The sequence below is a fragment of the Sus scrofa genome, chromosome 6 (genome assembly GCF_000003025.6).
Source record: "Sus scrofa isolate TJ Tabasco breed Duroc chromosome 6, Sscrofa11.1, whole genome shotgun sequence".
Classification (NCBI taxonomy): Eukaryota; Metazoa; Chordata; class Mammalia; order Artiodactyla; family Suidae; genus Sus; species Sus scrofa.
Genome location: NC_010448.4, coordinates 115,518,587 through 115,662,765, shown reverse-complemented (window position 1 = coordinate 115,662,765; position 144,179 = coordinate 115,518,587). Strand labels below are relative to the sequence as shown.

At 41.3% G+C, this 144,179-nt stretch overlaps 1 protein-coding gene across 1 annotated transcript; it reads left to right on the top strand.

Annotated features, from left to right (window-relative positions):
• B4GALT6 (beta-1,4-galactosyltransferase 6) lies at positions 69,501-137,251 on the top strand. Its single transcript, XM_003127886.5, has 9 exons — positions 69,501-70,667; positions 87,932-88,048; positions 98,308-98,421; positions 116,365-116,489; positions 124,819-124,935; positions 128,508-128,695; positions 132,738-132,860; positions 133,145-133,246; positions 133,747-137,251. Exons 1-9 carry the CDS (start codon positions 70,553-70,555, stop codon positions 133,892-133,894), a joined length of 1,149 nt encoding a protein of 382 aa, XP_003127934.2. The 5' UTR covers positions 69,501-70,552; the 3' UTR covers positions 133,895-137,251.

Sequence of the window (144,179 nt, the reverse complement as noted above, 5' to 3'; positions counted from 1 at the left end):
ACAAATCCAGAGCAATTAATAAAATGGCAATAAGAACATACATATCAATAATTACCTTAAATGTTAATGAATGCCCCAACCAAAACACAAAGACTGGCTGAATGGATGTAAAAACAAGATCCATGTATATGCTGTCTTCAAGAGACCCACTTCACTTCTAGGGACACATACAAATTGAAAGTGAGAGGATGGAAGAAAATATTCCATGCAAACAGGAATCAAAAGAAAGCTGGAGTAGCAATACTCATATCAGACAAAATAGACTTTAAAATGAAGAATATTTTAAGGGACAAGGAGGGTCACTACATAAGGATCAAAGGATCAATCCTAGAAGAAGATGTAACAATTTTAAATGCCTACACACCCAACATAGGTTCACCGCAATATATAAGGCAACTGCTAACAACCTTAAAAGGATAAATTGACAATAACACAGTCATAGTGGGGGACTTTAAATAACACCCCACTTACAGCAATGGACAGATCATCCAGACAGAAAATCAGTAAGGAAACACAGGCCCTGAATGAAGCTTTAGACCAAATGGACTTAATATATATTTACAGGACATTCCATCCAAAAGCAACAGAATGCATATTCTTCTCAAGTGCACATGGAACATTCTCTAAGATTGATCACATCCTGGGCTACAAATCCAACCTCAGTAACTTTAAGAAAATTGAAATCATATCAAGCATCTTTTCTGAGCACAACGCTATACGACTGGAAATCAACAACAAGAAAAAAAAAACTGCAAAAAACACAAACACGTGGAGACTCAACAACATGCTACTAAACAACTAATGGAACACTGAAGAAATCAAAGAGGAAATTAAAAAATACCTAGAAGCAAATGACAATGAAGATATGACACTCCAAAACCTATGGAATGCAGCAAAAGCCGTTCTAAGAGGAAAGTTTATAGCAATACAAGCCCACCTCAGGAAACAAGAAAAAGCTCAAATAAACAAGCTAACTTTACATCTCAAGCAGCTCGAGAGAGAACAGACAAGACCTAAAGTGAGTAGAAGGAAAGAAATCATAAAGATCAGAGCAGAAATCAATGAAATAGAAATGAAAAAAACAATAGAAAAGATCAATGAAACGAAAAGCTGGTTCTTTGAAAAGATCAACAAAATTGATAAACACTTAGCCAGACTTATCAAGAAAAAAAGAGAGAAGACTCAATAAAATTAGAAACGAAAAAGGAGAAGTAACAGCAGACATCACAGAAATACAAAGGATCATAAGAGACTACTATATGCAACTATATGCCAATAAAATGGAAAACTTGGAAGATATGGACAAATTCTTAGGTCCAATCTTCCAAGACTAAACCAAGATGAAATAGAAAAGATGAATGGACCAATCACAAGAACTGAAATTGAAACTGTGATGAAAAAACTTCCAACAAACACAAGTCCAGGACCAGATGGCTTGACAGGCGAATTCTATCAAACATTTTGAGAAGAGCTAACACCAATCCTTCTGAAACTATTTCAAAAAATTGCAGAGGAAGGGATACTCCCAAACTCATTCTATGAGGCCACCATCACCCTGATACCAAAACCAGACAAAGATACCACAAAAAAAGAAAACTACAGGCCAATTTCACTGATGAATATTGATGTAAAAATCCTCAACAAAATACTAGCAAACCACATCCAACAATACATTCAAAGGATTGTACATCATGATCAAGTGGGATTTATCCAAGGGATGCAAGGGTTCTTCAATATCCACAAATCCATTAGAGTGATACACCACATTAACAAACTGAAGAATAAAAACCATATGATCCTCTCAATAGATGTGGAAAAAGCCTTTGACAAAATCCAACACCCATTTCTGATAAAAACCCTTCAGAAAGTGGGCATAACGGGAACCTACCTCAACATGATAAAGGCCATATATGACAAACCCAAAGCAAACATCATTCTCAATGGTGAAAAGCTGAAAGAATGCCTGCTGAGATCAGGAACAAGACAAGGATGTCCACTATCGCCACTACTCTTCAACATAGTTCTGGAAGTCCTAGCCACAGCAATCAGAGAAGTAAAAGAGAAAAATAGAATGAATCCAAATTGGAAAGGAAGAAGTAAAACTATCACTATTTGCAGATGACATGATATTATACCTAGAGAATCCTAAAGACTCTACCAGAAAACTATGAGAGCTCATCCATGAATTTGGCGAAGTTGCAGGATACAAAATTAATACACAAAAATCGATGGCATTTCTATATACTAAAAATGAAAGATCAGAAAGAGAAATTAGGGAAGCAGTCCCGTTTACCATCACATCCAAAAGAATAAAATACCTAGGAGTAAACCTACCTAAAGAGACAAAAGACCTGTACTCTGAAAACTATAAGACACTGATGAAAGAAATCAAAGATGACACCAATAGAAGGAAAGACATACCATGCTCATGGATTGGAAGAGTTAATATTATCAAAATGACTATACTACCTAAGGCAATCTACAGATTCAATGCAATCCCTATCAAATCATAAAGGACATTCTTCACAGAACTCAAACAAAATATTTTAGTTTGTTTGGAAGCACAAAAGACCCAGAATAGCCAAAGACATCCTGAAAAAGAAAAATGGAGCTGGAGGAATCAGGCTCCTGGACTTCAGACTATACTACAAAGCAACAATCATCAAAACCACCTGGCACTGGCACCAAGACAGAAATAGAGATCAGTGGAAAAGGATAGAAAGCCCAGAATTCAACCCACACACCTACAGCCAACTCATCTATGACAAAAGAGGCAAGGATATACAATGGACAAAAGACAGCCTGTTCAGTAAGTGGTGCTGGGAAAACTGGACAGACACATGGAAAAGAATGAAATGAGAACACTCCCTAACACCATACACAAAAATAAACTCCAAATGGATTAAAGACCTAGATAGAAGACCAGACACTATAAAACTCTTCGAGGAAAACATAGGCCAAACACTCTCTGACATAAATGACAGCAACATCTTCTCAGATCCACCTCTTAGAGTAATGACAATAAAAGAAAAAATAAACAAATGGTACCTAATCAAAATTAAAAGTGTCTGCACAGCAAAGGAAACCCTAAACAAAACAAAAAGACAACCCACAGAATGGGAGAAAATCTATGCAAATGAATCAACTGACAAGGGATTAATCTCCAAAATTTATAAACACCTCCTATGGCTCCATACCAAAAAACAAACAACCCCATCACAAAATGGGCAGAAGATCTAAACAGACAATTCTCCAAAGAAGACATACAGATGGCCAAAAAACACATGAAAAGATGTTCAACATCACTCATGATTAGAGAAATGCAAATCAAAACTGCTATGAGGTACCACCTTACACCAGCCAGAATGGCCATCATCCAAAAGTCTACAAATAATAAGTGTGGGAGAGGGTGTGGAGAAAAAGGAACCTTATTACACTGTTGGTGGGATTGTACATTGGTGTAACCACTGTGGAAAACAGTATGAAGATTCCTCAGAAAACTAAACATAGAACTACCATTTGATCCAGCAATCCCACTCCTGGGCATCTATCCAGAGGAAATCATGACTCTCAAAGGCACATGTACTCCAATGTTCACTGCAGCACTATTGTCAATAGCCAGGACATGGAAATGACCTAAATGTCCATCAACAGAGGAGTGGATCAAGAAGAGGTGGTACATATATACACAATGGAATATTACTCAGCCATTGAAAGGAATGAAATACCAGCATTTTTAGCAATATGGATGGACCTAGAAATTATCGTGCTAAGTGAAGTCAGTAATACAATGAGACACCAACATCAAATGCTTTCACTGACATGTGGATTCTGAAAAATAGCCAGACTGAACTTCTTTGCAGAACAGATGCTGACTCACAGACTTTGAAAAACTTATGGACTTCAAAGGAGACAGTTTGGGGGGTGAGGGGATAGGCTGGGGTCATGGGATGGAAATCTATAAAATTGGATTGTGATGATCATTGTACAACTATAAATGTAATAAATTCATTGAGTAATAAAAAATATTAAGAAAAAAATCAGAGTCTGTTTTGCTTATATTTACATTTAACCTTTTCAGTTAGGAAACAGTGTGTCGATCTCGACATATCACTCAGGATTCTAGTCCCCGCTCCTCCACTACCTTTCTGACCTATAGGACCCCCATCAGAGTCACCTGGACAGGCTTATTAAAAAGTGACTACAGTTGATAACACTGCATTGTATAACTGAAATTTGCTATGAGAGTAGAACTTAAATTTTTTTTACTACCGCACACACACAAATACACACATACACAGGCAAACATGTGAGGTGATGGATGTTTAATTAACTCCATGGGAGTATCTTTTCATGATGTATATCAAATCAAATCATCATGCTGTACTCTTTAAATATCTTACAATTTCATTTGTTAATTATACCTTGATAAAACTGAAAAAAAAAAAAAGGCATGTTCTTGGGTCCTACCCAGATCTACTGAACTTTCAGAGGCAAGGCCTGGAATCTGCATTTTAAACAGGCACCACAGATCAACTTTACTTCAACTAAAAAAAAAATAATAGGCACCACAGGTGATGATTACATAAGCTAAAGTGTGAGAAATGCTGGCCAACAGGGCTCTGGAAAGTCTCTTTCAGATCTGCAAATTCAGAGCAGTGGGCTTGTGATGCAACAGCCGTCTTCCCAGTGCCGGCACACCTTGCAGATCCAGCCACAAATTGAACCCACATCTTTTGCTCTTCTGTTAACTCATCATAGCGAAGATTGAAGGAGAGAAGGAAAAGCAGTAGGAGTGGGGAACATGGAGGTCTGAGCCATGGGCTTTGCTTGGGCAGTTTGTTGTGTTGGTTTTTTTTTTTTTTTTTTTTTTTTTTTTTTTTGTCTTTTTAGGGCTGCACCTGCAGCATATTGGAGTTCCCAGGCTAGGGGTCGAATTGGAGATGCAGCTGCTGGCCTCCACTACACCTACAGCAACAGCAATGCCAGATCTGATCTGTTTCTGTGACCTATGCGGCAGCTCATGGCAATGCTGGATCCTTAGCCTGCTGAGCAAGGCCAAAGATCAAACCTGCATCCTTACAGAGACAATGTCAAGTTCTTAACCTGCTAAGCCATGATGGGAACTCCCGGTGTGTCTTTCTGGACTTGTTTGGGTCTGATTACCTATACACTAGGGGTTGGCAAACCACAGCCCATGGGCCAAATCCAGCCCACCTCCTGTTTTTAGCTTGCATTCTTTGTGAGCTAAGAATGCTTTTTTTACATTTTTATTATTTTTGCTTTTATTTTTGTTTTCCTTTTTGGCCGCCCTACAGCATATGGAGTTCTCAGACCAGGGGTCAGATCCTAGCCTCAGTTGCAACCTATGCTGAAGCTGCCGCAACGCAGAATCCTTAACCCATTCTGTCGGCTCTGGTGCTATAGAGATGCTGCTGATCCTGTTGCACTACAGCGGGAACTCCTGTAGTGGAGTTTTTTTTAATGAGTGGAAAAATCAAAAGAAGAATAACATATCTTGACATATAACATCATGTAAAATTCAAATTTCAGTGTCAATAAATATTCCTGGAACACAGCCACATTTGTTCATGTAATATTGTTTATGGCCACCAATTTTGTTCTGAGTGCCATATGTCCAGGCTGGTCTCAGCTTATGTGGCAATTCCGTTTTGCTTGTCAGTGACATGGGTAGGCATGTGAGCAAGGAGTGATAAGGGAAAGTCATCTTGGGGTTCCAGGGAAATGTCTTCTTCCATTACAAAGTGTTACAAAGAGGAATCTGTTTGCCTTAAATCTTTGAACAATGTCATCAGAGAGAGCATTGTGCCTGGGTTTTCTACAGCTGCTATCTTGCATAGGGCAAAGTCCATGAGCGGGGAAATACTGAAGCTCTGACATGGCTGAGATCTGTATGAAACGCAGGGTAGCCCACGCCTCAAATTCTTGGTTAAGTGTGACACTAATATTTGTATCACTACACCACTTCCCTTGGTATAGTCTGTGACTTACTCAAAGGCCTTGAAACTGGTATATTTTTTCCTTCTCTCTCTTTTCCCTCTCTTGCCAATAACATCAAGAGTGTCCCAAAGGTAATCCTTGTTTTGACTGAAAATATTCTGGGTAAAATGATTTCTGATTTGTGGTCTAGAAGGAAAGAAAGCATGCTGTTATCTTGCATTGCAACAAAGATAAGATGAAGGTTATGACAGGTGTTGACATAGGGTGCCTATGAATCTACTTGGACAAGCTACTTATTAACCAGAAACTACGTAACCTTAATCCTACTTGGGCAAGATACAAAACCACAGTTTTGTGGTTAAATAGCTTGTCCAAGGTCACATGGTTGGTCAGTATGGATTTGATCTCAGGAGTCAAGCTGCCATATCTTTTGGTGTTGATTTCTGCACATCACTTCTGACTATCAGAGCATATCTCATTTGGATGGGGATGATGCTCTCCCTTACTTTCCACACCCTTTTCAAAGTGGGCTTGATAATCAGCCCACAATTAGCCCACTTGATAATCAGTGCAATCCATTCTCCTGGAAGAGTGTCTAGTTAGGTTGGATTTGTTACAAAGTCAGACCACTGAGTCCTAACCCCAAGGTTTTTCTGGAACTATTAGAAAAGAGAATCCATGTCAGATGACATAAAAAGGTTGTACACCTGGAGCTGCAGTTGACCAGCATTTATACCACAGCAGGAGCGTGGACACAGGACCACATAATCAAAGGAAGGAGACCAGCAGCTCCTGCTGACATTATGTGAGTCTGCATCTAGCAGTCTGACCCTGACCCTGTCCAACTTCTCAGTTATAGGAGACAACATTCTTTTTGTTCAAGCCAGCTTGAGTGGAAATGTCACTGAAAGACTTGCTATGGATCAAACTAGGTCCCTGCCCCAAATCTCTATGTTGAAGCCCTAACCCTCAAATACCTCAGGATGTGACTGTATTTGGAGATAGGTAGCATCTTTAAAGAGGGAATTAAAATAAAGTGAGGTTGTATGGATGGGTTCTAAGCCAATATAATCAGTATTCTTACAAGAAGAGGAGATTAGAACACAGGTAACACGTAGATCAAGGGGCTACCATATGAGGATATAGGGCAAGGGGGCCATCTGCAGGCCAAGGAGAGAGAGGCATTGGAAGAAACTAAATCTGCTTGCCAAAAAAAGTCCTGATTGCTCAATTCCCAAAGCAATTTTCCAGCTCCTCTCATCTGCACCAATAAGAGTGGGCTGTATTCAAAAGATACATACACCTGTATGTTCATAGCAGCACTATTCACAACAGCCAAGACATGGAAACAACCTAAAGGTCCATCAACAGATGAATGCATTAAGAATATATGGTACATAAATGCAATGGAATACTACACAGCCATAAAAAGAATGAAATAATGCCATTTGCAGCAATATGGATGCTATTAGAGGGTCTCATACTAAGTGCAATAAGAAAGAGAAAGTCAAATACCATATGATATCACTTACATGTGGAATCTAAAATGTAGCACAAATTGGAGTTCCCATTGTGGCTCAGTGGTAAACGATCCAACTAGGAACCATGAGGTTGTGCGTTCGATCCCTGGCCTTGCTCTTTGGGTTAACGATCCGGCGTTGCCGTGAGCTGTGGTGTAGGTTGCAGACGAGGCTTGGATCCTGCATTGCTGCGGCTCTGGCGTAGGCTGGCAGCTACAGCTCTGATTCGACCCCTAGCCTCTGAACCTCTATATGCCGTGGGATTGGCCCACGAAATGGCAAAAAGACAAAAAAATAAAATAAAAATAAAATAAAATAAATAAAATGTAGCACAAATGAACCTATCAACAGAACAGAAACAGACTCACAGACATAGAGAACAGACTTGTGGTTGCCAAGGGGAGTTTGGGGATAGCAGATGTAAACTATTACATTTAGAATGGGTAAGCAATGAGGTCCTACTATATAGCACAGCGAACTACATCCAATCTCTTGGAGAGAACATGATAGAAGATAATATGAGAAAAAAATGTATATCTATTTATGACTGGGTCATTTTGCTGTACAGCAGAAATTGATACAACACTGTAAATCAACTACACTTTAAAAAAATTTAAAAAAGGAGTGGGCTATGTGGCCCTAGAGGAGGCATGATTAATACCCTTCTGGGTCCTCCCCTGCCCTCCACACCTGACAGGTGGATTAGCAAGAGACCCCGGTTTGGTCAGTATCATATCTCATCCCCTGACCTCAGTGATTGCCTCAGATATGGACATAAGGCTCAAGTAATACCAACAAGATTCAATCTGGGGTGGTCCGGCATGAACTATTGGGAAAATGAGGCACTGCGCCCCAGAGTTGCTAAACTAGCAGAATGGACGCTTCAGGCACATGTGGAAGTAGCTAACTGCATCTGAAGTCAAACCTGAGACGTGCAGAGCTGGGAAGATGTAAGTGAAGAGCAATACCATATACTGATGCTGGGGGTTGAAGTCATTTTCACACTTGGATTTTTAATTACATGAGCTGATATATTCCTCCCCACTCTCCTCTCTTTATTTGTATTTCCTCCCCTCTTTCCCTTGCTTTTCTTCCTTCCTTTGTTAGAAAGAAAAGCCAGCCACTCATCTAGTCTTGGACTTGTTGAGTACAGGGGGCAGAAGGAGGCAAGCCCCACCCAAAACACCAGGACCAAAGTGCATTTTAGGATGTGTTCCCTCTTGTGCCTCACTGTTGTGGATGTGAGGGGCTTTGGATGTTGGAAGTTGATTTGCTTTGGAAGTTGATCAATTGCTACCTTTTTATCCCTTTCTTCTTTTCTTCCCTCCTTCCTTCCCGCCCTCCCTCTGTCCCTCCCTCCATCTCTCCTTCCCTTCCTCCTTCCTTCCTCTTTCTTTCTTCCTTTTTCTATTTTTTCCCCTCCTCGCTTCTCCTTTCTTCACCACTGAGGATTTGCTTGCATCTACTGGAACTGTATTTTTTCTTTTGCAATCAAAACTCATCGGTAGGGTAAAAGGCATCAACATTCTTCAGCAGATGAAAACCTAAGCAAGTGCCGAGACCTTGGAGATACATAGTCGAATGGACTGTGTCTTCAAACAGCTAAACAGAGTGAATTGTGGATATAGTAGAGTGTGCCTTGTGCCATGCTCTGGTATGTAGAGTGTAATACAGAGAAGGGACCCTCACATAGATGGAGGATTTAGGAATGCTTTTGGAAGCTAAGTGGGAGGTAGAAGAAAGGACATTTTAGGCAGTGGGAGTAACAACAGAAATGCAAAGAAGTGTCAGCTAGCACGTTATCCTTGATTCTGGAGACCACAAGTAGTTTGATATGGCTGGTGCAAAGGATGTCTTTGGCAATGTATTGGCAGGTAAACCCAAGGGTAAGAAGACGTCAGATCACAAGGGACCTTTATCCTTCAGATGGAAAATCATTTAAAGATTTAAGCAGGGAGAAAATGCGGTCAGATTTGTCAGTAAGATGATCGCCTTGGCTCCAGTATGGAGGATGGACTGAGAAGGGGAAATGTTCTCTCACTCATGAGACCATGAGCATCCCTCTTTAATTCTGTTTTTCATAGCATTTTGATTGCCGACACCTCAACAGTTGGGCTATGGAAAAGTGAGAAAATCACTATCGATATCAGAGAAAAAGCAAAGTGAAGCCAAACAAAAAGAGAACAAAGTATATCTCTTTCCAGCCCCCAACAGTGCTAATATTTGAATACACAGCAATTCAATTTCTAATGAAAATCACTGCTGTGAAAATTGATCTTAGTGTGGATGTTGAAAGCTCCTTTCTTCTTCTATGAAAAGGTTTTATTTCTTTTCACTGAAGCTTAAAGAGGACTCTGGGGTTTAGAGGATTCATTCAGGAGCAATTCACTATAGGAATGTTTCAGTGGGATGGACAGTGCAGAGCCATCATTTGATCCCAAGAAAGCCTGTCATTTGACTCCATTTACAACAGGCAGAGCACATTGGCAGGCTGTGTAGCCTAGTGCTATGACCTACTTTGTGGCTGAAGTCTTCCACTGCTCCTGGAAGGGAGGTTATTTTTGTTTCTGCTTATCTCTTATATACGTACATGAAACATAAGCAGCTGATGCTCCCTGAAAACACCTGGATAATTTCAGAGCAAGATGGGCTTCAGGGATATTTAATTTATGCCTCTTAAGCCTGACATTTTTTTTTCCTTCAAGTGAATTCCGTGCAGTATATAGAATTTTAACTTTGTACTCATCTTCACCTTCTCATCACCTTTTTTTCTTTTAAAGAAAATACTCCAAAGTCTAAATTCTACTCTGAACTCCCAGCTTTTGTGTTCCTGGATATAATATTTGTTTGGCTTCCTGACAAGTTACACTAAAATCCACTCTTCCTGGTATGTCTATTTTAATTTAAAAATGATCATTTAAAAAAGCTTTAGAAACATTTCTTTAGGAAAATGATTGGGATCATCTCCATGGTACCCTTGGAGGAGGTTGGTAATTTAAGAAACACTTGTAGTGTCTAGATCTTTTACTATCCAAATAAAATTTGTTGATTTTTAGTATCTTTGGATTCTTTTGGTTTTAATTTTATCCAGCTTACATAGAAGGTACTGCCATGCTTGTTTAAAAGGATTATGCTTTTAAACAAAGCATAGTCTCACATATCAGGTTTGTTTAAAAGGACTATGCTTCTCCCATATCACATATCATTGTGTGGGAGTTTATTGTGACTACTTTTATGCTTTGATCTGGATGAGACAGGTCTGTGGGTTCATCTAGCATCAGGAGGCTTAGTTAACCTTCTGTCCATACAATGGTGCTTGATATTTGAGAGCTAGGAAAAATCTTTTTCCTTCCCATTAGAATCTGGGGTTCATGGCAATAAACTTCACACAGGTGTTTCTATAACACACCAGGATGACAGCATAGACCATACGTAGTAAGGAACATAAGCTTTAGAACAAGACTTATGGGTGTTCAAACCCCAACTCCACTTCTAAAAAGCTATATGAATTCAGGGAAGTGACCAAGCTTTAGAACAAGACTTATGGGTATTCAAACCCTAATTCCACTTCTAAAAAGCTATATGACATCAGAGAAGTGACTAAGCTTTAGAACAAGACTTATGAGTGTTCAAACCCCAACTCTAGTTCTAAAAAGCTATATGACATCAGGGAAGTGACTCTTGGGTTTTGCATCTGAAAATGGTGTAATATTTACTGCAAATGGTTGTTTTGAGTTCTCAATGAAATAAAATGCCAAGGAAGGCACCTAATATGGCATCTACTAATGATAGGGTTTCAAGTCATGAAACTATTGTTATTATTCTCTCTTCTTTTTATCTCACCCTTTTGTATTTCTCCCAGTACCTTTCTAGTTTGGAAATGGAGTCTATACAATATTTACAATATCGATTCTACTTTGATATTTTGGCTACTGTTTCCTTTCAAATATCTAATTCTTTCTTTCTGGTTTGGGTCTGTTATTTTGATTTTTCTCTAATGGTTTCACTGTCTGGATATAATAATCTTTCTTTATTTTGCCCCTTTTCTTTGAGGTCTATTTTTATTCTTGACTGATTATACTGATAACTATGATCAAAGTTTCTAAATTTAGACATCAAATTTCACCCCTTTTGCTATCAGAGCTTCTCAGGGTAAATTTAGAATCAACCAGCTGACAGTTCTCTCTTTTTTTTTCTTAGGAATGTCTTTATTACAAGCGTTTTTTTGGGGGGCTGCTTTTTTAAAAAACTTGAAATATATTTGACCGGACATAATTTTATTGCAGGATGACTTGAAACCTTTGCTGCTTTATTTTTCTTTTGTTTTTCTTTTTTGGCTACCCTGTGACATATGGATTTCTGCAGCCAGGGATCAGATCCCAGCCACAGTTGTGATCTACACCACAACTGTGGCAAAGCTAGATCCTTAATCCATTGTGCTGGGCCGGGGATCGAACCTACGTCCCATTGCTCTAGAGACAACACCAATTCCACTGTGCTGCAGTGTGAACTCCTGGTTTTCCTCTTTTTTTTTTGGCCATGCTCGCAGCATCCAGAAGTTCCCAGGATAGGAGTTTAACCCTTGCCACAGCAGTGACAATGCTAGATCCTTAACTGCTAGGCCCCAGGGTACTACTTATTTTGTATTTGTAATTTTTTTTTTTTTTTGGTCTTTTTGAGGGCTGCACCTGAGGCATATGGAGGTTCCCAGGCCAGGGGTCGAATCGGAGCTGTAGCCACTGGCCTACACCAGAGATGCAGCAACGCAGGATCTGAGCCGCGTCTGCGACCTACACCACAGCTCACAGCAACACTGGATCCTTAACCCACTGAGCAAGGCCGGGGATCAATCCTGCAACCTCATGGTTCCTAGCTGGATTTGTTAACCACTGAGCCACGACGGGAACTCTGTGTATTTTTAAATTTTTTAATATTTTTCTATGAATGCTTTAAAAATTTTCCATTGTCCATCATATGTAATATTATTGCTTTTATTATGTATTTTCCCCCAGCTTTTTTGAGGTATAAGTGACAAGTAAAATTGTCAGATATTTAAAGTGTACAATGTGATGGTTTAATATACTTACTCATTGTGAGAGGATTCCCCATGCTGAGTTAACGAACCCATCATCACCTCACATATTTACTTCGTGTGTGTATGTGAGAGAACATTTAAGTTCTTTTAGCAAATTTCAACTATGTAATACAGTGTTATCCACTATAGTTTTACATTCGATCCTCAGAACTTATTCATTGTACAGTTGAACGTCTGCACCCTTTACTAGGCTCTATTTGCCCTGCCCTCTAGCCCCTGGCAACTGCTTTTCTACTGTCTGTTTTATATTTGGCATTTTTTCTCTTTCCTGACCTTTTTTTTTTTTTTTTTTTTCCCACATGCAGAAATTCCAGGGCCAGGGATTGAACCCATGCCACAAAGGTAACCTGACCCAAGGAGTGACAATGCTGGACCCTTAACCAGCTTAGCTACCAGGGAATTCCTTTCCTTACTTTTTTAGGTTCCACATATAAGTGATATACCATGCAGCATTTGCCTTTGTTTGGCTGATGTCACTCCGCATAATGCCCTCCAGTTTCATCCATGTTGTTACTGTTTTTAAAGGACAATGACCATGTAAACGTTTTCTGGCATCTGAATACTGGAATCCAGTCAGTGGTCCCTAAATGCCCCCATATTTTGTCCCTCATGAGGATAGTCTCTGAATGGTCACACAGAAAGGAAACACAAACTGGGCTCCATGCAGGTCTTTACCAAACATTTCCTAAAAATTTGGAAGCTGGAATTTATATTGCATTTTAATATAACTGAATTTAATTTTAATGCTAATACTAATATTTAAATACCTCTTCTGCTCCCTACAGTTCCAGGCTCCACAGAAGCTCTCCTAGCCTCTCCCTCCCCCGTCTTTCTCTCTATTCTCCGAGCTGCTCTTTGCCACCAAACTAGCTCTCCCCTTGACTTCCAGCCCGAACTTTGTCAAGCTCTTCCTATTCTCTTCGTTCCCTAGATTCTTCTCCAAGGGTATCTCCATACCCTTTCTTTTCTTTTTTTGTTTTTTGTTTTTGTTTTTTGTCTTTTTGCCATTTCTTGGACCACTCCCGCAGCATATGGAGGTTCCCAGGCTAGTGGTGGAATCTGAGCTGTAGCCACCGGCCTTCGCCAGAGCCACAGCAACACGGGATCTGAGCCGCAGCTGCGTCTGCAACCTACATCACAGCTCATGGCAACGCCAGATCCTTAACCCACTGAGCAAGGCCAGAGATCGAGCCTGCAACCTCATCGTTCCTAGTCGGATTCGTTAACCACTGAGCCACGACGGGAACTTCCCCATGCCCTTTCTTAAGTGCAACAATTTAGCTGCTCTTAGATTCTCCAGGTCTCTTTTCTACCTTATTCACTCATTAATTTTAAAAAAGGCAAATACTTAAAAGAAATTATTATTATTATTATTATATTTAGGGCTGCACCTGTGGCTTATGGAAGTTCTCAGGCTAGGAGTTGAATCGGAGCTGTAGCCACCAGCCTATACCACAGCTACAGTGACGCCAGATCCGAGCCGCATCTGTGACCTACACCACAGCTCATGGCAACACTGGATTCTTAACCCACTGGGTGAGGCCAGGGATTGAACTCTCACCCTCATAGGTACTAGTCGGGTTCGTTACCGCTGAGCCACGACAGGAACTCCAGAAATTATTTTATTTACATATTTGTTTCTTTTTGGCCATGCTCATGGCATGTGGAAGTTCCTGGGCCAGGGGTCAGACCCACACCACAGCACAGCAGTGACCCCAAGTCACTGCAGTGACAATGCTGGATCCTTAACCCACTGCACCACAGGGGGAACTCTGAAATTATTTTTAAATTTGAGGTACGATTGACATACAAAAAGCTGTATTTGGAGTTCCCTGGTGGCCTAGTGGTTAAGGATTCAGCATTGTCATTGCTGTGGCACAGGTTCAGTTCCTGGCCCAGGAACTTCCCCATGTCATAGGCGTGGCCAAAAAAAAAAAAAAAGCTCCCCAAACCCCCCAAACCAACAACCCCCCAGAGCTGTACTTATTCAGTATCTACACCTTGATGTGTTAGCAGATAAGTGTAAACCTGTGAAACCTGACCATAATCAATGCCATGAATAGAACCATTACCTCAAAAAGTTTCCTCCCTCTTTCTTTAAAAAATTCTTGTTACAATTGTGTTAATGTGACTAACCTAAGACTACCATTCTTGCAACTTTGTTGTTTGTTTCTGAAAACACTTGTTGGGAACAGATACAGCTGCAAACCAATAAATAACTTCACTGTTTGTTTCAGGAAATTCTCACCGACCAAGTTATTGGAGATAATAGATTGCTTACCTGGGCAGAACCTTGCTTATTTTTTTTTTCTTTTTTTTTTTTTTTGTTGTTGTTGTTGTTGTTGCTATTTCTTGGGCCGCTCCCGTGGCATATGGAGGTTCCCAGGCTAGGGGTTGAATCGGAGCTGTAGCCACCGGCCTACGCCAGAGCCACAGCAACTCGGGATCCGAGCCGCGTCTGCAACCTACACCACAGCTCACGGCAACGCTGGATCGTTAACCCGCTGAGCAAGGGCAGGGACCGAACCCGCAACCTCATGATTCCTAGTCGGATTCGTTAACCACTGCACCACGACGGGAACTCTGAACCTTGCTTATTAACCACAGGTTACTTATTCAAGACCCTTGCTTTGCTGCATCCACCAACCTAAATATAAATAAGTTAATTAATTAGTAATAAAGTAATTTGTATCTATTATACGTAAAATTACATATATGTAAAAATTACATATCATTACATGTATTATATGTAAACTTTATATTAATGTGTAATATAAATAAATGTAAAAGTTCCCTGCTTTGAAAACCCATCTTAAACTACTTGAGTTCAGGCCCAGAGCCCTATAATAGCTCCCTTCTGAGTTCATCCCTGAGATGCTGCTAAGATTGTCAGGGTTGTCTTCTCTCTTTGGCAGAAAAGTTCTAATAAATTTAGCTTTGCTTAATTAAAAAGTGATATTTGGAGAGATGAACAGAGCAAAAAAATACTTTCTAATTTATCTTCAATTCTTGGTAATTATGTATTTAAAGGACACACATAAAGAACTGCCTCTACTTGGAGTTCCCGTTGTGGCGCAGTGGTTAACGAATCCGACTAGGAAACATGAAGTTGTGGGTTTGATCCCCGGCCTTGCTCAGTGTGTTAAGGACCCGGCGTTGCCATGAGCTGTGGTGTAGGTTGCAGACATGGTTCGGATCCTGCGTTGCTGTGGCCCTGGTGCAGGCCGCCAGCTACAGCTCCAATTAGGGCAGCTATAGCTCTAATTAGACCCCTAGCCTGGGAACCTCTAAATGCCATGAGAGCGGCCCTAGAAACAGCAAAAAGACAAAAAAAAAAAAAAAAAAAAAAAAAAAGAACTGTCTGTACTTATAATTTTTATAATTTGCTTTTTCCAGAGAATCTTACTTTTTTTTTTTTTTTTTTTTGTCTTTTTCAGGGCCACACCTGGGGCATATGGAGGTTTCCAGGTTCAGTGGGTTAAGGGTCCACCGTTGCTGCGAGCTGTGGTGTAGGTCGCAGATGCGGCTCAGATCCTGCATTGCTGTGGCTGTGGCATAGGGTGGCAGCTATATCTCTGATTAGACCCCTAGCCATGAGGGTGAAGGGAAGGACAAGAAGAGGACAAAGAGGACTAAGAAGTGTCGATGAGGAGTTCCTGTTGTGACTCAGCGGGTTAAGGACCTGATGTCATCTCCGTGAGAATGTGGGTTTGATCCCTGGCCTCGTTCAGTGGCTTAAGGATCTGGTGTTGCTGCAAGCCACGGTGTAGGTCGCAGATGCATCTGGGATCCCAGCATTGCTGTGGCTGTGGCACAGGACGGCAGCTGCGTCTCCAATTTGACCCTTGGCCTGGGAACTCTTATATGCTGCAGGTGCTGCCCTACAAAGAGAAGAAAAGGAAAAAAGCAGGGTAGATAAGATTGGTACCTTCAGACACGTAACCCTGACAGTGTCAGAAAAGAACACAAGGGAGCATTTTAAAGCTCAGAGTTAACACTTTCTAGTGAACCTCCTTCTTTAATCTGTGAAGCACAGAAAGTTGCTTAATGTTCTATAATTACAGGCAGAATCAAAAAGACAATTTATCTATGACCACTCAACATCTAAAAGGGGGAGTTAATGGGGAAAAATTAGCTAAACTGCTGGTCCTGAAAAGTTAGGTTTTAGTCCCAGAAAGAGGGGAAGTGCATGCTACTATTGCAGGAAGAATGGAAGGACACTAAAGCAGGGCTCAGACTTCAAGACATTCATTATGTGGTAAGTCATTATTGAGTGACTATTATGTACCAGCCACCAACAGAGGAATACGTTTCATTCCTTTTTGTCAGAGTTCGTTAAGAGATGAACAGCGTCAGGGATCACTATTTTTTTTTTTCAAGAAAACCTGCAGTCTGTTTCCCACCGCATGGCGATTTAAGTGGTTAGGGGGTGAAATTATAGTGGTGTGTGTGTGGAAGAATTTATGTGTAATGTGCTGACTCTGTATTATCTTCTCTGGTGCCCCTTAATTATAAAATATCATAAAGCAATTATTGTAAGAGCTAATAACGAACTTCATTTGTCATGAAGACATTTCTTAATGACGGATCCCTTGCACTCAATCTTGCTGATGATTTGGGAGGTTTATCAGCCTTGAAGATGCCTTGGGAAGTAGCCTTGGCTTACTCTAGATAAAAATATGCTTCTCTTCTTGCCTGTGCTTACAGAATTTATGCCGTATTTGCAAAACTGAACTATGGTACGATATGCTCTCTGATACGTTTTAATGATAAGAGAACAGACTGTTTGCTCTTCTCAGTTATTGACTGACAGCGTTTGTGTCAGCAAATAATGTGATATTGATAAAAAAGTGTTTCAATCTTATAATCCAAGTTAGTGTAGGTAAGTCTACTAGATTCCATTAATTTTATTACACAGATGACTCTGCTAAGAGGAAGAGAAGCAGTGAAATTTGGGTGAGAATGCAAATCATAAAATACTAATTTGAGGACATGTTGTTAGGGAAATGAGGGGAATAGGAGCACAAGAGGGCAAAAAGTACAAGAAATAAAGTAGTTTGGGAAAATTCTGTGTGTTAAGGGATATAAGCGAAGAAGACACAGAGAAGGCTGTTACTCAAGAGAATGAAGACACTATGTCCCACTGTGAGTTTGCATGGAATGGGGGGCAGGTCTGAAAAATAAAAGGTATTAGCAAAATCTCCAGGAGGATCAAGGGGCAGACAGGGCAACTGAGATGTTGGAGCAGCCTCCTGTGGGCACCAGGAAGCTGCTTTTGCTGGACCACGGGGCAAGGCCCACAGGAACATAGCGCTCCCCATGACCAAGCCTGAATGAGTCCCATGCAATGAGCTGACCTAAGCCATCAGCTCCACAGCCTCTGTAGCAACATCATAATCAAGGTCAGCTTGAATTCTCATGCTCCACCAGCTTTTCTCCCTTCCCACTTCTGTGACTGGACATACCCAATACCATGGCTCAATTTACCCCCCAAAGAGTGGCAGATGTGTCACCTGCAATTATTCCTTGATCCACAGGTGGCTTTGATAGAGGTTGTGGAATTCAAACCTTGGGGGAGGGGGGCAAAGATATTTTGGTGTGATCTAGGGGGGAAAAGTTTAGCAACTCCAAGACTTTTAGGTCACCAGGTAATCCGCAGATTATCAATCATCACCCTTGCCCTAAGCCTCAAATCTTTGCTGATTTGTATCCCGAGGGTGACAAAGAGCAATGGGATGAGAAATGAAGTGGCTCCCAATGGAATGAGAGGAGGTGTTACAGATACTGAGGATTTGGAGGGAATAAGGGCCACAGGTTAGGAATGAATTACGGCCAGAAATGTTTGGTAAATTCCCAGGCTAGGGGTCCAATCAGAGCTGTAGCCACTGGCCTATGCCAGAGCCACAGCAATGCCAGATCCAAGCTGCGCCTGCGACCTATACCACAGCTCACAGAAATGCCAGATCCTTAACCCACTGAGCGAGGCCAGGGATCGAATCGGCAACCTCATGGTTCCTAGTCAGATTCGTTAACCACTGAGCCACGATGGGAACTTCCAATTTTATTTTTTTATAATGATTTTTATTTTTTCCATTATAGCTGATTTACCATGTTCTGTCACTTCTTCAACTGTACAGCAAGGTGACCCAGTTACACATACAAGTATACATTCAGTTTTCTCACATTATCATGCTCTATCACAAGTGACCAGACATAGTTCCCAGTGCTATATAGCAGAATCTCATTGCTTATCCATTCCAAAGGCAATAGTTAGCAACTACCAATTAATCTCTTTTAAATTTAAATGATGAGATGATAACAAACCTAAACCCTCTTCAGCATTTTCCTGGACTCTCAAAAGGTGGTTGCAAATGGTGGAAATGTGTATAAAGAATATACAATACAAGGCCTTAGTGAAAATTTAACCTATTAAATATAAGATTCTTGGCGTTCCCTCATGGCTCAGTGTAAGGATCTGGTGTTGTTATTGCTGTGTCTCTGGTTACAACTATGGCTTGGGTTTGATCCCTGGCCCTGGAACTTTTGCATGCCACTGGTGTGGCCAAAAAAATTAAAATAAATTTCTTTTGGTCTTTTGTCTTTTTAGGGCTGCACCTGTGGCATATGGAGATTCCCAGGCTAGGGGTCAGATGGGAGCTGTAGCTGCCACAGCAGTACCAGATGCAGGCCGAGTCTGCGACCTACACCACAGCTCACAGCAACACTGGATCCTCAACCCACTGAGTGAGGCCAGGGATTGAACCTGCAACCTCAGGGTTCCTACTTGAATTTGTTTCTGCTGCACCACGACGGGAACTCCTTATTTTTCCTTTTTACTGCTGCCACCTGCAGCAGATGGGAGTTCCAAGGCTAAGAGTCAACTTGGAGCTGCAGCTACCAGTCTATGCTACAGTCATAGCAATGTTGGATTTGAACCACATCTGCAATCTACTTGACCTGCTGAGCCACAATGGGAACTCCAAAATGGTCTTTATTTTTATCAGTGCTTTTTTAGTTTATGATCAATAGATTCTCCATTTCATTTAACTTGTAACAGAGAGAAGCCACCAGGAAATAATGTGGACCTTAATTTTTCACACTGAGAAATGGTCATTTTGCTACTTTCCTAATCATGTCAACAAACAAACAAATTAATGTTTATTCAATTTGTTAGAAAATTAAGGATCCCACTTGAGCAGCTGGCTGTCTTTGCTTGCCAAATTAATTGTAATGAATGATCCAATTTCTTAAGTAAATGACTCTGAAAAAAATCTCAAATTAAATGGATTTGTGACTAAGAGGTAGAATTATTAGGTTACCCTGTTTCCAGTACCTGAGAAATCTCATTTTGGGTGGGGAGCTCTATTACCAAATGCCACTTTATAATAAGATCTTCTTTGGTCATCAGTTGGCTCCCAAAATTAGATAGAGGAAGTAAGTCGAGTATAATACAGCAGTGTGAATTTGAGGGCCAATGCTGCATTTGATAAGTAAGTATGAGACTGGATTTTCAGTTCCTTTTTTTTTTTTTTTTTTTTTTAGGGCTGCAGGTGCAGCGGGTTCCTAGGCTAGGGGTCGAATCGGAGCTGCAACAGAGAGCCTATACCACAGCCAGAGCAACACCAGATCTGAGTTGTGTCTGTGACCTACACCACAGCTCTCAGCAATGCCAGATCCTTAACCCACTGAGCGGGGCCAGGGATGGAACCCACATCCTCATGGATACTAGTCAGGTTCGTTTCCACTGAACCACGATGGGAATTCCTCAGTTCTTATTTTTAAAATACTGGAAGGTTAGACAAGTCCTGGCAGCTCAGGCCCTGAATGCCTGGCTTGTCTACTTCTGATCACACCCAGCTGTGCCCATAAATAAAGCCCAGTAGCCTGTTGTTCTGGGACACCCTGGGGTAATAAGACATGGCCCTAGTATGTGCCAACTTCAGATCTCAGCTTTTGAAGAACATGAGCCTACTTATCAGCAAAATAGAAAAAGATATCAAAAAAACTATTGTTAATAATGATGTTCTGAACAAGACTATCTAATGTCAGTAATGACCAGAATCTAAGATCCTCCTCTAGGGGCCAAATTCACTAACACCTTCCAATCTGCTTGCCCCACCACTGTCACTAGTCTGCGCTACTCCCAGGTGGCATCTATAGGCACGACCCCTCCAATCTGAGTTCCAGGTTTGGGGATAGAAGTCTTTCCCAGGCTTGAACCTGCACAGGTGGTCTGCAGCATGTGACCCGAGGCCTCTCTATGCCTTGCAGACAGCGTAGTTCCTTTAGGAAATTCTCAAGGCTTATGAAAATGAAGCCTGAACATTTCTTTCCTGCTCTGGCCAGTACCTAGTTCCTTGAGATGAGGATAAATCACTAGCGATGAACCTATTCCACCCGGAGACTTCCAAAAATTGCTGTCCAGGAAAAAATGGCTGTGTTAATACACAGTCAAACAAACATCTTCCCCACGATCACAGAAAATACTGCAAAGAGGCGATAACAGCAAACAATGAGAGCAGGGCTGAAGCTACACAAAGTTCTCAACTGCAGAAGGTCAACTACAGAGAGGATGTTCCTGATGAAGCGCAGTTTGAGCTAAAACGAAAGACTCCGGGGGTACACGGCTGTAGACAGCAAGAGGGTGTAGTCCAGGCAAATTCCTTATATGCTCCGGGGGCAAGGCTGGATACATGGACAGGTTTTGGCAAAGAGAGGAAATTCCCTGAGGTTTTATTCATGAAGGATTGCCAGGAGCGGCAGAGCTGGAGGGTAAATTTTTCCCCCCACTCTTATTGAGATATAACTGACAAATAAAACTGCAGTATACTTAATGGGTACAGCGCGAAGATTTGATATACCTATATGTTACTAAGGAATTTGGAGGATAAGTTTACCAGTGTTGGAAGTAAAAAGGGCTCTCAGCCAAGAAAGATCATTCCCCCCACCCCACCCCCAGCTTTAAACCAAGAGGGCAGTTAGAAAGAAATGCCCAAGACTTCAAGAATATCAGTCGAGGCCAACACATAATGAAGTAGGGTGTGGTACTGTTCCCTGGGCCCATCAGGTAACACGCAGTTCGCAGAACACCTGTGGGCAGTTCTCAGCAGAGGAGAGGTGGAAAGACTCATGGACCTCTTTCGGTGGTTTTCAAACGTTGCGACACAGAAGAATCATCTGGAGAAACTTTTTAAAGCACTCATTCCTGGAGGTCCTGCTGTGGTGCAACAGGATTGGTGGCATCTTTGGAGCCCTGGGATGCAAGTTCAATCCTTGGCCCAGGCACAGTGGGTTAAGGATCCAGCACTGCCTTGGCTGCAGTGTAGGTCCCAACTGCTGCTGAGATGTGATCCCCGACCCAGGAACTCCATATCCCTCAGGGCGGCCAAGAAACAAAAAAGAAAAAATCTCATTCCTGGCCCCCACCCCAAGAGGATCTGATCACTAGCGAAACCCTAAAAATAAGCTTTTTAAAAAATCTAGCAGCTGATATTCCACCAGCCACATTTAGGAAAGACTTGACTCTCAGTTATTCAGTTGGGCAATAAGTGAAAAATAATGAGATATTTGAGAAGGACTAGAAATCAGAGGAAATGAAGCTGGAAAATTAGAGTGAATGGCTACCAACATACCAATTTCAGAATCTAGAAAATGAACACCATCCCCAAACCACTACAAAAGTACATTTTAAAAGATAAGCAAAAATTAACTAAGAAGCAAAACTGTGAGTGTGAGTGTATGCCTGAAAACACACACACACAAACATGAACTATAAAACTGTGGTTTCATACTATTTAAACAATATGCATGCACCATACTAAGAGCTTTTATACGCATTAACTCATTTAATTTTCACCACATCCTTTGAGGAAAACTCTTGTTGCATCAATATTATAAGAAGGAGACTTTGCGAGCTGTGATAATTTGTTCAAGGTCATAAAGCTAGAAAGTGCTGGGGCCAGAGTTCCAAGCAGATTCAGAGTCTGTTCTAGCCACTGCATTATTCTTTGCACCACAATGTACTCTGAAGAGCTCAATTAGAGAGTCTAACAAATCTGACCAAGAAAAGAGAGAAGAAATGATATTAAAAAATGACGAACTCATTCATTTATTCTTTAAAATCACATACTCATTGTTCTATGTCTGCTATGCATCTACCATGTGCCACACCGAGAGCACCAGGGCTTCAGCAGTGAAGATGAGGAACAGGAGTTCCTGTCATGGCACAGTGGTTAACGAGTCCGACTGGGAATCATGAGGTTGCGGGTTCAATCCCTGCCCTTGCTCAGTGGGTTGAGGATCTGGTGTTGCCGTGAGCTGTGGTGTAGGTTGCAGACATGGCTCAGCTCCCGCGTTGCTGTGGCTCTGGTGTGGGCTGGTGGCTACAGCTCTGATTGGACCCCTAGCCTGGGAACCTCCATGTGCCACGGGAGCGGCCCAAGAAGTGGCAAAAAGACCGAAAAAAAAAAAAAGATGAGGAACAAATTCCTTGCCCCCGTAAGTCTTACCTTCTAGTGGAAGAAGCAGAAAATAAGCAAGCAAACTGGAGTTCCCGTCGTGGCGCAGTGGTTAACGAATCCGACTAGGAACCATGAGGTTGCGGGTTCGGTCCCTGCGCTTGCTCAGTGGGTTAACGATCTGGCGTTGCCATGAGCTGTGGTGTAGGTTGCAGACGCGGCTCGGATCCCGCGTTGCTGTGGCTCTGGCGTAGGCGGGAGACTACAGCTCCGATTGGACCCCTAGCCTGGGAACCTCCATATGCCGCGGGAGCGGCCCAAGAAATAGCAAAAAGACAAAAAAAAAAAAAAAAAAAAAAAAAAGAAAATAAGCAAGCAAACTAATAAATACATCTTTCAGGTAAGTACACATTTTAAAGAAAAATAAAGCAGAGCAAGAGTGTTGGTGGGAGGCTATTTGAAATTGGGTTTCCCAATTATGGTGTCTCTGAGGGGAGGACAAGGCAGCCACAGGGAGAGTTAAGCAAAAATCTTGGGAAGCGTATTCTAGACAATATGAGCACACCAAGGTGGACGTGGTGTTTTCAAGAAATGCAGTCAGGCCGAGCAAAGGGGAAAGAGGAATAATATTAGAAACTGACTTTGGATACATAGCTTTGTCTACACTACTCCAAAAAAATATTCTAAATCTGACCTCATTGGGCACCCTGTACCAGGAAAGGGGCCACTTTTTCTGCAAACAACTGCTCTGGGTACCAGAGAAAACATCTGAAAATCACGCATATTGGTGAAAGATGTTTATTATAGTTCATGTGTGCATTGCCTCAAATGGATTTTTAGATATTAACATGATTTTTTTTTTTTTGGTCTTTTTGCCTTTTCTAGGGCCGCTCCCGCGGCATATGGAGGTTCCCAGGCTAGGGGTCGAATTGGAGCTGTAGCTGCCAGCCTACGCCAGAGCGACAGCAGTGTGGGATCCGAGCTGTGTCTGCAACCTACACCACAGCTCACGGAAATGCCGGATCCTCAACCCAGTGAGCAAGGCCAGGGATCGAATCTGTAACCTCATGGTTCCTAGTCAGATCTCTTAACCACTGTGCCACGACGGGAACTCTAGATATTAACATGATTCTAAGACTCATTTATTTTGGCTCAAATATCAGTTGATGACACTCAAAGCGTTCCTTTCTAAGTCCATTTTCCATCAGCTCATAGTGTGTATGTAACAGCTGAGTTTTCCAAAATGACCTCCAAAGGCCTATTTAGCCCCTCTATACTTAATTTTGGTATTAATAATGGTACGTAGCCAGAATGATAGCATGATTTCCATGAGGAAACCTGGGTTCCCCTCAGTGGGGTCAGGTCACATCTCTCCAGTTCCCATGCAGCCCACTCTGGTTCCTTGGCTTTATGGAACCCAGGTAGCAGCAGTTAGCTGGGAGGTTTCTAGGGTTCTTGTGACATCAGAGGGAGCCCTGAGTACTTAAAGAGGGTCCTGATGATCAAAGCGGCAGTAGGGAATCACACACACATGTCCCCAGAAGCCTCAGGAGGGGTCAGATGATGCACTTGTCCACAGAAGGGGGAATAAAGGTGACGACAAGGCAAGCTGCAGAGAAGAGGCTAGAATCACCACACACAGAGGGGAGGAGACAGCCAGTCAAGGCCGCTCTGTTGGAACACCAGGGGGCACCACTGTCATTGAAATAGTGCCCCTCCCACAGAATTCAGTGCCCTTGGAGTTATATAATCTGGAGGCCCTGTTTTCAGCTGGAAATGTGAGGTGAACTCCTGAATGAAATGCCTTTTCCAGGTAAGAGACACTTATATGTCAGCCATTTGTAAGTAGAAAACTGCCTCATGGGAGTTCCTGATCTGGCTCAGCAGGTTAAGAACCCAATGTCCTTTAGGATGCATCCTGGATCCCTGGCTTCACTTAGTGGGTTAAGGATCTGGCATTGCCACAAGCTGTGGTGTAGGCCGGCAGCTGCAGCTCTGGTTCAACCCCTAGCTGGGGACTTCCATATGTTGCAGGTGCAGCCCTAAAAAGAAAAAAAGAAAGAAAAAGAAAAAAAAAAAGAAAAAAAAAAAAGAAAACTGCCTCATGAACCTTCATTTATATACCACAAAGTTCATATATTTAAAAATACATATACTTAATAAACCAAGAGATTCAGTAGAGTTACAAGAAGACTGGATACAGGAAGAATAATTAGGAAGTAACTGAAACAATTCAGCTAAGAGATGTTCAGAGCCTGATCTAGGGCAAGAGAATCGACAACATTTAGGTCATAGAATTGGACAGGCTTGAGAAATGTGACGTGAAGGCAAGGAGGGAGAGTAGCAAAGAAGGCTCACTGGCTCCTAGTTGACTGAGAAGCTGACAATGAACACTGAGGAAGGAACAATTTGGGGGGAATGATGGTGCGGTCACATTTAGAGGTGTTGAGTTAGACGCATCCAGGTACTACCCATATGGAAAGATCCAGCAAGCCTGGAGCTCAGGGGGAAGTCCAGAGTTGCAGAGAATGGTCCAGGTGTCACAAGCATGCAGGTGACAACTAAACCAGGAGAAGCAAGCAACTAGTGCTGAGAGTTAATAGAGGACACAGTTTATAGAGATTCCAGGAAAGAATCTTGAGCATCAGTGGCATTTGATGGTCAGAGAGAGGAGAAGGACTGGTGAGAGTTTATGTTCTGGAAAATCAAAAGAGTGTGTCTTTAGCTTCTGCACAGGAAAGAAAACCATGAAAAAAAAAAGACAACCTATGGAATGGGAGAAAATAGTTTCAAATGATGCAACAGACAGGGGCTGAATCTCTAAGATATACAAACAACTTACACAACTCAACAGCAAAAAAACCAACAGTTGAAAAATGGGCAAAAGAGGAACAATTCACAATAGCCAAGACATGGAATCAACCCAAATGTCCACTGACAGATGATTGGGTTAGGAAGATGTGGTATATATACACAATGGAATACTACTCAGCCATAAAAAAGAATGAAGTAACGCCATTTGCAGCAAGATGGATGGAACTAGAGACTCTCATGATGAGTGAAGTAAGTCAGAAAGACAAAGACAAAGACCATATGATGTTACTTATATCTGGAATATAATATACAGCACAAAGGAACCTTTCCACAGAAAAGAAAATCATGGACTTGGAGAATAGACTTGTGGTTGCCAAGGGGGAAGGGGAGGGAGTGGGATAGACTGGGAGCTTGGTGTTAATAGATGCAGACTGTTGCCTTTGGGATGGATTAGCAAAGGGATTCTGCTGTGTAGCACTGGGAACTCTGTCTAGTCACTTATGATGAAACATGTAATGTGAGAAAAAAGAATGTATACGTGTATGCATAACTGGGTCACCATGCTGTACAGCAGAAAAAAAATGATAAAAGGTTAAAAAAATCTTTTATAACACACACACAGACACACAAAAGAAAAATGGGCAAAAGACCTGAATTTCTCCAAAGAAAATATACAGATGGCAAACAAGCACTTGAAAAAATGCTCAACACAACTGATTATTAGAGAAATGCAAATCAAAACTACTATGAGATACCACATCATACCTGTCAGAATGGCCATCATTAACAAGTCAACAGATAAATGCTGAAGAGGGTGTGGAGAAGAGGGAACCCTCCTACACTATTGGTGGGAATGCAAATTGGTACAACCACTATGGAAAACAGTATGGAGGTACCTCAGAAAAATAAATATAGAACTACCATATGACCCAGCAATCCCAATCTTGGGCATATATCCAGACAAAACTTTCCTTGAAAAAGATACATGCACCCATATGTTCACTGCAGCACTATTCACAATAGCTAAGACATGGAAACAACCTAAATGTCCATCAACAGATGAATGGATTAAGAAGACATGGTATATATACACAATGGAATACTACTCAGCCATAAAAAAAACAAAACAGGAGTTCCTGTCGTGGCACAGTGGAAATGAATCCAACTAGGAACCATGAGGTTGCAGGTTCGATCCCTGGCCTCACTCAGCGGGTTAAAGATCCACTGTTGCTGTGGTTGTGGCATAGGTCGGCAGCAACAGCTATGATTAGACTCCTAGCCTGGGAACCTCCATATGCCATGAGTACGGCCCTAAAAAGACAAAAAGACAAAAAACAAAAAAAGAACAAAATAATGCCATTTACGGCAACATGGATGGAACTAGAGACTCTCATACCAAGTGAAGTAAGTGAGAAAGAGAAAGACACCATATGATGTTACTTATATCTGGAATATAATATATGGCACAAATGAACCTTTCCACAGAAAAGAACCTTATTGACTTGGAGAACAGACTTGTGGTTGCCAAGGTGGTGGGGAGGAAGTGGGATGGACAGGGAGTCTGGGATTAATAGATACAAACTATTGCCTTTGGAGTGGATAAGTAATGAGATCCTGCTGTATAGCACAGCGAACTATATCCAGTCACTTGTGATGGACCATGATGGAAGATAATATGAGAAAAAGAATGTATATATATATGTGTGACTGGGTCACTTTTCTGTGTGTACAGTAGAATCTGACAGAACACTGTAAATAAACTATAATGGAAAAAATAAAAATCATAAAAAAAGAGTGTCTTTAACTGGATTTACAAGGCACCTAAATCAATCTACCTGCTCCCTGGCTACTTAACATTGTTCAATGATGATTGTTAAGACTACTGACAGTGAACCTAAAATAGGTTGTTTCTTCCTCTTTTAAACCCTTACTAAAATACATCCTTATGTAATACTTTGCAAAGAATTTAACATCTATTAAAACAGGATTAAATAAACAGCCTGGGGATATTTTAGAGGAGATTTTAAAGGTTATAAATATTTGCACTGACTTGAAAATTTTTACTACAGAACCATAAACTTATGTCAATTTCATATTGTTTTCATTAACCAATAACATCACTGACCTTTTCATATTTTTGACATTGTCAATAATGTCATCATTTTCTAACTAGAAAATATACTTCAGGTTTTTAGGAAGAAATTAATTGGAAGCAAATATGAAAAATATTGACAATGACTGTGTGATGGTGAAAATATACTGTTAAGTTATAGTAATATTTAAATTTCAAAAAATCAAATAGTGTAAAAACAATTTATTTTCCATATTTTCCAACTGCAGCTTGCAGTGAGAACATGTGATGACAAAGTCCTTTCTATACCTTTTGAGTGTGCCAGGATTTAGAATCTGACATCATGATTCATTAGGTAAGTCATTTTTATGTCAAAGGCTATGCTCATAAATAGAAAAAACATTCTATTGTCTAGTTTTCTATTTTTGACCATATATAAAGAAATATCAGTATTTCATTTGTTATTGAAGACCTAAGCTCAATCTGTGTCAATATGTGTAATTCTGTTTCTAAGAGATCCCAGCAGAGCTGTGGTTCATTCAGGTTCTGATTCTTCCCACACTAAGAGCAGCTGACTGTCCACCATGGCAGGAATCATTGTTGCAAGCTGAAATGATGACCATCCTGTCACCAGCCATTGCAGGCCTGTGCCCCCAGACTAATTGGAAGCCCACCCTTGAGGAGTCCACAGTAATGGTCACATCATTCTTCTCCAGGCAGCCTCTATAAGGGCAGCGAAATCACAAGCCCATGAGCAACTCTGCAGAGCTACCCAGGGTTCTGCATCCCTTCTTTAATAATGTTATATGGTGTGTCTTTTCATTTCATTTCAAATTTATTTGTTTTCATAGTGTATTTTACCAAATTTCAAAGTTAAATTTTCTTATTCCCCAGAAACAACCAATACTTCCCAATATCACCAATTTCTTTCTTTCTCTCTTTTGTTTTAGGGGTTGCACCTGTGGCATATAGAAGTTCCCAGGCTAGTGGTTAAATCAGAGCTATAACTATGGCCTGCACCACAGCCATAGCAATGCCAGACCCTTAACCCACTGAGCAAGGCCAGGGATCAAAGCCACATCCTCATGGATACTAGTCAGGTTCTTAACCCACTGAGCCACAATGGGAACTTCCCAATATCACCAATTTCTTATCTATTCTTCCAGAGACAGTAGTGTGTGTGTTTGTGTCACCCTATCTTCTCCTTTATCTTCATATAAATGGTAGTAGCATCCATAAACCCTATTCTGTATCTTGCTTTTATCATTTAATATCACCTTTGATAAAATTCAGTGTAAGAGTATAGAGAGCTTTCTTGCTTATGGTGGCAAATTCTAGCTATGGGTATGCCATAATTTTTAAACTAGTACTTCAGTAAAGACCATTTAGTTGCTTCTGCAGTACTACTGAACGTTGTACATACATAATTTCATTTATGCATCAAGTACAGCTGTAACCTAAAAACAGGGAATTGCTTCATACAATTGTGCAGGCTGGCAAGTCTGAAATCTATAAGGCAGGCTTGCAGGCTGGCAACTCAGGTAAGAGATGATGTGGTCTTGAGTCTGGGTTTTATAAAGCAGGCCAGCAGGCTGAGAACTCAAGAAGAATTTTTTAAAAATTATATGGCTAATTCATTCATACCTTCACTTTTTAAAAAAGATTTTTATTTTTTCCATCATAGTTGATTAACAATGTTCTGCCAATTTCTGCTGTAGAGCAAAGGACCTAGTCACACACACACACACACACACATACATATACATACACATACATACACATACACACATATTCTTTTTCTCACATTATCCTCCATCATGGTCCATCACAGGCAACTAGATATAGTTCTCTGTGCTATACAGCGGGATCTCATTGCTTATCCACTTCGAATGCAACATACCTTCACTTTTAATTCAGTCAACCCATATTTAATATGTTCCATGTTCTGTGCTAGGCACAGGGTACCTAAGGTTAGCAAACACAGACTCGGGTGCCCTTTTTGAGGTGTGTTCTCATACTTGTTATGAAACTGTCACATTTCTGGAAGCTGCCAGATTTCCCCTGCCTGAACCAAGGAGACTCTTGCTTTCTCTCCCAATCTCATTGTCCTCAAATTGTTTCCCACTGTCCTGCTCCTGCCTGCTCACCTGTTCTGCATGGCTCTGAATGGTGTATCCATCCCCCGCAACCTCCCTCCCATTCCCTGCCAAACACACACACACACACACACACTCTTTCATAGATGGACAGAGCTGCTGGCTGGGAATCTCTGCCCAGGCTCTTCTACAAGCAGGAACACAGTCTGCCAAGATCTGAGCTTGTTGTAGGTCCCGTCCCCCTTCTCTATTTCTAGATACCCAGTGGTTGAGTCCCACCGATTCCCCCAGTGATTGTCATTAAGAAGAGATCTAAGCGGGCCTCCCGGGAAGTATCTGCAGTGCTGGGGGAACTGGAGCTCCACTTCAGGCTCTCTTTTTCTGCCTGGAGAAACCATAGACCAAAGGGGGCCCTCGTGGTGCTGTGCTGTGCTGGCCTGGGAGGGGCAAGTGAAACAGTACCTCTTACCCTTCTAATATGGTCCTTCTCCATCTCTGTGGTCCATGCTAAGCCTTAAGTCCCACCTCCCATCTCCCCCCTGGGTTCTGGGATTTTTCACAATGGTCTTGTGCATGAATATTAGTTGGTGTCATGAGGGGACTGAAGTCAGGCATGACCTATGGTGCCATCTTGATGGTGTCCCCCTCCAGGATGGATTTCTACTGAACTCTCTTGAGGTAGAATTCCTTCTATTCTGGGAAAATGCAGCTTTTTTTTTTTTTTTTTTCTTTTTAAGCTCCCCCTGCAGCACGAATATCGAATCTTAGCTGGAGCTATGACCTACGCCACAGTCGCAGCAATGCTGGATCTTTAACCCACTGCGCCAGGCTGGGGATTGAACTGCCTCCACAGAGACAAGCTGGATCATCCACCCACTATGCCACTGCGAACTCCAGTTTCTTGCTTTTGTGGATGAGCTCCACCCATATTATTGAGCACAATCTCCTTTACTTAAAGTCAACTCCTTGCAGACATTAATAACGTCTACAAAATACCTTCACAGCAATATTCAGACTGGTGTTTGATCAGACAAATAAGCCCCATAGTCTCGCCAAGTTAACACAAAAAAATTAAGTGTCATATCAAGATACTCTCCACAGAGGCTGTACCAATTTACTCTCTTACCTAGAATGTTTGAGAGTGCCATGTCCAAGGCAGCATTAGAGGATGTTTATCATAGCTTTTTTTTTTTTTTTTTTTGCTTTTTTTTAGGGTGGCATATGGAAGTTCCCAGGCTAGGGGTCAAACTGGAGCTGCAGCTGCCGGCCTATGCCACAATCACAGCAATGTGGGATCCAAGCTGCCTTTGTGACCTATGCCACAGCTTGTGATAATGCCGGATCCTTAACCCACTGAGGGAGGCCAGGGATGGAACCTGCATTCTCATGGATACTACTCAGGTTCTTAATCTGCTGAACCCCAATGGGAACTTCTATCAGAGCACTGGAAAGAGGTCTTTGTTTGCCTCTATAAGCCATATTATACAATTATACTAGTGATAAAATAGTTCCACTTGAGTCATCTCTTACAATGTTCTGGAGGCTGTTCTTAATTTTGCTGGGGAAGGTGGAGAAAATGATATTGAACTGGATTTTTTTTTAAAGTCTTCTTTAAACTTTAAATTCCCTCTGTCAACAGTGTCTTTCCTGAGAAAATGTATCTCTCCCCACAGGACACTTCTTCCTCTGCAGGATACTCAAAAAATGTGCTAAGAATCATTCTCGCTCTTGTTTGCCTCTTCCAGATCATTTTATCTCCTCCCTAAAACACCCACTCCTGAACATCAAGCCACCAGGCTTTTCAACCACTTTTCTTCATTGCTGGTGTTATCCATCACTCTTCAGATCATATTCCTTCATTTCTCTCTCTCTCTCTCTTTTAAATTACTGCATCATAGCTATTCTCTTCAACTCTATTTCTGTTCTAATGATTGGCCATTTTAATATCTACACAGATCGAGCTTTCACATTCTGCTCTGAACTGGATTTTTAAGAATGAGTAAGGATCTAGGCAAACAAGGTAGGAAAGGGCACTTTAGCTAGAGAAGCTTATATAAAAGCTAAAATTAAGGTTCTGTGCCGAGGGAACTGTAGAGCGAGATTCAAGTTAGGTTGGGGCAAGATCATACCCAACCATAAATTTCCCCTTCCTTCTCTCTCTCTCTTTCTTTTTTTTTCTTTCTTTCTTCCTTCCTTCCTTCTTTTCTTCCTTTCTTTCCTTTCTTTCCTTCCTTCTTTCTTTCTTTTTCATTCCTTCCTTCTTTCTTTCTCTATTTCTTTTGTCTTTCTTTCTTTCTCTATTTCTTTTGTCTTTCTTTCTTCCTTCCTTTCTTTCTTTCTTTCTCTTTCTTTCTTTCTTTCTTTCTTTCTTTCTTTCTCTCTCTCTCTTCTTTCTTTCTTTCTTTCTTTCTTTCTTTCTTTCTTTCTTTTCTTTCTTTCTTTCCTTTTCTTTCTCTTTCTTTTCTTTCCCTCTCTTCCTTCCTTCCTTTTCAATTGAAGTATAACTGACATACCCTATATTAGTTTCAGGTGTACAACATAACGATTCAACATTTGTATACATTGCAAAATACCTATTTAGACTCTATCGAGGAGATGATGAAAGACATGAGTATTTTAATTGTAGGAGCAACAGGCTAAAATTTGTGTTTGTAAAGATAACTTTGATTGTAATAGGAAGATCATCGAAAGGAGAGAACTGTTGCCTGGGTTTCTACCAGGCTAAGAAGTTGTGTCTCTTGGTGGCATATTGTTTATTAGATGGCGTATTTGCTCATTGTGCCACATCCTGGATTTGGGAGGCCAGGACAAATATATCCTGCTTGACACTGTCACCCCCTTACCCGGGCTGGGGTTGTGCTCTGCAGTGAAACATCTGCAGGGTATCCAAAAGAAGTTTGGTAGTTGGCATACCTAACTTAGCCCTGTGGTTCCCTCCTTTAAGCTGAATGGGACTGGCGAGGATTTTAATTTCTCTGAAAATGGATGGGAATAGAAAAATGTAATGTAGTGGATAAGTGTGTAGTTTTGGAGTCAGGAAGCCTGGGTTTGAATCTGAGATCTGTTCTCCAATTGGCTGTGTAATCTTGAGTGGCCACTTAATCCCTAAATGCCCCTTTCCTTACATAAAATGTAAAAATGAGAATAAAAGAGTACCTTTGCCACAGGGTTATCATCCAAAGTACATTTAGAGCAGTGCCTGGCACATATTAAATCCTAATAAATGTTAGCTGTTCTTATATTTGTTTATATTACTTTGCAGCAAGATAACTGGGGAAAAATCTTTGCTTAATGTTTCAAATTTCCATTTACGAAGCAGGAGTAAAGAAATAATCTTAGTAGGTTGCTACACGAATTAAAGAAGACATAGAATACAATGTTGCAATTAAATAATCATAAAATCGCATTAGCTTTGTTGCCTTTTAACTTTATCACAAAGGGTAAGGGTATTATTTGATAAAATGTCTCATTGGTGTGAGAGAGAGAGAGAGAGTATGTGTGTGTGTGTGTGTGTGTGTGTGTGTGTGTGTGTGTGTGTGTGTCTTGGATCACCATGTAAAATGTATTTTTACTCTAACTCACAATAATTTTTCTAAACAGTTCAAAAAGAAGCAGTGAGGCTAGAACCCTGAGGCACTGTCAAGACAACAGACTCTCAAAGTTGCAATTATTCTGTCCTAGGAAGAGGAAAATTCAGAATCCCTATGCTTCTGCCACGTTCCTGTAGGACCTTCCTGGGATCTTTGACTGGTAAGATATTGCAAAGGGGAGATCTTAAGCTTACTCTACTATCTACCTTCTAGACACGCCTGGATTCCCAAGACCCTACAGAGGTCCAAGTTATATGATTAAACAAAAAGAAAAACAAAAGGAAAAGAAGCAAAAACAAAAGTGCACGTGGGTGTGCACATGCACATGCATGCACGCACACACACTCTATATAAGATATCCGTCACTCTAGCTAATGTTTCTCTCTTTTCTTCTGGGTCCCTGGGAAGGGACCCAGATGGAGCCATATCCTGCCTGAAAGGGTGGTCAACCTCCTGGTATATAAGTGGATGGGAAGCAGCTGCTGCAAAAGGGCTCCAGGAACCTGCTGTCTATTGAATATCTATTGAGAACAATTAAGAAGTTCAATATCGGCAGGTGGCATGTAGCATCGTGGAAATCCCATATAATAATAAAGTTTTCCACAAAATTATCCTCTGGCCCCAAAATACATATAGGAGGCTGAGAAGAAAATTACCATTCCCTCCTTCAGCATTCTTTCTGCTGCTGCATGTCCACAGTTTTCAACTTGGCCATATAGAGACCCCCCAGAAAAAGATTTGGGGTAAGAATATAAGAATTAAGAACTTAAATAAATAATTCTAATTTATAAGAAGAAAAGAAATTTTAAAATAGATTTAAAAAAACTGAAAGCCTAATAGGTAAAAGATAAAAGGTAGAACTAGAAAGATAAATTTTAAGAGAAAGCACAGAATGTGAGATTGTGACATTTAAAAAGTAAGGCAACCAAGGTTAAAAACAGGAAAAGGGAAAGAAATACAGTGCAATAATTTTTGAGTGGTGATATGTTTTTTCAAATTTGAGCATTTTCTTTTTTTAAATTTAATTTTACTGGAGTATAGTTGATTTACAACATTGTATTATTTTCAGGTGTAAATTAAAGCATTTTCCAGAGTTGTTTTATTCCTTTCAAACTAACCATTTTTTAAAAAAGCTTTAATTGTGTGTGTGTGTGCACGTGTGCACACACACACACATGCTCACAAGTATGGGCATCTTACTCTGGTTCAGTTCCTGAGGAACCTCTGAAAAGCTGCAACACATTCACAACCGTTGCTCAGATATGCAAGCAAACAAAGGCTTCTCAAATATGGACCCAACTGAAAGTGGGCGGGGGACACATAGGTGCCATTTCACTGATTTCAGTCCATTTCAATTCACACAGTCTCTCTCAAGGATACACTTCATTTTCAAATTTCTTCTTCTTAGTTCCCATCATGGTGCAGTGGAAGCGAATCCGACTAGGAACCATGAGGTTGGGGGTTTGATCCCTGGCCTTGCTCAGTGGGTTGAGGATCTGGCATTGCCGTGAGCTGCGGTGTAGGTTGCAGATGTGGCTTGGATCTGGCATTGCTGTGGCTGTGGCATAGGCTGGCAGCTACAGCTCTGATTAGACCCCTAACCTGGGAACCTCCATGTGCCATGGGTGCGGCCCTAAAAAAGACGAAAGACAAAAAAACAAATTTATTCTTCTCACCTCCAAGATGGCATCTGCATACATTTGGGTTTGGGGAGCTTCAAGGGTCCTCATGGTGACAAGGTATTGAAGCGCTTGTTATCCACAAAGGAGGGAAACAGTCCTTCTGAGTGCTTCCTGTTTCCTGCTCTGGGGTCTGTGTCCTCTGAACAGTTACTGACCGGTCATACCGGGGGTGTTGGATTTTGTGATGGTACCAATAGCCAAACACCTGCCACTGGCCCACAGTTTCGAAGTCCTTAACATTGCCTCATCCCAGGCCTCAGAAAGTCTACTGGTCATCTCAGGACCTCTTTGTGCCTTCCCAAGGCACACACCAGTGTCTGGATTCTCTGTGTATGCCTCTCAGACATGGGGTACCCGGGGTGGTATTTCAGGTGCATCTACCTGTTCTCTTCCTGTCACAAGTGATATGACCTCTTCTTGGAGGCTCTTGGGTTTCCCAGGTTCTATAGGGTAAAGAAGGCAACTAGCTTCAAGGTGCCTCATATTTGCCTAGATTTATTTACTGCTTTTCCCCCCTCAGGGATTTGGTCTGGAGCAGGTTGTCCGAACAGGTATAGCTTCTCCCCTTTTCTCTTTTCCCTTCCCACTATCATTAGGGAATGAAAAGCATAATATTTCCCCCTTCTTCTTCCCACAGCAGGCATCCCCCTTACAGCACAACCTTGCTTTTCCCTATCCCTAGCTTGATCGTAAAGTCAGCAAAGTCAGAATCTTGATGTATTCACTGAAGCTTAAAGAATTTAGAAAACCAGAGTTCTGGCTGTGGCTGAGCGGGATATGAACCCGACTAGTATTCATGAGGATGCGGGTTCAATCCCTGGCCTTGCTCAGGTAAGGTAAGGATCTGGCATTGCTGTGAGCTGCAGCATAGGTTGCAGACGTGGCTCGGATCCAGTGTTGCTGTGGCTGTAGTGTAGGCCAGCAGCTCTAGCTCCAATTCAACCCCTAAACTCAACTCCCAAATGGGAACCTCCATTGTTTCAGGTACAGCCCTAAAAAACAAAAAACAACAACAACAAAAAAAAGAATTTAGAAAACCATTTATCTTCCAATCAACCTTAACTTAGTAAGCTCTTGCTAGGAACCCAAAAAAAGAGAGACTAAAAGCCCAACATCTAGATCTATCTTCTGGGAAGCAGTTGGTTACGAGGGTCCACGGGGAGGTTAGTGAGATGGAGCTCATTTCCCCCAAAGGCAGTGCCTCCCTGGGTACAGGTTCTCCCCTCAGGAGTAGAGAGGAGGCAGAGTGCAAGGTCACACCCACCCTCTTGGCTGTTCACCTCTACCTCAGAGAGTTCAGCTTCTTCTGACTTGGAAGTCAGGGCTGGCTCTTCACGGTTTTGCAAGACCGATTCTATAAGCACTGCCCTTCCAGCTGTGTGGAGACCATGATGTCAGGTGCAGGAGATGGCAGGTTCCCATAGGGGTTTATGAAGATTGGAATGGGAGGCAACTTCTGAAGTGTTTGACACAGTAGCTTAAAATTTCTGATGTGGGCTAATTGTAATATAGAAGTCAACGTGGCATATTCTCACTACTTCTTTTTTTTTTTTTTTGCCTTTTTGCCATTTCTTGGGCCACTCCTGCAGGATATGGAGGTTCCCAGGCTAGGGGTCGAATCAGAGCTATAGCTGCCAGCTTATGCCAGAGCCACAGCAACGCGGGATCCAAGCCATGTCTGCGACCTACACCACAGCTCACGGCAACGCCGGATCCTTAACCCACTGAGCAAGGGCAGGGATCGAACCTGCAACCTCATGGTTCCTAGTTGGATTCGTTAACCACTGCGCCACGACGGAAACTCCTCTCACTACTTCTTTCTTTTCTAAGGTCCTGTCTTATTTCCATTTAGATCAGACTTTTAACCTCAGCACTACTAACATTTTAATATTTTGCTGTGAGGGGCTGTCCTGCGCATTGTAGTATATTGAGCAGCATCTCTGGCCTCTACCCACTATTGGCCAATAACAGGTCTTCCCAGTTGTGACGACCAAAGATGTCTGCAGACACTGCTGACTGTGCCCTGGGAGAAATACTACTTTAAATCTTGGTCTTATTTTGATGTTAATCTTGGTCTTATTTGACATTTCGATTGCGTGCTTTTAAAAATACAGAAATATTTTAATTATTTCTGGTTCTCGAGATAGTAAAAAATCACAAAATATTTGCCACATAGGTAAGCAGTTTTAAAATTTTGGTAGTTTTAACCATGCATGATATTCTCCCCCCATCTGTACTCATGTAAATAGTTAAATAATTTTTTAAATAAAAAAGGCATTTGCCATTCTGTTTTGGCAAATGCCTTTTCTTTTTTATATTTAATCATACTTGTGTTTATTATTTTGTACCTGTCTGTTCATATCTTGACCTTTTATATGGCAGTGTTATATTTTCATATTAAATAGTAAAATATATGCATGGTGTTTAAAGAATATCAACTTTTGTTTATCATGTAGGTTTCGAATGTTTTCGAGAATTTATGTTTTTCTCACATACAGAAATATTTTATTTTTTTTTAGCCATTTCTATAGAATGTGGAAGTTCCTGGTCCAGGGATTGAACTCGTGCCATAGCAGTGACCCAAGCCACAGCAGTGACAATGCCAGATCCTTAACCCACTAGGCCACCATGGAATGCTCTTAATTTTTAATACAATCAAATTCATCAATATTTTCCTTATTGTATTTATTTTTAGGGTCAAGTTTGGGAAAGCATTTTCCATCCCAAGATTATAAAAATACTCACTTTTATTTTCCTCTATCTCCATTTCAGTATATTAAATTTTTTAATATTATTTTTCTCCTTTAAATTTATTCTTAATTTCTGTAACACATGTCTTCTGCCTCTTTTCAGGCTCTTTCAGCTTATTTTTTTATTTAATTCATTCATTTTAGTCTCTCCTCTGAGCCTCTGCAGTTTCTGCTTTGCAGTATTTCTTCACAGAGGCACTTCTCTAAATTTAAAAGTTCATGTTAAATGTTCATAAATTTCAACTGCTTCATAGGTATAGTTTTCTGACAAATACACCTCATCTATTATTGTTTTGCTGGTGTTTTTCACAATCTTTTTTCCTGTATTAGTTTTGTGTCAACACTGTCCACCATTAGAAAAATTGGTTATTTAAGATCCATCATTAAAAGGTTTGAGTTTTCTTGGAAAAGAAGTTCCCGGCAGTAGAGATTGAGTGAAAAGGCCAGGCTAGTTGAGGATTTCTTTTGCAGCCTAGAGATGGTCCACCTCCTGGAGGTGGCAGGCAGGGGTGAGGGTGTCTGTTGCATTTGCTATGCAGCCCCACCCCCTTTCCTTCTTTGGACCAAAAATGCTTCAGGAAGACTTGGCTGCCCATCCTCCGTCTTCTCAACCCATTTCTTCCACCTGCTGTTGCAAACAAGGGACATAGGCTTTTGCCTCTGAGAGGAGCTCCCCATTTTCAAGAAATGAGTTTTTGCTACACCCTCTAGCATTCTCCATGCTGCTCTTCACCAACACAGGCATGGCTTCTGGCTGATCTCTGCCAATTTTGGCAGATCTTGTATATGTTTTAGAGTTCACACAGTATATCTGACCCCCAGTTTTGCTGAATTTTGTAAAATTTTATTCATTCCTATTTTGCATTTATGTGACTTCCACAAAGTGAAAAGGGAAGTGTCCAAACTTGAGTGGCCATGTTTATCCTGGAGGTTCTAACTATTGATTCTTAAACATCATTTTAGTCACTGCAATTTATTTCATCATCCTCATCATCATTATTATTATTGTTATTATTTGCTTTTTTAAGGGCTATACCTGAGGCATATGGAAGTTCCCAGGCTAGGGGTTGAATCGAAGCTGCAGCTTCAGGCCTACACCACAATCACGGTGACATGAGAGTCAAGTTTCGTCTGCAACCTATACCGCAGCTCATGGCAACACCGGATCCATAACCCACTGAGCAAGGCCAGGGATCGAACCCAAAGCTTCACAGATACTAGTCAGGTTCGTAACCTGCTGAGCCCCTCAGGAACTCCCTAGTAACTGCAATTTTAAAAAAGCTGTTACTCAGTCTAGTAGTTGTTAGTACTACTATCAGATTTTTGAAGGAAGTAGTATGTCATTTGCAAATAAACATCATCTTTGTCACTGCTTTTTATTTATTTACAGCACTTAATTCTTTTTTTTTTTTTTCCTTTGGCCCTGTTGCTTGGCTAAAACATTTTGGAAATTATTGAGGTATTATTGGTGAAAACTTTTTTTTAATGGCCGCACCTGAAGCATATGGAAGTTCCTGGGCCAGGGACTGAATCTGAACCACAGCTGTGATCTGTGCCACAGCTGTGGTAACACTGGATCCTTTAATCTACTGTGCTGGGTTGGGGATCAAACCCACACCTCCACAGCAACTAGAGATGCTGCAGTCAGATTTTTAACCCACTGCGCCATAGTGGGGACACCAAGGTCCTTTTTTTCTTATTCCTCACTATAAAAATGATGCCTTGGATTTCATCATTAAATGCACTGTTATGTGTTAGGTGCTTTGTTAGTTTCACATCTGACTCTGACCTTATTCTACAATCAGGGATGACAAATATAACACGGAGTCCATGACCAGCTCTCTCCACTCCACACCCATGACAGAGGTACTCGCCCATCATGGCACTTGCTAAGCCTGAGGGGCCTTTATATGTGACACAAAACCTCTTTGCCGTCCTTGTTTGAAACAATAAAACATTTGCATTTCATTTGAGGTAGGTCACCTAAGACAGGATTCAAGCTTCTAGGAGAAATAACAGGAGGAGAGAAAACCATTACAGCTAATTCCAATATGTATTTTCTTCAGCATCAGCATAGTGTTGTCATCGTGACAGTAGACAAAATCACACAGGGCAGTGATTTTTATTAAAAGGGAAATAAATAAGTATTAAAGCTTAGGAGAAAATAAGTAAGCATGAACTATGCCAACCTAATGGACAGCATTTATCTCCAGCAAACAGTGGGGCTTCTTTGCCCAGAGGTTTCTAAACACCCTTCCTCCTTGCCCACCTGCCTCAGTTCCTGATACGTTTCTCTGCCCAGCAGGCTGGCTCTCTGTCAGTCCTGGTGGTCCGACCTCTTGCTTGCCTCTGCACATGCGCTTCGTTACCTAGCAACTTCGACTGCCAAGCCTGAGACTAGCTGGTGACCAGTCATCAGCATCATTATTATTCTTGGCACAATACGGGAATGGACCTAGTGAGAAATTCTCCTCAAAAATTTTTTGTTTATGCTGATTTAGGGGTAGGAACACATATTTGTTGTTTAAATGTTCTATTTTGGTAAGTGTACCTTTGCTAATGTAATGTGGAACTGGGAACGAGTCTAGAAATAACTTCTGAGGCTGATTTCTCTAACCCTTTTATTTCCATGGAAGATCACTATTAAATCAACCAACACATAAGCCAATGGATCCTATTTTTTTTTTAACCAACTCTGATGTCTTATATAGAGACCATCCTTTATGGAAGTTCCCAGGCTAGGGTTCAAATTGGAGTTGTAGCTGCCAGGCTATGGTAACAGGTCACAGCAACACCAGATCCTTAACCCACTGAGTGAGGCCAAGGATCAAACCCATGTCCCTGTGGATGCTAGTTGGTTTTCGTTTCCGCTGAGCCACAATGGGAACTCCGCAAGGGAACTTACTTCCGAGGCTTATCTTGGGCACTGCAAGACAAGATTTCCATACCTGCCCACTAGAATTTTAAAAGTGTAAGTGGAGGCCTTTATGAGGTTCTGTCCTGAGTACCATCCAGACAATCTCAACAACACCTTATTCTCTCAAGGCTGTGTCCTTGGAACAGCTACTCCTATGGGCGCAATGGGCAGGACATACATTCTAAGGACAGGGGAAGAGGTGAGGAGCCCCTGATTGCCCAGGTCCAGCTTGCAGATCAAGCAGTGGTCACGTCCCCTCAGTGACCTCTTCCAACAACAAAGAAAGACAACTTAGAATTATTTTCTTGGAAGTTCCCATTGTGGCTCAACAGTAGGGAGCCTGACTAGAATCCATGAGGATGTGGGTTCAATTCCTGGCCTCTCTCAGTGGGTTAAGGATCCAGTATTGTTGAGAGCTGTGTGTAGGCTGCAGACATGGCTGGGCTCTGGCAGTGCTGTGGCTGTGGTGTAGGCTGGCAGCTGGAGCTCTGATTTGACCTCTAGCCTGGGAACTTTCATGTGCTACAGGTGCTGCCCTAAAAAGCAAAAATAAAATTAAATAAATAAAATTTGCTAAAGGAATTTCTTTTGAATGAAAGAAAGGAATATATTGGGTGCCCCTTCGACTTTGGGATGATATCTGGCCAAAGTTTGATCTGCCAACGCAGCTCTTGCCACAGCCACAGCAGTGACACAGAGCGACTCTTAAGGCAGCTTCTGCTTCTGCCACCCCCTCCTGGCATTCACTGGGGGTGGGGCTGTTATCTCTCCAATGAAGCCTAAGAGCCTGGGTTTATGGATCCTCTCTACTTCCTCTCCTTCTCCGGTGGTAACCCTTCTCTGACCCTGTTTATGGCAGTGCAGCCCACAGGGTCAGATCAGGCGCAGAGCCATTCATTATGTCACTGTGAGGAAATTCCAGGGTATGAACTAGGCAGTTGAGGTAAATTACAGGCAGAGGCTCTCATTACTCAGTCTAACAACAGTTCTGGGCATAAAACATTCTTTAAGGTGCTCTCTGTCATCACTTTCATTACCAGTCCCAAAGCCAATTTCTAGACTATTTTGGTTGTGTTACTCAGTTCTGAATTGTCTCTCTGACTCCTGGATTTCTGGAGCCTTTTAAACTCTGGGGCCCAGGTCTGCTCCTTCAGCCTCCTAGTTGACTGATGGTTAAGAGAGCTGTGAATTAATAGAGGCGTAAGTGGTTAGCACCTGAAGCATATGGAAGTTCCAGGGCCTGAGATTGAATCCAAGCTAGAGCTGCAACCTATACCACAGCTGCAGCAACGCTGGATCCTTAACCCACTGAAAAGGGTTGGTCTTGAACCTGCGCCTCCACAGAGACAAGCTGGATCATTAACCCACAATGGGAACTCCTAGTTAGCCATACTTTTGATGACACATTCTCAGAAGCTTTTGTCTCAATTCCCCTCTCTCTGTGTCTGTCTTGTATTATTCCCATTCCCTTTTGCTCACAGTTCTGATGAGTTGAATGAGTCCTGAAACTGGAACCCAGAAGACTGGAATTGGGGTCCTAAGTGTATTTACTAGAAACTGTGCCTGGGAAATTTCTTCAAGTCTATGAGCCTCAGTTTTCTCATTGACAAATGGAAAGACTTGCATTTCTCGCTTTACTGGGTTGTGAAGATCAAATAGCACAATGAAGGCCAAGTCATGTGTAACTTGATATTTCACCATAGGAGAATTGGGATCCCATTAAAAAGAGTCCTAAAGGAGACACAGCTTTGGTTAAGAAATGAAACATAAGTTCTCACTGTGGTGGACTGGGTTAAGAATCTGACTGCAATGGCTTGGGTCACTGCAGAGGTTCAGGATCGATCTCTGGCCTGGTACAGTGGGTTAAAGGATCTGGCATTGCTGCAGTTGTGGTGTAGCTCACAGCTGTGGCTCAGATTCAGTCCCTGACCCAGGAACTTCCAAGTGCTGTGTCTGAAGCCATACAAAGAAAAAAGAAATGAAACACTACTTAGAGGCAGGTTAACTGACAATGAGCAATGATTCTTAAATCTGAGTGACTTCAAATTAGTGGGGTCAAAAAAATTGCATTTTTTTTTCCAGGGCCACACCCATGGCATATGGAAGTTCCCAGGCTAGGGATCGAATTGGAGCTGTAGCTGCTGGCCTACGCCACAGACACAGCAACGCCAGATCTGAGCTGTGTCTGCGACCTGCACCACAGCTCATGGCAACGCCAGATCCTTAACCCACTGAACAAGGACAGGGATTGAACCTGCATCCTCATGGATATTAGTTGGGTTTGTTCCCACTGTGCCACAACAGGAACTCCAGAAAAACTATATTTTTTAAAAAAGTGCACCAGAGTTCCAGATAAAACACACATTGCCTCACACCTGGGACCCCCTTATGCTAAAAAGCTACTCACTATTTACTGGAAACTCAAATTTAACTGGGAATCTCGTATTTTACTTGCGAAAGCTGGTGATCCTACACAGGTAATTCTCATGAGCAAGCTGCTTTTGAAACTACTGACCCAGACCCTGAGTAGGGCCCTACTCAAAGCGAGGGAAATGAGCATGATTGTAGGGCAGGACCTCAGATGCTCCAGGAAGAACAACATGGTCTTTTCCTACGAGAATAAAAAAAATCCTGCCTCATCACCTCCTCTGGGCTGGACATTTTATTCTTAGAACTGTATACATCGCAAATGTAAATATCCAATGGGAGAGTAGAAACTTAAGGTAAATTTCTATTATATACACTTTATGTAGTTGAACAACCTAAAAATAAGTTTTTGAGAATAATATGAGGCCCTGAATCTCTATAGAAAGGAGAGAATGATGATGGCCTTTTAGTGCCAGAGTCAGAATATGCAAAGTCTAAAGATACACACTGTCTAACCCCCAGGCCTACCCTGGATCTGACTTGTTCTCAGTTACAGTGAAGCCCAGCCTGGCTGGTGGCCTGGGTAACCCATTCCATTCAGGTGGAAGTGGCAGGAATGGGCAGTAATTTAAGCGGTGTAATACCAGTTTGAGGATGATGACTGAAGACAGAAAAACAGCCTAGGTTTTTCTGTGGCTCTAGTTCAGTGCTGTCCAATAGAACTTTCTGCAATGATGGCAATGTCTGCACTGTCCATTAGAGCAGCCAAGAGTCACAGGTCACTACTAAACACTGGAAATGTTGCTAGTGTTAAATGAAGAATGGAATTTTAAATTTTATTTCATTACAATAGTTGCAGGTGGCTACCATATTGGAATATGGTTTATTGGCCAACATCTGTCTACACCAGAGTCACTCACTGGCTGGCAGCTTGTGGGCTGTGTAGACACACTTAATTTGCACAGTTAGAAAAAACAAACCTGATTCAGACATCAATGTTTAATAATTGGAACACTTCAAATGAAAAACTGGATTTCTGCCTTCTTCAGAAAATACCAGGATATTTGACAACCAATGAACTTGAGCCATTGGTGGTCATTTTGCTTTTGTTTTATTTTGTATCTCATCTTCTTTCTTCATTTATTTTATCTGCCTGGATGCCAGATGGAAAATAAAATCCCTGGGGCATCCCTGTTTGAGAAACATTTCAATTCCAGCTTTATGAAAACAAATTAATTGATTAAACTCCTAACTTTGAGGTGCCTTTTTTTTCTTTTTTTCAGGACTGCACCCTGAGACATTGTATCCCTAGGCAATTGCAGCCCCACAGCAGGGTGCACAGCTTTAGGGCAAAGTGCTAATGTATTGCAGCTCCCACTCCCTGGCTGCACACCCTTCTGCAGTGCACAGCTTGTACAACTGGATGTGGCAACCCCTATCATGAGGAAGTATGTACAGGAATTCACAGGATGTATGGGGGAGATCATACCAAGATCACCTAATCCCTAAAGGATTTGATGATTATATCATGTGTGCAAGGGTACAGTGTGTTCAGGGAACTCTGGGAAGATCAGTATTTTTGGAAACTATATTTTTAAAGGAGTGTATTTGTTTCCTTGCCAAAACCTGAAGGGTTTTAAACAATAAGAATTAGTTCTGTCACAGTTCTGGAAGTCAGAAATCTAGAAGTAGTCTGAAATCAAGGTGTCAGCAGGGCTGGTGTGTCCTGGTGGCTCTAAGGGAGTTTCCATTCTGGGTCTATATCCTAGCTCTAGTGGCTGCAAGTGATCCTTGCCACTCCTTGGTTTATAAACACCACTGATTCTCTGCATCTGTCTTCACATTGCCTGTTCCTGTTACAAGAGTACTTATTGGATTTAAGGCTATGCATTTTCATTTCCAAAGACCTTTTAGCAAACCAGGTCACAATCACAGGTCCTGGGTGGATATACCTTTTTGGGGCCACCATTCGACCCACTACAGGGGATTCATGGGAAGCCATGAGGCTAGCAAGCAGACAGGAACCACCCATCTGATGACTGTGTGATCACTGCATTGCTTATTTATATCAGCTTATGGTTCACTGATAATCAAATATTTGTTACTTGCTTGGTGTTTACTTCAGCCTAGGCAGTCTTTATTTTGTGCTGTGTGGTTCCATTTTATCTTGACAAGGCAATCGTTTTAATCAGGAAAACACAGTTTCTATTGATGCAGTTCTTATTTCTGAAAGATGAAAAGCCCCTGAGTTGTTGCTGGGTCATCTTTGAGTTTGAACCTAAATTTTCTATTCGTCTAGAACTTGTTTTAAATTGTTGGTATCCTAGAGACATCATTTCCCTACTTATTCATCTTTGTGGATTGATTTCCATTGAAATGTTAAAATCTTCCCACACTGGATGGGTTCTCTTTGGTCCTCTGCATTCAGAATAACATATGGTATCTGATGCACCTTGGATGATAAAGGCTACATAGGGATGTATATTAATGGCTGAAGAATGCTCACTGTCACATAGCCCAGCAATCGCGGGTTTTAAAATCAGAATAAAGAAAAGGGAATTGTTATTTTTTTTTGTCTTTTGGCCTTTTCTAGGGCTGCTCCCGTGGCATATGGAGGTTTTCCCAGGCTAGGGGTCTAATCAGAGCTGTGGCCGCTGGCCTACACTACAGCCACAGCAACACCAGATCCGAGCGGCGTCTGCAACCTACACCACAGCTCACAGCAATGTCGGATCCTTAACCCACTGAGCAAGGCCAGGGATCAAACCCACAGCCTTTTGGTTCCTAGTCAGATTCGTTAACCACTGAGCCATGACGGGAACTCCAGAAAAGGGAATTCTTGTTGTGGCCCAGTGGGTTAAGGACCCATCATTGTCTCTGTGAGGACAAACACTATAGTGTCTTGGCACATGAATGAATATTACAAGGGAGAAATAGATTTTGTTTTCCTAGGTGGCATTAAATATCGGGAAAAAACCTTGAAAATAAATCTGGGGTTAATAGCTGCAAACTATTGCTTTTGGAATGGATCAGCAATCCTGCTGTATAGCACTGAGAACTATATCTAGTCACTTGTGATGGAGCATGATGGAGGATAAGGTGAGAGAGAGAATGTGTATACATATGTATGTGTGACTGGGTCACTTTGCTGTGCAGTAGAAAATTGACAGAACACTGTAAACCAGCTATGATGGAAAAAATAAAAATCCTTAAAAATGAAAAAATAAAATAAAATAAATCAGTTTACCATTTTTTACTTTAGGGGGATGGTTAATCATTTGGGGTCCTGAGTAAGAAGTTTACAAAAATTTGACTTTTATATTTTTATTTGCAAGGTAAATAGTTTCTCAGACACTTTGGTGTGGGGCCACTCTTATGAAAAGAGAAAGAATATGGACAAGTGGTGCTTATATATGTTCCTCTGTGCTATTTCCTTCTGCCTTTTATCCACCTCCCCTACACACACCAGAGCCACACGAATAAATGTCTGTTCAAGATGGAAGTTTATCAATAAGTGACTCTCTCATTTAGGTATGTCATGTAGTTAACGTTTCTCACGGAGCACTTAGGAAGTTCCTCTTACTGAATTAGTACCCTTTAGGGTACTGCTCTTGTTACTGATTTGTTCTGTTTAAGCACTTTCAGCTCCAAGATACTAAGCCAAAATCAGGCTTGAATATATTGTTATTGGTTATTAATATTTTCTAGAAAACATTAAGGTCAATTATAGGAGTGTGGGAATACGGAGGTTTCTTAGAAGTTATATAAGGTTCCTGATGGTAAAATAAATGTTTTTTGGGTATCTTATCCATGTTGTATGAATAATATGGATGTATATACACACATAAAACACATTTATACACACCACATGTAGGTATATTCATTCCCTCTGTGAATAGGGTTACATTTTTTTCTATAGGGCATGAAACAATAACATCTAATATTTATTATTTTTTATTGAGCATTTACTGTGTTTTAGGTATGTTGTCTCAATGAACCACCAAAACGGTCTAAGTATAATTTTTAAGATGCTAGAAACATGATTCTTATTCCAATATGGTATGACACACACACTAAAAGATTAACTCATTAATGAGAGAATCAGTAAGGTGAGAAAGCTGTTTAAGGAGTATTTTGAAAAACTGGGTATTTAGAGGTATTTAAGAGGAATGTTAGAATAAGATTGATTCATAAGGTGATTTTAAAAAACATAACCTTTGGGGCTATCTTTTCTACCCAACAGAAACTACTTGCAGCTTCACCATATCCACCTTCAAGTTAGCATTTATTTCCTAAGAGTTTGTGACATTAATTCACGTACAAATCCTACCGAAAGGTCTGTACAAAAGTCAAAGGCATGTTACCCTGGTTAATGAAATAATCTGTGAGTGGGCTGATTAAACAGTGCCCCAGTATGACACTGAAAGCACATGCTGATCTCTCTTTGTCTTATAACCCAGTTTTAGACAATATCTTTTAACATCCTATTGTAAGTACTTTTATTATCCTCATTTATTTGGTACAATTAAGAAAATAAATCAGATTCAAATGTGCTAAATCACATATATTTTGTAAGGCAGTAAAAATGATCTGAATTTGAGCAGGTCCACTCAACGCTGTATTTCCGTCTATAAATTCAGGATAGCTATATTTATATTTTTTCCTATTTATTACCTAGCTTTTGTCTTGTTTGTCTTATTTGACTGGTTTGGTATTGTTATATCTGTGATTTTTATTTTTATGTATGTATGTATGTACGTATTTATTTATTTTTTTGTCTTTTGTCCTTTTAGGCCCGCATCCGTGGCATATGGAGGTTCCCAGGCTAGGGGTCTAATCAGAGCTGCTGGTGCTGGCCTACGTCACAGCCACAGCAACGCAGGATCCAAGCTGGTCTGCAACCTACACCACAGCTCATGGTAACACTGGATCCTTAACCCACTGAGCAATGCCAGGGATGGAACCTACAACTTCATGGTTACTAGTTGGATTCGTTAACCACTGTGCCACAATGGGAACTCCTATCTGTGATTTTTAAATCACAGGCTATGCCAAATTCTTTTGGCAGGTAAATGGAATATTAATATAAAGTTATATCTACAATGTACATTTGCCTATGTACATTTCTCTAAATATCTCTCTCAAATTGTAAACTAATTACTAATCATGTGACTCACTTCACCAGAACCTGGGGACACTAAGCCCAGTTGATTACTGTACGTATTGTGCAAATGAGGTCAATATGCGTTGCTTGACTTTAATATGAGAAAACTCTTCAATGACCATTGGCTGCATCCCTAAACTGATTGGTTAATTCACAAATATGTATCAGTGCTTAATAGGCAAAAACCTACATATTATGTCTTCTAAAGGTGCAACCCATCATTACTCTGAAAAACAAATCCAAATGCCTGACCTCATCAGATTTCATATATTTGGGATAAAGCATATCAAAAAACTGTGCTAAGGATGGATACAGGCCTTTTTTGATATGAAAAAAACTCTCTTATGCCCTTTTATAAAAGGTTTTGGTTTTGCTCACCCAGTTCTATTATTCCTATATATATACATATTTGTTTTTTAGGGCCACACCTGCAGCACATGGAAGTTCCCTGGCTAGGGATTAAATTGGAGCTGCAACAGCTAGCCTATACCACAGCCACAGCAATGTGGGACCTGAGCTGCATCTGTGACCCACACCACAGCTCATGGCATAGCCGGATCCCCAACCCACCGAGCGAGGCCAGGGATTGAACCCAAGTCCTCACGGATATGAGTTGGATTCATGTCCACTGTGCCACAACAGGAACTCTTTATTCCTATATATCTTAAAGTACTCTTTTCAGATTAGTAATAGTTGTAAAATTATTGGTGGTGATTATTTGTATTTGATGTTATGACATCATTTACTGCAAAACTTGTAGGACTAGTTTTACGCATTCAGTTTTGTTGTTGTCATCAATGTTGTTTTTGTTGAAAATAGAGATAACAAATAAGGATCATAGTCTCAGGCCTGGATACATGATTTTTTATGATAGAAAAGTTTAATAGTTCTTCTGAATCATAAAACACTGACTGTCAACTCCCAGAAAAATATTTAAACCTCTTAGCCTTGCAACATGCAAAGAAGTCAGTGCAAAGTAGTGGCTCAGAACTTTACATATGTCTCCACATAGATTCTTAGACATTTGTGAAAAGTGCCTGAGTCAGGTCTGTTCTTGAGTACATTTATTTGGCTTTTGTCTAATTCTATATATATCCCATAGCTCCCCGGGTGTCCTCAGAGCTCTAGCTACTTAGACTCCCCGCTTTTCGTAATACTGACTTGATCTCTGACCTCAAATATGGTGAAAACCAGCTTCCCTCCTACACTGATGAAGACTTGTTAGGGGCTTATGCTTTTCCAAGTCAGGTTCTGTCCCAATTTCTGGTTTAGGATGAAATTTGTTTTTTTATGTCTGTCCAACTATAACTACTCAGTCCTAAAGCAGCTCAAATAGGAAATAGCTCCTCTCCCCATCCCCCCACCTTTTTTTTTTGGTGCTTTTTAGGACCACACCCAAGGCACATGGAGGTTCTCAGGCTAAGGTTGAATCAGAGCTGTAGCTGCTGGCCTACACCACAGCCACAGCAACATGGGATCTGAGCTGCGTCTGCGACTTATACCACAGCTCATGACAACGCCAGATCCTTAACCTACTGAGCGAGGCCAGGGATCAAACCTGCAATCCTCATGGATCCCAGTTGAGTTTGTTACTGCTGAGCCACTATAAGAACTCCTAGCTCTGCTTCCTTTCATCTCTCCCACCCACTCTATCCACATGGCTAAACCCAAGGCAGTGAACGGAGCTGGTTTCCTGAAGGACTGGGGTAACACAAAGCTGTGGGGCAAGAGCCCCTTCTTCCATCCTGTGATAGCCCTGTCTTCCTTCTTGTCAGGTCTCAGCTACCCAGCATTTCTGGGCCCCTGTATCTCTCCTCACATTTGTCAATTCTCCCCCCTTTCTACCCATTCCTGGGTTCTCTCACCCTCTTCAAATTATTCTTATTTTGTTATGAAAACAAAGTTTTGGGGTTGTTTGTGTTTTGAATTCTTTTTCTTCCTTTTTTTGCTCTTCTTACCTCCTTTTCTTCAGCCAAGTTGACCTACCAAGATGCTTTGCTAAATAAGAGTTTTCTCCCTAAATTCTGCCTCCAGCTAATTTTAAAAATAATTATATGTGTATATATAGCTGCATAAAGTTCCATTCCATTCTGCAAAGAGCACTATCACTACATGATTCTTTTCCCCAAAGGCCCCCTCATTCCAGAATTTGGGTGCTTACATATGTGTATAACCCCACTTGTCCAAAGCTAGGGCCCTGTGCATCTCCCATTTCCCCCATCAGATCCTCTCTCTACTTTTCCTTTCCTGATCAGAGCTCTGTAATGGATTCATCCCCAGACTCCCTCATCTCTGGTTTCAGGCCGGATGATCTAAGTGGGAGAGGAGGGAGGGGGCCCTTGGCCTGGCTTCCTAAGGTTCCCCCTCGACCCTAGTGGCTCTTTCCAAATACCCTCTCTTTCCAGTTCTGGTACTGCCTTTCCTTCACCTCTTCAAACCTATTTGTCATTCCTGGGCCTTGTAGTACTATTTCTAGAGGTTTTTCCACATCCCATCCAGAACTTATAATCAATCTCCTTTGAAAACTCCTCAGAGTTTTCCAATCTGAATGTTGCCTGTCTTGAAATTCTCAAGGTGTAAATGGGAGCATCATATCCATGGTTTTCTGGAGCTTTAGCTGTCAGGCTGTATCAACTCACATGAAATTTATCTTAGGCCTTTACATGCATAATTCTTTCCTTTCTTTTCTTTTTTTCTTCCTTCCTTTTTTTCTTTCCTTTCTTTTCTGTCTGTCTTTCTCTCTCTCTCCCTCCCTTCCTTCCCTCCTCTCTCTCTCTCTTTTTCCTTTTCAAGCCTCACCTGAGGCATATGGAAGCTCCCAGGCTAGGGACTGAATCAGAGCTATTGTTGCCAGCCTATGCCACAGCCAGAGCTAAATGGACTCTGAGCCGTGTCTGCAACCTATACCACAGCTCATGGCAACACCAGATCCTTAATCCACTGAGCAAAGCCAGGGATTGAGCCTGAATCCTCATGGATCCTAGTCAGGTTTGTTTCTGCCAAGCCACAAGGGGAACTCCCTACATGCATAATTTTCAATTGCATTGATGTAATTTACCCAATCCCTTATTGTTGGCAGTTAGGTTGTTTCCAGTCATCTTCTGTTTATTGCTGCAAACACATATCCTTGTGTTTATATCTTTGCACATATGTGTAAGCAGAACTGCTGGATAATTTTTTAAATTAGTAATTACTGTACACAAAACTATAAGTATTTAAAACATTAATAAAATGCTAACAATTGCCCCCTTAGAGATTTGTATTAGTTTATATTGCCACTGATAGTGGATTGCCAATACAGTTTATTCTTTGCCAAGCCAGTAAGTAGAATATGGTATCTCGCTGCCATTTTAATTTTCATTTTAAACATTTTTTTGTCTTTTTTTAGGGCCACACCCACAGCATGTGGAGGTTCCCAGGCTAGGGGTATAATCGGAGATGTAGCTGCTGGCCTACACCACAGCCACACCAGATCCAAGCCTCATCTGCTACCTACACCACAGCTCATGGCAACACCAGATCCTTAACCCACTGAGCAAGACCAGGGATTGAACACGCAACTTCTTGGTTCCTAGTTGGATTCATTTCCACTGCAACACAGTGGGAACTCCTCATTTTAAACATTTTGAGCAAAAGATAACAATTTGCTGTTTACTTAAATCTATTTTTTTCCATAAGAACTTCCTTTTCTCATATCTCTTATTGACATGTGCTTTTTAATATACTAAGAAAATTAATGGTTTGTCTCTTTTATGCATTTCAAATATTTGTTTTCAGATTATCATTGATGTTTCAACTTTGCTTATAGAACATTTCCAATGAGAAAATTTAAATTTTGTTTGTAACATTTCTCAATCATTTCTCTTAATACAATTGTTACAAAGACATTCTTCATTTTGTGACAGTCAAAAGATTTATCTTTTTTCCTCCAGTATTTTTACCATTTTACTTTTTATATTTTTATGTTTAAAACAAACTCTGTAAATGTTTAGTGTAAAATATTAAGCAGATATAGTTTCTGCTGTCTCTTCATGTAATGACTAATCTTGTCCATTTCCCATGACTTGAAAAATGCTGCTTTTTTAGAAATTGAATTTCCACATCATTTGAGTCTAATCCTGAATTTCTATTTTGTTCTCATTTTAGCCAAAGTTACTAGTTGTAATAGCCTATGTTATGTTGTAATATAAATAATTCTTGAAATATCAATTGATTAAGAAAACAAAGGTTCATCTCTTGTTCAGACTTCATGTCAGTGTGGTTTGGTAGGTTGAGATGGGACTCTGCTCCATATGGTCACTCAGAGATCAAGACTGATGGATGCACCATCATCTTATGACACCAAAGATCATTTTTGTAGTCTAAAATATGAGCAATTTTATGTGTCCCATTAGCACTTGAAACAAAAGCATATTATTTATTACAGATCAGCTTTAAACAAATTCCATGGGGTTCCCATTGTGCCTTAGCAGATTAAAAACCTGACATTGTTTCTGTGAGGATGTGGGTTTGATCCCTGGCCTCTCACTCAGTGGGTTAAGGATCTGGGTGTGGATTGCAAATGTGGCTTGTATCTGGTGTGGCTATAGCTGGGCCTGGGCCTGCAGCTGAAGCTCTGATTCCACCCCTGGCCAGGGAACTTCCATATGCTGCAGGTGTGGTCGTAGAAAACAAAAACAAATTCCATTTCTTCCCTCTATGAAAGATGGAAAAATGAATGAATATTCTTACATAATTACGGGCCATCTTCTCCTTGCTTTCTCCTACCACTTTTATTTAGTTTACTTATTACAGTTTACATCTAGTAGCTATAGTTTTCAAAACTGTTTAACCTTTGTTCTACATTTATATTGATTTAACAGTCACATCATTCCTTCCCCATCATTTGTTCATTCAGCTCTCTGATAGCTAAAGTTCCTGGTACAGCAGATTTTTCAAGACAGGGGTCACAGGAAGTACATTTCTTGACATCTTCCATATTTGAAGGTATCTCTGTGTTGCCTTTATGCTAAGCAGCAATTTGTATAGGTATAAATTTAGTGCACGGCATTTTCTTCTGCTGGACTTCTAAAATTATATTCCTTTTCTTATATTATCTTCCATCATGGTCTATCCAAAGAGATATAATCCCAAGAATATAATTCCCTATGCTATACAGTAGGAGCTTATTGCTTATCCATTCCAAATGTAAAAGTTTGCAACTACTAACCACAAATTCCCAGTCCATCCCACTCCCTCTCCCCTCCCCCTAAGCAACCACAAGTCTGTTCTCTATGTCTTTGAGTCTGTTTCTATTTTGTAGATAGGTTCATCTGTGCCATATTTTATTTTTTATTTTAATTTACTTTATTTTGTCTTTTTGCCTTTTCTAGGGCTGCTCCCTTGGCATATGGAGGTTCCCAGGTTAAGGGTCTAATCGGAGCTGTGGATGCTAGCCTATGCCACAGCCACAGCAACGCGGGATTCGAGCTGTGTCTGCAACCTACACCACAGCTCATGGCAATGCTGGATCCTTAACCCTCTGAGCAAGGCCAGGGACTGAACCCACAACCTCATGGTTCCTAGTCAGATTTGCTAACCACTGTGCCATGACGGGAACTCCATGTGCCATATTTTAGATTCCACATATAAGTGATATCATATGGTATTTGTCTTTCTCTTATTATCTTATTTGTCTTTCTGACTTATTTCACTTAGTATGAGAATCTAGTTGCATCCATGTTGCTATAAATGGCGTTATTTCATTCTTTTTATGGCTGACTAGTATTCCATTGTATACATGTACCACGTGTTCTTGGATACCTTTATTTTTTTTTAGGGCCACATCCACAGCATATGGAAATTCCCAGGTTAGGGTCAGAATTGGAGCTGCAGCTGCTGGCCTACACCACAGCCACAGCAATGCCAAATACAAGCCACATCTGAGACCTCCACTGAAGCTTGTAGCAACACCAGATCCTTAACCCACTGATCGAGGCCAGGGATCAAACCCACATCCTCATAGATACTACTTGGATTCTTAACCCACAAAGACACAATGGGAACTCCTGAACCACATCTTCTTAATCCATTCATCTGTCAATGGTCATTTAGGTTGTTTCCATGTCTTGGTTATTGTGAATAGTGCTGCAACGAACATAAAGATGCATGCATCTTTTTGAATTATAGTTTTGTCCAGGTATATGCCCAGGAGTGGGATTGCTGATCCATATGGTAGTTCTATATTTAGTTTTCTGAGGAACATCTATACTGTTTTCCATAGTTCCAATTTACATTCCCACCAACAGTATAGGAAGATTTCCTTTTCTCCACAAGTTCTGCAGCACTTGCTATTTGTAGACTTATTAAATGATGGCCATTCTGACTGGTGTGGAGCAGTATCTCACTGTAGTTTTGATTTGCATTTCTCTAATAATTAGTGATGTTGAGCATTTTTTCATGTGCCTACTGGTCATTTGCATGTCTTCTTTGGAGAAATGTCTGTTTAGGTCTTCTGCCCATTTTTCTATTGGATTATTTTTTGTTGTTGTTGAGTTGTATGAATTGTATATTTTGGAGATTAATCCCTTGTCAGTTGCATCACTTAAACTATTTTCTCCCATTCTGTAAGTTGTCTTTTTTTTTTTTTATGGTTTCTTTTGCTGTGCAAAACCTCGTAAGTTTGATTAGGTCTCATTTGTGATTTACTTTTGCTTTTATTTCTGTTGCCTTGGGAGACTGATCTAAGAAAACATCTGTACAGTTCATGTCAGAGAATGTTTTTTCCTACGTTCTCTTCTAAGAGTTTTATGGTGTCTTGTCTTAGGTTTAAGTCTTTAAGCCATTTTGAGCTTATTTTTTTTTCTCACACCATGGTCTTTTTCCTTCTGTTTTTCTCATATTTTATGCTGGCCCCTTCTTTTTTTTCCATTTCTTTTTCAAGTTTTGCTGAAGTATAGTTGATTTATAATGTTGTGATAATTTCTAATGCACAGCAAAGTGATTCAATTATATATATGTATATATGTATGTATATATATATATATATATATACACACATTTATTCTTGTTCAGATTCTTTTCCCATATAGATTATTGCAGAATATTGGGTAGAGTTCCCTGTGCTATACAGCAGGGCCCCATTTATGTTGGCCTCTTCTTGATTAATCCCCTCTTGAAAAGAGTTACTACTCCCTGTCTAGCAACAGTGAGAGGGCTTGGGAGTGCATCTGAGGAGGAGCTGCATGACTAGACACTGCCTATGAAAGCTTTCTTATGTCTCTAATCCTGGTTAGGAGACAGACTGTGCATTGCTTTTTCATAAATCTCCATGTAGTCTAAGTTGCCAGCATGCTTATGTTTGGTTTAGCATTCACCACTCTTCAGCTTATAAAAATTGGCAGCTCAGAGTTGCAAGTTGTCCAAGGTTTTATCTCTACAAGCCACACCAGCAGCCTGCTTCTTAAAGAAACGGTCGGTGTGTCTGTACTTTGCTGGTTGAACGCTTTTCTTGTCACGTTGTGACAATTTTGTTCCCCAGGGCCCCACTGCCTCAGATAACTCTGAGCCCTGACACTTCTGCTGCAAATGCACTGAGCAGAAACCCTCTTTCAGCATTCTCCCTAACCAGCTTCCTTCAGAGTTTTAGGTATTTTCCAGCATCAGTGAAGATTTTTCCTGTACTCCCTGTTATTTTTGGTTGACTTCAGGCAGGAGAGGTGGCAGTGTTTTCATTTAATTGGTTTACACTGGAAACTACTTTCTGCCAGCCTGACCTTTATAATAACAAGTTTTCTTCCTGCTACATGTATAATATTTTTATTGTTTCGGCCCCTTTTCTCTGTGGCGGTGGAGAAGGGTTTCCCAGTAACTTTTTCTTAAAGGAGAAAAGTCACCCCACCACATTTTAATGAGACTTAAGCTTCATAGGATTAATATTCCCTCTTCACTGTATAGCATGGTTCTTAAGAATTTTTTTTGTAATGTTTAAATTTTTTTTTTTTTTTTTGGACACAGTGAGCAATGGCTTGATGTGGGATTTCAGTTTCCAGAGCAGGGATTGACCCCACGCTGCAGTGGTAAAAACACCAAGTCCTAATCACACCAGGGAACTCCCCAGCATGTTCTTAAGAACTGCTGTATATGCCAAAGGTTTCTGGGAGATTTTAATGTTATTTTACAAGCAAAGGTCAGGAACTCAATCCAGATTGTTTAAAATAAATGTCAATTTATTAATTGCTATGCAATTCATATTGGTAAAACTACTCTACCATTTAAAATTTAAAGATATATGGGGTGTGGGGATGACTGGTATGTAAAATGTAGAGAGGTAGAATTTGAGTTGTTTTATATTATCCGTTCACAATTTCGCATATTATTCTGGGTTAAGCAAAAATAGGAAGATTTTTAAAATTGAAATAACTTATTCTAAGAAAACTTACATTAGGACCAGAATCTAAATCAATTATAACTCAGTAATACTGGCCAGTTATTGTGAATATTTCTATGAACAAAACCCCTCCAAGTGCCTTTCATTTGACTAGGGAAGATCTTACAGCAAAGGACTAAAACCGAAGTCACCTCAGATCTTCGTCTTAGCACGATGGCTCTTTCAACCCACTGTAGAGTTTGGAGAGATTCTGCGCAATCATTCTCTACCCAGCACTCTCTTGTCCTGGAGAGGCTGGTGTGTGTAAAGATGTCCAGTCCTGGAGTTCCCATCATGGCACAGTGGAAACAAATCTGACTAGGAACCATGAGGTTGTAGGTTCGATCCCTGGCCTTGCCCAGAGGGTTAAGGATCCGGCGTTGCCATGAGCTGTGGTGTAAGTCACAGATGCGGCTTGGATCTGGCATTGCTGTGGCTCTGGTGTAGGCTGGCAGTTACAGCTCCAATGAGACCCCTAGCCTGGGAACCTTCATATGCCGCAGGTGCGGCCCTCGAAAAGACAAAAAGACAAAAAAAAAAAAAAAAAAAAAAAAAGGTTGTCCATTCTTGCTGGGGACTTGTCTGTGCTCTGGGTAAGCAAGGGGGTGTTATGTGATAATATTGCTTCTTCCACCTAGGGAGGTGGTCTTGTTTACATGTGCTGACCTTCTCCATCTCACCCGCTTTATCAGACTAGTCAGAAAATGCTCTCTGTTTACTGTGCATCTTCCTGAAGGAAAGCCTTCATTTATTTAAAGATAGATGAGTTGTCTTTCTCAACCTGACAATAACTGTATTTTTCATGCCTTCTTAGATGAACAACACTAGAAACTTAACTGGTGGAGATTATGTTATGTTACAGCTAGAGAGCTGTCTCATGCCTTGGAAGCATACTCATTGCTGTGTGTCCAGCCTTAAACTATCTTTTTTTTTGGTCTTTTTGACATTTCTTGGGCCGCTCCCGTGACATACGGAGGTTCCTAGGCTAGGGGTTGAATCAGAGCCTTAGCCACCAGCCTACATCAGAGCAATAGCTACGCAGGATCCAAGCCGTGTCTGCAACCCACACCACAGCTTATGGCAACGCCGGATCCTTAATCCACTGAGCAAGGTCAAGGATCAAACCCACAACCTCATGGTTCCTAGTCGGATTCATTAACCACTGCGACACGAAGTGAACTCCCATTAAACTATTTTTAAATAAGGGATTGTAACACTTTAGCTTGGCATTCATGATCACATTTAGGGAGAATCCATATCTTTACACAAGGTTGGCTTTCCCATCCTTTCCATGTTCAAGCCTTTTATTTGATCTCCATTTTGGGGGAAGCAACTTTATTTTAATAAAACTTCTGATTTTCAACAGGAGTTAAACTTTTTAAATATTGGCCCTTACTTGTAAAGCTTTGCTTTTAAAATTATTATTATTATTATTATTATTATTATTGTGGGGGGGGGGGCTGCAACTCATGGCATATGGAAGTTCCCAGGCCAGGGACTGAACTCACAGCACAGCTGTAACCAGAGCCATAGCACTGGCAACACCAGATCCTGAACCTGCTCAGCCACAAGGGAACTCCCTTAAAATTGTTTTTTTAAAAGGAGTTTCAGGTTCACAGAGAAACTGAAGGGAAGGTACAGCAATTTTCCCATGTACTCTCAGCTCCCACACAACATCCCTCAGCAGAGGGATACATTTGTTACAGTTGATGAACCTACATGACACATCATTATCACCCAAAGTCCATGGTTTCCATGAGGGTTTACTCTTGGTATTGTATAGTCTATGGGTATAAGCAAATGCATAATAACATCTATCAATCATTACAGTATCTTATAGAGTATTTTCACTGCCCTAAAGATCTTCTATGCTCAGCCTGTTCATTCCTTCACCCTTCCCTATCTCTGGCAACCACTGATCTTTTTATTGTCTTCATAGTTTTGGAATAATACAGTATGTAGCCTTTTCAGATTGACTTCTTTCACCTGGCAATATACATTTAAGATTCCTCCATGGGAGTTCCCGTCGTGGCGCAGTGGTTAACGAATCCGACTAGGAACCATGAGGTTGCGGGTTCGGTCCCTGCCCTTGCTCAGTGGGTTAACGATCCGGCGTTGCCGTGAGCTGTGGTGTAGGTTGCAGACGCAGCTCGGATCCCGCGTTGCTGTGGCTCTGGCGTAGGCTAGTGGCTACAGCTCCGATTGGACCCCTAGCCTGGGAACCTCCATATGCCGAGGGAGCGGCCCAAAGAAATAGCAAAAAGACAAAAAAAAAAAAAAAAAAAAGATTCCTCCATGGCTTTTCATTTCCTTTTAGCCCAGAGAAATATTCCATTGTTTGGATGGACCAGAGTTAATTTATCCATTCACATACTGAAGGACATCTTGGTTATTTCCAAGTGTTGGCAGTTACAAGTAAAGCTGCTGTAGATAGCTGTGTGCTGGTTTTTGTGTTGAGATGTTTTCTTTTTTTTATGATTGAGAATCCATTTTTAATTTTTTATTAGAGTATAGTTGATTTACAGTGTTATGTCAGTTTCTGCTGTATAGCACAGTGACCTACTCATACATATATTCTTTTTCTCATACTATCTTCCATCCTGTTCTACCCAAGAGATTGGACATAGTTCCCTGTGCTGTACAGTAGGACCCCATTGCTTATCTATTCTAAATGTAATAGTTTGCATTTACCAACCCCAAACCCCCAGTCCACCCCACCTCCTCCCCCCTCTCCCTGGCAACCCCAAATCTGTTCTCTCCATCCATAGACTGTTTCTGCTTTGTAGATAGGTTCATTTGTGCCATACTTTAGATGCCGCATATAAGGGATATCATATGGTATTTGTCTTTCTCTTTCTGACTTACTTCACTCAGTATGGGACTCTTTAGTTGCATCCATATTGCTGCAAATGGCATTATTCTGTCCTTTTAATGGCTGAGTAGTATTCCATTGCATACACATGTACCACTTTTTTTTAGGGCCACACTCACGGCACATGGAGGTTCCCAGGCTAAGGCTCTAATTGGAGGTACAGCTGCGGGCCTACACCACAGTTCATGGCAATGCTGAATCCTTAACCCGCTGAGTGAGGCCAGGGATTGAACCTGCAACTTCACAGTTCCTAGTTGGATTTGTTTCCGCTGCGCCACGACGGGAGTACCACATTTTCTTTAACCATTCATCTGTTAATGGACATTTAGGCTGTTTTCATGTGTTGGCTATTGTGAATAGTGCTGCAATGAACATAGGGATGCATGTATCTTTTTGTTTTATTTATTTATTTTTGCTTTTTAGGGCTGCACTTACAGCATATAGAGGTGCCCAGGCCAGGGGTCAAATCAGAGCTGTAGATGCCAGCCTAAACCACAGCCATAGCAACATGGGATCCAACCTGTGTCTGTGACCTACACCACAGCTCATGGCAATGCCATTACTCTTTCTTTCTTTATATAGGTATGGATTTCTGAACTTTTATTTTTCTTCTCTCCGAAGAACTTCTTTTAACATTACTTGCAAGGCAGGTCTGCTGGAAACTAATTCCCTCAATTTTTGTATGAGAAAGTAGTTATTTTTTCCTTCACTTTGGAAAGATAATTTCACAGGGTACAGAATTCTAAGTTGGTGAGTTTTTTTTTTCCCCTTCAGTATTTTAAATATTTTACTCCACTGTCTTCTTGCTTACAAGTTTTCTCAGCATAAATCAGATGTGATTGTTATCTTTTATCCCTATAGGTATGGTATTTCCCCCCCCCCCAGGCTCCTTTAAGAATTCTTTGTCTTTGATTTTCTGTTGTTTGAAAATGATATGCCCAAGTGTAATTAATTTTGAGGGGCATTTATCCTACTTAGTGTTCTCTGAGCTTCCTGCATCTGTGGCTTGGTGTCTGACATTAATTTGGGAGAAATTCTCATTGTTCCAAATATTTTTTCTCCTTTCCCCTTTTCTTCTCCTCTTGGTATTCTCATTATGTGAATGCTATCCCACAGTCTTTGGATACTCTGTTCTGTTTTTTTTAGTCTTAATGTTCTTTGCTTTTTAGTTTTAGGCATTTCTATTGATACATTTTCAAGCCTAGGGAGTCTTCCTCAGCTGTGTACATCCTACTAATAAGTCCATCAAAGGCATTCTTAATTTTTGTCACAGTGTTTTTTTTATTTCTAATATTTCCTTTTGCCTCTTTCTCAGGGTTTCCACTTCTCTATCTGTTCTTGTATGTTGTCTATTTTGTTCAATAGACCCCTTGGCATATTAATCATAGCTGTTTTAAATTCTCTGCCTGACAATTCCAACATCCCTGCCATATCTTGTTCTGATACTTACACTGTCTCTTCAAATTGTCTTTTTTTTTAACATTTAATATGCCTTGTAATTTTTTCTTGATAGTTGGACATGATATACTGCATAAACGGAACTGCAATAAATAGGTCTATAGTAACTTTGTGGTAAAGGGTGGGGGAAAGGGAAGTGTTCTATAGTCCTATGATTAGGTCTTAGTTTTTTTTTTTTAGTTTTAATTTTAGTCTTTTTAGGGCCACACCTGCAGCATATGTTGGTTCCCAGGCTAGGGGTTGAAGCAGAGCTGCAGCTACCAGCCACCATAGCCACACCAATTCGGGATCCAAGCCATGTCTTTGACCTACACCATAGCTCACAGCCAACGCTGGATCCTTAACTCACTAAGCAAGGCCAGGGATCGAACCTGTGTCCTCATGGATACTAGTCAAATTCATTTCCACTGAGCCATAACAGGAACTTTGGGTCTTAGTTTTTGAGTGAGTCTATGTCTCTGGACTGGGAACTTCACAGGTGTTTCTCAGTTTTCCCCCTTAGGTGAGACCTGATGACTAGATGTGATTGGAGTTGGATATTTACCTTTCCCAAGTCAGTTAGGCTCTGATAATGCCCCAACCAGTTAGACTCTGGTTAACTAGTTTCTCTTGAGGGAGGCCTTGTTTTAAGAGAATAGTGTGCACTGCTGGAATCATGAGATTTTTCTCTGATATTTATTATGAGAACATGTTTGAGATCCTGGAGATAAAATTGACAAAAGTGTGGGGTCCTCCATGACAGGGTCCTCTGGAGTTTTAAGCTCTCAGCCTCGTTCATATTGCGCCCCCAACAGTTTTTCAGTTACGGTTCATGTTTTCCTATTCCAGCACTGGTTCCCTTGATGGTTTCTGCTCATCAGTTTCTGGGGATCCATGACTTCCTGTATTTGCCTGTTTCTCCAAACTTGGGGACAGCAATCTGCCCTGTGTCCTCATCTCTCTTAAGGATCCAAGAAAAGTTTTTGATTTTTTTCAGTCTGTTCAGTGTTTTACTTGTTGTTAGGACAGAGGAGCAACTTCTAAGCTCCTTACATGCAGAACTGGAAACTGGAAGTCTTGTCTCCACTTTTTTCTTTTTCTTTTTAAGGCTGCACCTGTGGCATAAGGAAGTTCCCAGGATAGGGGATGAATTGGAGCTGCAGCTGATGGCCTACGCCACAGCCAGAGCAATACCAGATCTGAGCCACATCTGTGACCTACACTGCAGCTTGCCACAATGCTGGATCCTTAACCTACTGAGCAAGGCCAGGGATCAGACCCACAACATCATGGATACTAGTTAAGTTCTTAACCTGCTGAGCCACAAAGGGATAAAGGGAACTCCTTGTCTCCTTTTTTTTTTAATTGTTGTTTTTCCTTCATATTGCTTTTGTGCATTTCCTTTTTGGTTTATTCATAGGTATTATTTACATATATTTGCTGTTGTACTTGAGATCTTTTGTTGTTATTTACTGTATAATATCACAGATTAATGTTTGTGTGGGGTAACTTGATCAAATTTTATCAATTTTGTAATCTAATCAGGTACTTTATGTCTCCCATTTGCTATCTTTTTTTTTTAAATTTTCAAATCATGTTTATCTTTATTGTAAAGCACAATGTTTGCTTTACTTTTTTTATTATTCAATGAATTCATGACATTTGTAGTTGTACAATGATCATCACAATCCAATTTTATAGGATTTCCAACCCACAACACCAGTGCATCCCCCCAAACCCCAAACTGTCTCCTTTGGAGACCATAAGTTTTTCAAAGTCTGAGTCTGTTTGGAACTCCTGTCTTTATGATTTTTTTTTTTTTTTTTTTTTGTCTTTTTGCTATTTCTTGGGCCGCTCCCGCGGCATATGGAGGTTCCCAGGCTAGGGGTCCAATAGGAGCTGTAGTCGCCGGCCTACACCAGAGTCACAGCAACGTGGGATCCGAGCCGCGTCTGCGACCTACACCACAGCTCACGGCAACACCGGATCGTTAACCCACTGAGCAAGGGCCGGGACCGAACCTGCAACCTCATGGTTCCTAGTCGGATTCGTTAACCACTGCGCCACGATGGGAACTCCCCTTTATGATATTTTAAAAGACAGCAATGCTATATGTGTACCAATGCATTTATATATTAAATAACCTATCATATTACCCTGTTAATAGGGGGTTTCTCTGTGCTCTTAGTGCCATGATGTGTTTGATCCATGCATTACTAGTGGACTACACTCTTACCAAATATTGCTCATGCCAGTGAGCAATGTTCCAGCCATCAGGAGATGTATGGCCCTATAATGTGTGTTGTTTTATCTGCTCTAGCTTCTCCAAGGATTTACTTTGAGTTCTGGTTCATGAATATGGCATGAATCAACTTCCAAAGCTATGGGACCATAGCACTCTATCCACTACAAAAGAAAAGCGTGAAGGACCAGGTACTAGGTTAGAATACAAATTTTCTGGTAACTTGTGATGTTTTCAAGGAAATGCTTGAGGAAGCAGAGGATAAAGAAAATCAGATTGATAGAGGTCTTTTGACATTGTTAAGGGCATCCTAAATACTGTTAAAAGCTGAGAGGATTGGGCAATTGCTTAAGTACAGCTCTTAAAGTATTTCTCCGTAGGAACTATAGGATCCTTTATAAATAAGTCCAGTTAGACCTCTAATTTCTGAGACTATATTCCCATGTTGAACTAAGTGTGCATATACTTTTTGAGTGGCTCTTTATTAATCTCTCTTATTAAATCTAATGTGTTTTCCAGTTAATGTTCCTTATAGTAATCATAAACCTATAAATAACAATAATTTTTATCACTTTCCACTAATTTTACCTCTTAATTTTATTGTTCAAGTGCATTGGCTAATTCTTTCCAATCCAGATCTTTTTCATGATTTGAATGATTTTACATTAATCATACTGATACAATCAGCTTGAGATAGCCCTTTACAAAATAATAACATATCCTTTTATTGCTATTTTATGAAGCGTTTCCATGTCAGAAATTGTTTAATTTTATCAAAGGCTTTTCCAGCTTCTATAGAAGATACTGTATGCCAATTAATTTATGAAAAATTGCTCAGTCCCACTAGTCCTCAGGAAGTGCCAATTAAAACCAAAATGAGACACCACTATGTTCTACCTAAAATGCTAATATTAATAAGTGGGTTGACTATACTAAGTGTTGGTGAGAATGTGAGCAACTTGAACTCTTGAATGCTGCTGATGAGGGTCATTGGTATAATCATTTTGGAAAATTGCAATTATCTCTGCAATCAGATCATGCATATAAAGCCTAGAATTTTGAGTACTGGGTATATAACCAACAGGGAATGCATAATATATACATATGTTTATCATACTCTTATTCACAAATGAGTCAAACTGAAAAGCCATGTTCTTTAACAAATAAGATAGCCAAATAAACTGTGCTATATTTATACATTTACCTCCTTAAAAAAATGACACTATTTTTTTCCTTGACCTAATACATTATGTTAATAATTTGCCTCATGTTGCCAGGTTCTTGGGTTTTTGGAGCATTCTTTATTGGTCATAGTAAATTGGTATTATTCATACCTTCTAGGCTAAAATATTTTGGTTTCTTTCTTTTAGTTAGCTCTGATGTGTCTTAAGTTCTTATTTTTTCATGTTTTGTTATAGTAACTTACAACAAGCTTGGGACTATGAGTGGATTTTAGCATGACAGGACGTGTGAGGCACAGTGCACTGCTTGGTATGTGACTTGACTAACTACTCTTTCAATCTCCTATCCTTGCTTTTTATTGTCTGTCCCTCTACCCTCCATCCTCATAGTTTTATTTATTTATTTATTTTGGTCTTTTTAGGGCCACACTAGAGGCATATGGAAGTTCCCAGGCTAGGGGTTGAATCAGAACTGTAGCCACCCGCCTACGCCACAGCCATACCAATGCCAGATCCGAGCCGCATCTATGACCTACACCATAGCTCATGGCAATGCCAGATCCTTAACCCACTGAGTGAGGTCAGGGATTGAACCTGTGTCCTAATGAACGCTAGTCGGATTCATTAACCACTGAGCCACAACGGGAACTCCCAAATTCATAGTTTTCTGACCAGATTCTCATTCTATCACCACTGGGCAGGCTTCTTTTTCCAGGCAGCCTAGGAGGCAAGTCAGGGGCTAGTGCCCGGCAGCTCAAATTCCCTTTGAGGCAAAACTAGCTTATCTGTTGAATAAACCCAGCATTAAGCTTAGAAAAAGAATGGCTAAGGCAAACACAATCTATTCATTTTCTCATTTTGACTTAACTTACAGGCAGGAACTAAACAGTTGGGCTTGAACTTTATGTACCATGTAGTAAATTTATACAGTTCCTGATACAGATGTCTGAGACAGAATTGGTAGAGGAAGTTTGAAAAAACGGACTGCATAGATTTATTTCTAGAAAAATTTCAAATGTACACTAAATGAAACATTTGCCCTGATAGGCAAAGGAAAGGAATCCATGTGAAAATGAGAGCTGGTGTGATTAGTGGAAAGGGCGCTGAATGAGGCTGATAGCATCCTAGCTCTTTCCTCAGCTCTGTTACCTCTTACCATGTGACCTGAGGCCAGATACTGTACCTCACTGAGCTGTAGTTTCCTTATGCCCCCAAATGACATAATACTTGTCATGTCAACCCCAAAGGAATGTTCTGAAAATGATAGGAAAGTGGCTTGAATACTTGAAAATGCTATAGGGCATTCTTATGATGTGAAAGAATGATCTTGGATTCAGGATGAAAAGATTAAGGCAATTTAAGATGAGTATGAAATTTGGGTCAACTGCTGAATTAGGGATTGTTGCCATACAGTGGTTTTTCTTTTTTTAAATTTAACTATAATATAGTATTATCAAGTTCTGGACTATTTCATATATATAAAATATTGCTAAAATATGGCTTTAAGGTGATTGTATTTGTTCTCCAATGAAAGATATTTAAGATTTCTTTAATATAATTTAACTAAAAGGGATGAATATTTTTTTCTCAGCAGAACTCTGACTATATTTATAAGGAAATCAATGGGAAAAAGGGCTTTATTTAAGGGAGGTTTCTGTACCACAACAATATTTTGGAATATACATTCCATTTTATGAATCATGCCAATATCTAACTCTTATACAATCTACATTCCAACTATGCAGGTAAAAAAAATTCAACTAAGCACCATGTATCAACCTAACAATTTTCTTTAACTGAATCTCAGATGCTAAGACCATGCACTTAAATATATAAAATTACTATATTTAATCAGTGATTGTAATATAGAGGTCTCAACATAAAAATGAGATTCTATGCACTCTTTCATTCTCTTTTCACCCCCTCCAATTCCCAGGGGGAAAAATATTGATTCTTATTTTACCAAGGTTATAACAAGTCCAAAACACTTAATGCATATTGTTTATCCTCAGCACAGACCAAGCAAAATATCATCCATCTGATTAAACAAGTACATTTTTCTTTTTTGTGGTAATTACAATCTTAGTAATTAATCAATTCTGATGAATATAAATAGAAAACCATTAGTTGTAACTTCTTAAGTTTGATACCCAAATATTTAAGAGCATGGGGTCTCCAGTGGGCAGAAAATAATAAAAAGAATACTTGGTGATACTAACTATAGAAGAAAGCTGTTACATGACATTTACTGGGTCTTGCCACCATAAGTTATATTTTATGATTCTACATTTAAGGTCTCTTTGATATTATAAAATTAAACTTACTATAGACTTCTGCAAGGTGACTCCTCTGCTATGAGGCCTTACCTGCTCCTAAGGAAGTATCAGTTGATAATCTGGGTTTGGCTCTGAGCATTTCATCGATCTTTGCTTTACAAATGAGCCGAGACCCGGAGGCATCCTTCAGACTTTTAGAGACTGAGACTTCATGGCCAACTCAGGAGGAAATTTGGTTATTAACAGGAAGAGACCAGCATCACTTGCTACTGTTGGCAGAGAGTGATCTAAAGGAAAGATTTTTAAAAAATTTAATAAATATTCAAATGCTGCTTACTAGGTACCAGGCTCTCCTAAGTGTCTTAGAGGCATTAACTCATTCAATTGAATCCTCACAACAACCCTACTAGGTCCTATGATTATCTTCTTTGGCTGATGAGGAAGTGGAGACACAAGGAATTTTAAGTAACCATTGAGGTCACTTCACCAGTGACCAGGATTCAACTGCAGGCTGCTTGGCTCTAAAGGCATGGCTGCCTCTCCATGTGTCTAGTGATCAACAGTGCTAATGGATGGACTGACTAAACTGGTTTTCTGGTACTCGCTTAATTCCAGGGGAGAACTGATCAGTTTTAATAAGAACCATGATGAACTTGAGAATGATGCCAATGGCAATCTTCTACACCAGCCAGACACATCTATACATAGACTGCAGATTTCTTAAAATAAGATGAATCATCAATTCCTAAGATGTTAATACTTCCCACTTATGCCTCCCTCCCAGCCCCTCCCCCCCACACCCAGGCTGCTGCATATGGAAGTTCCATGGCCAGCATCAAACATGCACCACAGCAGCGACCCAAGCCACTGCAGTGACAACCTGGATCCTTAACTCACTGCGCTACAAGGGAACTCCTCTTCCCACTTAGTTTTAGAGTAAACTTTCCTTTAAAAAAGACAGTCTTTCCTGAGAAGAATTATCCATCGCTATACTAGCACAGTGGTATCAGCACTGTTAATAACCAGTTGAACTAGTGCAAATGGAGGTTAAAGTCAGCACGGTCAGAAAGGGAAATACTGTAACTTTGCTTCCTCACCATTCATGGTTCCCAGGCTAGGGGTCTAATCGGAGCTGTAGCTGCCAGCCTGCAACGCGGGATCCGAGCTGCTCTGCGGCCGACACCACAGCTCACGGCAACGTCGGATCGTTAACCCACCGAGCAAGGGCAGGGATCGAACCCGCAACCCCATGGTTCCTAGTCGGATTCGTTAACCACTGCGCCACGAGGGGAACTCTGTCACCATTCATGGATTTCTTTCGCTTGTATAGATTTTTTTTTTAAACAAGTGAGTTTTATCTTTTATGTAATAGGTTGCTCCATTTTGTATTTCAGAGTCCCCTTAAGCATCTATAAATGCTGCAAAATTGTGTCATTTTCTTTTACATTACATATCAAATTAGCCAGAGAACTTGAGTAACTTGTAAGTACTCCAAAAAGTGAAATATTAAGAAATGAAGTTGAACTTGTGATTTCATCCAGTCAATTGTCTAATGAGATGTAAGGGAACCTCTTAGGTGCCAGACATCATGTTTAGCATTTCATAGTTATCTGATTTAATCCCACAACCTGCAAGCTTGTTATCATACCCACCGTTTGAAAGCTGAGGAGAGGCTTGCAGAGGGTAGTAGCTTGGCATGACTTTCAGTTAATCAAAGGCCTTGGTGGAATTAACTCAGGTGTTTCAGGTTCCACATAGTTTAGTACTACTCAGAGATGATGGAAGGCATGGGTATCCTGCTAGGAAGGAACCAGATACACTGCATCTGGAAATACTGAGCAAACAATGGCATGCAGCCACTCCTTCCATGATTAGCTGCAAAACAAACACCTGCAAACACATTTGGGAAAAATGTATATAGCTAAGGACTAACTAGTAGGAAAAGGCAGCTTTTGAACAAAGGGTAGACCACGACCTAGGAGGTGCATTAAAACAATTTGCCTATTGAAGCTGGTTGGTGCTGCAGCGCTCAAGGGCCTATCTGCGCCCAAGTCTTTTCCGCCCCTCCTGAACCCGTACAGCTAAAGTAGGACTACTCAGTGTTCACCTTCAGATGGGAAGGCAAGTTCTAGCATAAGGGATATACACAGATCCGTATCCCATCCTTATTGTACGTTTCTAGAGGAAGTGCAGGATGGGAGGTTTCATTACGAAGAACACCTGGTTCCCAGAGCATGCACTTTGGGAGGAAAGCACATCACAGGAGTCTCCTCCTCAGAGATACTCCCTTTTCCTCCAGGCACAGCATCTTTCGTTATCCATCCCCAGGGTGGAACGTATTCGAAGCTCAAGTCTCGTCTCTCAGCCCCCAGCAGCGTGGCAAGCGCGGGGGTGCCAGCGCGCGCACCCGCGCGCGGGGGCGACAGTGACGCAGAAGGCGGCCGGGGAGCGGGTCCTAGCGTGAAGGGGGTGGGGTGGGCAGGTTGTTCTGCGCGGTGCCGCTCGGGCCAATCAGGAGGCGCGGTGTTTCGGGCGCGGGGAGGGGAGGTGTGGGCGGGGGCCTTGGGGTTTCCTCCGGGCGGGCGCAGCGCCGCCTGCAGTTCCGAGGGAGCGCGCCAAACCCTCGGGGGTCTCTGGACAAGCTCCCCGGCCCTTGGAGGTCCGCCCCTTCTGCGTCCCAGACGCGGCTCCGACGGCTCCCGGGCTCATCTTCAGGCTCCTCGGCTCTGACCGCAGCGCCAGTCGCCCCGCGGCTCTTCGCCTGGTGTCCGGGGGCCGTGCGGGGGCGGCGCCGGCAGGGGCGCCTCACCCCGGGCCGGCGGCGGTAATGCTGTTGCGGTTACCGCCCTTGCGGCCGTGCGGACAGCTGGCGGTGGCAGAAGCCGGAGCCGGAGCGCGCTCGCCGCTGGCCGAGACGCCGCCCTCGCTTGCGCTCTGCTCCCGCGGCCGCCGCGGGAAGCCGGGGCCCCGCGCGGCATGAGGAGGAGGCTGTGCGCCGGCGAGCGCCTAGCTCCTCGGCCCCCAGGGCCCCCTCGGGCCCCCGCGCATCGCGCGCGCAGGCTGCGGCCCCGGCGTCCACGCTAGCCCCGCACAGGCACGAGACGCCTCGGCCGGGAGAAGGAGGCGGTGCGGGCCTGCGGAGTGCGGGCGGCCAGGACCTTGAGTGCCGGGGCTTCGCGACTTGGACCTTGGCGGGCGCAGGCAGCTGGAGCCGCGGGGGAGCCCAGCGTGCTGCAGTCGGCGGGCCCTCTCCGCAGGGGCGCCGCGGTGCGCAGCCCGCGCCTCTCCCCACCTGCAGTCCCTCCTCCCGCCGCTGCCAGGCCGATCGAAAGCGCGTCCTAGCCCTTCCACGGCCTCCTCGGGTCCTTAGGTCCCCGGGCCCCCCGCCCCGCGTCCCCTCTCCCCTGCCCCCTCCCTCGGCGTCCTCCGGCTCTTCCCCTCCCCCGACTCCCCAGCCTCCCATTCATTCCACTCGCTCCCTCCTCTCTTCTCCCCGCTCGGGCCCTCTGTCCCCAGAGCCTCCGGGCACGGACCCCGCTGCAGTCTCGGGGTTTGTTTTTTTTTTTAGCACATTCATGGAAGTTTAGGGCCTGGACGGTGCCCCCAAGTCCGGCCTAAGAGTGCAGCCTGAGCTGCTGGCCGGGAAGAGGAAGATGTCTGTGCTCAGGCGGATGATGCGGGTCTCCAATCGCTCCCTCCTCGCCTTCATCTTCTTCTTCTCCCTCTCCTCGTCTTGCCTCTACTTCATCTATGTGGCTCCGGGTATCGGTAAGCACCGAGACACACCCTCACTTCCCACGGTCACAGTGAAGGAAACGCTGCACCTTACTTATGGGATTTGGAAGCTGTATAAGCGGGGGTCCGGCAGAAAGCATTTTATTTGAAATGTGATTTCAGACGTGTCACATAAACTGCTGCAGGGCATGGTTTTGGTATGTGAGTTTGGTTAATTGCACGTTTAAATAACTTAAAGAATTCATTAAATGGTCAGAGCAAAAGGAGGTGTGATGGCCTGGGATGTTCTGGTTTCTTTCTTGAGAATTCCTGACAGCTTTAATCCATCTAATATTAAATCTTTGAGTTTAAACTTAGTGCTTAATGGCAGTTTTCTTCAAACACTCTTTGCTGTAATAACTGGTGGTAAAAATACAATGGAGAAACCAACAGTAGGGAATGTGCTTGAGATCAAGAACGTACTATTCTGGTGTCCCAGGTCACTTTTTAAAAATGGGGTCAATGAACATTTGTGCCACACTTCAGGAATTTTTAGGCGATGAGTTGTCTAGTAAAAACAATGCTCGGTTATTTAGTCCATTTGGGTCTGCTTTTCAAGGGTAGGTAGCCCCTGCTACCTGTTAAGAGGAATTCCGAGATAACATAATGATTAAAATAACAATTTTGCAAGGTTAAAATGTTAACTTGTTTACCAGTTTTGTTTTTGGTCCAAAATACCCTTTTGTATAATCTACTTGAATTGGCCTCTTTATTAAATATTCTAGTTTCTCAGCCCTCTTTGGTAGAAGAGGTACCATTGTGGCATTCTCCTGACTGAAAGATCAGAACTTCATATGGATATTAAAGCACATTATATTTCCAGAAGTCTTCTGAGTTCTTCCTGGTTATTATGTATTTAATGTTGAATTAGTAACATTATGCATCTCCTTGTCATTTCTTTTTAGACACTAGTAGTCTTTTGAGCCAGCACCATTTCTCCCCTGAATTAGCTAAAGATGTATTACCTCTCACAAAGTGAAAACACCTGCAGAATTTTGTGATGAAATTATTATCGGGGCATTGTTTCTCATGGTAATAGATTATTATGATGATTTGTAGGGGGGAAAGGAAGAAGCAAACAAACTTCGTCAAGACTGTTGTATTTCCTAAAAATTACTGTATGACTTTTTCTTGATTAATTTTTGACATCAGGTAAGGTGTAAGTAAGCTCAGAATGATGCTTAAGAAGACATAAATTGTTGAAACCTTGATGTATCCCAAAATAGAAGTTTGAGGCTAAAGTTTGAAAAAAAAAAAAAAGAATAACATACATTTTTAAAACTTTTTTTTTAAGGCCAAATCAGACACCTCTTCAAGCCTCTCAAAGAAATTACAGCTCAGTGGAGTTGAGAATAGTTAGCCAAAATATTCAACAGGCTTTTCTTAAAATCCTCTGCCATTTTCGAAGTCTTAACAGTTAGCTCCTCATTGCACAGGCAGTTTTTACTTTTACACATAGCTCTTTAAATGTCGGACATCTCTGGGGGATGTTATTAGATATTTTAACTTTGGGACATTTTTGGAGGAAATTTTTTTTGGCACCTAGTAATTTTCTTCCTTTCTTGATATTTTGAGTAACGTGTTAAAGTTAGGTTTAAAAAGCTAACCAAAGGAAATTAGAATTCCAGCTTTCACTTAATAATCACCCAATTTTTTTGGTTATTGCATTCATATATTATCTATAGATTCTTAAAATTTAATTGATACAAAATATGTTTTTCTTATTTGTGACTTGGTATATGTCACTTGTCAATCACTGACAAGTCATAAAATTTTTAGCGATTGTCTTATAAGCAATTAGGTTGAAATGGTTTAAACTACTCTGCTTTTGTGGGTCTTCTAATTTGTAACTTAAAAAATTAAAGTCAGTAAAAAGAATGAAAACCAAAGCTTATGGTGTTATCAATTTGTTAAACTGAATCTATTTCTCCATTAACTATGATTTAGCAGCAAAAAAAATAACCCTGCTTATCTATCTTTTAATTATTGAGAAGCAGTTTTCCAAAATTCAAATTTTTGCTTGAAAGCTTGAATTTTGTCAATGGTAACACATCATGTCAGTTTTCCTTGAAGTGTCAGGCTCATTTTGGGGAAAAGGTAGGTCAAATACAGAAGTCAATGGCCGTAGGTTGTCAGTTTTACTTTAATGTAAAAATGACATTCCATGAAAAATGTGGCTAGTTCGGCTCATAATGCAATGATCTGTTGCCCAATTTGATTTTCAAGACAACCATGGTACTTTGATATGCTGCAGAAATGCTTTGTGCATACTTCTCATTTCATCGCAACACAAGTTTCCTGTTCGTGAGACATACCCCCAAACTAATTGGGTTCTTGTAACTAGTTTACATTAGATGTACATAGAACCTTTTTGAAATAATTCATATTTTAGTCTGAATTACATCTTGGGGCAGAATTTTCTCATGACTAAAATATATGTTTAATTGAGCATTTTAAAATTAATCTTAAATATTTCAAATCTCTTTTGTTAAAAAAATCCACATTAATCCTATCCACATCAGCCTGTTCTAGTAGATATCCATTGTATTTTTCTTCCTTCTGTGCAGAGACCTATTTCTGCCACGTGCCTTCCGCAGACAGTTAGTTCGTCTGTCATTTTAGTTATTCTCCTTAGTCTCCTTCCTCCCTCTCTTCCTTCTGAGAAGGTAGTACCACCCAACCATGGACAGCGTAATATATTTACTGTCCAGTGTTTTTTCACGTAGCACAACAACTTTTGGATTATTTGGGTCTTAATCTGCAATGATTCCCTCCAACTCAAAAGGTCATTATTGTAAGAAGAATTGGAAGCATTTTCCTTGAAATTTGTAATTCACACAAGAAACATAGGGGATTGTCCTTATATCATGAACTTTAGTTTGGAGGCCAGTTGGTCTGCTGAGCACCCCCTACACTGGAAATCCATGGACAGAGTGTGCCAGCCCACCCAGTGGGGGCTGGCGCCCGCCATGTGTTTTTCTCCTTCTCTTTCTGCCTTCGTGCATGATTGCCAAAAGACGAGTGCAGTTTTCTCCCAAGGTCATACCTTGGTTGAATTGAGAAAGGAATTCCATTTACCGTGAAACTGTTTCCAATCTAGCACAGCACAGGCAGTTTCCCGCTATGATATCAAAGGAGTAGTTGAACTGACTTAGAGAGTCATTCAGCAAACACGAGGAGAGCCCCTCCAGTGGGCTGATGTTGTTTGAGGGAGATTGATGACTAAGACAGAGTTCCTGCCCTCATGCCGTGGGATGAGTGCCAGGGAAGGGCTGTCAAAAGTCCTCGGAAAGCAGGCGGTGGGGAGTGTGGGCTGGTGAAGGATTTGCAGAGGAAGTGGTGGGTAGGATTTATCTGGACTGAGCAAAGGGGTTCTGGTCAGAGGGATTGGCGTGAGCAAAGCTAGTTTCCAGAAAATGGGAGTATTTCCATCTGGCTACCCCTTGGGGAATGGGAGTGGTAGATGGGCCAGATTGGGAGGGTCTGGGGTCCCCCTGTCCAGCCTAGTGTTCTGACTTTTGAGGTCCCTAGACTTCCTGCCCCAGAGAAACGACTTGGTTCACACAGCTTTCTGAAAGCTGTCTATGATTAAGAAAGAAGTCCGTGTGCCTTTCGTTGGTGGGGCAGTACTGTGGGGGGATATTGCACAACTCCCTCGGGAGTGGGGGCTTTTGCTGTCCTTTTGACTCACTGGCACAGCCCTGACCTTTGCTAGACTTGCTGACCAGCCGTTTTATTCTTTGCGTAGATCTGGAATCTGGTTGGGCCACTTTGGTGTGAATTCTTTTGGACCCTTTGAGGAATTGCCTGGCCATGTGCTTTGCGTTTTGGGTCTTGAGGGCATTGGTGCTCTACTGCGAGGGGTGGAATTGGTGATGAGTGGTCAGGGCGTGGGGTGCATGTGCACGTGTATGTGTTGTGGGAGAGGGTGGCTGAGTTAGGCCCCTGCTTAAAGCCACCCTGACATTCAGCCTGGGTTTTAATTAGATGGCTTAGAAAGTAGTTTGTGAGTTGCTCTGTAGCTTTTTTTTTTTTTTTTTTTTTTTTTTTTTCGTCTTTTTGCCTTTTCTAGGGCCGCTTCTGCGGCATATGGAGGTTCCCAGGCTAGGGGTCTAATCGGAGCTGTAGCCACTGGCCTACGCCATAGCCACAGCAACGCAGGATCTGAGCTACGTCTGTGACCTACACCATAGCTCACAGCAACCCTGGATCCTTAACCCACTGAGCAAGGCCGGGGATTGAACCCACAACCTCATGGTTCCTAGTCGGATTCATTAACTCCAGGACGGGAACTCCATCTCTGTAGATTTTTTTTTATCACAACCCTTTGGCCTCCTGGCTGGGTGAAGACTAGTTGCATTCTTTTTGAGCTGTTTGCTTTGTGTCTCAAAGGTCCTTTTGGTTTTTGTTTTCACTATGTTCTCTGGTCTGTAGGGCTCCTTTCAAGGGTTCTTTGGTTTGGGGCCACGATGTTGGACATTTCTTTTTTCTCTGGGCCTCTGTTATTGGTCATGTATCCCATGCTAATATTTTTTTCCTGGGAATGGCAGGCAGCATCAAAGTTATTTCAGTAGCTCAGGAAGTAGATGATCTGACCAAGGTCATAGTTGGATCAGGGCAGAATTGAAAGGGTGTGCATAGTGGGATTGAAGCAAAGAGAGAAGCTTGAAGACAATGCTCATACTCTACACTAGGCTGTAGGTTGTAGGGCAAAAAGGCACAGGCCTTGAGGAGGCAATTTTGGTTTTAGAGAAATTGAGTTGAGATGCTTGTAGGCTATCCAGGAAGAACTTGTCAGTCCTTGTCTTGCCCTTATTAGAGCCCAGGAGAAGTGACTAACAGGCGAGAGATTTGGGTGTCTTCAGCGTAAGGGTGGATGATACTTATTTTTCCCCAACACACTTAAGTCAATAAAAGTAACTCATGCAAGCAGAGGTGACTCAGTTACTCTTAAACATGGAATAAGAGGGGTTACTTTGGAATATGAAGGAGGCCCGAGTGTAGTTTGAAGGGTTTCTCATGAGGCTGTTACTTTTTTCACTCCTGGCTCCAAATGGAAGGCAGTGTGATGGACCTTGTGCAAGGTTTAGATGGCCACTCAAGGAGAGCTTGTGGAGGCTCAAGAGAAGATGAATTTCGGGGGAAACCCATCAGCTTAGGGCAAGTGGAGAAATAGGAACAGGACAATGAAGGGGGAGAGAGATCATGAAAGTGCAGAAAGGCCCTGCAAAAATAAATAAATAATAAATAAATACATAAAAATGATGATCAGCAAAACAAGCATTGCATTGGGGTATCGTTCGGTGAGGGCAGCGTCTAGAAGGAGACTCACAGATTTGGAAAGTAGGCACTCTGGGACATCCCTATAAGAGCTGTTTTTGTGGTGTTACAGGACACCAGCCAGGTTGCCATGGGTTGAATAGTAAATCCAAGGTCAGATGAAAGTGGTTCATTAAGTGGAAAGTAGAATCAACGGAACCATATGAGATAAAAAGACCTGAGCTTATGTGAATGCTTAAGAAGTGAGGACACAGTATGAAGGTTTGAGAAAGGAAACAGAGCACAACATGTGATCTGGGAAGACTTAATTCATTTGCTTATTCATACGTATTTGTCTGTGGTTCTGCCCTGAACAGGATCCACATGGTCCCTGCTTCATCAAGTTTAGAGCCCGTGAGAAATTTGCAGATAAGAGTAACTCTTCCAGAAGAGAGTGTGGAATGCAGTTTGCTGTGGAGGCACCAGTTGGGAGCTTGGTGATCACTAAACTAGTTTAGGCATCAGGGAGAAAAGGGAGATGAAGCTGAGGCCAGAAACTTAAGTTAGGTAATGGAAGGGGGGGGCCTAGGGAAAAATACTTTGGTAGGAATGGAATATTTGAAGGCTACAAGGTGAGAGAGAAATGGAAAGTTCAAGTGTAGAAATCAGAGGGAATGTGGGCTGAAGCCAGAGAGATACATACAGGTCTAGTCATAGAGAACCTTGTACGCTGGGTTTGAGAACTTGGACTTAGCCTGAGGACAATGTCAAACCATTGAGCTTGAATTTTAAGTAGGAGAGTGTCATGTCAGGTTTGCATTTGAGAAATATTTAGGCTGTACTGGTGTGAATGGTTTAAAGGCAGTGATCCTAGAATCAGGGAGACCAGGTAGAGGGGGTGGGATCGAGTGTACAGGTAGAGTAATTGTGGAGATGGGAGAGGAGGAGATAAAGATGTTCATGATAGCAAAAGTTAGATGCATATGGAGGGGGAGGTTAAGGCCCTTCACATCTCATCAGGCGAGTGAATTGTTTAGAGTGAGGGGCTCTGCTTATGTGAACAACTCGATATAGTATGAACTGTTTTCTAAGCTAGGTTAGGAGATTTGGTTTCTGCCTTGGCACGTGCTAGAGACTTAATGAAGAATTGTTGACTTTCTGATTAAATCTCTTCTTTTGGTGTGGCAGCTCCTCTCCCCAGCCCGCTTATCAGTGCCACCCTGATGGTGGATGTTAGATACCTCAAGGGGATATGGAGGGGCTGGCTGGGGATGAGGACCAGTGGAGAAAATGCCAGGATCAGTTAGAGTATTAGTTATCCATTCCTTTGTAACAAATTGCCCTCCAAATTACCTTGGGGTGCTTAGAACAACAAAGGTGTGTTATCTCGGTTTCTGAGACCAGGAATCTGGACACGTTTGGTCCGGATACCTCTGATTCAAGGTCTCCTATAGAGTGTTGGTCAGGCCTGTGGTTGGAGGCTCCGCTGGGGGAGGATCTGCCTCCAGGTTCACCCATGTGCCTTTGGGCAGGAATCTGGTCCCTTAGGATTGTTGGTCTGAAGACCTCTGTTCTTTGCAGGTTGTTGGCTGGAGGCCTCACTCATGCATATTCTTTTTCTCATATTATCTTTCATCATGTTCTATCCCAAGAGGTTGGATATAGTTCCCTGGGCTGTACACTAGGACTCATTGCTTATCCATTCTGAATGTAATGGTTGGCACCTACTAACCCCAAACTCCCAGTCAGGTTGCTGTTCTTAAGCCGGTCTGTTAAGTCAGCTGTATTGGTTCAGTATAAGTGAATCAAAATCCTGTGACCTTGTGGGAAATTAGGTGTTTTTGAAGGGATAATTGATGCATTGAAATCCGACAAAGCTAAATACCATTCTCCATGTTCCTGTTTTATGCGTAAATTTGAGGTCTGTTAAACAACGTGGCAGAATGAAATAGTGACATACTTACTCTGCAGCAGTGTTTATCATCACTGCCTTTGTATGTTTATTAAAGGTAAAAATAGCCTTGTCTGTGGATACTTGAAAGTGAGAAACTCATAACCGAGGTTTGTCGTCTCCAGGCTAGAAGAATGGCCTTGTAAAGAAAGAGAAGGAACTGCTCTCAGAGATTGTACTTGCTTCTCTAAGCATATAGTTGGAAGTACTGAAGTAGACAATTTTTGGAGGAGCTGAAACATACCCCTTGAGGTATCTGACTCTTGCACTGTGAGTTGCCCAGAGTCTTTGAAGATTAAGGGGAAATATGAACTCTCTCTCTCCTTCAGCTTTAAGGAATCCCCCACAGGGAAAAGAGGAAACTTTAGGACAGCCTCCGAGAGCAGTGAGGGTCATTACCAGGCGGATTTTCTGCTCATTGTTAAAGAAGCCAAACCAGATGGTTCTAACTGAGCTGTAGCAATGAAATGAGCACTCCTTTCATTCCCTGTCTGCAAGCTAAGAGGAGATGATCACCTGTAATGGCTGGAGAAGCTGCTTTGCACGGGGAACTGGGCAGGCTTCTCATAGCCCCGTGAACTTGGTTACTCTGTGCCCTGTTCATCTCTGCAGCCTCTGTGACCGCCCAGCCCAGGCACAGGCTGTCTCTCTGCCTGTGCCCCTTCCCCTGCTCCTGCCTTGGGGACTCCATTTCCCTTTCAAGCCTGCCTTTCATTGTCTTATCCTTAGTGAAAATGTGGAGGTGGGTGGGGAGGCTGTGGTGAGGAGGTGATTCCAAGAGAGATTTTTTAGAGCTTGGTTTTCCTATGTTCCATTTGGGAGTTTCTGGCAAATAGAGAAGGTCCCCCCCCCCCAATCACCTCAGGTTTGTGTGTTTACAGTTTCTTCCTTTGGGTCAGGTTTTCTGGCCGCCTTGGTCCGAGCTGGCTGTTGTCACCACTGCCTGGGACTACAGTTTACCAGTTTAATCAGAGCAGCTTGCCCCCAGCTCTGTCACCCTTCTGGTCTCTCTCTCTCTTTTTTTTTTTTTTCCTTTTCCCTCTGAATCTTTTTTTTTTTCTCTTTTTTAATTCCCAGTGATTGAATATTTAAAAAATCTTTTGTTTGTTTCCATTTCGCCTTTTGTCAGGATAATAACAGAGAGAATAATACACGAGTAATATTGTGGTTTGAGTTCAAGGCTTAGTCAATTGAAGGTTGAAAGTAGGTTTTTTGAGGATACCTACAATGCTATTAACATGCCACTGGAAAATTAAAAGTTTACTTCAATTACAGTATTTTTACTTATGTCTTAGCCCACTGCAGAATTTCAGGGAACATCCCAAGGTTATTTTTCTCTAGCGTGTATATTCTGTGTCAGGCCAACTTGATTTATTATGTTTCATGGGCATACTTGGTTTTGGTCATAGTAGACCTTGACAGAGATTAGTTTAAGCCATAGCAAAACCCCTCTTCAACAAAAATAGGGACGATTGCTTAAAGGATGCTTATCAGTCTCATTTTTGGCTTTGTGGCCTAGCAAAATGTTTAGGAGGACATAATTTAGTGATTTTAAATCTTCGGTTTGTAGTTAACTTTTATTCTTCCAGAGGTATAATAAATATGACTTCTTGCTTGCATCTTTGTTGTCATGATTAATTATTTGAGTTGGTGGTGGTCTTTGGCTTTGTCCAATCTTTGTGTCATATGTTCATTGAGGATGAAACAGATTCTTCTATGCCTGAATGACTTGTACCTAAATTAGAAAGCTGTGTACAAGAGGATGTATTTGATATAAGTTTAATTATGAAAGGAAGGTTCTACTTTTTTGCTTGTTACAAATGTTAATGATGTTTAGAGAATTACTACAAGAAGTAGTTTTCAAACATGAAGGTGCCTTACTTAAGGCAACCCAGGTCTTATCACCAGAGATTCTGGTTGTGATCCTCATTTTAAAAACATATGTCAGGGAGTTCCCATCGTGGTGCAGTGGTTAACGAATCCAACTAGGAACCATGAGGTTGCGGGTTCGGTCCCTGCCCTTGCTCAGTGGGTTAACGATCCGGCGTTGCCGTGAGCTGTGGTGTAGGTTGCAGACGCGGCTCGGATCCTGCGTTGCTGTGGCTCTGGCGTAGGCTGGTGGCCACAGCTCTGATTCAACCCCTAGCCTGGGAACCTCCATATGCCACGGGAGCGGCCCAAGAAACAGCAAAAGGACAAAATAAATAAATAAATAAATAAAAAATAAAAATAAAAACATATGTCAGGTAATTCTGGGCCCTGGGAATTTTATTTCTGACAAACACCCCAAATGGTGGGGAAAAAATTAAGTGTGGATAGATTTACTTTTTAAATTGCTTATCTCATATCATTTGATCTTTCATGGAACTAATCTTATCAGTTAAAAACCAGATTAATTTGTTTATAGCATCATGTTTTACTGGAGATAGAGTTACCTGTTGTGGTGAAGAATATTTTCTTCCAGTAATGGATGGAATGGACAGATAGATTAAGACAACCAGGATCCAGTGTTTCCTTATGAGTCAGCATTGCCTATGTGATTGAATTATGGGTTGATCCTAAATATGTTATTTAGGGTTTGTTTGTTTGTCTTTTTAGGGCCTGTACCCCTGGCATATGGAAGTTCCCAGGCAAGGGGTGGAATCATAGCTGCAGCTGCTGGCCTACGCCACAGCCACAGCAACTCAGGGACATGAGTGTCTGCAATCTATACCTTACCCTGCAGCACACGGCAACCAGATCCTTAACCCACTGAGTGGGGCCAGGAATCAAACCCGCATCCTCATGGATAGGATGCTAGTCGGCTTCCTTACCACTGAGTCACAATCGGAATGCCAGTGTTTTTAATGATAAGAAAGGTATATTGTAATTCACTTAGCAAGATCGATAAAAGTTATTAAAGTGTATGGCCTTACATGTGAGCCAGTGGAAGTAATTGAAAAACAAAAGACTTACTGAAGTCTTTGTATAGTATTTTCACAATTAAGCAGCTCTGTGAAGTTTGTTAGTGTAACATAGTTTGAAATATCTCTTGTCTTATTTTTAAATATTTGAGGTTTGCTAGTGTTAATAATTCTTTACTGAAATCATGTTTTACATATATTGCCTTCTGGATAGTTAAAGTAATTGCTCACATATTATGACTTCTAACTACAGTACAATTTCCAGTTTGACTGGGAGGAAGAGAAAAATTGGACTTTATTTCAGTTTGAATCAAGAGACCAATTATAAGATGCCCTGTTTATTGACTTGAAAAACATGCTCTGGCTTTGGAAAGCTTTGAAATTCATTTTCCATGCTCTGTGTCCTTCTCTCCTGCTTGTTTTAGAGTCATTTTCCTTTCTTGAATAAAGAAGTTGAAATAGTGAAAGGTATTTTAACTGTAAAAACACAAGGAAATTGGGGATGATTGTAGAACATATAGTTCACATAGGTCTCCCTTTTATTTTGATCCCATTATGAGAGTGTTCTTCCAGTGGTAGAAGTTCATTTTCTATTCACTTTAAATGTATTCTGAAATCATCCATTTTCAACAAATTTACAATGTTTCCTGAGCATGTGTGTTTGCAGTTTGATCTTTTAGTCTCTACTCCCATTAAGTGAGTTCCCTTACTGATTAGATTAAAACTCTAATTGCCTGCATTTTTCCTTCCCTGGTTCCCTCATTTCCTCCTGATTCTACTTTTCACCAATGTGGTTTATAACTTTTAACTCTTCAGGCTATGTTCACACTTGAAAGAAGCTGTATGTTTATTTTAAGTGAATTAACAAATGACAGTGTTGAAAGCTGTCGTTATGTTAGAGCATGTGTTGAGAGTCTAGTTTTTCAGTTATCAGCTCAGTTTCAGCTAGGCTGAACTGATGATCTGGTTGCTGTGAAAGTACTTCTAATAATTTTAGGCAGTTTATGCTTTTTCAGGATTTTGGATTTTGCAGAGGCACCCTCATGGCTCTTGAGTTTCCGGTACTGCTTGGCATCTGGTAGTTATTCCACAAATATTTATTGAGTAAACACATGACCCCACCCTGAACATCTTTAATAAGATTGTTGGAAAAGTCAGATTGTATTTAAAAATATTTAACCCTGATCACTATTTAAGCACAAATAATATCCTCAAATAAAACTCTTAAAACTTCAGAGCAGAAGTGGTAAAAGTACCTGTTGGAATTTCTTTTTAATTTTCATTGGCTACATCAGCCAAACTTGAGCTACTGGCTAAGATCTGAAGTAGATCTGTATTGTATGTGATCACTGGATTCATTATTGATGAAATGGGATGCTGAGCTCAGAATTATTTCATTCTATTTATTAGTCAGCCCATGACTTACTGGAAAGATGGGGAGGAGGATATTCTAGGCTAGTAATTATTTGTTTTGCAGATTTCTTTGAGCCATATCTGGGTTTTGAATTATTGTCACTCCAATTTCTGCCTCCATCCTCACATTGTTTCCTCGTGTGTGTGTGTGTGTGTGTGTGTGTGTGTAAGTGTAAAATCTCCCTCTGCCTTTCCTGTGTGTGTGCACTTGTCATTGGATTTAGGCCCAACCCAGATAATCCAGGATGATCTCCTCATTTCGAGATTCTTAACTTAATCACATCTGTAAAGACTCATTTTCCAAATAAGATGACAGTCACAGGTTCTGGGAATTCGAATGGGCACACTTCCTTGGGGGCTTCCATTCAACCTGCTCCATAAGAATTAAATGAAGGAGGTCCCGTCGTGGCGCAGTGGTTAACGAATCCGACTAGGAACCATGAGGTTGTGGGTTCGGTCCCTGCCCTTGCTCAGTGGGTTAACGATCCGGCGTTGCCGTGAGCTGTGGTGTAGGTTGCAGACGTGGCTTGGATCTGGCATTCCTGTGGCTGTGGCTGGCAGCTACAGCTCTGATTCGACCCCTAGCCTGGGAACCTCCATATGCCGTGGGAGTGGCCCAAGAAATGGCAAAAAGACAAAAAAAAAAAAAAAAAGGAAATAAAATATAATTGTATGTACATTTTCATATATTTATATGTGGCATTTAGCTCAGTGTCTGACAGATATAGGTGCTCAGTAAGTGTTCACTCATTTCCGTTCTCTTTAGAAGCCTATGCCCTTCACATGCCACATCCTGGGATGATTTTGGCAGTTACTCCTCAACTGAGAACGTTCCTGCTCCACTCCGTCCCCCACTGACGTCCTGTGGTGGCCATCAGGAAGCCTGGTCCTTGTCTTCCAAATTTGCCTGCTTGGCCCGCCTGGGTGTCCTCGTAGCTGTGGCCTGTTCTCTCTCCAGACCCACAGTCTTCCTAACCTTCCATTCCTGGCACTTTCTCACCTTTATTGATGTCACTTCTCATCTTCACAATGACTTCTAGTCCTCTCCTCTCCTTTGTTTTTTCTCACGCCATCCACCCGTTTGGACCTTCCCAACTAATTTTCCATCACTGCCAACTCTGCTCAGGTTGGATGGCTTATCCTTGCATATACCCCGCCCAGTGCCTTTGCTAGCACTGTCCCGTCACTGATAATGTTCACCTTCCTAACTCTTTCTTCTCTCACTGCCTTCCTTGTAAATTTCCTCTTCCTTCCCTCCTCTCGGGCTGCAGTCATGCTGGAGCCCTCTTGTTCCAAGAAAAGTTCCCTTGACCTCGCTCTCCCTTACCTGTTCTGAAACTAGATTGCGTTCACTTTGTTCATTTAACTCTTTACTAGTTTCCTTTGGTGTCCATTCTTTTGGCAGAACTGCTCTCTGGAAGGCTGGCCGTGATCTCCTAACAGCATTTTTAAAAAGAGCCTTCTCTCTTTCTGTCTCCCTTTCTCCCTCTGACCCTCACCTGAGCCTGCCCGTGCTTTCTCTGCACGTATCTTCTCTCATAATAAACACTTTATTTGCCTCAGTAAAACAAACCAAATAAACAAAAGAGCTGGATTGCTGTACTTGCCCATAACTGTGTTATCTTGACAAGTTGCTTAACTCCATGCTTCAATTTCTTAATCTGTAGCATGGGCATATTAGTACCTACCTGATAAGGTTGCTTAGAAGAGTTAAAGAGATCTGTTTATGTAAAGTGCACTGAGGGTGCCCAGTAGAGTTTGCACTAGATATTAGCTTTTTATTTTTTAAGCTGTTGTTTTTTAGTCGTCTTAGCCGCTGTGGTGACATTTGACACAGTTGACTGTTTCTCTTCTTCTGTCCAGTGGCTTCTTCACCACACTCAAGCTGAGATTAATTCATCTCGGGGTCTTTTATCTTTGTGCCTCCTATTGTTTGTGGTCTGAACTTCACCTTCTTAGCTCCTTTCTCAATAATTTTTCCTATGGTAATTCACCACCATGCCTCCCACTTTTACTTTTGTCTGTAGTCCGTCTCTCTTGGCCCCAGTGCCGTGTTTATAACTGCGTGTGAGAATGCCTAACCAACAGAATCTCCCTCTCAAAAGCAGCTCTGCAGCTGACTTCTGGTTTGTTAAAGGACCTGGAGATTCTGGCAGTTAGGACCATGGATGTTGGGATCAGAGAGATGTTGCGTCCTTCAAAGCCCAGGAATCCTTTCCAGATCACTGCAGCCTGTACCATCTCCCTGTCTTGAATACATACGAGTTTTCAGTGAGCAAAGCTGGATGTGCAAAGGGGTGGGGAGATGCGGCTTTACAGCAAAAGCATCCTTAGTTTTCTTAAGAATGAGGCATGTTGAGGAGTTCCCATTGTGGCTCAGCAGAAATGAATCTGGCTAGTATCCATGAGGATGCAGGTTCAACCCCTGGCCTTGCTCAGTGGGTTAAGGATCCCGTGCTGCTGTGAGCTGTGGTGTAGGTTGAAGATGCAGCTCGGATCCTGAGTTGCTGTGGCTGCAGCTCTGATTCATCCCCTAGCCTGGGAACTTCCATATGCCAGAGGTGCAGCCCTAAAAAGAAAAAAAGAAAAAAAAAGAAAGAAAAGAAAACTGCCTCACGAACTTTCATTTCTATACCACAAAGTTCATATATTACAAAATACGTATATTTAATAAACGAGATTCAGTAGAGTTATAAGACTGGATACAGGAAGATTAATTAGCTGCAGCTCTGATTGACCCCAGCCTGGGAACCTCCATATGCCGAGGGTGTGGCCCTAATAAGACAAAAAAATGAGGCATGTTCATAAATCGCTTTGCTTACAAACTCAGGGTAAGATGCCTAGAAACTGTTACAGACTGTTGATTTTTTTTTTTCTTCAGTTGTGGTTCTCTTCCCCCCTGAAAAACAGACTAGATAAATAAGTTAAATTTATGTCTCACAATGCAGAGGCAAATTGCCAGTGAAGTAATTTATGGGAAGACGGCATGATTTTAACCAAACAGTGGTAGTTTTTAGTGTGTTTCTGAGCTGTCTCGAGACCAAAGGGCAAGGAGGGGAATGATTTCCCTAATTTTTTTCCCCAGAAATGTGGTTTCTTATGAGTTGGAATAGAAAATTTGGACAAGGATTTCCTGGCTTGCCAAGAAGACATTGTATTTCATATTAATGATAATTAGCAGGCACGAAGTTATTGGAGTGTGGGTTACTGTACTTTTATGATGTTTGGAAATCAGACCATTCCATGCTGTTTTCTTGTGCCCTGAAACACTTTGACACATGGCCTTCCTCCTGTTAACAATGCCTCTATTTAAATACAGCTTCATTCCTTAATGGGTTTTGATCTTTTGGGATTAAACCCGTGAGGACCATTAACCTAAGGAATGTAACTCAATTAGCTGTGAATGATTTAAAATAAACTAATAGATTTTCCATTTGGAGAGCTTGGTGTCTCGCTTTATTTTTTTCTCCACCCATCTATTGAATAGTAAATGAATTCTTTGGGTAAATGATTCACCTTTGTCACAGGTGCCATCAGCAATCATTTTTTCTTAACTGTTTTGTTACCTGATATTTTGAAAGTTTTTAGGAAAATTTGACTTTGATTATGCTTTTCTAGACTGGATGTTTTCCTGGCTTCTTAAATTTGACTTGGTTTCAAGATTCAAACAGTTTTCTCGGTAAGAGTAGGTGTGATAATTAAAAGTAAAAGCTTATATAGTTTTTAAAAATTTCTATTTCCAGGACACACAGTGATGCACATGCATTCATACCTAGCACATCCTTGCTTAGGCCAGTGCTGTTTTCTCCATGTCTGGAAACCTGTCTTGGTCTTGGCTTAGCGCTTGGCTTAGCCCTGCTTCTCCATGACAAGGGGTTCCCCCCCCCCGCAACCCCGCAGTTTGGTGCAGGACATTTACTTCACTGATAACAAAATCTGTCTGTAACTTGAGGATTAAATGATCCAAAGTATTGGAAATCTGTTGGCACTAGTCATCTATTTTTTTTCTTCATCATTTCTGTTGAACCTGCAATCTTTGTTTTAGGTAGAATTGCTGATGTTACTTTGGCTTTTCTTGAACATTTTCCCACTTTTTCAGTTGCCTCTTCTCTTTGTTTTCGTTTTTCACTTTGTCTTGTTTGTCTCCTTTGCTTTTTAAAGTCCACAAAAGAGCAAAAAATAGAATAACTTGTGGTGTTGGTAACCCTGGTATAATACAATCAAGCCTAAACAAGTTAAATCTAATTATAGGGCTGCTTTCTAGAGAAAATGTAGACAAGCACCCAAAAATGATTGAGGTAAAGCTTATGTGAAACCTGCATGTCTCTTTCTCTGTCTTTTATAGATTGAAGGTGTAAGGAGAAGTGGTATTTCCCTTTTCTTCTCTACTCTCTTTACTTACTCTCTGCTCAATGGTACTTTGAGCAAGTTTGAATGTCAACAAATGGGAGAGGAGGCAGCAAATATTCCATTTTGCTCATCTCTCTGTACCGTCTTGAGGGAGCAGAGCAGGGCCCAGAAAATGAGTTAGCATTTTTTATTTCTTTTCCTGTTTTGAGAGTGTCATTACTGTGTTCGGAGACAGCTTATCTGAAAATTGAGTCATTAACTGAATCTTCCAGTTTCTTGGTTTTGCCAGGAAAATGAGCCTCCTCCTCTTGTCTGAATGGTTTTTTTTTTTTTATTTTTTGGCTCTTCGCTTCGAGAAGTTAGAGTAGAAGGGGCTTTGGAGAAACCTAGTGCAATATTACCCTTATTGGATGAGAAAACAGATCCGGTGAGCTGTCCAGAGTTACGCACTGTGCCAGCAGAATCAGGACCAAGGAAGAAAGAAAGGATCTTTTGACTTGACTTCCGTGCCTCTCTGACAAGGGCTGGCATCTCAAAAGGCAGGGATTCACGTAATTGTTGTCAAATTACCAATTTCTCCCAAAGGAATAAATTAGAAATTAATTTTTGAGCACTTACCCTGGAAAATTAAATTAACCAACCTGAAAATGCCATGTGTATTTTGATTTTGTCTGCTTTTATAATCCTAGTAGGTAGCTTTGTGATTGGGAGTGTAAAAGTTCAAGTAATCAAGAGAAATTACCAAAAGAGGTAGTTTTTAGATCATCCTGCACTGTGCCCCCAGTACCTTGAGAATTTGAAAGGTCAATATCCATACTAGATACAGTGACTTAGGATGTATTTATAGTTCAAGAAGGAATCCTCACTTTTGTGGCGTCTTTGAAGGGATTAATATAGAATTAGAGAAAGTGATTTTAGGATTGTGTGATTGAATAGTTATAAAAAATGCCTCTTTGACATGTCTAAGTATATTTTATGGTAGAAAATCATCATTATGGATAAAAGAACCACAATATTTCATTTTGTTCATTTGGTCTCACTCTAGTTGATATTACTACTTTAATTTTTTCATTTTCATTGTTTTAAAAAAGTTTTTTTTTCCCTTTTGGCCACACCTGTAGCATGTAGAATTTCCTGGGTGAGGGATCAAGCCTGTGCCACAGCAGTGACCTGAACCACAGCAGTGGCGATACTCGATCCTTAACCTGCTGTGCCACCAGGAAATAGGAGTTTGTTTTTTGATAATGGGAAATAGTTTATATTTTTGTTTTCCCTTTGGACATGCTAATTGAGTGAGTTTGGGTTTATTGGGCAGGTTGATGCTGAATATTTTTTTTTATTTTGAAAGAACTTATTGAATGCTCTCTTTTTTTCTTCCATAGCCAACACATATCTCTTTATGGTACAAGCTCGAGGAATAATGTTGAGAGAAAATGTGAAAACAATAGGACATATGATCAGGCTGTACACAAATAAAAACACTACGCTCAATGGTACAGGTAAGGCTGCTTCCTGTTTAATTTTGCTTTGCTTCTACTTCTTGCCTTTGTAATCAAAGAGCAGTAACCAGATCTCTCGACCTGTGGCTTTGCTTCCAAGTTACTCCCTGTTAAAGATGAAGGTTCCTCCTCAGTGTCCTAAGAGTCTTTCACTGCCCGCCTTAGGGACCGTCATGTGTTTTACAATATATAACGTTGTAATGACCAAGGTGATGAGGGTTTTGTATAAAGATCCTTAAGTTAATTCTTGCGAACAGAAATTAAACAGAGTATGAAAAACAGCTTGTACTTTTTCACTTTGCCTACTGTATTTAAGAGAAATTGACCCCAAAGAGAGTAATGTATTCATCTTAGCCATACTGCCATCTTTCCTTATGCCTGTTCTGATTCCTAAGATGGTTTTCCAACTATGTCCGGAAAATATTTTTGTTGTTTTTAGTTATAGAAGAGCCTATAATTTTATGGCCTTTTTAGGGGCAGAAGGGAGAAATCCTATCAAGTTGGAAATCAGTGCTTCTCTGTCCTTTTAAAATATAATCTGGAAGAAGAATCAGAATCACATGAAATTAAGATTTAAGTTAGAGGAGTTCCCGTCATGGCTCAGTGGTTAACGAATCTGACTAGGAACCATGAGGTTGTGGGTTCGTTCCCTGGCCTTGCTTAGTGGATTAAGGATCCGGTGTTGGGTGAGCTGTGGTGTAGGTTGGACACAGCTTGGATCTGGCGTTGTTGTGGCTGTGGCGTAGGCCAGTGGCTGCAGCTCCAGTTAGACCCCTAGGCTGGGAACTTCAATATGCCACGGGAACTGTCCTAGGAAAGGCAAAACGGATTGAAATCTTGTGGAGGAATGTGCTTCTCTGTGGCAGTGTTTCCACACTGTCTCCTAGAGTAGCATTAGGTGTTACTTTATTTATTTATTTTAATTATTATTATTTGTTATTATTATTATTGGTTTTTTAATAGTTATTCCCCAATATAATTTTTTTCTATTGTACAGCATGGTGACCCAGTTATACATACATGTACGCATTCTATTTTCGCACATAATCATGCTCCATCATAAGTGACTAGACATAGTTCCCAATGCTACACAGCAGGGTCTCATTGCTAATCCATTCCAAAAACAATAGTTTGTATCTATTCACCCCAAGCTCCCCAACCACCCCACTCCCTTGCCCTCTCCCTTGGCAACCACAAGTCTATTCTGCAAGTCCATGAGTTTCTTTTCTGTGGAAAGGTTCATTTGTGCCTTATGTTAGATTTCAGATATAAGTGATATCATGTGGTATTTGTCTTTCTCTTTCTGACTTACCTCACTCAGCATGAGAGTCTCTAGTTCCATCCATGTTGCTACAAATGGCATTATTTCATTCTTTTTATGGCTGGGTAGTATTCCATTGTGTGTGTGTGTGTATATATATATATATATATACACGCACCACATCTTTCTAATCCAATCATCTGTCAATGAACATTTGGGTTGTTTCCATGTCTTGGCTATTGTGAATAGAGCTGCAGTGAACATGTGGGTGCATGTGTCTTTTTTAAGGAAAGTTTTGTCTGTATATATGCCCAAGATTGGGATTGCTGGGTCGTATGGTAGTTATATGTATAGATTTCTAAGGTATCTCTATACTGTTTTCCATAGTACCAGTTTACATTCCCACCAGTAGTGCAGGAGGGTTCCCTTTTCTCCACACCCACTCCAGCATTTGTTATTTGTGAACTTATTAATGATGGCCATTCTGACTGGTGTGAGGTGGTATCTCATGGTAGTTTTGATTTGCATTTCTCTAATAATCAGTGATGTTGAGCATTTTTTCATGTGCTTGTTGGTCATCTGTACATCTTCCTTGCAGAAATGTCTGTTCAGTTCTTTTGCCCATTTTTCAATGGGTTGTTGGCTTTTTTTTTGCTGTTAAGTTGTGTAAGTTGCTTGTATATTTTAGAGATTAAGCCCTTGTCAGTTGCATCATTTGAAATGATTTTCTCCCATTCTGTAAGTTGTCTTTTTGTTTACTTTTTGGTTGCCTTTGCTGTGCAAAAGCTTATCAGTTTGTTTAGGTCCCATTGGTTTATTTTTGCTTTTATTTCTGTTGCTTTGGGAGACTGACCTGAGAAAATATTCATAGGGTTGATGCCAGAGAATGTTTTGCCTATGTTCTCTTCCAGGAGTTTGATGGTGTCTTGTCTTATATTTAAGTCTTTCAGCCATTTTGAGTTTATTTTTGAGCATGGTGTGAGGGTGTGTTCTAGTTTCATTGCTTTACATGCAACTGTCCAGGTTTCCCAGCAATGCTTGATGAAAAGACTATCTTTTTCCCATTTTATGTTCTTGCCTCCTTTGTCAAAGATTAATTGACCATAGGGTGTCTGGGTTTATTTCTGGGTTCTCTACTCTGTTCCATTGGTCTGTCTGTCTGTTTTGGTACCATTACCACACTGTCTCAATGACTGTGGCTTTGTAATGTTGCTTGAAGTCTGGGAGAGTTATGCCTCCTGCTTGGTTTTTGTTCCTCAGAATTGCTTTGGCAATTCTGGGTATTGTGTTTCCATGTAATTTTTTGGATTGTTTGTTCTAGTTCTGTGAAAAATGTCATGGATAATTTGATAGGGATTGCATTGAATCTGTAGATTGCTTTGGGTAGTATAGCCATTTTTACAATATTAATTTTTCCAACCCAGGAGCATGGAATATCTTTCCATTTCTTTACATCTCTTTAATTTCCTTGATTAAAGTTTTACAGTTCTCAGCATATAAATCCTTTCCCTCTTTGGTCAGGTGTATTCCCAGGTATTTGATTTTTTGGGGTGCAATTTTAAAAGATACTATATTTTTATATTCCTTTTCTAATATTTCATTGTTGTATAGAAATACAACTCATTTCTGAATGTTAATCTTATATCCTGCTACTTTGCTGAATTTGTTAATCAGTTCAAGTAGTTTTTGGGTTGAGTCCTTAGGGTTTTCTATATAGAGTATCATATCATCTACATTTTTACCTCTGCTCCTCCTATTTGGATGCCTTTTATTTCTTTTGTTTGTCTGATTGCTGTAGCTAGGACTTCCAGTACTATGTTGAATAACAGTGGTGAGAGTGGGCATCCTTGTCTTGTTCAGGATTTTAGTGGAGAGGCTTTCAGCTTTTCTCCATTGAGTATTGAATTTGCTGTGGGTTTGTCATAAATGGCTTTGATTATGTTAAGGCATGTTCCCTCTATACCCACTTTGGTAAGAGTTTTTATCATGAATGGATGTTGGATTTAGATGCTTTGTCTGCATCTATGGAGATGATCATGTGGTTTTTGACTTTTCTTTTGTTAATGTGGTGTATGACGTTGATTGATTTGCGTATGTTGAACCATCCTTGGGAACCTGGGATGAATCTCACTTGGTCGTGGTGTATGATCTTTTTTATATGTTGTTGGATTCGGATGGCTAAAATTTTGTTGAGAATTTTTGCGTCTATATTCATCAAAGATATTGGCTGATAGTTTTCTTTTTTGGTGGTATTTTTGTCTGGTTTTGGAGTTAGGGTGATGGTGGCATCATAGAATGTCTTTGGGAGTGTTCGTTCTTCTTCGGCCTTTTGAAAAAGTTTAAGGAGAATAGGTATAATTTCCTCTTTGTATGTTTGGTAGAATTCACCTGTGAAGCCATCTGGTCCTGGACTTTTATTTGTAGGGAGTGTTTTTATGACATATTCAATTTCATTTCTAGTGATCGGTCTGTTCAGTTGATCTATTTCTTCTTGATTCAGTTTTGGCAGGCTGTATGTCTCTAGAAAGTTGTCCATTTCTTCTAGGTTGTCAAATTTGTTGGCATACAATTGTTCATAATATTCTCTCATGTTTTTTTGTATTTCTTTTTTTTTGCTACTCTATTATTATTATTATTTTATCATTATTTCCCAATACAATTTTTTTCCCTACTGTACAGCAGGTGTTACTTTAAATGGTTCAGTGGCTGATCATACGTTGTTGAGTTGTCTAGAGTCTCATTCTAAACAAATAAAGGTTTAATTTGTGTCAGCAGTTCTTCATTCGTTGTGCCACTGTAAACCATACCCTCCACCCCCACCTCCTAAGAGGAAGTCCCTGTCTGCAAACCATAGGTGTGTTTTCTTAACATATATGCTAAGGTGGGTAATTTTAGACCCTTCTAAAAATTCAAGGCTGTAGCATATTGATGCTTAATTTAATGTCACACGTGCTTCTACAAAATTTGTTATAGGCATTTGCCTAATTTGTGTCATGATGCCACCAAACACTCTTAATTTTCTTCTTCCTTTTAACTTTAAAGAAATATATTTTAGAAAGACTGTCTCATCTTAGTTGATTTTTTTTGTTTTTTTTTTTATCTTTTTTGTTGTTGTTGTTATTGTTGCTATTTCTTGGGCCGCTCCCGCGGCATATGGAGGTTCCCAGGCTAGGGGTCCAATCGGAGCTGTAGCCACCGGCCTATGCCAGAGCCACAGCAATGCGGTATCCGAGCCGCGTCTGCAACCTACACCACAGCTCACGGCAGCGCCGGATCGTTAACCCACTGAGCAAGGGCAGGGATCGAACCCGCAACCTCATGGTTCCTAGTCGGATTCGTTAACCACTGCGCCACGACGGGAACTCCTTAGTTGATATTTTAATAGTACAATAGAAATCTCATGAACTGGTCTTCTGCATTAACTGGTCTTCCGAATAGTAGGTCAAGTTTAGAAGTTTAAACATTTTAAAAGCTTCGCTAGGACTTGTGCTTGTTGAATAAGTTGGTTGTGAAACTATTCATTAAAAGTTCATTCAACTGAATGGAAATATTGAACATCTTTAGGTTACCATATTTGCATACGTGCTAAAAATCTATGCATCATCAGGTTCTTTTCTTGGGGTATGAATAAGTTATATGTGTGAATATTGAGCTTGATTAGGAGAACTAGTTACTTGGACAAGATGAGCTCCCCCTGCACCCCCCTAGCACCCCACAACTGAAAAAAAGAGAAAATTCTCTCTTCCCCTCAACAAGTCATATAGCTTCAATAAAGGTGGAAAATCCCCTTTGATGGAAGTTTGCTTTTTATGAACCCTTGAAAACTTTTCATGTGGTTCCTTTACTGGAAGTACAGCTGTTCTCAAGAGACAGTCAGTCATGGTATCAGCAAGGAATTGGGCTTGGTTGTGAGAGAGACCAGCTGGTGGTGGTTTAAACACCTAAGGCTGAAGTTCTTGTGTAATAGAAGACTAGAAGTTGGCTTTCTGAAGCTCTTGTGGAGAAAGTCTTTCCACGTTCTCCACCTTCTGCTGTTTCCTACAGCTTCACAGGCGAGGATGGCTGTGGGTCTCCAGTCTTTACGTTCATGCTTGCGTCATTAGAAGGAGCGACGGAAGAGGGGCAAGAGCGCCCCCCTTTTTAAGGACCCTTCCCAGAAGTCCCATGTGGTGGTCCACTAATGTCTCCTTAGCCAGAACTTGGTTGTAAGAGCACCTGGGAAATAATAGCCTTTGAGCTGGGCTCCCTGGTGCTCTGAATATAATTGAGCTTCTCTTACCTAAGAAGAAAGGGAAAATGGAGTGTGAAAAGGCAACTGTGAGGCTCTGCCGTGTTCATTTATATTGAGCAGTTAGTATAGTTTTACTGAACTAGATATTGGAGACAGAACATTGAGAAAAACATCCTCCCTTTATGGGAAGATCTCTAGGCTTTCGGGTGAGGTGGAAATGTAAATGTAACTACGTACAGTGCAGTGGTTTCTTTCTTTTTTTGAAATTACTTTCTTTCTTTTTTTTAAAGATTTTTATTTTTTATTCTAATTGCTTTATAATGTTTTGTCACTTTCTGCTGTACAGCAAAGTGACCCAGTCACACACACACACATTCTTTTTCTCACATCATCCTCTATTATGTTTCAGCGCAAATGACTGGATATAGTTCCCTGTGCAGTGGTTTATTGCTGCACAGATTTGTACAGATAAAATCTGGCAAAAAGGAGATAATGGACAATAAGGTGCACAGAGAGCTAATTGAACTCCAGGGGAGAATTGATTCTCATGTATTGACTCATTTAAAATTTAACACTTAGATCATAAAAATTCTCATCACAAGAAAAACATTGTAAACACGTGAGGTGATGGGTGTTCATTCACTAGCCCTATGGCCATCATTTCACAGTATGTACATGTATCAAATCATTATGTGGTATACCTTAAACCAAGAGTGTTATATGCCAATAAAATAGTTGATAAAAACATACTATTTAACACTTAGTGGCAAATTGTGATATTTCTAAGTACATTCGATTCCAAAAAAGAGTTTTTAATCCTGTGCCTGACTTTGAAGCATCAAGTGTAAAGAGATGTGTGTAAAATTTTTGTAAAGAGATCATGTACTTTCATAATCACATGGTGCCTTGCCTTGTAGCCCATGGTGTCAATCAAATTAAGATAACAAAATGTATTCAGTGGAGAATTACTGAAGCAGATGGCAAGGGTCCCACAATGTGCAAGTTGGTGGGTTTGTTAGAAATAACCCGAGTTCCCGTTGTGGTGCAGCGGAAATGAACCTGACTAGGAACCATGAGGTTGAAGGTTCGATCCCTGGCCTCGCTCAGTGGGTTAAGGATTCAGCGTTGCTGTGAGCTGTGGTGTAGGTCACAGATGAGGCTTGGATCTGGCATTGCTGTGGCTGTGGTGTAGGCCTGCGGCTGTAGCTCCGATTTGACCCCTAGCCTGGGAACCTCCATAAGCTGCGGGTGCGGCCCTAAAAAGACAAAGACAAAAAAAAAAAAAAAAGAAAAAGAAAAGAAAGAAAGAAAGAACCCAGTTCACTTCCTTGTTTGGTGGATGTGTGCTTGGAGTCCCTCTGACATGGCCAGACTGACATGACAAGCTGGTCATAAGTAGACTGGCGGAACTCTCCTTGAGTTTCTTTTACCTGCTTTAAGCTGCCCTTTGCAAAGAAAACAAAGCCCAGAGAGGTCTCCTTTGGTCCTATTCTCTGAGAGACCTGAGAAGTGATGCTGTCCAGCAGTTTTTGTCCTGTGTTTCCTTTTATTTGGGTGTGGCTCTGAAAGGGAGGGAGCAGGCAGGGGCCCAGGTCTCACTGTGTTTTCATCCATTCATTAGCTGAAATAATGTCTTAATTTTACAGTAGCTGTGGTGGCTCAGTCTCCATTGCATCTGTCACGCATCATCTTTTAAAACTCCCGATTGAAAGCAGTGGTTCTACTCCATGGGCCTAACCATTTTCATAGGAATAATGACTATGTGGGTTTATGACATCATAGTCTCCAAAAGTCTAAATCATTGATGGCTCTATCATCAGCTGTGAAGTGTTCATTTGCAGTGAATTTTTGCTGTGTTGTCGGTACTTTATTAGATGCTAGAAATCAAAGACAATTTGTATTCGACTAAAAGAGCTTTATAGACTAATGGCAATGGGGTAGGTAGCCTTCTCTGCACAGTATATTGAGAACATGTAACTACCACTGGACACAGAACCTCAAGGGACACAGAGATGTTTTTATTAGTTTAGCAAGGAGTTGAGATCCTTAGGATCATTTATAATGATGTAGCCCAGAATAACATGTTTAGCTCCAAAATTTTGTGTTTAAAGGACATGAATATATTGATATTGCATGTCTTTAAGGTTTTTTAAAAATGGTTGTTTAAAAACTGATAAGTGATTGAAGGGTTCTTTTGTGAAAAATTCAGTCATTTTAACATGAAAATAAAAAGCGAAAGAATCTTCCAGCTCTCCTTTTGTCCACAAGACTCCCCAAAGGGAACTGCTATTAAGTTTGTTTTGCAGAAATGTCTGGAGAGCTTACAATTTCTGTGAGTCGGATGTGGAGTTATAGAATCCTAGTATGTGGCTAAGAGAAGGGGTCCAAGCTTTAATGACAAGAATTAATAAATTATGTGGAGTAGGAAGATACTCTTAATTAAAGTTAACTCCATGACATTTAAGAAATGACTTTAAGATTATGTGAGTGTATCATCTTCATTATTATAAGAAAATGAGAAAATGAGCCTTTGGAACACATAAAAGTAGTGGACTCTCAGGGACAACCTCTTTTATCATCTGCCTTCAGCTTCTGCAAATGCACAGTGTAGAGTAGAAGCTTAGCCAGCATAGTGGGAGTTCCCGTAAGAGGAGAACTTTTTTTTAACTATAACTTGAAACTTGATGTATATCTAGATATATTTTTGAAAGCATTGGAAAACAAGAATCAGAATGTTGCTGGAGTTCCTTATCCCTATTTTATGTTTAGTATCTTTAAGTCTTTGAGATCTATGGGTAAGACACAGAGTTTGGCTCCTAAACGGATTTCTTAGGTCAGTCGGTCCCTAGATGTCTTGGCATATAAAACAGTTGATGTCCCTTGAGTCTTTCTCTCCTGCGTCTTAGAGGATTTTCCAAATCAAATGCTTTCCAGGGCTCCTCTGGAGAAAGGCACTGGGGAGGATTCTGTCACTGGGGCTTTCTCACTTCCTGGTGGTATGGGCCTCAGCCGTTGTACCGTCACCTGGTCCCTCCTTATCAGGTTGGGGTTTTCTGGTAATACCCTTACCTTAAAACCTTGCCAACACCTTACCAAATTCGTAAGGGGATTCTGCTTAGCAGCCTCTGCAGGGCCCTTTCCAGCAGGTGGGCCTGGAGGTGGGGTGTGTCTCTCTTGCTCCTAGGCCTGTCCTGGCTCCCAGGCTGCATCCCCACCTACTGTTTTTTTTTTTTTTTTTTTTTGAACCGTTTTATTTATTTATTTTTAAAATTGTAATCAATTGTTATTTCCCCATCCACCTACTGTATTTTGATCATGAATGAATATTTATGTTGGGCCAGGGCGTAGATGGGAGGTGTTTAGTGTCTCTTTGCCTCCTCTCACACACTTCTTATTAAATTTCCAGGATTCCGTGGTGAGAGGGTTTAGCTTTTAGGCTGTAATTTTGACCTTCAGTCTTTTGCTTGCTGGTCACTGGTAGAGAGGACTCTCCTTTAAGTCATATGCCCATCTTCCTCTTCCCTAACTCTTCATGCAGGAAGGAGTACCTTTGTCATCAGAGTAGATTACTAAAGTCCGAAAGAATGTCTTTACATTTTCCTAAAGTGTCTGCTTGGGAGAACTTCATTTGCTTTGAGTACGGGTTTTGTGACCCAGAAGACAGACAGTAGTTTAATCAGCGGTTTCCATTTCTCATCTCTTACTCACCGCACGTTGGTCTCATTCTCTTAGACCAGCTTCCTCTTACATAGCAGGAAGTTGGCAGGTCACGGTTCCCAGATTTGCATCACAGAACTTTGTTCTAGAAAGGGACTGAAATATGATCTCCTCCGTTTCACATTTAAAACTCCAAAAGCTCAGATTGTTCCGGGATGAGTCAGGGGCTCGTCTCTAAAGCAGTCGCTCAGGGCTAAAGTTCCTCAGTATGCGTGTGGGCTAGGGATTGTCTAAAGCACCTGGTCCATTCATCTTTCTGAAACCTGAAAACAACATGAGGTATGCGCAGATGAGAGGCTTCCTTGTCTTGTCCTGTACTATCCGCCAGGCTAGTGCATGTGGAAGCAGGATTTGAACTCAGCGCTTGACTTTGGGGCTCCAAACCAGTGCTCTCTGTGCTCCATGATTTGCTGAATCTAAGAATAACAGACCTAAGGTAATAATAGCTGCAGGGCTCCCCAGACATTGCAGCCCTTTGGGGTAGGGGTGACTCATTTAAAGATTTTAAATGGCTCCATTACGGAAGGCAGTTGAGTGGGTAACTCTCAGTGTCTGAAGTGTGGGGTGGTGAGAAAACACTCCTTCCGCCCCTGTGTTCTGTGGTTGCTGGAAGCCGTGCTATGGTTGTGTGGGTGTCCAGGATGCCCTGGGGGCTGTTTGAGTGTGGAGAGGATCCCACTCTCAAACAGCCCCTGGGGGTGTGGATCGAAAGAGGGTGTATCCTTTCACACCCTCTTTTGTTCCCCCTCAGCTTGGGGAGGGATGGGAGCCAGTGTCCTCCTAAGGTCACAAATGGGCCCCTGCACTCTCCAGACTAGTCCCAGGTTCCCCGGGGAAGTCATCCTGAGAGGCCCTTTCTGGCGGCGGGTGAGGCGCGAGTGGAGAGTCGTCAGGGCAGCTGTATTTTGCTTTCCTCTAGTTCTTTACAGATAATTGCTTTTAAGTGCTGCTGGAGATTGCAGATTGTCGTCTTTTCACAGCGACATGTCTCATACTAGGAGCAGAGCAAATGGCAATTTTTTGGTTGTAACTTTTCTCTCTCTCTCTAAGATTATCCCGAAGGCAATAATTCAAGTGATTATCTTGTTCAAACAACAACGTTTCTTCCGGAAAACTTCACATACTCGCCATACCTCCCCTGCCCAGAAAAACTGCCTTACATGCGTAAGTGTCATCTAATTTTGACTTAACTCTTTGCTTGTATTATAATAAAATAATAAAAATCATGAGGCTTTGAGCACCTCACCCTTGGATCATCACTGGGTGTGCTCACATTCATATCATGTAACATGTTGTTCTACTTTTTTTTTTTTTTGGCAAAGCATTTTTTTTGAAGGGGGAGGATTGAAAAGCTGAAAAAAAAGCTTCTCCCCTACCCAGAAATAACCTCTATTGTGAGTTTGATCTGTAGTTGTAGAATTTTTCTTAAAATGATTTTAAAATGATTTTTTACATATAGAGAGAAAATTAGAATGTCTTTAGAGGTTTTAAGAATTTATAGAAATGGTTTTAAAATTGCATTTCATTCTGTAGCTGGCTGGCTTATTTTTTGAGAATGGTCCCTGTTGATCCATACATAGAGATCTGTTTCTTTGCCTTGATTATTGTATGATATGTCTTTGAATAAATGTATCACCTTTCATTTACTTTTTTCTCTGCTGGTGGACATTTAGGTTGTTTCCACGTTTTTGCTATCACAAAGCAGTGCTGTTAAGGAATGATGTTTTGCAGGTTTCCCTGTGCATATGTGCTTGAGGGTTCACGCCTAGAAGTGGAATTACAGGGGAGGCGGGCTTGGTTGCAGTCCACAGCAGCTAGACCAGTTTATATCCCCAGGAGCAAAAAGCTCATGTGAATGTACCACTTTTGATATTAATGGGCTTTAAAACTTTTGCTATTCGTATAGATAAAACACTTTTTGCCATTATGATAAAAAAGCCATCTCCGGAGTTCCTGTCGTGGCGCAGTGGTTAACGAATCCGACTAGGAACCATGAGGTTGCGGGTTCGGTCCCTGCCCTTGCTCAGTGGGTTAACGATCCAGCGTTGCTGTGAGCTGTGGTGTAGGTTGCAGACACGGTTCGGATACCGTGTTGCTGTGGCTCTGGCGTAGGCCGGTGGCTACAGCTCTGATTCGACCCCTAGCCTGGGAACCTCCATATGCTGTGGGAGCGGCCCAAGAAAGAGGAAAAAAAAAAAAAAAAAGCCATCTCCTTTCTGTTTTTACTTTCTTTGTTATGAATGGGTTTGAGTGACCTTTTCTGTGGTTGTGAGTGGTTTTGAATTTTCCCTTCTGTGCCTCACTCAGTCGCTACTTTATTGGTTCCTTATTGGTTAGTTAGATTTTTGTGTACATCAGTGGGAGTTCTTTCTAGAAATCCTGGCAGTGACCTATTGTCTGCTGTATGTGTTGTAATTGGTTTGTCTTTCCATTTTGTTTATGGAGTCTTTTATAGAAGCTTAAAATCATGTTTTTAGATGTATAAACACATTATTTAAGATTTTTGCTTTTTGGAGGTCTTAAGCTTTCCTTACTACTGCAAAGCCACACAAATACTCTTTTATTTCCTCCTAATAATTTTATAATTTTGTTTTAAATTTTTTTTTAAAACTTTGTCATATGAGGTAGGGATCAAGATACTGTTTTAAACATGTATTCAAAATTATGAAGATGATGTATTATCATTTAAAAAAAACCCACTATAATCACTCAGAAACCATATGACTGTTATTCTGCAATTTTTTATTTTTACAGCCACATCTGTAGCATATGGAAGTTCCCGGGCTAGGGGTTGAATCAAAGCAGCAGCTGCAGGCCTACACCACAGCCATAGCAGCACCAGATCTGAGCCACATCTGTGACCTACACCACAGCTTGCGGCAATGCTGGATCCTTAACCCACTGTCCAAGGCCAGGGTTCAAACCCACCTCCTCACAGAGACAACGTCATGTCCTTAATCAGCTGAGCCACAGTGGGAACTCCTATTTTGCATTTTTTTTTCTATTTTGAAATTTTTTGTTGTGTGTAACCTCCCTCCCCAGATTTTAAGCATCCTTTATGCATGTAAGTTAGTACCTTGATTTTTATAGAATTAAAATTTTAAATGGACATTTTTAGATTTGCTTATTTATTTATATGTTTTAATGTCCTCAGTATCTAAGTGTGTTTTTTATGTCTTTATATAACTTTTCTTCATTGAGGAAGTTAGCCTTTGTCATATTTTGTAGGACTTTTTTCAGTATATTATTTATAGAGATTACATATCTACAGTAGAAAGTCAGGTTCACCTTTCATTATCAGCCAAGGCCATGATTCTCAAAGTTCAGGGTACATCAAAATCACTAGATAGTCTTATAAAACACACATTGCTGTGCCCCACCCTTTGAGTTTTAGCTTCAGTAGATCTGGAGTGGGATCTGAGAATTTTCGTTTCTAACAAGGTCCCAGGTCTTGTTGATGCTGGTGATCCTTGGGCCACAGACCCACAGATCTAGAACCTATTCTGGCTGCACCACAGCTTGGTGAGCTTTTCTAATTCTTGGACCCAACCCCTAAATTTCTGATTTTACTTATTGGGTATGGGGCCTGAATGTTTAAAAGAAATTGTCGGTCAATTCTCATATCGTCATATTGTTATCCCCTGGCTGTCCCATCATCCGTCATAGAGGATGACGCTCTGGTTTTTGTGGCTATCTATGTATTTGTCATTATTTTGTGGTTTTTCATGTGTGGTTTTTTTTTTTTTTTTTTTTTTTTGCTTTTTAGGGCCAGAACTGCAACAGATGGAGGTTCCCAAGGTAGGGATCGACTCAGAGCTACAGCTGCTGGCCTGCACCACAGCCACTTGGGGTCCAAGCTGCAACCTACACCCCAGCTCACAGCAGCGTGCATCCTTAACCCACTGAACAAGGCCAGGGATTGAACCTGCATCCTCATGGATCCTGGTCAGGTTCATTAACTGCTGAGCCAGGAAGGGAACTCTGTGTTATTACTTTGTTACTGCAGCCTTGGTTTTCTAAAAATGAGTGTTTTCGTCTGTGCAATACTGAAACCACTGGGTAATGTTCTGTTGAAATATTGATTACAATAATTTTATTTTCGTAATTTGCATATTCAGGGGTTTATAGTTGGGGGAAATCTTTCTGTTCTTGGTTCAGTTGCCATTTTCTTAATTATTGCTTGGTGGGTACTAATTGAACCCTGTTGCAAAGTATCTGCCTGCCAGGCCTTCCTCTCCCCAAGTCCTGTACTTTGTAAATGCTCCTGTGCTTGAAAGATTGTCACGGCTGCTCCTCACTGCCTTTTGCCAAATGTCTTGATGCCCCTGCTCCTTCTCTCTGCTTCTGCCAGAGCCTCACATTCTTCTGCAAGAGAGGGTCACACAGGTTTGGCCAGCCTCCTTTTCATGAAAGCCTCTGCAGGCTTTGGGTCCAGTACCCATCCCTTGTCCAGTTAGCTGTGGCCAGCAGTTGAGTAGAAAATGTGACCATGTACAGACAACTCCTTGGGAAGGGGCCATGGGTACAGCCAACATAATGAGGCTTCTGCCAAAAGGGCCTTGCATGAGTCACCCTGGCGAGCCCCCCACTAGCCACGTGACTGCTGCAAAGTAAAGCCTCAGTTTACCTCCCTGTAAAACCTGGCCTTAATTGCTTTAGCCTCTGGGGTGTATATGTTACTTGTCCGAGGAGCTAAGCTTCTTGTTAGCAAATGTAAATAAACTAGAGACATCTTGCAAAGCAAAAGCAAAAAGCAAAACCCAGGATTATATGCCAACTTCATAGTGTCAGGAGGATTTAAAAAAAAAAAAAAAAAAAGCAAAAGGCCTGAAGCTTAATGGATGTTAACATGGTATTCCCTTTCTTTTTCCCCATTTCTTTGAATGATGGAGCCAGGTTTTACAATGATCAAGGGAGTGAGAAACATAGGAGAAACGTGTGGAGTTAAGGCTTTTTTTTGCTGTTCATCCTTAATTTGTTTTTAATTAACAGCATTATTTCCCATTGATGATAGAGAACAGCATAATGCCTAAGTATAAAATTTTTATTATAACATCACACAAAGTAATTGACTGCGGTGCCTCCCCCAATAATAGTTAAGGAGAGTCTGGGTAAGAAGATGATCTACTTAGATGCAAACCAAGTACGAATGACGATGAATTTTCCTATAATCCCCAAAAGTGAAATTAAGGTTTAAAATTGGTGTTTGATTATCCAGCTGTCACTTCTTTTTGATTTTTGCTGGCACTGGATTACCATAAAGATGAAGTTTGAGCTTTTCCAGTTGGAATTCACATACAGTTGATTTCATAGATTTCAGCAATATTTCACATTCAATCAATTACCCTGTTTTAAATGTTATATGAGTGAATACTTCTTTGTTACTATTAGTATTTATAGATTCTCCAGAGGGCAAATCCACATTCAGCTGTATTAAATTTATATGAGATTCTCCGTGCTAACAATTCACTTTCTCTACAGCTGAAAAATAACTAAGTGCTCAGCTTGGATGTTTTGGTTTTTCTGGGTGAGGTAGAGATGGAGAGTGTCAGCTGTACACTTTGCCTTAAAATGAAGATAGACTTACCTGTAGATTTCCTATCTTTTAATGATTCAAATAAAATGCTTTTGCAGTGACTTTTACTTCTTTTGTCCTTAGCATTTTTGGAATAGTCTCCTTTGTGCTTTAACCCTGATGGCTTCTATAAGTGCTAGCCTTAGGAGTATAACAAAAGCTACAAGGACTTTTTGAAATAAGTTTAAATAGTTTAAATGAAAATCAGCCAAGAGGGAAAAGAAGCAAATAAATTTCAGAGAATCTCAAATAATGCTTAATGTGACAAACCGTCATGCCTACATTTATTGTAAAAAGAGTGATGGAGCCAGTTTAGCATAAAGGAGCAGGTGTGAATAGGGCTGTGTTGGCCCTCTGTTGTGTACGGGGCTGGGGGGGGGTGTTTGCACAGGGGGCTGGGGGGGCACTGTGTGCTGCCAGCTAGAGCAGGTAACGCAGGCAGAGAAGGGTTGTCATGTGACGAAAGGAGACAGGGGACATGGGAAGTGGGTCTTGCAAGACACCTGAATAGATAGCTGAAGGGGACAGCATCCGAGTGCAGGAGGCTCTGTATTCTAGGAATGGAGAGTGGTCCATTGTGACCAGATGGGTGGATAGTGGGATGTGTGGGAAGTGAGGCTGGACAGGGAGGCGAGGGGACTTACCCGTCTCTGGGTGCCACGAATCCCTGGTCATCCATGCGTGGGTGTCAGCAGGGAGTGGAGCCCCCAAGCATGTTTGTACAGAGTATTGCTTTACAGCCTGGTGTGCGTCTCTCTAAGCTAAGGGTGCACAGTTTTCCAAGGATCTCAGGACAAAAAAAAAAGGGTAAAACAAAAACAAACAGAAAGCCCTGCTTTAGGGAATGTACCATTCATCTGCTTTTCGTGATGTGGCTAGGAGGGTGCTTAGAAAGATGATTCTGATGAGAAGTTGAGAAGGACGAAAAGGGGGAACGGCTGGATCTGAAAGGGCTGTGAGGAGCTTCCTGCAGGGGGCCCAGGAGTGACAGGGGCACATACCTAGGCTGTGGGGCTGGAGAGTGCAGGAGGCACCCGAGAGTAGAGGGATGCTCTTGGCCGGATGCAGTGACCAGCTGAGGGATTGGGGTTGATTTCCAGGTTTCTGGTTAGGTGGCCATTAACTGAAACCAGTCCCCTTTGGGAAAAGGGGAAGTGAATGAGTTCAGTGCTGGGCCTCTTGTGTTTAAAGCTCGGAGAGTTAATTTGGGGCCTGAATTTCAGCAGAGGGATCTGAGCTAGAGATGAGAGGAAGTGAGCCTGGAGGAAGGCTGCGAGTGGCCCCTGGAGACCATGAGCACCCAAGGGGTGAGGGGTGGTCCACAGAGAATGGAAAGCAGCCAGGGAGGTGGAGGAGGCCATCGAGGAAAAGGTGCTGTTGCATCACATGCTGTGAAAGGCCATTGAATCGGCACCTAGAGAAGTCATGGGACCACAGGCAGCGCAGTTTCAGTGGAGTGGCAGGGTGAAAGGCAAATATGCAAACATCCTGAGAAGAGATGCAAAATGTCTAAAAACTACCTGGTTTAAAACAAAGACAATGGGCCGATGAGATGGGAAGTGAAGGAAGTATCCAGGGGCCCCAGGTTCTTGAGAAAGTGACAGGAGACAGAATGTGCTCAGGTCAGGAACGAGTTTGGAATGTAGGAGGGGCACCTCCTCCCCTGAGTGGGGGGGGGGGCTGCGGTGCATTTGGAGATGATGGGGAGAAAGAGGGTTCAGGCCTGTTGCTTCCATGTTCCTCATAAAGGAGGAGGCTGTGTACGTCTGAGGAGGGGAGGGGGCGGCCAAGAAGGACCAAGAAGCTTGAAGGGGAGCAGTAAATATTTAAAAAGCTGTTATAGGGGATGTGAAGTGGAATCAATTAATCATAAATTTTTTTTTTTTTGTCCTTTTAGGGCCACATCTGCGGCATATGGAGGTTCCCAGGCTAGGGGTCTAATCAGAGCTGTTGCCTCCAGCCTACGCCAGAGCCACAGCAATGCCAGATCCAAGCCACATCTGTGACCTACAACCACAGCTCACAGCAACACCGGATCCTTAACCCACTGAGCGAGGCCAGGGATCAAACCCGCAACCTCATGGTTCCTAGTCAGATTCGTTTCTGCTGCACCACAATCGGAACTCCCAATTAATCATAAATTAAAAGGTGCTGACTAACTGGTTTGCAAGAGAGCCCTCCTCCCTACTCCTCACCCCCCCGGGGGGGGGTCAAAATGTACAGATAATATGTTTCTGTGGAAAGCTTACAGTGCTGAAGGCAATACATTATCTGTTGTCACCTAAATAATGGAATTAATCGATGTGCCTGTGTGATTTTCATCAGGGTGTTTATTGGGGGAAGAGTTAGAGGATGGGAAACTGTTGATCATGTGTAGCCAGGAAGGGAGGGAAATATAACAGAGTTTGTGGGTGTGTAGGTGTGTCTTAGTCTGTTTCAGCTGCTAAAGCGAAATACCACAGACTGGGTGGCTTCAGTAGCAGGTGTTTATTTCTCGTGGTTCTGGTGGCTGGACCTCCACCGTCATGGTGCTGCCAGATTTGGTGTCAGGTGAGGGCCTGCTTCCTTGTTCATAGATGGCCATCTTCTTGCTGTGTCCCCACATGGTGGAAGGGATGGAGGATCTCTCTGAGATCTCTTTTATAAGGACACTAATTCCATTTATGAGGGCTTCATCCTCATGATGTAATCACTTCCCAAAGGTGCCACCTCCTCATCCCATCACATTTGAGGGTTAGGATATCAGCATATTAACTTGGGGGGGGGGAACAAACATTCAGTCCATTGCAAGGTGCTGGGATTGGGTGAAACTCGTGGAGCTGTGCTTCTCTCTGTGTGATCCAGAGGTGCCATGCAGCAGGGACACTGGTTTAAAATGCAGGCCTCTAGGCCAAAACTCAGACCCAAAAGGAAAATCAGGTTTCTTGGTTATAAACCACAGAATACACCTTGATTTGGTTTAAGAGGAGATTTATGAAAAGGTATCAAGTGGCCTCCAAAAAACCTGGGTAGGTGCAAAGTTAGGTTCAGAGGCCAAGCACCCAGAACAAAGCCCAGACCATTGGACAGAGACTGCAGCTGTGACCAGCCCTGCTCATGTCTGGGGACTGGAGGTGCCACACTGGGGCCCTAAAGCCAGAAGCTTCTGCCACCACTTTTATTGAAAAATAGTTTGGCAAAGTGCCTGTGTGTTCATGGTGTTTACTTCTGCTTCAGAGTCTCCTGCTGATGCCCCTGGTCACGTGACTGCTTCTATCTGCTGGAGAGGTTGAGAGAGTGGGTTCTAGCTTCTTTCTCTGGGAGGCAGGACTCAACAGTGGGCAGTTTCAAGCCCCTGAGATGTGTTCAGGTGAAGCTGGATGCCCACAAACATGACCCCTGTGCATCCACTAACACGGGAGTTTTGAGAATGGGTCAGTGACGTCCATTCTCAACAGGTGGGCCTGGTGATTCTTAGCCACTCCTCCAAAATTAGCCAGTGGACTTATTAGGAGACCAGAGAGACAGAAAAATGGGGCTACAGCAGAGAGAACTTGAAGTCAGAACTGACTGGCTTTGAACTCTGCCACCGCCAGTCATTTCTAGGTGACAGTGATGCTCAGGGTATGAATACAGAGCTGGGTGTTAGAAGGATGACCAGGGAGAGCAGGGCACCTGTTGGTGAGTGTTGCTCCATATTATTAGAAGGTGGTTTGGCTAAAAGTCAGAAATTTCAAAGGAGGTAAATTTATGTAAGAAGGAAGGAGTGATTTTTTTTGGTGAGATATAGGTATGAGTCTGCAGAATACCTTCTTATGTGCCTGGCCCCAAGACCATGGACCTCAGAAAGTAAGCACTTGACGAATTTGAAAGGGAGAATAGTATTTTACTTAAGATGAGGAGTGGGGATGGTATTCGAGAAAGAACATTGAGGTACAGCATATGGAAACTTCTTGGCAATTGGATGGTTCCCGAAAACCACTTGGAAAGGCCAGAGGAGTATGTGATATACCCTTGTTTTCTTGACAATACACATCATTAATTTCATAATGGCTTTTTGGGAACAAGAAAGAAGCAGTACATTAACTGCACACACATTGTAGGGTATGTCCATATGTCAGAAGGCAGAACATGAGTGATGTATCTCCGAATTGAGGAAATAAGAGTGGTGGTGAATTATGACATGAAAGGAGTTGCCAGTAGTCAGGGACTAGAAAACAGTTTGCAAGGATATGATGAAGGACGTGAGGCCTCCAGGAGTAGACCAGAGATTCACTGAGCAACGATTACAAGGCACAGCTGGGAACAGGGAGCAGAGAAGGTTAACTGGAGATGACAGATGGTCCTTCAGAGGAAAGCAGGAGAAAGCAATGTGAGGGAGGAAATTGGAGTTAGAAGTGTGTGTTATGGTCAAGAGTAAGCAATGAGAACTTGGGCTGTCCAGGAGGCTGCTATTTTGGGCCACCTATATGTGGGCCATATTTTGTACATATTTAAGACAAAGTAAGTCTTAAAGGCATATTTTAGCACCTGGTGGAGCCAAGGAATGAAAATGCAAGGAGGAACGAAGCAGAGAGGGGAGTCGAGATACATGGCCAGCTCTGCCATTCCTCTGTGCACGTATTCATCTGCTCATTCATTCATCTTTCCATTCATTCATTCATCCATCCATTCATTCCTCCATCTATCTATCCATGCATCCATCCATTCACCTGTCCATTCATTCATTCATTCATTCACCCATCCTGTATCCAGGCAGTGCCTTGGCACTGGGGAAGCGGGACTAAAAACTATTCTGCTTAGAATAGTCATATTTGGCCACTTCAGGAATAATTGAGTAAGAAATCGTTTGTGTAAGTAGACGTTATATGATTCTAGAAATTGAGAAGCTAAAGGAACGCCCTGGGAATGGGCAGCTTTTAGTGTTGGCTTCAAAGATGGCTGTGTGGCAGCTGGGGGCAGGATGACTCACTCGTGGTAACTTTTCAGCCTCTGGGCTGCCCTTGGTAGCAGCCTGCAGGGTTGGGAGGGGATGTGCCACCTTATTGTAAAAATCGTGACTTGGGAAAAGAATTCAACTGAAGGGATAGTTCTAGAGGAAATTCAGGGCTTTCTCTGACACTGTGCATCAGATCTTTGGGCTATGTACTTCGGGAACCCTAAGAGTAAACAGTGACGGGAGCCAGAGTGTCCAGACTTAGGCTTTAGATGCCAGAAAATACAGGTAGGCCCCAAACTGAGTAAAGTACTCACTGAAACGTGTTGATTTGTAGAGAAAACAACTCTTTGGCTAGAGATAATATACCTTAAGTTCTACCTGAAATGTAAGAAAAATGTAAATGTAGATAATTCATATGTATTGAATATTCATTTTGTTTTTGTTTTTTTTCTTTTTTGCCACTTCAAGGCATATGCAGTTTCAGGGCCAGGGATCCAATCTGAGCTGCAGTTGTGGCAATGCTGGATTCTTTAATTCACTGTGCTGGGCCAGGGATCGAACCTGGGTCCTGGCACTGCTGAGAATCCACTGATCCTGTTGTATCATGGTGGGAACTCCAAATATTTGTTATTTTAAGAATTATATTTTAGGAGTTCCCGTCAAGGCTCAGCGGAAATGAATCTGACTAGAATCCACGAGGATGCGTTTTCAATCCCTGGCCTCACTCAGTGTTTTGGGGATCCAGCATTGCCATGAGCTATGGTGAAGTTTGCAGACGTGTTTCGGATCCCCTGTGGCTGTGGCCGGAAGCTGTAGCTCCAATTCAACCCTTAGCCTGGGAACTTCCCTATGCTGCAGGTGGGGCTCTAAAAAGCAAAAAAAAAAAAAAAAAGAAAAAAGAAAAGAAAAGAATTATATTTTAATAATATCCTAAACCACTTCATGTGATATGTTGTAATCCCCACAACATGAACCTATGATTTAGGCCTGTGCATACCTGACGGATCCCAGGCCGTTCAGGTCCTGCTTCCCAAAGCGGGAGGCACAGTTGCATGTCCTGCCGATTCAGTGGGATGAAGTTAGAGCGCATGTGCCATGTAACCAGAGGTGCAACCAGGTTACTCCCTCACACACAAAACAAGTGATTGAGAGCAGGCTTTGCTGGCCAGACTGAGAGGCAGCTCATCACTGACTGCCTTCCTCCACTTTTCCTCCCACTAAGTGGCAGTCGCTCCTCTCTTAGGTGCCCAGTTCTCCTGCTCTTTTCCTTCTGACCCCCGTCCCACCTTCCAAATAGTGAAAACCACTGTTCACAGTGTTTACATCTGTAGGCTGATGGGCGACACCGCTGGGTAAATAGATTTCAGCCAATAAGTAGATTTTTTGGCTTTTTCATTTCTAACTGGGCAAAGAGCATGTGCAGCGCTGGCCAGCCTCAGACCCAGCACGGAGTGAAGATGGGAAGCCCTCTTGAGCTCAGTGGGTCCTTCCTTTTCAGCTGTCCTTGAAATCTCAGCAAGCGAAGTGAAGGGGGCTGGCCTGACTGATGGCCTGTTCTTTACGAGTAGAGCCAGAGGTCTCCTCTCCTGACTTTAGAGCACTGGAGTGCTTTCTTGAGTGAAACCTGGAAGGGACACCCAGTATGTAAAGGAGGTGGGAGTAGCCTTAGTGGGTGCAGTGGGGAGCAGCTCAAGTCCTCCCTCCCCTGACCACAGGCTCCCCTCGAGGGGTTCTTTCCTCTGAGCATAGTTTGGAAACCATGTCACCACTTGCTCATCTGCTCCGGGCCTCTTCCTGGCCACTCTCTATAATATGCTCTTTTCCTTCCCTCCTTGTGCACAGAAATAGGTGCTCTTTCTAATGCCATGTGTTGAGTAGCTGGAGCCAGGGTATTAAGAATATGCAGACCATGACCTATTGATTGAAGGGGCACAGGCCACCCACATGACAGCAGGTAGCTCCCTCAGCATCAAAACTCCCACTTTGGGGAAGTGGAACCCACAGGGTTATTTTGGTTAAGGTGGCAGTTTCACTACACCCACACAAAGGAAGTAGAGTCATAGGATTTATTACTTACAGATCCCAGAAACTGAGTGTGTGGGGGGCACAAAGAGCTGGTGGGAAGAGCAGTCAGTCTTCTATCCCAGGAGATAGAGAGCAGGGTGTCAAACTCCTGTTGCTTGTAACGTGGTTGAGACAGAGGTCACTAACTCTTCTTAGTGTTGGCTCTAAGTGGTTTTTTTAAAAGGTGCCTCTAGAAAAGCAAAGTCGAAATTTATGGCGGGAATCCTTAACTCAAGCCCTTATCTAAATGTCCAGACTCTGAGCACAGGGGTTATCACACTGTGAAATGAATAGGAAGCAGCTCAGAAAAACAGAAATTGTTTTTCTCATCACCATTGATCCCGTGATGCCACAGCATCAGTCTTTAGGGAAAGTCATAAGCATTCTCTGGACGGTAGAGATACTAAAAGCCACTGGCAGGGTTTTGGTCACCCAGCACGTGAAACATTTGAGCAAAGCAAAAATGCCATCAGCAATGGCAATAGACAAATGGCAATGTGAAATCCTGTCTGTAACTGTCCCCCCCATGGGTTGGGGGTCCAGCCAAGAAAATAAATCAAAGTCGTTGGGTAAGGTTAAGGTAGGCATTTGATTAAAAACTTGAGTGAGATTATGCAGTTCTAGTACCTGTTAGGCCATCTTTTGTAAGTTTGTCTGAGTTTGTCCAGAATTATTCATATGCACATAGCAGGTGGTACCCTTTACAGCACATACACTTACTTCCTGGGCCATAATCTAGAGTAATCTAGAGCCAAACTGTCATCCAAGCTGTCTGTGCTGAAGTATCTGCTGATGCTGCACTGGGGCAGGGCTTTGGTCTAAGGTGGGGTTCGGCTTGCAGGTTGGGGTTTGCTGGATGGTGGGTTGTTCCCTGCCTGCCATGGAGGTGTCTTAAGGCACTTCTGTCCCCTTGAGGGTAGTAGCAGGCTTACTCCCAGTACATTGGGGATGAATGCTGCATTTTTTTTTTTTTTTTTTTTTGTCTTTTCAGGGCCACACCCACAGCCTGTAGACGTTTCCAGGCCAGGGGTCGACTCGGAGCTGCAGGTGCCAGCCTGCATCACAGCCATGGCAACACCAGATTCGAGCCATGTCTGTGACCTACGCCACAGCTCATGTCAACGTCAGATTCTTAACCTCACTGAGTGAGGCCAGGGATCGAACCTGCATCTTCATGGATACTAGTCAGGTTCATAACCTGCTGAACCACAATGGGAACTCCCAATACTGCATGCTTTTGATGTGAGGAGGCAGAAGGAGAGACAGTTTTGGGGGCCTGTTCTATGATGTGAAGGTGGTCCCAGGGGAACTGAAGTGCAATGGTGCGACAGACAGGACTCTGGGCGCGCAGGGAGGCAGAGGCATTGAGGGTAGGGGGAGGAGAAAGTGCGGTGTAGAGAGCCACGAGCATGATGTCCCCATGGCCCTAGACCCAGTGGGCACCAGCTACATGATCAGGAAGCGAAAAGAAGTCAGGGCTCCCCCAGGACTGCTGAGACCTAAGACAGCAGGGGAGTGTGCTTCTTGGGACCAGGTGTGGGTCAGATTCCTCCAGGTAGGTGATTACGGCATCCATACCTATACCAGGAAAGGGTAGGGGTGAGGGGCCACCAACAAAAGATTTCAAGAAAGATTGCTCCAGTAGTGACACCTGCCATCCTGCCAGTTATGCCTTGTCCTTTTCAGGGTCCCCTCATTTATGTTTGCAGGGCTTTCGGGACAGCGCTGAAATTTGGGTTCCAGTGTCAATGAGAGCATCCCGTGGATAATTAGAGAAGTGAACAGGTGATTGTCGCCCAGGAGCAGGACAAGCTCAGAGAATGGCCAGGTCACTGGGTCAGGGGTCTGGGTGGCGACCTCTCTCAGCGGTCAGAGTGTAGTGTCAGGTGACAGATCCTGCTGCCAAGGCTGCAGCATTCTGCGAGGCGACAACATCTGCCATTAGGATGGGACCACAGTCTTCTGAGGAGCCCATGGCGCCTGAGCAAAGGCTTCCAGCTTGTGTTCCACTGTTCCGAGATTCAGTCGTCATGAACCCTGGTCTCTGGAGCTGCTGGTACTCAGAGCCCAGTGGTCATCTTGTGAGGGCAGCTGAGCGTCTTCTGCCCCTGTGGGCTGGGAGGCTTGGTGAGGTCTCTTCCTCCGTAAACAAAGCTCAGAATCAGTTCCCAAGACTCCCAGGAGCTAATAATTGCCCTTCTCCCTCTCCCTCTGGATGGATTTTTCTAAAAAACTTGGCATTTCTGTCAAGATGTAGTTAGGCGTGTCCATTTCTCCATTCACCCTGGTCATCGTTGGATGTTTTGGTATGATGGACAGTAACAGGGGATGCCTAGCACAGAGGTTGCCTCTTTCCTGACTTATATGCTGTCACCTCCCACTCTAGGATGTCCCAGTCAACTGTCCAGGGGTCGGGTCCACCTTCACCAGGGCAGCATTAGCACATGTAGTTAGGAAGGCTCCAGGCCCGGGGAGCATAGCCTTGGCATGTGAATAGGCCACTGTGCTCAGTAATTCCCAAACCATGGGGCAGGGGTCTTAGAAGCTTGTAGTAGTTTTCCACCTCCTCTGGGGGGCTGGGGGGAGCCAGTGGCTTGCTCAGGGCCCCACTTTCATGCTGCCCTTGCCTCACAGTGTTTGCCTTCTGGTGCCATGCTGGCCCTGATAGAGCTGCCTCCTCACGGGTTAGACTGGCTCCCCAAGCTCAGCACCCAGTCCTGGCCCAACACAGCGGGCCCAGCATCCAGCCTTCCCCTCCAGCTTTAAGAAGCTGTCCTTGGCTCCCGGGACCTCACAGCCTGCGCCCCTGACCCTTCCTGGGGGAAAGAGGCAGGGCCTGATGGTCCAGGTTGGCTCACTTTAGCCCAGTGTCCAGACCCTTTTTTTTTTTTTTTAATGGATAGGTTTTATTTATTTATTATTTTAATTTTATTTATTTATTTATTTATTTATTTATTTGTCTTTTTGCCTTCTCTAGGGCCACTCCCTTGGCAAATGGAGGTTCCCAGGCTAGGGGTCTAATTGGAGCTGTAACCACCAGCCTCCGCCAGAGCCACAGCAACACAGGATCTGAGCCGGGTCTGCGGGCTACACCACACTCATGGCAACGCCAGATTGTTAACCCACTGAGCAAGGCCAGGGATTGAACCCGCAACCTCATGATTCCTAGTCGGATTCGTTAACCACTGTGCCACGACAGGAACTCCTATTATTTTAATTTTAAAAAATTTTATTATAGTTGATTTACAGTGGCTGTCAATTTCTGCCATACAGCAAAGTGACCTAGTCATATATATATATACCCAGTATATGTGTGTGTGTGTATATACACACTTTTTTCTCATATTACCTTCTATCATGTTCTATCACAAGAGACTAGATGTAATTCGCTGTGCTATATACAGCAGGACCTCACTGCTTCTCCATTCTAAATGTAATAGTTCGCATCTACTAACCCCATACTCCCAGACTTTCATATGTGATTATAGCCAATCATTCCAGACCCACACTAAGTGGTGTCTCGTTTAGTGAGTAATGGGACATGTAGCTGCTGCAGACGTGGGCCTGCTGGCCAGTCTCTGTAGAGGAATCTGACCTTTTCCAACACCAACAGTTCGGGGGTGGGGGCGGCAGGGGTGCATTTCATGGCAGAGCCTGGCAGGCAGCAGCAGTACATGTCAGCACAGAACAAGGGCACTGAGCACCAATGAGCAGTGCTTCCTTCCCAGGGAGACCAAGCCGATTGGAGGAGGATATTAGCTGTTCGCAGCTCCAAGGCATTGTGTGGGGGGACAAACTGTACCCCAGTCCCGTCCTCCTCCTCAGTTGTATTGAGCAGCTGGAACTGGTGTATTGAATTGAGAACATGTAGATTATGACCTGCCGAATGAGGGGGCACCAGCAAAGCCACCCATGTTGGTTGGCAACAGCTCCAACCAATATCCGAGCTTTGGAGTAGAGGAGCCGGGGGGCAGGGGGTGTCATTTTGATGGAAGGTGCGGTTTCAATACATCCGCATAAAGGAAATAGTCTCAAGATTTACGGACCCTGGGGCGCCCTGGGCACAGTGAGCCAGGGGAAGGGCCAGCCCCCATTTCAGGTCACCAGCCAGCCAGAGATGGAGAGCAGGACAGCAGGCACCTGTTATTTATAAAGTGGTTGGGGTGGAATGCAGTAACTTTTTGCGGGCTTAACTCTGAGTGGCTATTTTAAAAGTTCCTGGGGAGAAGAAGCCAGAGCAGGAACTGATGGCAGGAAGCCTAGACTCAAGTCCTTATCTAAATGTCCTCATCCAAGACATTTAGATAAGGACTTGGGTGTGAGCATGGTCATCACACTGCGAAATGGATAGGAGGCAGCTCAGAATTGGACACTTAAAAGTTGTTTCTCTCATCACACCCCACCCCCACCTCCATTATATTCATGTGTGTTTTTCTTCCTCTCTCTTTCTGGTCACACTCTTCTGTTTCCAGTGGTGGTGATCCCTGTCCTAGAGTCTGCCCCCCATCCCTTCACACACCCCCAAGAGTGAGGTTGCTGTTACCCCTGGCATGACAGTCTCATGCCACTGGGTCATCTTTGGCCTTCAGCCAGTAAGATATTAAGGTTTCAGCACCAAGAGCAATAAGCACATAGGAAAGATGCTGAGGGACTCTGAGGAATGTGAATGGGGGACCAGTGGGGAGGGAGGTGAATTTTGGGTGCCTCAGGCATTAGGAGTCGTTAAGTCCTGGATGCGGCAGGTCCTGTCCATTGAGGAGAAAGATAGAAAGCCTGCCTCTTAATTTGCTAGCACATGTGTGTTCAAGATGGAAATTAAACTGCAAATGATACTGGAGAAAGCTGCTGACAATAATGATGATTACAGCTGTTGAAGCTATAAAGCTGGAAAAAAAAGGGCCAAAAAATTGGTTTAGTGGTGCATAAAGAATGCCAACTTCAGTTCCTTATATGAACTGCTTATTATTTAGACTAATTACTATCATTTTAGTAATCATGCATACCATTAAATGCATCAGATTTATTTGTGTGAATTTTATTTGATTACAGTGCTAGATTCTGTTTTTGTCAGCAAAGTCATGATAGTCTGTACTCACATTGACTGATGAATCTTACATTTGATCTACCCTTTCTCTGCAAGTTCATAGGTTACTCTTTAGGTAAATCTGACCTTTCTAAGATTGGCTACTTTGCACTTCTTATCACACTGAAGGGCAAGTGTTTTGTTATAAAAGACAGCAAACGTCAGGAGAGCAGGCAGACATTAGGAAATTGCAGTTTTCTCTAGCTTACTCTATGAAACATAGGCATTTGCATTTTAAAATACTTCTCTCTAGCATGCCTCAGTGCTTAGTGGAAGCCACCAACATTCCTACCTAGTTAGGATGAGGAGGGATTGGGAAGACAGGTGGCTGTGAAACTATAGAATATGGAATAGCAGGAGGAAAGGAAATGGGGGTCCCTTGAAGAAGAACTGAGTTTTACAGTCATCTCTCAGTATCCAAAGGAGATCGGTTTAGGATGCCATGAGGGTACCAAAATCTGAGGATGCTAAAGTCCCTTATGGTCAACCTCCATATGTGGGTTGTGCATCTGCAGATTTCAGCCAGCCTTGTGGATATGGAGGGTTGACTGCATGGAATGATGGCCATTGAGCTTAGAAGACTTGAAATGGGAAACCTCAGCATTTGTTTGTTTGTATTTTATGAGACTAGGAGGTGAAAGAACTCAGTTCTGTTCTTTGTTGGCTTTGAGTAAGTTAATGGAAATGGTTTTCCATCCAAGAGTCATTCCTGTTTCCCTGGTATATGTTAGAAAAGCTGTTAGTAAAAACACCTCCAGGAATATCATATATCTGTTAATTTGGACAGTGAGTGCCTCTAGTCTTTCAGTTTTTCGTATTAAGAGGATACATGTGGGTGCTCAAAATAAATTTGTTGAATTGTGTTTGGAGATGCTCTCTTTTAAGAAATATCAGTAGCTGACAGTAATAGTAGTTAAATCTACTGAATATGGATCTTTGTGCCTGGCAGTACTTCATCTAATGGAGGCAGGTATTATCACCTTTTTTTTTTTTTACAGATAAGAAAACTGAGGACAGAGAAGTTATTTCCCTGATACACAGAAGCTAGGATTCAGCTTCTTGTCAAGCCAACTGCTTGACTGACTCTACGTGCTGTGCTTTCATGCCTCCTATGCTAATTATGTTGAAATTAAAAATAGGTTTTAACTACTTGAATAAATTAGAATGATAACTCTACATTGTAATGATGTGCAAACATTTCCCAAAGAATATTAAAATATTCACCATATTACTCAAAAGCAAAAAGTTTAAACACTTTGATTTTCTTTGGCTGATTGACCAAAGCAATAGTAGGATCATCATATAATTTATCATCCAGAGTAATACTGAAAGGTGATATTAACAATTATATGCTGGTAGCAGGAATAAATGGTTCTGTCCCAGCAGCTACATTATGCCGTCAGTCTACTGATTGTTGTTTACTGTAACTTCATATTAAAACAGTTCTTCACATCTTTGACCTTCCAGGGGGATTCCTCAACGTCAATGTTAGTGAGGTCAGTTTCCATGAAATTCGTCAACTCTTCTCCAAGGATTTAGATATTGAGCCCGGAGGTCACTGGAGGCCTAAAGACTGTAAACCCAGATGGAAGGTAAGGGATGTGTTTTCACAAGTGACATGACTGTTACTGTGCATGTGAGGGAAAGTGTGTGTGATTCTGAATATACAGTGAGATCCCTTTGTCTTGACCGATTTAAGACATCAGAATGTTTGTATTTAAGGTAATAAGTGTTCACAGTTTAAATGTGATTTAGTCGTGTTTCCTTGGAAGGCAGACTCCCCCTGGGCATATCCAAACCCTGTGCTCAAGTGTTCAGTCTCTTGGAGATCCTGGTGATAAAACCTCCCTTGGGACTGGCTTGGAAAATGGATGTTTTTCCTGTTCTCACTTGTTTGGAAGACAAGCTGTGATTTCATGGCCTCCTGCTGCTATCCCTGATGGTTCCTGCCACCTGCAGGCAGAGAGTCCCTGTAGGTCCTGGAACCAGTGACTTCCAGTGAGGTCTAGCATTGGGGTTCCTGAGTCCCAGGATTCCAAAAAGGCTGCTGTGCAGTCACTGTGGGACACAATGAGAACAACTTTGGGCTCTTTTCATCTCTTTCAGAAGGCAGAGCAAAGCTGTTTGTCCTTTGATAGGTCAGAACTCTCCTTTTAGTGTTTTGTCTGAAAAGCTATAAGGGAGTTGGCCTGCCTCTGCTGCTTAAAAAAAATAGAATACTGTGGCTTAAGTCAGAGTTGCCCTCCATACTTTGAAATTGGTTAATAAGTGCATAGTCATGTAATGTTGTTAAGTTTGAACAAGAATATCAAGAATGTAATTCAAGTGAAAATGACATGATTAAATCAGATGTTACACGTCCTGAAGGTTTGTGTCATTGCCTGAATCTGGGAACAGTTTTCAGTTCCTCTTTGGAATATTAGTATTTTGCTAAAATGTGTGTCTTTAAAAAAAGAATGTGTCTTTTAAAAAAAGAAATATCACTCCTGGGAAGGGGAATTGTATGCAATTCAGCTTATGATGAAAGCCCTCCAACTGAATTGGCCTTGAACTTGTGTGTTTTGGGATGTATTACTTTCATCTGCATCCCTAACGTAGGGCCTGCCCTCTTGTATAAAGTAGGCACTAAACCCAGTTGTGTTGAGTTTGAGACAGATAAATGCCCTGTTACAAATTACTGAATAAATGTTTGGTTTTTTCCCTCCAACAAGTTGTAAGGCTGCTAGAAGGGATTCCAGTACACGTTTTGGTAACCTGTTCTGTTTTTACAGTTGTTTTATGCTCTTTCCCAATCAGATTCAGAAAATAAATGAATCTTTTCATATTTTGTGATTGAGTCTCTACACACTTGTATATCAAATATAGTCCAATTTACACAAGAAGTACTTTAAAAAATAACCTAGGCAAAATAAATTATTTTTCTCACCTGGGTGATGAGTATGCATGTTGAGTGCTAATGGAAGAAAAAGCATACTCAGTTAATCGCAAAGGCTGTGTGGGTGTCTGGAGGTTGGTCCTCAGATCTCTGTTGTTGGGTACAGTATACCCCTCAGCTGTGCCCTGTGTTGTATAGTAGCAGGATAACTTGGGGTCAGAAAAATTAAGTATTTTTGTCATTTCTCCAGTGGTCTATATCAGACGTTGGATTTCAAATTTTAGGGTTTGTTTTCTTCTCATTTTTTGGGAGAGAGATATTCGTAGACCGTAATCTCTAGTGAGTCAGTAGGTAATGGTATTGAAAGTGGAGTTTCAGGAACAAGCTAAGTCAGATCTAAAATTTAGCTTGTGGAGTTCCTGATGTGGTTCAATGGTAACGAACCCGGCTAGCATCCATGAGGACATGGGTTCAATCTCTGGTCTCGCTCAGTGGGTTGAGGATCTGGCGTTGCTGTGAGCTATGGTCTAGGTCGCAGATACGGCTCGGATCTGGCATTGCTGTGGCTGTGACATAAGCCAGCAGCTCCAGCTCCTATTTGACCCCTAGCCTGGGAACTTCCATATGTCTCAGGTGTGGCCCTAAAAAGACTGAAAAAAAAGCTTATTTTGTCTGGGAACTATATGGCACTATTGCTCTTATTTCAGTTATGTGCAAACCCTTCTCTGGTTCGTAGTTATGTAGCTCAAGGTGTGGGAGGAAATTTGGAGCTCATTCAGAAGTGACCTCTATTTGCCGTACTTCATCAAGTCATCTCCCCTTCCTCCCTCCACCTGTTTTCCTTCTAATAATGTACCATTCTAATCTTGGAACAGAATTGAGAGACAAGGAAAGAAGAAATAACTAGATTTATATGAAACATTTGCTACCAACTTGATTCTTAATATTTGAGGATCTTTTTCTTCTTTAAAAAAATATACCAACTAAGTTCATTGCTGGCCAATTAACTGGAATGGAGATCTTCTCAAACTAGTGATTTCAGCAATTTCTAGGTATTTTGAATACTGCACGTTCCAGTGGAAGTTTCTGCATAGGTCAGATGCCTTATAGAGGCAAGCTTATTTCTAAAAGGGAGGTTCGAAGAGGAAGATGGTGATGGCTTTTCAGGTCCTTAAAGTGAAGTGTTTACTGGTGATGCTGCCTGGTCTAAAACCTGAAGGCTTAAAGAACCAGGCAGCTGCTTGATGTGCTTACCTTCTCAGAGGCCTGAGTGTTCTGTTTCCAGACCAGGGTTCCACAAAGATGGGTCTTAGCCACCTGTTTCAGAGCTACTTGGGATATTTAATAAAAATGAAGAATCTTTTTTTTTTTTTTTTTTGGTCTTTTTAGGGCCGCACTTGCAGCATATGGAGGTTCCCAGGCCAGGGGTTGAGTCGGAGCTGTAGCCACTGGCCTACACCAGAGCCACAGCAACACCAGATCTGAGCCACATCTGCAACCTATACCACAGCTCATGGCAATGCCAGATCTTTAACCCACTGGGCGAGGCCAGGGCTCAAACCTGCATCCTCATGGATGGTAGTCAGATTCAGTTCCACTGAGCCACGACAGGAACTCCAAAAATGAAGATTCTTGAACTCCGTCCTCAGATACTCTGATTCTATTGGTGGGAAGGAACCTCTTGTTTGAGAAGCTTCTGAAGGTACTAGGAGTGAGGGGGAGGAAGGAGAGGGGGACCTGAAACACTGCAGGAAAGTGAGAGCTTGTTCTGCTCTGTTCTGTTTTCATTTGTTGCAGACAGCTAATGCTTCCTTAAAGTAGGCAGGTCTGAAGCCATGTCATTTAGGGACACTGTAGTGAGTGGTGGTTGAAGTTTGAAAGTAGAACAAAAACTTGGTGGGGAAAATTTTTGTGGTAAACATTTTTCTTGCTAATATCTTCTCGGTGATAAAGGAGAACATGAGCAAGGGAGAAAAATAGGTGCATAAGTTCAGTAAGATTAAGGTTTTAAAGTGGGAGCAAACTGAATGTGGATAATTTTGCTTGGGCAAGAGGCGATGAGGAAAGATTCATGAGGATGACTGTTGTTTTGCCAAAGATAATGACCAGAAATTCTCCATCTCCAGTAGAGATGCAGCAGCAGAGGAGTGGCTCTAATAGCAAATTAGGGCACATATGAGAAAGAATATCCTGAAACAAAGGCTATTAAACCTTGAAATAAATGATCACAGAATACTTAGAGCTCTTTTTAGACAATAAATTGGAAATTATTGATTCCAGAACCACAAGAAGGAATGTGTCAAATGAATTTTAGATACTAAATAGCTTTATTTTAATAAAAACTTTAGGTATATTCAAAATCTTTGATTACTGCCTCATTAAAATGTGGATGTGTATTTGTTGTAAAAATACCAGTGTAGGAGTTCTTGCTGTGGCTCAGCAGGTTAAGAGCCCAACAGAGTCTCTGTAAGAATGCGGGTTTGATCCCTGGCCTTGCTCAGTGGGTTAAGGATCCAGATTTGGTGAAAGCGATGGCATAGGTCGTAGAGGCAGCATGGATCTAGCGTGGCTATAGTGTAGGCCTGCAGCTGCGGCTCTCATTTAGCCCCTTGCCCAAGAACTTCCATATGCCATAGGTGTGGTTGTAAAAAGAAAAAAACAAAAAAAAAAGTTTAGCTTTTTTGAATTTGCTAAGACACTGGTCCTTTCTTTCACTTGTAATACTCTCAGCTTCCATATAAGATGAAGAAAAACGACGCAATATTTTGAGTGTTTCATTGAAGAAATTACTGTATTAGGGGCTATGACTACTTTTATTTGTTCTTACATGTTCAAGTGATTACTCTGCCTAAGTGTATTTAATTAATTTGGGCTGTCTTTAATATGGACTCTGTAGCTTTTTATAGCTTCTTTCCTTAAATGTCTATAATTCTCCTTATCTGCTTTTATAGCCCATTTACGTTATGTCTAAGCAGTAGGGATCTGTAGTCGCCACTCCTTTCTCCCCTTTTACTTTTATTTTTTATGAATTTATTACATTTATAGTTGTACAATGATCATCACAATCCAATTTTGTAGGATTTTCAACCCACAACCCCAGCGTATCCCCCTACCCCCCAAACTGTCTCCTTTGGAGACCGTAAGTTTTTCAAATTCTGTGAGTCACTATCTGTTCTGCAAAGAAGTTCATCATGTTCTTTTTTCAGATTCCACATGTCAGTGGAAGCTTTTGATGTTGGTGTCTCATTGTCTGACTGACCTTACTTAGCATGATAATTTCTAGGTCCATCCATGTTGCTAAGAATGCCCGTATTTCATTCCTCTTAACAGCTGAGTAATATTCCATTGGGTATATGTACCACATCTTCTTGATCCTTTTACTTTTCATAGTGGTTTCCTATCCTAACAGTAAGACTGGGGGGTTCCTGAACTGCTTTGGGAGTTTCTGTTGGTGGGAAGGAACCTCCTGTTTTAGAAGCTTTTGAAGGTACTAGGAGTGAGGGGGAGGAAGGAGAGGGGGGACCCAAAACACTGCAGGAGAGTGAGAGCTTGTTCTGCTCTGTTCTGTTTTCATCATGGCAGACAGCTAGTGCTTCCTTAAAGTAGGCAGGTCTGAAGCCATGTCATTTAGGGACATTGTAGTGAGTGGCGTGGTTGGCGTTTGGCATCTTTTTAATGCTATAGGCCACAGGTGAAGTCCATTTTTAACATCTTTTAAAAAATTGAATTATGGTTGATTTATAATATCGAGTTAGTTTCAGGTATATAGCAAAGTGACTCAGGTATAAGCAGAGCGAATATATATATATATTCTTTTTCAGATTCATTTGTATTATAGGTTATTATAAGATACTGAATCTAGTTCCCTGTGCTTTACAGTAAATCCTTGTTCTTATCTATTTTATATAGTGTGTATCTGTTAATCCCATACTCCTAATTTATCCTCCCTTTCTCCTTTGGTAACTGTGCCGGAGGCCAGCTCCGGCAGCCAGGGAGTCTACACTTTCCCAAAGGAGAGGGAAGGACGTCGGCTTTTGCAATGGAGACAGCCTCTTTGTCCCTTCTTTCGGGGTGCTGGACTGCTCAAATTTTATTGGCATAAGTGGTTGATTATATAGACAGTTTTTCACTACAGATTACATCACAGTGTTAAAAGTACATTGGTTATCTTTCACATGGTACAGCAGGCTATACATCACGTTCTAACATCTTTGTCTTAACTAAATTTAGTGAGTACAATTTAAGGGCAATTAGGTACAATACATCATGTGGAAAGGAGGAGACTCAGTACAAATCATCCCATGGCCAGCAAGTCTCCACAAGTTGAAGAGGTCACGGACACAAGAATTTGGCATTCGCAAATCTTGTTTTTAGACTGGTGCTTATCTTTAAAGCGTTATGGCAGGGAGACAGTGTAAGAAAATATAAACCAACTTAACTAGATATCACCTAAAAGCTTCTATAACTCATAGCTAGGTGTCTTTTGGTCAAGAATAATATATGTCTAACTTCTATGAACTTCATTAAAATCCCAACTCTAAAGTTTACTGTATAACTAGTTAGTAGAAAAACACTGTTTTAATTAAGTTGGATTTGAATAGAGGAAAGTCCTTTAGGATGAAATTCTTATTATATTATTGTTGTAATTTTGTTAAATCACAAATCACCACAGGAAAATAAGAATGGGAAATAAGAATAATAAGTAAATAATCAGGAAAGACTGAGGAAAACTGAATAACAAATAAAACAACAGCAAAGATTAGGTCACCCAAGAAACAATCCATGTTTTCCAGCGCAAACATGGAAATTGTTTTCCCAGGAAAGCCCCATTTCTTCCCCATCAACATCAAAATGAGAGCTATGTAACCTGAGGCCTGCCCTCGGCTTGTACTGTACAGGCAGGCTTTCATCCTGACCAGAGGCCCACCTTTGGCATGCACCGTTCAGGCAGGCTTTTTATCCTGACCAGAAGCCCACCTTCAGCTTGTACCGTTCAGGTGAGCTTTTATCCTGTCCAGAGGCCCACCTTCGGCATGTACCATGTACCGTTCAGGTGAGCTCCCTTCCTTGGTTAGGAACTTGCCTTCAGGTTTTTCTGCATCAGGCAAAGTCCTTTTTTTGAGTCCTTGCATCTCCTCGGCTCCCCGCAAGCTCATTTCTTCTCTGTGTGTGTGAGTCTGTTTTGTGTATAGATTCATGTACTATCTTTTAGATTCCGCATGTAAGTAATATATAATATCTGTCTTTGTCTGACTTACTTAGTATAATAATCCTGGGTCCATCCATCTTGCTGTAAATGGCATTTCATTCTTTTTTATGGCTGGAATTCCATTGTGTGTGTACATCTTCTTTATCCATTCATCTGTTTTGATGGACACTTAAGTTGTGTCCATGTCTTGTGTATGGTAAATAATGCTGCTATGAACATTGGGGTGTTTGTGTCTTTTCAAATTGTAGTTTTCATTTTTTTTTCAAATCTGTGCCCAGGAGTGGGATTGCTGAATCATATGATAACTGTATTTTTAGTTTTTTAAGGAATCTCCATACTGTTTTCCATAGTTGCTGCACCACTTTACTTCCCAGCAACAGTGTAGGAACGTTCCCTTTTCTCCATACCCCCTTCAGCATTTATTACTTGTAGACTTTTGATGATGGCCATTCTGACCAGTGTGAGGTGATTCATTGTAGTTTTGATTTCTGTAATAATTAGTGATGTCGAGTATCTTTTTATGTGCCTTTTGGCCATTTCTTTATCTTCTTTGAAGAAATGCCTATTTAGATCTTCTGATTTTATAATTTATAATCTGTAGAAAACTTATCTGTTTTAAATTTTTTTAGAGCATTCGCAATGATAATAAAGCCAGCTTAGCTCAGAAATTGCTAAATAATATTTAGAAAAGATTTTAGCTTTTTCAAGGGCAAAATCCTCTGAATTGTAGTGTGCTTTGGCCTGTATGATGAAATTTGGATCCTGGAAATAGAGGATTGAGTAACTGATTGGTTTGAGTAACTGATTGGATTGAGTAACTGATTGAGTAATTGGTCATTATTCTTTTATTCCCATATTAGAACACTTCATAAATGGTGTTTTTTTAGATGCGATTTCGAGAGTCTCAATAATTTTTTTTATGAGAAGAAAGATTGATCTACTGAGAAACCATTTTAATTCCCATAAATGTGGTGTTATTTTATTACACAGGAAACAAATCTCTTTGGTTTGTTTAAAAGTCAAATTTCTCTGATGTTTATACCTACTTATATTATCTTTTTTGTTAATCTTAACATTTTAACATAATTTTATTATCAATTAAACACTGGATATTATCTTACCTCTGAAATAAACATGCAAGGGTATCAAAAATGTCATGTGTATTTTGATCAAATGAGAAATATTTGTAATTATCAAGCTTCATTTATAGTCCATGAGATACCCATTAGGTTTCTCAACAATATCTCTAGACCAGTTAAGCCAAGTTAGATAGGATCTAGTCAAGTGGAATCTCCTTTAAATTCAGTTTAAAACTCATAAACTTATTACTTATGATCTACTTTAAGACCTAGAAATGAGTCCTGACACATCCCTCTTCCTCAGTCTTTATCTCAAATCCATGAACACATCCTGTTAATTTACCTCTGAAATGTTTTAAAAGTCCACTCTCACCTCCATTCAAGCTACCATTACCATATGTTTTAACTTGGCATTAATTTTCTAACCAGCTCCCTGAGTCCATTTTTGGTTTTCTCCACTTTGCTCTCCACGGTAGTGTTTGCCATCATCAAAGCTGATTTTATTCCCGTCTTTAAAAATCTGTCCATGATTTTCATGGGATAAAGATCACAATCCCTAGAACAGCCTTCAGAGCCTATTTACATCTCCCCTGGTCCACCAGAGCATAAACGGCACAAAGCCAAGGGCCATGTCTGTTTGGCTCACTGTTGGGTCTCTGGTGAGAAAATGCGTGAGTAAGAAAACGTCAGGGGTCAGTTTTTCTCTTTTACCTCTAGGGCTTGCTGCTGTTTACATGTGTGACTGTTTTGTTTTAAAGGTGGCCGTTCTCATTCCTTTCCGTAACCGCCATGAACATCTTCCAATTTTTTTCTTGCATCTGATTCCAATGCTTCAAAAACAGCGGCTGGAATTTGCCTTTTATGTCATTGAACAGGTGAGAATATTTTTCTAAATGGTAACTGAATATACTAGAACTTAACTCTTAGATATGGTGTGATTAAAAATGTTTACCTTAAGGTTAATTTTTTCGTTTTATATTTGGGTACAATTCCATTTTGGATTGAGCTTGTCATATATACCACATTTTGTTAATCCATTTATTAGTTGATTTGCTCCTATCATTGATGTCTGGCCTATTAAAGTGAAGTGAAATATTTTCTTTAATTATTCTTAATATTATTAGCTAATATTTTCTCTGTAAATATTTTTCTTACCTCAGTAGTCCATGTATGTATTATATGTGTGTGCGTGTGTGTGTATAATTTCTTTCCGTCCTATTTAAACCCTTTGGAGATATTTCTATATGTCTATGTTTTTCTCCTTCTGTCATCACCTAGTTTTATACTTAAAGGTGTCATCTTGGATTTCTTCTTGGTCTTCCCCCCATCTCCCAAACGCTAGGGTCCTTGCTGAATTTTATCGTGGGTTTCTATATAGTATTTCTAAAATGATGCATTTTTATCATCTTTCAAATACACTGAAATTTGGGTTCTCTTGGTTTTGACATTGATGACTGCCTTTCATCCTGATTATTCATTCTTATCACTAAATCTGACTAAAAATGTTTTTCCTTAGTTATCAGTAGACAGAAAGTGACCCAGCATATATTAGATGCTTCTCAGGTTTTTTTTTTTTGTTTTTTTTTTGATTGGTTGGTGTTTGTTTTTGAAATATTAGATAATACTCAAATTTTATTCCTGAGATTATTGTAGTTAGTGTGTTTTCCCAGCTACTTTGTGGCTGATTCTAGATCTTTTTTTTTTCCCCTCAATCTTAGCTTTTTTGCCTCTTTTTTTCTTCCTGGAAATACTTGGTATTTAATAGACTTCTCTGAATGGAAATCACCCTTTTAAGGTCTGTTCCTTGGTCATATAATGATGTACATAGTACCTATGTGCTTTTTATGCAGTAACCTATACAGTGAACGTTAACTTTTTTTTTACCTGATAGTAAGTAAAAAAATTTAGCTGCTTTCACGATAGCCGTAGTTGTAAACTCTAGGTTCATTTTACCAACTGCTAATTTCTTCCTTTTTTTGAAACGTTAGTCTTCATAATATGTTGGGGGTGAGTTATCAACCTCTGTGTTTTCAAAGACATTTCCTCCTCACAGTCGGGCACATTGAATTATTTTGTGTATGTGGTGAAGAAATCTGCAAAGCAACTAAAGTCAGAATTTCAGCATTGATCAATATTAATTCAGGCCTGTAGATTTGATAGTGTGTGGCTTTGAGCTGGTAACGTCTTTGCCACATATGAAATGGAAGAATCATTTTCCTGCTGGACTGGTGCCCAGAAGGGCTAAGTGATTGATGAGCAGCTCAGAATTCCCAGTTAAATATGGAAGATGGTGCATATATGAACCTCTTCTCCTTTCCAAACTCCTAAAATGAGATTGAAAGGAAAAAAAAAAAAAAACTTTTAATGAGCTCTTAAACCACAAGGACAAAGAACTGGAAGTAGCTGGGCAATTTCAACTCGTCTCTGGAAGTCAGGAGGCAGATGAGCCCTGGCACCTCCCCTGGTGGAGCAGAGGGGGTTCAAACCCACAAGCTGAGGTAGTAGGGAGCATGGTGACAAGAATTGCGCCAATCAGCTGGACACCTCAGCACTTGAAAGATGTCACAGAGGAGGAACTGAAGCACTGGGCAGACTAAGGGCATTATTGAATAAATATAGAGCATACCTGTTGGGGCTTTTGTACCAAGTTAGAATAGTCACATAGAAAACTAAGGAAACAAGGCAGTTATTAATCTCAGTGAGAAGGAAAACAAAAGCATTACTCAGACTCAAATTTATACAGTTGTAATAATGTAAACACTATCGAGGTAAAAAAAATTATGACATAACCCTCTTGGGAGAGTGGATGGAGGGGCAGTGAGCGTGGTGGTGTAAATCCTTAGTGACCGTGACAGGAAGTCAGTAGACAGTATCTAACGTTAATGAAGCAAGAGAATGTCAGAGCTCTCACTACCTTGAAATACAGAAATAAGCACTGGAATAAACTACCAGAGGTACTGCGATGTATCGCTTCTGGAAGATGAAGGTGGGTTAGGCATAGAAATTCTCATTTTTCATATAAGCCTTTAAGTACCATGTCCACATTTAATAAAAAAAAAACAATTAAAAAAAATCTTAGTCATTTCTTCAAACTGCTTTTGATATACCAGCACCAGCAATATAATTTAATTGCCTCTCTTTTTTATTCTCTCCATTTTCATTGGTGAGGAAGAGCTGTAAAAAGTAAAGCGATTTCTATTACCTCAAGTTAGTGTGGGATCCAGCACTAAGAATTAGTAATTTCTCATTCTAGAGGCAGCACTCTGGTGATGACTGCATTGTGTATCTCATCTGCTTCTGTCATAATCCCTTTTTGTTTTATGTTTTGGAAATGATGTTGCTAAGGCATAGGTAATTGCTCTTTAATTTTCTTTAACTATAGAGTGGAACTTCTTTTTTTTTTTGTCTTTTTGCTATTTCTTGGGCCGCTCCTGCGGCATATGGAGGTTCCCAGGCTAGGGGTCCAATCGGAGCTGTAGCCACCAGCCTATGCCAGAGCCACAGCAACGCGGGATCCGAGCCGAGTCTGCAACCTACACCACAGCTCACGGCAACGCCGGATCGTTAACCCACTGAGCAAGGGCAGGGATCGAACCTGCAACCTCATGGTTCCTAGTCGGATTCGTTAACCACTGCGCCACGACGGAAACTCCAGAGTGGAACTTCTTATTGCCGATGAACCTTAATATAATTCCCTCATAAGTAAAGGGAAGTGGTTGTAGTATATAGGAAGCTGGATTCTGTGTTAAAAGGTCCCTTTTTTTTTTGGTCCCTTAAAATGCTATTGGTCTGTATCATAAACAAGAATAATAAGAATAGAAACTGTTGCCCAGGCACTTTTTTTTTTTTTTTTTTTTTTTTTTTTGCCGTAGTAAAGGAAAATGGTTGTAATAAAGGAAGTTGGGTTTCATGTAATAAGTTCCAATTGCTTTCATCTCTAAAAATGCCTTTGTCTTTATTACAGGCATTAGTAATACAAAGTTAACCCTTCCTGGCCTTGTTATGTAAGAGAAAGGTTACTCCTTCTTGAGTCATTCTGTTTCCTGCTTCTCTTAGACCGAACAGCATATAAAAAGCTTTGCTTAAAAAAAATACAACCTATATTATTTTCAATGGCTTTATTTTTTTCCCCTGGTTATAAATTATCTATATCCTGATGTATTTGATGTAAAAACAGAAATAGAAATTATATTGTCATAGAAATGTGATGTTCTGCCGATGGACTAGAGAGTAACAGTGTTTTCTTGTGTGTTGCCCAAGTATAAAAGAATGTAATAATAATAGTTTAAGGCGGAGATTTGAAAATCCTGACCTATGTTTATTATTTTACCTACTTGGTTTGGATGTATTTGTTATTAGTGTTTGACCGTGATTCAACAAGTTAGAAATAGTAGAGAAAAAAGTCATGACAAAGGCTGAATACATTTCTGGTTTTCTCTCTGTGAAGACTGGTACGCAGCCTTTTAACCGTGCAATGCTCTTCAATGTGGGCTTCAAAGAGGCCATGAAAGACAGTGTCTGGGACTGTGTAATCTTCCATGATGTGGATCATCTACCTGAAAATGACCGCAACTATTATGGATGTGGAGAAATGCCACGTCATTTTGCAGCAAAGCTGGATAAATACATGTATATGTAAGTAATGTGCAGTCTTCCTGCTATCATACAGTGCACTTGCAAAGTTGTGTCATTGAAATGGTCCAGCATCAAGCACCTGGATCTAAGAGGGCTCAAGAGCCTAGAGCGTGTCTTTGACCTCACACCTGGATACAGAGTTGGCTTGTCATCCATCTCGGTGCCTCCTCACACAGAGGTTCAGTGTGCGGTGGCTTTTGCAGTTGAGCAACTGGGGACCTCTGACTTCTGGTTTCAGCATTTTAACAGTTAGAGGGCTTGGTTGTCTTAGGAATGGGTTGCATCGTTCAGGGAGTAATAGAGCCCATCCAAGGGGCTCTGCGAGACCCCAGGTGCTGGGCCCACCTTCTGCTCTCCTCCCCCAGAGATGTTCCAATGCAGCGAGGGCCCTCTCTTCTGAAGGTGCTGTGCATTCTTGACTTGGCTTTAATAATAAGGAACAGTTTTTGTTCTCTGACCAAAGATACCTTGAAATGATACCGTCATTGGAACTGTGACAATTAAATCAGCAGGCAGGTCTAATCTGGGAGAGATAGCACAGGTCTCTTTGGCTGATGGAAACGGAGAGGAGAGGAAGGGAGGTATTACCTTCATCCCAATATGGCCTGCTGCCTGACCTGTAGAGTGAGAGAGGCAAAAAATCTGTGACAGGACCAGGTGAATCAGCACTAAAACAGGAAAAGAGTGCTTTTTTTCCTTTTCTTTTTTTTTTTTTCCTGGTTCTCATCATTAGGAAACCTTTTCCTCATTATCACAGTGTCTGAAATCCATGTCTGGCATTTACCTTGGGAAGGTCATCCAGGTTCAGAATCTGATTTTTTTTTTTTTTTTTTGTGGCCACGCCAAAGGCATGCAGAGGTTCCCAGGCCAGGGACGGAACCCAAGCCACAGCAGTGACAGCCAGATCCTTAATGTCTAGGCTACCAGGGAACTCCCAGGATCTGATTCTTAGCACTTCCAGGAATTCAATTTTGGTCAGCCCACTAGAATCAAATTAAATTCGGTGTAATGGATTTTTACTTAAAAATATTATAAATGTCATGTAAACTAAGACATAAATTAATTTTTTCCCTGAAAATATTAATTTATAGTGAGTGAAATGTTCATACCTATCTAGACTAATCCAAGGGTTGGTAGAATATCTTGGAAGTTGGAATAGAAATTAGAGAGAATGGAGTTCTTGTTGTAGCTCAGTGGTAACAAACCCGACTAGTATCCAAGAGGATGTGGGTTTGATCCCTGGCCTCGCTCAGTGGGTTAAGGATTCAGCGTTGATGTGAGCTGTGTAGGTTGCAGACGCAGCTCGTATCCCACATTGCTGTGGCTGTGGTGTAGGCTGGCAGCTGCAGCTCCGATTGGACCCCTAGCCTGGGAACATCCATATGCCACAGATGCAGCCCTAAAAAGCAAAAAGAGAGAGAGGAAGGAAGGAAAGAAGAAATGAGAATGGCAGCAAGTCAGAGAATGAGCTGGACAGTGTGTAGACCTCAAGCAATGGGATAAAGTGTGATGAGGTGTCTCTGCCCCACAGTTGTGCCCACACCCTGATGACTGCTGCCCAGGAAGCACAGGGCCCCAGAATAGTGTCTCTCTCCCTTTGGACAGTGCCAGATAAATGCTCCTAGATTTTTGCTTATCAAGCTTCCATTTTCTATTCTTTGTCTATTATACCTTCATTTTATCTAATCTTTTTCTACTCTGGATATAGCGCAATTGATTGTTTCTACTTAAACAGAACAGTAAATGGAATGAGTGTGCTTGCCAGTTTATATATGTCAGTGAACACTCACACACACACTTATCCACGCTGACCTATCTACTGATCTCAGGTTTTCTTCCAAACCACTAGCGTGTGGGAAACACATGGTGCCATGGGCGCTTACTGGCCCTGCTGGACCCCGGCCTTCGGTGTCAGAACTCCCCTCCCCCATGTGAGCCTGGTGAGGTGTCCTGAGTCACCGTGGTAGACTTTGGGGTCAGTTATTGCTGTTTCTGCCTGGGGGCGCCTTTGGCCCAGGGTGGGGCCAGGATTGCTTTGGGCTGCAACCCTAGAGTTCTATGGAAGCTGCCTGTCCCATCTTCTGTGGCCACATGAGGTCCCAGCTGGCAAACAGCACGTCTTCCCCACAGGGAATGAGCTCAGTCCTTCCAACCAAAAAGGAAATGGGCTTCCTCCCTTTCTCGGAGACGGCTCTGCTTTGGTCCTGGCCAGACTTCCTTGAGCGTGATGGTCAGATGCTGCACATGGTCTTGTTTTCCCTGCTGCCCCCCGCCCCCCACACTGCCCTGGTTTGTTCAGGGGCTCGGGCACATGGTCCTCAGTAGCACATTTGAGGACCACAGGAATTTATTCAGGGCTGCCAGTCTGGGCATGCTCCCTCGACATCCGAAAACCAGTCTGCAGCTAAACAAACAACTGTTTGACAAATTCCTTGGAGGATGAGTTAGGGAAAGGTAAGGAAAATAAAATCCAAAATTAAAAAAATGCAGTCATTTCTCAGAGAAAGACAAGTACTGTATGATTGCACTTATAATGTGGAATCTTAAAAAAAAAAAATCCCTGAGCTTAAAGATACAGAAAACAGATTGGTGGTTTTCAGAGCCAGGGGTGGGGTGGGTAAAATGAGTGGAGCGGGTGAACAGGTACAAACTTCCAGTTTTAAGACAAATCCTGGGGATATAATGTATCACCTGGTGACTGTAGTTAACAAGTACTATATTGTATACTTGAAAGTTACTTGAGAGCAGTATCTTAAAAGCTTTCCTCTCAAGAAAAAATATTATAGCTCTGCGATGGTGATGGATATTAACTAGGCATCTTGTGGTAATCATTTTGCAATATATACATACATCAAATCATTATGTTGTACACCTTAAACTAATACAATGTTATGTGTCAATTACATCTAAAAAAATTTCATTCTTGGAGTTCCCTTCATGGTTCAGCGGTTAACAAACCCAACTAGGATCCATGAGGATGTGGGCTTGATCCCTGGGCTCACTCAGTGGGTTAAGGATCTGGTGTTGCCACGAGCTGCGGTGTAGGTCGTAGATGTGGCTCAGATCCCGTGTTGCTGTAGCTGTGATGTAGGCTGGCAGCTGTAGCTTTGAGTCAGTCCCTAGCCTGGGAACTTCCATATGCCGTGGGTGCAGCCCTAAAAAGCAAAAAAAAAAAAAAAAAAAATTTTTAAAATTTCATTCTTCTAAATATTAGTGAATTAAAATAAATATATTTGTAAATATTCCTGAATATTTTGTATAATCCAAACAGTGAAGAACATTACAGGAATAGGCAACTAGTATTTTCCAAATTAAATGCTAGACTTGTTTTTACTAATTTACATTTGTCCTCTATATAATACATGATGTAGTTAATAAATTCAGATTAATTTAGGAAATTAGCTGAGTAACACCTAACATTGCATTAGCAGCTCTTGATGTATTTGATCAAAAATTTACTTTTGGGAGTACCCGTCGTGGCGCAGTGGTTAACGAATCCGACTAGGAACCATGAGGTTGCGGGTTCGATCCCTGCCCTTGCTCAGTGGGTTAACGATCCGGCATTGCCGTGAGCTGTGGTGTAGGTTGCAGACTCGGCTCGGATCCCGCATTGCTGTGGCTCTGGCGTAGGCTGGCAGCTACAGCTCCGATTCGACCCCTAGCCTGGGAACCTCCATATGCCGTGTGAGCGGCCCAAGAAATGGTAAAAAGACAAAAAAAAAAAAAATTACTTTTGGTGTGAAAATACACAATTTTCGAGCCCTAGGTTTTGAGTTTTGTAAAATAACGGCACTAAATATTCAATTTCATTTACCCCAAGTGCTTTGTGTAACACATTTAGATGTACTCGTTTCGCTAGATTGTAAAGATGTTTTGTTTCTTGGTGTTCTTTACATTTCCCAGAATGATTTAAGCAACATAATTGTTTATAAGGAAATAGGGGTAGATTTTGGAAAGCACATGAAAGACTGAAGACTGGATTTCATATGGCAAACCGTTTTGATTTCCTTTGTAGAATGCTATATTCTGCTTTCTTTTTTAGTCTTCCATATAAAGAGTTTTTTGGTGGTGTAAGTGGACTGACAGTGGAACAGTTCAGAAAGATCAATGGTTTTCCTAATGCCTTCTGGGGATGGGGAGGAGAAGACGATGACCTTTGGAATAGGTATGTTGAGGTGCAAATTGCTTAATAATGGAATTTCTATACATTTCGCTTCTGTTAAGTACACTGTACTTTTCTATTCCAGGAAAGGGTTCTCTGGGATGGAAAAATGTTTGAGGTTCCTAAATCCTATGTTGTGTTTCTCCCTTTGTTCACTGAGGGCCTCCTGAAATTGACAGCACGTACATTGGCGCATTCCTTTGCATTTTAAATCAAACTCACATAATCTGTTTTTGTGTCCGGTGTTATCTCTTAATGTATTTTCATTTCCATATGTTGTATTGTAGAGTTCACTATGCTGGATATAATGTAACCAGACCAGAGGGAGACTTGGGAAAATACAAGTCTATTCCTCATCACCATCGAGGGGAAGTCCAGTTCTTAGGACGGTAAGTTGAGTATCATCTTTAGATATCAGGGTTTCAAAATGATTTAATATGTGAAAGATTTTTAAAAAAAAAATGCATTGCACCCCCTACAAGAAACTGCTGAAGGGAATTTTCTGTCAATGTCATTTTTCTTTATAAAAGTGAAACATTTTCATTCTTGAAGAAATAAACGTATACACATACCCACATATACATATATATTTATGTTAAAGAACCCCGTTAACCATTTAGAGAAAAAGTGTTTCCTTAACGTAAAGCATAATGCCTTTTGTTTCTTAAGGATGGCTGAGTTGTAAGAGTGTAAAATAATTTTTTCAGGTGGTATTTTTAGTGAAAATGTTTTTACAATAATGGTCTAGAAAGATTCTTAGTCACGCCTAGGAACTAACCGTTGTAAAGAGCTTTAAATGCTTTAACGGTAAGACTGACCTTGAGCATATTTCTCATCATGTTTTCAAACATGTTTCTGTTACTTTTTATTTTTTTCTCTCGTGCTCTAGGTATAAATTGCTAAGATACTCAAAAGAGCGCCAGTACATTGATGGGTTGAACAATTTAATATACACACCAAAAATACTGGTTGATAGGTTGTACACAAATATATCTGTAAACCTCATGCCAGAGTTAGCTCCCATCGAAGACTATTAAAAGTAGCAGCTCTCATGGCAGGAGAGACCACAGTGCTGGATCTGGAGCTTGGAGGGCACTCTTAGTGGGAGTCAGTGAGTGGACGTGTCCCAGTGCCCTGGGCGGTGAGAAGAGCCTGCGTTCTCAGTGTTTACTTGTGTGATTGTATACAGTCAGCCTTCTTCCACCCACCTGCTCTTAGACTCATTCCCTTCGGCGAGCCCTGCAGAGACTGGATGCCCCGGCTTAAGTCTGGAGGTGAAGAGAGCTCCTTAGAAAGAGAAAATTTTTATACTGAAATCTATAATTTAATTCAAGAGAATGCTTTATTTCCGTTCCAACATATTTTGTACATATGTGCTGTAAATTAGTGTGTTCACATTGTTGAAAAATAAGATGTGTTGCAGTTTTGCATGTAATGGGTTATGCCTTTATGGGATTTTTATAAACACTTTTTTATTTGCATGGAATAAAACAGCATCAGTTTATGTCACTAAACAAAGGTTAACCTTGTGTGAAATGAAGGAACTGTCAGTAATTGACAGCCATCTAGTATAGTGCACTGTTACACTAGTTCTGAGCTTTAGACCTTCAGCTTTTTGTGTGGAAGAAGTCACAGCTTCCTTAGGGTTTTAAAGGGTAAGAAGAAAGGGTTTAAACAGCTTTTCTTCCTACCAGGATTACCTATTTTTTTCCCCTTGCTAGCAATCTCATCAGATTTTGCTAAGTCACAACCATATTGTTTACGCATATTGCATGAGTATTACCCAGAAAATCTTAAAAGTTGTGATGTGACATGGTATAAAGGACCTGTATGTTAAATGTCTCTCATGTACCTCTGGTGTAGGTGTCAGGGATTTTGTGCCTCAAAAAATGTTCCCAAGGTTGCGTGTGGTTGTACACTGTATTTTTTTTAATTCATAGCGAGTAGCACTTTTTTTTTATTTCATGTTCCGAAGAACCAAAAATATCTTCATTTAAAAAAAGTCAAAACAGTTTTTTTAAAAGAATGTGTTATGGAAGACCCAGTAGTACTTATAATATACAAATAAATTATACTATTAGATAAGAAATTAAATGTTCTATTTTTATGAAGATAAATGCTTAGTAGGTGAAAAAGCAAATTTTAATTATCAGACTCAGAATTTCAAGTTTGGAAGGGATACTTTTTAATGTCAGCCAATTTTATTCAAACTACATGTACTTTTTTCACTTTTAATAAATTGTATCTCTGGTGTTAATAAAACTTCCTCGCTAAAAGTATAAATTAATAGGATTATATTAAAATACATGATCAGGTATTTAAATTCTTTGATGTTAAGACTCTTCTCTAAAAACTGCCTGACATCAAGTATAATACTTAATCTTGAATTTGGATGAAAATTTCATAGCAAAATCAAATTAACTTTGAATCAAATTGACTTCGAAAATTATCAATTATGGTTAGCCAAAGAGTCTTTAAATTTCTTAAGATACTTTCACAAATTTAAAACAAAAAATTGTATATCTGTAAAGTGACTCTTCAACAACGAGGGGCAGTATGGATAGATTATTCACCTAACACAGAAACATGGTTATTTATCTCTCAGGTTGTAAGTTTAATTTTGGAGTTATCATTTTCTATGGAAAATACTGGTAACACAAACCACACCAAATATTGGTAACAGAAACCACAAACCAAATCTTAAAATAATGGAAATTCGTATACTTTGAGAAAACTGATAGCTCTCTATTATGATACCAAACAATTTTGTACATTTATTTCTTAGAAATATTTCCAAAATATTTGTTTTTCATTTTTTTCTTTGGGCCAGTTCTCAAAATAATGAAAGTTCAAGCTGTCTGAAAAGCAAGATATTTGTTCTTAAATTGTGTATCTACACATTTTCTGTCTCTCATAGCCAATGTAGTTTTTTAATTTGACAAAATGAAAGTAGATTGGGAAAGTTTACACTTGATCACTAACAAGCTAGTAGGGGCATAGGAGCATAATTAACCCAATAATACTTAAATATTTTAGTTGGGGAAATTAGGGCTGTTTCTTAGTAGGAAAACATATTTTTTTCTCTTTAATATGGATCTGCCCACATTTTTGAATCTTCTCATTTTGATAAACGTTTTACAGGTTCAAGAGAACTCAGTTCTACTAGTGTAGCTGCCTTATTTTCTTGGATTAAGTCTAGTAGTATTTTTTGTTTTAGGAGTGGGCCATGAATATTCTTCTTTTTTCAGTTTTGGATGTGGTATATCACCCTATGAAAACCATCTTACTCATTTGCTTTTTTATTTTTGTTTTGCTTTTTAAGTGCAGACCTCAGATTGATTCTGCCTATAAATAGTAACTTTTACATGTTTGCCTATAAGTGGCAGAGCTTTGCTAAGTTATGTTCATTGTATGAAAATAATTATCACATAAAAATTAACAAATACATTGCAAATGCAATCTCTATGGTTTGTGGAGTTATTAGTGAACACGCAGTGATTGTCTATTCTATCAGGTGCAATGCTAGGTATGTCTACAGGAAAATATTTTTTTATTTCTACAAATATCAAGTTGAACCCTTTCTGAAATTATGAAAACCTCCTCTGATAAGTTATCTGTTGTATTTCTTAGTTTACAGTCAAGAAACATATATTATATCTATATGGACATAGTTATGAGTTCCCTACGGCACTACTGGGAAAGTTATATCGTGCCTTTCAACTTGAGAAAGTAGTAATGATTAGTGGGCCTGTTGGTGGAAGAGGAAAGGGAAAAATGTACAAATCTGCTGTAACATTATGTCTCATTTACAGTGGAGATGGCCATTTAAGTCCTTGCCAAAACTGGGGTTTAATGAATATTTTTTTGAGCCTAAATATAAATTTCCGTTTGTATTTTGTGAAAAGGTGTTCAGTAAGAGAATCTTATTTGCAATATTATGTAAATACAATATGATCTATTAAAAACATGCTTATCCTCCTTTCCCAGCCAAAATATCGATGTCCATTTTAAAACAAAATGGAAACTATCCAATACAATATTCTCCTTTGGGAGGCTCTGTACAAGTGAAAGCAGATTTTGTGTCATTTTCTTTGGCTTTTGCTTGTCTCTTATATTTCTTTGTGTACCTTCAAACAAATACTGGTACTCTAGATTTGTTACCTTGTATTTGCAAATATGCCAGTGAGAGAACTAAAATGGTCATAGTGTTTATTAGAAAGAGAAAGTGTACTTAAGATTATTTTATTTATTAAGATCTCAAAGGCTTCTATATAAATGCACTGAAATAAATACTAGTAATTTCTTGTACTCATTTTTTTTTTTTTGCTTCTCATGGAAATGTTTGTACTTTTTTATCATTGTCTTTTATGAAATATAATGTTCTAAAGACCTTGTGTGATGATGTAATTATTTTCTCTGAGGAGCTTTTTTTGGATTATTTGAGTTTTTGTTGTGTTTGTGTTTCCTAAAGTGAATTGTTGGTGAATACCTGGGTTGCACCAGGATTGCACCGTAAGAATAAGGTGATCACAGCGTATGCCTTTCCAGCAGTGTCAGTTAAATGTATTTAGAGATCTCCTCATAGCTTAGACCTCAAAAGAGACATGGTGATATTTAAATATTTTTCATCAATGCAATTAGTAATCTACTGTAGCAAAAATTCATATTTAAGAAGTCATTTTCAGCATAACTGTCTTCTCCCTGTGCAATTTCAGTAAACTAAGCTGGTGTGTTTTGGTCAATTCCATCTTGTTTTTCAAGTATTAAGGAGTACTGAAGATCTTTAAGGTGAAGAGTCAAATCTCAAAAATACCTAGGGACTTGGAGTTCCTGTCCTGGCTCAGCGGTAACAAGCCCGACAAGGATCCATGAGGATTCAGGTTTGATCTCTGGCCTCCTTACCCAGCGAGTTAAGGATCCAATTGCTGTGAGCTGTGGTGTAAGTCACAGGCACGGCTTGGATCCAGTGTTGCTGTGGCTGTGGTGTAGGCTGGCAGCTGCAGCTGTGATTCAACCCCTAACCTGTGAACCTCCATAGGCCGAGGGTATCGGCTCTAAAAAGCAAAAAAAAAAAAAAAAAAAGAAAAGAAAAGAAAAGCAAAAAAAACCTTAGGGACTAGATATGTGTTTGGGACTAGATTGGGAGATCATGACTTTTTATCAACTTGAACTATTTGTGGAATGAATTCTCAGTATTATTAATTTTTATGCATAGTGTAAGCTACTAGGATATTGTCACTATATTATATCACAAATAAAGCCAATCATTAAATCATAATCATTTAGTCATTTAAATTATACAAAGCCATAACATGGAGTTAGCTTAGTCTGCCTGGATTCTTCACTATGGTATTATGTCTCTGATAAATCATGCCAGGTTTTTTTTTTGGTTTTTTTTCTTTTTTTCTTTTTATAGCCACACCTGCAGCATATGGAAATTTCCGGGCTAGGGGTTGAATCGGAGCTGCAGCTGCCTACCTGAACCACAGCCACAGCAACACTGGATCTAAGCCACATCGGTGACATAAGCTGCCGCTTGCCACAACACTGGATCCTTAACCCACTGAGCGAGGCCAGGGATTGAACCTGAATCCTCATGGATACTATGTCAGGTTATTAACAACAGGACCTGTGTTCCTGAGCCACAACAGGAACTCCAATGCCAACTTAATTTAATGGTTTTAATTTTGTTGTCTTTAAATTTATTCAGTTTTATTGAGACAATTGACATACAGCACTGTATAAGTTTAGGTGTATAGCATAATGTGATTACCACAGTCAGTTTAGTTGAACAGTCATCATCTCATAGAGATACAAAATAAACATTTTTCCTTGTATGGATTTAAGGATATGGAGATATCATGGACTAAAATTGTTTTATTTAGGAAGGGATGTTCTTTTTTTTTTTTTGTGGGGTGGTGTGTGGTGCATCCGAAGCACGTGGAAGTTCCCGGGCTAGGGGTCCAATCGGAGCTGTTGCTGCCGGCCTACACCACAACCACAGCAATGCCTGATCTGAGCCGCATCTGAGACCTACACCACAGTTCATGGCAACCAGGGATCAAACCTGCAACCTCATGGTTCCTAGTCGGATTCATTTCCCCTGCACCATGACGGGAACTCCAGGAAGGGCTGTTCTTAAGGAGCATGTACTCTATTGCTCTTGATCTAAGTAACTTTAATTATACTACAATTAAAAGAAAAATCTATGGATTGAAAAATAAAGCTTGTATCTCTCTCAACACATTCCTGTAACATATTTTGATGGGCTGGAATTCCAGCGCTGGCTTAATCTTCACAGTTCCATCAGCTGAAGTCTGTGCTCTGGAGGAGCTCCAGGAAGTATCAGACATTACCTGCCCTCAAGGAGTTTACTGTCTTCTGTGTGTAAAACCAAAATAGCAAAAGCACCTGAAAACCCACATCCTGCCAGACGAGGTACTCCATTGTGCCTTCCACAAACACTGGCTTTGTATTTCATACATGTAATATTGGACAGCCAACAGAGCGCCTTGAACCAGCAGCTTTTATCCAGGCACAAGGTATTTCTCAGCCTAAACGCCACACTTCAGAAAGATGGTTAATTAAGATCCTTGTTTTTCTGCAACACACTTTGAAGATTTGCAGTAAACTCTGAGTAGAACTGTATGGAAGCTGGTAGGTATATGAAAAGACTCTGGAATCAGACTGATCTGGGTTTGAATTCAGAGACCCCCTTTTATTAGCTGTGAGATGATAGCAAAACTTTAAACCTCTGTGGTCCTTCATGTCCTAGTCTCTCCATGGAGGATGAGAAGAACCACCCAAGGATCATTGAAATGATTAAATAAACTAATTCTAGTAGAACACTGGTACAGTGCCGGACACCAAATGAAAACCTGGCTTACAGTAAGTTTTCAGCTTTAGAGTGACAAGCTTTTCTTTCATGCGTATTGTCTTGAATCATATTTTAAGAATAATACTGCGTTCTTAAATTCTGCTAGGAAATGAAGTCAGTCATTATCCTCTGCATAAGGTATGTAAGCAATTAGTGAACTGATGAAAGTGTACAATTAAAATCTGGAAGTAAAGAGTTCCCATTGTGGCTCAGTGGTTAATGAACCTAGTTAGTATACATGAGGATGCGGGTTCGATCCCTGGCTTCGCTTAGTGGCCTAAGGATCCAGCGTTGCTGTGAGCTGTGGTGTAGGTCGCAGATGTGACTTAGATCCCATGTTGCTGTTGCTGTGGCTGTGGTGTAGGCCAGCAGCTGTAGCTTCAGTTTGACCCCTAGCCTGGAAACCTCCATTTGCCACAGGTGCAGCCCTAAAAAGACAAAAGACCAAAAAAATAATAATGATCTGGCATTAATAGTCATGAAAAGAAATATATGGCAAATAGGGATACTGTTGGTAATTTTAGATCGATGACATGGAAAAAGCACCGATTAGAATCCTTAGCTCATGGAAGGCATTCAGTAGTTCTCTCTGTTACAACTGAAGACATTGGGTGTCCACCTGGACCTGAACTGCTGTTTCTCTCCTACCTTGGCTTTTGGGTTTGGCTCTTTTCATCTATTTTCGTCTCAATTTTCTTGAAAAGACAGTTCTTCCTCTGCCTTCCATCCTTCTTCCTCTTTCTTCTCTCTGATCGATTACTCACCATCTAGGACACTGTCTGGCCCTGGGACGATTCTCTCATTGTGCTGTCCAGTACAGGAGCCGCTAGCCACATGGGGCAATTAAGCACTTGAAATGTGGCTAGTTGTGAGTAATGAACTGGATGTTTAATTTTGTTTGCTTTTAAATGATTTAAATTTAAATAGCCATGTACATCAGGTGACCTCTTATACTTGTGAAGCTTTAACTCCATGGTCCCCCTAGCTGTATTCAGAAGACTCCCAAGCCAATCTCCAGTTCAGTGTTCTTAGTTCCTGACCCACATTATCAACTTATTAGTTATCTCTACCTGCTTATTCCAAGAAATTTAAACCTCAGAATGTCCTAAGATAAATTTATCATATCCCCCTTCAAAACCTATTCTTCCTCCTGTTTTACTATCGCTTAATAACTCAAGGACCAATCTTTGGGTTACGCTCTTCTTTCTCCTGTTCAGTCAACATTAACTCCACCTCCTAAGTCTCCCTCCAATCCATATGGCTTGTTTCCATGACAACTGCCCTGGCTCTCTCCGGTCTTGTCTGTCTTCAAAGATGTGATATTATCTTTGAATTCATCTTCCATATTGCTACAGAGATTGCGTCTTTTGAAATGCTACCTTGCTTAAAATCTTTCAGCGGTTTCCCATTGCCTACAAGGTAAGGTCCAACCAAATATTTTGCTTCTCATCTCAGGCCCTTACTGATCTGACTTCTGCTGGCCTCTCCAGGACCAGCACTCACCTCTCATCCTGTTGCACCTTCTTGCATCTCTAGCTGCCTATGATCGACTCCCAGTGGCCTGCATCATGGTCCTTTGACTTTGCCGCCATCTTTTCTACCCCATCCACCAGAGGATCCAGTACGGATCTCTGAAGACTCAATTCCCTCCTTTGAAAGCCTTCTCTGGTCAACCTTAGTAAAATTCACCACTTGCTCTGTGGGACATAAACCCTATTTAAGCATGTCTTACACTATTGCATTTATTTGTTTACACATTTTCTTTTTCTCCCAAAGACTGTAAGCTCTTTGAGAGCAGTGGTCTGTCATTCATTTCTGTACTTCTAGCATCTCAGTGCTCACTGAATAAATTATTCTGTCAGGGGAGCACTGTTTGCCATCTGACAGAGCAGAACCCTCCACAGCATTCTAAATCACTGTGCCATTAATACATACACATCACACCCTCCTATTGATCTGTTTAAGTTGGATCAGTGCCTTAGTTATGACTATAAAAGGCCATTGTCAAAATGTGTTTTTGCCCACCTACAGATACCTCTGACTAGAGAAACAGGCTCATTTTTTAACAATATATTTGTCAATTTAAAAGTATTTCCTAGGAGTTCCCATTGTGGCTCAGCAGGTTAAGAACCCAACATAGTGTCTGTGAGGATACGGGTTTGATGCCTGGCCTTGCTCAGTGGGTTAAGGGTCTGGCATTGCTGTGGCTGGCAGCTGCTGCTCCAATATGACCTCTAACCTGGTAACTGCCATATGCCACATATGTGTCCCTAAAAAGAAAAATATATACAAGTACTAAGATTTAGAGTCCCCTTGTGGCTCAGCAGGTTAAGGATCTGTCATTGTCACTGCTGTGGCTCTGGTTACTGCAGTGGTGCAAGTTTGATCCCTGGCCTGGAAACTCATGTGTGCAGTGGACACAGCCAAAAAAAAATTTTTATTAAGCCTTAAAAAATTTAGTCTGGATTACTTTACAAAACAAGCCAAAAAACCAGAAGAGCGAATAATTCACTGTCAAGATAATTTATGTTAAATTAAAAAAACATGGAAAGTCATAATCACCCTTCCTGCAAAGTAAATGTTGTCATAAGAGGTGAGTATGGTGATGAAAGAGGTTGAGAGCAGATTCTGAAAACACCTGCTTGATTTATCAAAGAGAAGGTGTTAATTTACTCCTGGAACATCATTTCCCTCTGAGGTGATTTTAAAATATGTTTAGTTCATTTCTAAGGATTTGACTGCTTTTACATGGTCTTCCCTCCCCTTTTTCCCTTCCTTTAACTGCTCTTCCTTCTCCTTTCTTCTTCCACCACCGTTGTTAGAATCAGGAAAATCACGGTGGCTGTTAGTTTCCCTGGAGTCTTAATGAAATCCTGTGAGTGCCTTTGTTCATGCAGAACAGGGTTGCTATGGTAACAAGACTTCCTCTTCTCCGCCCCTCCCATATCCCTTGACCTTGTATAAGTGTCATTTTGCATATGGTAATTATGCAGTCTTTCAATCAAGCTTCTGGCGGCTTGGTCTCTAGTTTCTCCAGCCCTGGTACATGGGGGCATTTATTAAGCACCTGCTATGTTCCAGGTACTGGGTCGTGCTGGTGGCATGAGAGTGAATAAGACCCACTTTCTTTCCCTAAGGAGGTTACAACCACATAAGAGATTCTTGCCAAGGGCTTCTCATGGGAGCCAACCCCTTTTTCCTCTAAATATTTTATAACCTACTTGGAAACTCTATAGGAAAACAGGCAAAAGTTTTGGCCACATAAAAGAGGGGACTTCTCAGAATTCCACCCACAGGCTTGTCACTGCAGAGGGGGTGGGGATGAAGAGAGGGTTGGGATGTGATTTGGCCACTGCTGCTCCCCACTGGGGCCCCGGGGAGGCCCCTGGCTATTCTTGGGTTGATTTCATGGAGAATAGACAGTACGTTGAATGCCCTTCTGGGTTCTTAGGCTATGGGAAGTAGAGTTTTCTTGGGGGGCTTTTTCTCTTCAGTTGGGTATGGGCATATCTGGCTGGAGATGTTTCTAACACCCAAGCTGGGCTATCAAGGAGGAAAGAAAAGAATCCCCAGGACTCTCAGCTGGGTTGTTCCTGAGTTTCATGTGCCCTGGCTGTGAGTCTTACTTATTCCACCTTTCAGGGTCATCTGGTGGAGTTTGTTTGTTGTTGTTTGGTCATTAGTGGGAGAAGTAAATGCAATGCGTTTACCCTGTCTTGTCCAACTCATATAAAAATGTCAAATTAAAAAAAAAAAAAAGACAAGAGGAGTTCCCATTGCTCAGCGGTAGTGAACCCAACTAGTATCCATGAGGATAAAGGTTCAATCCCTGTCCTCATCCAGTGGGTTAAGGAGCCCACATTGCCATGAGCTGCCGTGTAGGTTGCAGATGCTCGGGTCCCGTGTTGCTGTGGCTGTGGCTGTCTCCAGCAGCTGCAGCTCTGATATGACCCCTAGCCTGGGAACCTCCATATGCCAAGGTGCAGCCATTGAAAACAAAAGCAAGAAAAAAATTTTAATTAATTAAAAAGAAAAGGGATTGTTCTGTATCTTGACTGTGTGGATGTCAGTTTGGGGGTTGTGACATTGTACTCTATTGCACCATGTTAGAATGGGTACAGGGAGTAGGTAAAGGGTTCAGGAATCTTTCCATATTATTTCTTTTTTTGTTTGTTTGTTTTTCTTTTTTGGCCACACTTGTGGCACATAGAATTTCCCGGGCCAGGGATCTAATTGGAGCCGCAGCTGTGGCAATGCCCAATTCCTTAAACCTTTGTGCCACAGCGGGAACTCCAGCTATATTATTTCTTACAACTGCAGGAGAGCCTACAATTACCTCAAAACAAAAAAAAAATTAGTATTAAAATAGTCAGGGGTCCTATATGATATCAGAAGATGATCAACTCCACTCATAATAAGAGAGATGCAGATTCAAATTACATCAA

Excerpts from the sequence above, each read along its gene's own strand:
- B4GALT6 (XM_003127886.5), top strand. The coding sequence starts at position 70,553 with ATGTCTGTGCTCAGGCGGATGATGCGGGTCTCCAATCGCTCCCTCCTC. Across the intron at positions 88,049-98,307 it reads CACTACGCTCAATGGTACAG|ATTATCCCGAAGGCAATAAT; the intron begins GTAAGGCTGCTT and ends TCTCTCTCTAAG. Across the intron at positions 124,936-128,507 it reads CCTTTTATGTCATTGAACAG|ACTGGTACGCAGCCTTTTAA; the intron begins GTGAGAATATTT and ends CTCTCTGTGAAG.